This window comes from Beta vulgaris, chromosome 7 (genome assembly GCF_026745355.1).
Source record: "Beta vulgaris subsp. vulgaris cultivar EL10 chromosome 7, EL10.2, whole genome shotgun sequence".
NCBI lineage: Eukaryota > Viridiplantae > Streptophyta > Magnoliopsida > Caryophyllales > Amaranthaceae > Beta > Beta vulgaris.
Window position 1 is genome coordinate 49,168,550 of NC_079208.1, and position 144,179 is coordinate 49,312,728.

The window sequence follows — 144,179 nt, forward strand, 5'->3', positions numbered from 1 at the left end:
ATTCCCAATCCCAAACATTGCATCATGAACCTCTGACTCTGAAAAAGGAAGAAGAAGTTGTTGTTGCTGGGTAGCAGACAATTGTGGAAGGTTCAGTTCCCGAAGCAATAGTCCAATATTGTCCTCATGCACCGGATCAGGAAACATTGGATTAGAGGAAGTAGTGTAGGCCGTTTTAAAATGGTGGAGGATAGTATCAAAAATAGCATTGACGTCGTCTATCCATTCACCTTCCGCATTTTTCAGGAGATAAATATATGCAGAACGTTGTTTCTGCTTCATCTTGTTAAAAAAGAACTTGGTAGAGAGGTCACCATCCTGAATAAACTTATCCTTAGATCGTTGTGACCAATAGGAGTGGGCCAGACTAGCCTTGTCCAGTAACTGTTGTCGTTGGTGCATGTTGGCATTTCCTTGTGGAATAGTATCAATATCCACGGCAGAATTTGTTAATTGCATAGAAATGTCCTTCCAATCAATACCCCAGACCACCTTATGATCCAAACACCATCGTTTAATTTCTTGACGGAGTAAGGAAAGATGTTTGGTGAAACAGTACATTGGAGAGCCAGCAATCGGTTTTCGCCAAACAGAGGTAATTATACGCTGAATGTCGGGATGTGTGAGGCACCAATTTTCGAACTGGTAGGGCCGTCGTTGATGAGTTTGTGGCGGTTCTGATTGGTAAAAAATCGCTGAATGATCAGAATGTAGGATCGGAAAGTGTTTGACGTAGCTAAGGGGATATTTGTCCAACCATGCTGGTGACACGTATGTACGATCAAGACGCTCAAGAATCAATTCTGATCCTTCGCGATTGTTAGTCCAAGTAAACCGAGGGCCCACAAAAGGAATATCTTGTAATTGTAAATCATGTTTCCAATTAGTAAATTCCTCCCAGCCTCGAATACTCGAATCACCACCCAACTTGTCCTCATAATGATCTAGTTGGTTGAGATCACCAATGATTAAGAACTCGGGATAAGGAGATAATACTTGGGAAAGGTGAGCCCACATCATTGGCTGTAATTGCTGACACGGTTCCCCATACAAAAACAGAACGTACCATATCATTCCATTATTAGCTGAGATTTTACAAAACACATAGTTACACATGGTACTAAGGACAGTCACATCATAAGGAGCCCAACAAAAAACAACCACTCCTCCACTAGTACCTACGGCATCAACGCCTACTACACTACGTGGCTTAGTACTACGAAACAAACCCTGTACATGAGTAACCGTAGATTTCGTTTCCTGCAAGAACAAAAACATGGGACGCACTGTAGATGTTAACCAGAGTATATACGGAATTATCGGAGCATCTCTGGAACTCAAACCCCGACAATTGAGTGATATGATATTCATGGAAGATGTGGTGACTGGTCTGGGTCAGTAACTACCCTAGGAGACTCGTCGGACACTTTCACCATCAAAGAAAAACGAAGATCCATGTTATCAGTTGCAGTGTGATGTGGTTTGGAGGCTTCACCATTGCCTTTAATGCGTTTAAAAATCCATTTCCCAGCTGGAATTGGCGGCGAAGTCCCTGCACTGCGCTTCTTGGAGACTTGAGAAGTGACTTCCACTCCAGGTTCAACCCTCATCGAACGTGCCATAGAAACATCAGTTAGGGCCTTAGTCCGAACCCCAGTTGGCTCAATCAGAGAAGCAAGATTGAAACCACCTTTATTTTCCAAATGGTCAAGCCGTTGTCGTTTGCTACTTTCCTTCGTGGAGCTAGATTCCCCTACTGGTTCGTCGACCCCATCAATGGAGAAACTACGAATATGACGCTTCCTGCCCCGTAGATCAGCTTCCTTGTCGAACAAATGCGGGGGCCGAAGATTGAGCCAGGTACTTGGACCCGGTTCATGTGGTTCGGGTGGAGGATTCCAAGTCCACCCTTGTGCTACCAAGGCCTCAAGAGTCCCAATATCATTTGTAGAATTCCGAGCAGCAGTAGGGCAACTAAGAGTAGGCCTAGGATCTCCCCCATCCACTGCGCCAGATAACTCCGCAGGTGAACCAGGCACCTCCATACCAATTGTGCCTCGAAAGGTACGCGGAGGTCTTGTGGTAATGCCCAAATGACGAAAAAAAGGACGTTGGCCATGAGACCTCCCCACTTCTTCTGTGTGAATAATCGGCGGTGACCCACCCTCCACCTGGTCGCGTTCCTCCCTTGCGTGAGATCTCGGACGACTAATTTGGCCACACGTAATATCATCCGCGCCAAACCGTCGTCCCGGAGAGGCAACCATTTCTTGTGAACATATATCCTTATTGACACTATCTGCCGAACCTCGAGAAAAAGACATAGGAGGGTTTGTATGAGCATCTGATGCATAGGGGGAAGGGTTGTTTGGTTGCGAAGGAAGGTTAGGAGGTTCAACCGAAGGTTCATGCAAGCCCGGCGAGGCGATGCCTCCCACCTCGTCATCCGAACTCGAATCCACCATATGCACCTCAACATGTCTTTCACCAAAAACATAGGGATCATGGTCTGGAACAAACCTTGTCAAATTTACCCGAGCATTGCGATAAACAAATCGATCTGGCAAACCCCTAAGAATATTGGTGTAAAGAGGAGTCTCAATAGGCCCAAACATTAAATTCAATCCATCATGCTCAAATTCCGAGAACCTTCGATGTATGAGGTGATGAGCATCATATGCGGACATGGGACATCGACCAGTGTGATGCCCTACACACCCACATTGCTTGCAAAATTTAAATATTCCCTCGTATCGAAAATACACCCACACCACTTCGCCATCATCTAAGGGCATAAAGCAACCGGGGATGAGGGGACGTGTAAGATCAACTAAGAGTTTAGCACGTAAAAATGCTTCCGTAGGTGAACCAGGCCCCGTATCCTCCACAAACTCTACCACTCCCACGTGGGACAAAATACGCACCGTCCATTCGTGTTCCAGAAAACGCCATGGTAAGTTATGAACTCGAACCCAGATGGTAGCCAAATTAAAGTTGATACTAGAAGGAACTTGGTTAGCCGAACTAGAACGGAAAGTGATCAGCTTACCGTCGATAACTGAGGTATGTTGATCGAGTATTGCCTCGCGGTCACGTGGATCTTGGCACTCAAAAATAAAATAGTCTCCTATGCGAAAAACCCTAATAGAACCGCGAGTTACCCAGTGGTTATTGACAATATTAGTGATGAAGCTCGTGTTTGGTGGAGCGAAGTCGAAGAAACGGCCAACAATAGAGTGACTCCACTCGATATTAGGTAAACGCGGTGGTTGGGACGGTGGGTTTTGGATGAAAACACCCATTCGTTTGTGGATGGATCGAATAGGGAGATTTTCAGTAGGTGTAGTTTGCGTACCAAAGGAACTCATTTTCAGATATATATATATATAGGTTTGCAAAATGTAAACTACAGTAGAAATTTGGAACAGTGAATTTAGGGATTTGGGTGAGGGTGTAATAAATAAGCAAAATTACTGTTTGATGCTAAATACTAAGAGATGAAATCGGTTTGAATTTACCGTAAACCGCCACGAATCCGAACGCTGGTCATGCAGGACGCCAGGTGTTGAGCAACGAATCAGGTAGCAGAGGAAGGCGGCTAAGACTTCGGTGGAAACCCAGCTCTAAAGGAATGCTAAACAGTTGTAGGGAACTCACATGTTTAGTGAGAGACGCTCTCGGTTAGTGAGAGAAAGTTTTGGATATTGGAATTGGCTCTGTATCAATGGAATCTCATCATCCATATATAACGAATGTTAAAGTTGGGGCATTGCTATATATTATCGAATCCCACCTTTTACAATCAAGGAGAACTTCAAACAAAGTATGACCTAATATCTTGGTAAAAATTTTAGCTATAAAAACTCTACTCCGGATATATAATCAGTAGATATAGGTCCAATCATCAATTACTTCCACGATACCAAATGAGAATCCAACTCAATACATTTCGCACATAATAATAATAATTTATCGTGTTACTTCCAATTAGGGATGACAACTCAGTCCGGATTCGAAGGAAAAAATTCGAGTCGACTCCGACAAAAAAGTAATCCGACTCCGAGTCGGATCTCATAAAATAATATGACATTCGAATCTGATTCCGACTTTTAGTCAATCAATCCATTTTTCTTATTTATGTTAATATATAATTTATGTATAACCTGATGACTTCGACTTTCAGCCAATTGTATTATATAGAATTTTTCCATGGAAGAAATGATTGTTAAAAATAATAGTAATATTTAGATTATTTGTACTATATAAGATTCCAATATGATTATTAGAATAAATTATAATGATTAGATTATTGTATTATAGAAGACTATTCTATCATAAAAAATGGGCAGAAATTAAGTCTAATCGGGTTCGGAGTCGGATGTTCAGATTTTAAGTCGGATCGGACTCAGAGTCGGATGTTCGGATTTTAAGTCGAGTTGGATTCGAATTTTCGGAGTTGGACTCGAATTTAAAATCCGACTTCTTGTAATGTCAGAATCGAATTATGCATAATCCGGTTCAAGTCCGACTCGTTGCCATTCCTACCTCTAATAATATAAACCGCCTACTATTTTCTCCACCTCTCTCTCTTGTACTTGAACTAGCTAGCTAATAAAATTGATGCACATACACAATAGTTTAAAGAGACATCGAATTTTGGGGAAATGCTTTGAAGAACGTGGAGGAAATGGCAATAGAAGGGTATCCATGTGAGAAGCCCTTACTGTGCTGCCGTGAGATAATAATAATAAACAACTAACTAATTCAAACAAAAATGATAGACCCACCTTAGGCGACTTTATTACAAAATTTTAAGGGTGGGTTTACTAGTATATATTCCATTATTGTTGGCATGTGATAATGTGATTTGGTAGTATTACAACCCTCTATTATGTAGTAATTCCATTTTATCATTTTTCTTTGAGTACGAATCTGTCCTATTAAACATCATTAATCATTGATCAAAAAGTGATTATACTAATTATATATTTGTATAAGGTACATATCTACACCAAATCACCCCCGTTATCTATAAGATGATTTGCTATAAGTTTTTATCTTTGAAAAAAAATTAAAGGAGGCAAAAAAGACAACTATCATGTGACTTGTCCATATGCTAATATGAAGTAAAAGTTTATAGTTTCCTAAAATTTCATCAAAGATAAAAATGTTATCGCAATATTGACATTGTTAAACAAGTTACCAAGGATGTCTTGACTTAGTGGTTAAGATTGAGGTGCTGTGAACGATAGATCATAGGTTCGAATTCTCCTCTTCTTCTTTGTACTTTGTACTGTATTCGTGCCTCATATTGTTAAACAAGTTTGAAGTGCTAAAAAGTTTATAGTGCACGAAAAGTCAATAAAGGAGAAATTTCTAGGGATAACTTTGTGCGACAAGCATGCTAAAAAGTACTATGACTTGTAAAGGTCTATTTTGATGTAAAAAGTTTAAGATGTGAAGGATAAATTGTGAGTTTTTCAAAGTTCAGTACTACTTAGCTAGTTAATGGAGCATATGGGAATGGCATAATAATGCAAATGAACTCAAATATTTTTTTCGACAATTTCTGACCACTTTTTTTGATTGGTTAATTAGTTTAAACTCTTAGTTAAAGAATGGCGGGTTATGTATTAAGAGTATTAATAAAATAAAGTGACATGCAAGTGATAAACCAATTGTTAATTAAATATTAATCTAGATTAAAGCCTTATAATTACATGATATATTAGGTTCGTCACAATAGTAAAAGTACTTATATATACCACTCGAATGTATGATAGAGTTGTAATGTTCATATTAGTATGTTTTTTTATCCATATGAGTCACGAAGGCAGTACAAAGTACAAAGAAGGGGAAGGAAGATTCGAAATCATGACATATCATTCACAACACCTCAATCTTAACCACTAGGCCAACACATCCTTGATCGGTCATATTAGTATGTGATATACATGCAACAATACTAGGAGGGAAATTTTAAAAAAAAAAAAATACACCATCTTTGACATTAACCGCAGAAAGGGTTAGAAAGTTAGTAAATTTTAGTCAAAAGTCAAAGCAAGAAGGGAGATAAAATGATTTGTAAACTATCTTTGTTTTAGTTTAATAACAAGTTGAGACAAGGTTTTTAAGTAACGGGGCAAAAATGGTCTTCCAATTATGATTAATTAGCTTAAGTATGAATAGTTTGGGGAAGTGGTGCTTTTGATCAATCTATAGTTTTATGTGAACTGATGACCGATCCCAAATACACAGGACTCAAGAGTAACAGTTAAAAAAAAACTTGTGCCTCTATGCGGGGATTAAGCACCATATTGTGCAACACAATCAAACATATACATGTGCACCCAGAAATCTCTCAACATATTCTCCATTTTTCCACACAAACAAAATCTTTACTTTCTAAATTTGTTACCAATATTTTAGGGTTATGATCATATATGGTAGCATAAGGTAGTTATTTGTTTTTGTTTTTAAAAGTAATGATATAGATGAAGTCTGAATCAAAGTTAAAAGTTTTGGTACTTCCTCCGTTTCGTTTTAAATGCAACAAAAGAATATTTTATATCTCACAAAAATACCCCTTTGTTACATTTAAAAAGAAACGAAGGAAGTATGAGTTTTGGTGTTTTGACTAGATCGATCGGAATTGCATTATGACGCTTATATGCTCCTATGTGGGATGAAATGGACTATTATTTTGTAATATGAACTCTAATACACTGGAAGTTGTACTCTGTTGGCCGACGATAAGTGATATCTCTATCTCGCAAACCCTCTAGACTACATCGATCAAGACACAATAAATTATAAACATCAGCCTTTGGTGAAAATAGTAACGAACACCAATTTTACTACTTTTTAGTTGAAACACAGTTTTCATTGAATATCAAGTAGGAGAGCCTAAATTAAACAACCAAATCAAATAACAACTAATTTGTAAATTTTCAAGTTGCGCGATGCAAAAATGATTAAAATTAGCTTATAGGAAAATTTATTCATCTATCAATATATAACCGTCAAAATTTTTGTGTTTACATTTTTCAAAAAAATTTACCCAACAATATAATCTTATATCATGAATACCATATCATTAGAACTTAGAAGCATCATGGTAACTTCTAGCAAGGACTATGAGTGCGAAAAAAATGTAAGGACATGTTCTCTTCGGCATAAAACAGTTGAGCTAAACTGAATTGAACTGAACTAAAATGAATAGTGATAATGTGAGATTAAAAGTATTGTCTATAGTTGAACTGAACTGAACTGAACTGAACTGAATTGAATTGAAAATAAGTTGGCAAGAACCGGCCCTAAGAGACATGTTAAAATGTTTGGAGCATATACATTGATGTGGCTAGTTCAAATCACAAGAGACATGTTCAATGTTTAGAGCCTCTTATTTTGCATTGGAAATATCCATACATATATTCATTTTGATTTGTGGATCAATCGTACAAAAACACCATCTTTAAGCTTCATAACATAAATAACAGGTTATAGCGTTGATCTATGCATTTACTTGTTCTTGCTCACATGGTTCATGATCCCAAATCCCTCTAGATTATTATTTCTTATCTTTCTGTTTACACATGTATAAATCAGTATTCCCACACTTGATCAACCACTTGCTCACTATTAAATCCTCTCCCATCAATTATAAAATTTTTAGTATTTAGATCAACTGCGCAGTCTCTAGAATGTCATCAGTGATCATATTCTGTTAAATGATACATATGTCCAAAAAGTTCAAAACAATAATATAACTGAAAGTGGTAAGTATTAATGATCCAATTAGTCTAACTTCAGATAATAAAATAAATCAATACAAATAATATTCCCTCAATTACAGGTTGAAATATAATGCCGTAGCTGACTTTTAGTCATTTTAAAAAATATTGTGATTGGAGTACATAAAATGTGCAGATTTAGGAGGGGAAATCTTTATTAAAATCAAATTTATAATCAATAACTAGTTTGTGATTATACATTACTATGCACAAATCTAGACTTACGTAATATCACATGAAGTTTTGTTGTGAACTTTTACTTTTTCTAATTTATGTTTAACAATAACTTAATATAACTAATTAATTTGTAGTAAGAAAATATACTGTGTATACTAGGGCAAAAGAGAAATTTGCCTAAAACATAGAACATTTATTCTAAAAAGTTGCAATGTGCAGATATAATCATTGTTTCTGCATGCATGCACAGATGCAATGTACCAAAAAGGCAAAGGGAATGGGTTGCTGAATTGCAAATCTTACTACAGCTGCAAATCTCGAGTATTGACTCTTCGATTAAATTGGCCAATAAAAGAAGCTAGGTGTGGACAAACAAACAATGATTCCAAAAAACTTTAGTAAATTAATGAAAGAGTAACATTTACAAACTATGGGTTCAAGGAGATGTTTTCGTATTAACAATAGTATTGTTTGTTCGGAAATGGCATCTTTGTCAATAGCAAGAATTATAAAGAATAGCAATGTAAAATTAGTATTGAACTAGGAAGAGATGTATATTTTGTTGCTCATAGTTTCTATTTTAGGTTATCGTTTAATTTATTTGTCACCTAAACTTTTAGTAACTGAAAAAAATCACTTTACCTTTTCTCAATAATTAGGACCATCATCTATCAACGATATCTTTGTTTTTCTTTTAATAAAACTTAGGAGATGTTTCGTTCATGATTAGAAGGAATAGAATCAAGAAAGAGAAAAGAAAGGAAAGAAATGTAAAACCCTCTAAATTCCCAACATGTTTGATTGATAGGGTTTGCTTCCTCAACCACTAAACAACGAACACAACCACTAAACATCGAAAACAACCACCATGGTGGTCAAGCCTTCCCTCAACCACTAAACAGAACCACCCTTTCAGTCCCTCAAACACAACATCCACCAGTTCACCTTGCCTTCCTTCGCAAAACACTCTTCCACGATGGTGGATTTTCACTCTTTATCCCCAAATCTACAATGTCGTATGGCTTTTCGCAATAGTCAAACAGTTTTAAGGGGGGATATGGTGGGTTTTCTACGTTGGTGGTAAGGGTTTCGCAAGGAAGGGGGGTTCCGGGGAGTTATGGTAGGTTTCTGTGTGGGGTGGTGAAGGTTTCGCAAAGTGGGTGGGCGAGCTTCGTGGTTGTGTGGGGTGGGCAAACTTTGTGGTTTTGGTGGGGTGGTGAGGGTTTCGCAAGGTGTGTAGGAGAGCTTCGTGGTTGTGGCAGGTGGACACGCTTCGTGGTTCGAGGAGATGGGGAGTTTTTGGTAGTGGCAGGTGGTTTGTTACTCGGAGGTTAGGTAACTTAGGTGGACAGTGACAGTTGTTGGGGTGTAGGGGTCAAGTGGTTTGGTGGTTGGGATGGAGGGATTAGGTGGTTTTGGGTGGTCGAGTTATGCTACGATGCTAGTGGTTGGGTAATCGATACTGGTGGTCAGGTGGTTGGACGATCAATACTGGTGGTCAGGTGGTTGGACGATCAATACTGGTGGTCAGGTGGTTGGACGATCAGTACTGGTGGTAGGTGGTTGAATTAGGAGTGATTAGGTGGCCAAGAAGAGGGTTAATGATGAGTCAAAGAAAGGATAAGTAAAACCTTGGGGGTGGGGAAAATGAGAACAGAATACTGATTAACCAAACAATTGATTCCCTTACCCTTTCCAATAAACCCCCAATCAAACGCTCCCTCATTGCTTGAATAAGCTAATTTATCAACCTTTAAAGTCCTAAGCTCAAGTGTAAGCTTAAAAAGTAACCATGTTGAACCCCATTGTACCCTAAGTTTGAGAGGATCAAAATAATTAAATGATTTATGCAAGCCAAGCTTGAGCTCCCCAACCCAAGCAAAACTTAAAGTTGATATGTCAACTCCATTTAATTAAACAAGCGGAGGATATTACTTCCTCAATTACAAATATATCTTTCATTTTCTATTATAGTAAAAAAAAGCAAAAAATGGTAAATAATCATCCTTTCTCCTCAAAACCATCAAGCCCCACCCACATGGACAATTAACACCAAATTAAGTCTATCTCTCTTACTTTTGCACCTCATTGCATAGAGTTATATTTACTCTTGAAATGCATACCAAAGATAATTGTGTACATATTTGCAAACAACGGATACATTACCCCATCCTAATTAGCACAACAATTGGAAAAAAAATCAATCCAACTCTTATAATTGCAAAAGCATCTCAAACCCTCCGTAATCTTACAGTACACTTTGGTTTTATTCGACTCCTTTATGAAAAATGGAAGAATTCCTAGATCCTAATCTAAGGTGGAAATGAAATTACAAAAAACAATTTCATCCATAATATCTATATGTCAGGTTTTTGTATGAATGCATTATCTTTGTTAATTTTACAAGAGAAGCAAAAGGACCTAATCTAAGACCCCATGTAGGTGAGTTGGTGACAGATTCCTCGTAGCTAACCATTCCACGGAAATTACAATTTTCAGCGACAAAATGAAGTTGAGACCAACGAAGACGGACAACTATACAAAAATTTTGGTATGAATTCTGGTTTAGCTTTATAAAACCCAAAAGAAAAACAATTTCTTATCTTTTGGATTTTCCGAAAAGGTACATGTCAATGGATTTCAAACTTTATTTTAAAGGTTGGACTAAAGCAAAGCACTATTATAAATCATGTAATTGCCAGCCAGATGAGCTACTTAACTTGGAAATCCTATGATTAGTAACTTGACCAAAACAAGTAAAGATGCCTAAAAAACAATTCATGAAAGAGAAAAAAAAGAACTTCCCATGGCCCATTTCAATCACAACTAAGCACGATTATAATTCTCTCTCCTCCTTCAATCATCTCTTTTTGTTGCGCGTCAGAAAGCAACCTTTCACTTGCTCTGCCAACTATTTTGCAATCATTTAGAACCAATTAGAAATCACCCTGCAATAGAGTAAATAAATCAGAAATTAATAATTTTATATGTACTATATCAATAAGTCACCTATCAAGCCATTGCTCTCAAATGCAGATACACAAAATCTCTAGTCACTACACCCCAAAGTTACAGATTTTCACAACTAGCCAGTACAGAAAGGAACTAATTGAAGATGGTGACATGAAGACAGATCTTGAACTAATATTACATATAAACAATTTATCAACTGGAAATAACATCACAATCATGTGATATGGTAATAATGCGAAAGCTCAATAATCAATTGCACATCCATGCTAAAGGTCAATAATAATCAATCAGTGTTCAATGGACAAGTGATAGGAGGAAAATGCAGAAAACGAACACCGAATTGGTACGTCATGTAAAACAGAAAATCAGTGAATAATTACACGGATACCATATAACTAATTAGATTTCTTGCTACTATTCAGACGATTGCTCATCTTTTTTAATACAGTACTCAAAATACTTGCTCCATAGAGAGTTAGCACAATTCAAAATAAGAGTGGAAGTAGAGAGAAAAATGTAGATTGTTGGGTGTGGAACCCAGTTCTAGAAAAAATGTACAGCGGAGAAGATTACCACAAGGAAATGGAGCTAGTAATCCAAGACATCCTAAAATGGAAAATGGAACAAATAATCCAGAGAGAAAGAGAGGGAGGGAGGGAGAGCGAGAGAGGGATGGAGAAAGAGAGGGATGGAGAAAGAGAGAGGGAGGGTGAGGGGGAGCGAGCGATAGCGGGAGAGCGAGAGATGTGAGAGGGAGAGAGAGCGAGCGATAGCGGGAGAGCGAGAGATGTGAGAGGGAGAGAGAGCGATAGCGGGAGAGCGAGAGATGTGAGAGGGAGAGAGAGCGATCGATAGAGGGAGAGCGAGAGATATGAGAGGGAGAGAGAGCGATCGAGAGGAGAGAGCGATGGAGAACAGGGGAGCGGGGCAGGGGGCGGGGGCGGGGGCAGGAGAGCGGGAGAGCACGAGAGGGAGCTAGAGCGAGCACGAAAGCGAGCGACAGAGAGAGAGAGAGCGAGAGCAAGCGAGAGAGAGCGCGCGCAAGAGAGAGAGAGAGAGAGCGCGAGAGAGAGCGGGAGAGGGAGAGGGAGAGGGGAGGAAGAAAGAGGGAGAAAGAAAGGGCGAGCAAGAGCGGGAGAGCGAGAGAGCAAGCAGGACCGGGGTCGGGGGCACGGGGCAGGGGAGAGCGCGAGAGGGAGCTAGAGCGAGCGAGAGAACGAGAGCGGGAGAGAGCACCACAGCGAGCGAGCGAGGGAGAGAGAGAGAGAGAGAGCGCGAACACAAGAGCACGAGAGCGAGAGACAGAGAGAGAGAGAGAGAAAGCGAGCAAGAGAGAGCGAGGGAGCGCGCGAGAGTGAGAGAGAGAGAGAGAGAGAGAGAGAGAGAGAGAAGAGAGAGAGCGAGAGCGCCAAGAGAGAGTCGAGAGAGGGCGAGAGGGGGAGAGAGAAGGGAGTTCAATTGAACAAGAAAATGCAGCATCACTAATAATCTTCTTTAGGCACTTGACAAATACACCAACAGAAGTATTACAAGTCAAACCAAAGCACTACAATCTCAAGTTGTGAATTTGTAACATCGACAATGAGAATAATTTTCGGAAACTCGTGCAGAGACATAAAATCATGCGGCAGTATTTTCTCTCCAATAATGCTTGCAGACTTGGAAAATTTCATATCAAAACACGCCTGTTCAGCAAGGTTCGACAAGCTTAAAAATCTCAAGGCAAATGCAGTAGCCTATGCTACTTAGAAGGCAGATTGATGTTTACAGAGTATCTATTTCAGAGTTATGACTGTTCAAGCTAGTATCTTGCTAATGCAACTATCCAAAAGATTCTCATGTAGACTTTATTCAATACCTAATTGATGACAGAGTCTCCACCCAGCTGAAATTCTGGGAGCTCGCAGGTCTAGAGTACATATCCAACTAGAAACAGGAAATAATTGGGTGCAAAACTTAATCAGAAATAACAAGCACGAGCTAGCTATATCCGTTCACCCTCAAAAAAACAAATTTTAACATGAACACAGCTATATCAACAAGAAACTGGCATCTAATCAGTGGGATAGCAGTAAATTTCTTAAAGGACCTCAGCATATTTTCAAAAAGTGCAAAAGGGTAAAGGATCAGCAGATTTGCCGTACATCTCTGCTGAACCGAGGCTACTAGCAGGGAAGAAAAGGTCTTAGTCAAGCTTCAGCTTATTAAACGATGAATAAGCTCTAAGCAATAATACCAAAAAAGAAACATACTTGCAACGTGTACTGCTTTGATCTGTCAAGAAATACACACCAGAACAAGATGCCAAAAGATTCTACTGCGTTGTTTATCTGGGTCGTCAAAATTCAGATATCATTTTTAGATCTGCAATCAGATAGGACATGTGGACAGGGCGTCAAATGTGCATATCTTCAACTCAAACAGCTGAAGTTCAAGAAAAAGACAACAGATAAGCCAAGTCAGGAAGGAAAATCTTCACAAGGAAACAAACATTGAAGCATAGCAGATGATCGTCATTAGAGAAATTTGAGCAAATGTGACCAACTCTAATATGCAAACAGGATTAAAGTGTATATATATATATATATATATATTATATATATATATATATATATATATATATATATATTATATATATATATATATATATATATATATATATATATATATATATATATTATATATATATATATATATATATATATATATATATATATATATATATATATATATATATATATATATATGAGTTCAGGTGAGAATGACCTTTTACATGAGAAGTAAGAAGAAATCTGGGACGTCAGATGAACGAAACCCAATGGTCAAATATTAACGCGTGTCACTAATGGCATAATTGTAGCTTTTCCAATACTTCTCGTGTCCACAACCTTGTTCTCTCTCCGGCTCACTGTTTTCCCTCCCCCCCTCTCTCTTTCCTCAGTCTATAGCAGATCTAACTTGATTTTTACCCTGAGGACCTGAGACCCCCTCCTCAAAACCTACCAAATTAAAGCAAGTAACATTAACATTTCATCCCCTCATTTGCAAATATGAAGATTCATCAAATGCCCATAATGAGGCAAGAAGAAAAACAATGAGAATTTATAAGATTTCGGCATCAGAATTCGAATCGTTGTATTCCCATAAAATTTGGTGGTCTGATGTAGTAAAGAACCTAAACAATGTGTTCAGAGATGGAAATGGGATTCCATTATTAGTCCTTAATTTAGTTTGATTTGTTTTTAATTTTCGGATTTTGCCTCAAGTTTGCACTCTAATGTGTTGCAATTTTGATTAATTTGAGTCTTTGAAAGAACTTGGTGGTTTTTTATGAGTTTTGCCATAACTCTAACTAATAATTGACATAACTCTAATGAGTACTTCCTATAACTCTAATAAGTATTTTCTATGACTCTAAATAAATATTGGTGTAACTCTAATGAGTACTTCTTATAACTCTAAACCAATATTAGTGTAACTTTAATCAACTCTAAACAAATATTCGGAAAGAAGAAAACAAATGAGTGAGGGATGAGAAGAGAAAGGGGAAGAAGGCAAGATCACCGCAAGATTTTTCATTGCTTTGTTTATGGTGTTTAATTAGTAGAAGAAAGAGAAATTCAATAGCATTTCAAGTTTGAAGAGAGAAGCAAGATATGAGGTGTTGTGATCAGAAATTAAACACCTAGTGTTACCGGGGTTGAAGGTTGATTCAAGGAAAAAGGAAAACATGTATAGATGATTTAGATCTTGTCCGTCCATCTTACTTTATCTAGTGGCCTAGATTCTTTCTCATTTCTCATTTAAAAGGCTTTCTCATGTGATCTTACCTCTAATCTCAACCACACGATTGGATTAGACTCCTAAAAGAATTTGAGCCCAAAAAAAAAGTTTTTTGAATTTTTTTTTCTTCTAATATTCTTTTTTTTTGGAGTTACATTAATTTTTTATCAGAATGATAGCGCGTAAAATCCATTCTCATTTCTCATGTAACTATGCATTCTCATATGAACTCACTTCTATATATGCTAGACTTATATGCACGCGATGCGTGCGTCAATTTTAAAATAGCATCTTATACCCGCTTAAAATGCGAAGTTGAAATAGAAAAGGATTCTTAAATTGTTTTCTTTTGTAATTTTTTTTATTCCATTAGATCATTAAGGGTAATTTAGTATTTTTAAACGGGGACACCATCTTTCTCCCCCCTTCCCTAATATATATATATATATATATATATATAAGTGACTTTATATGAGAATGCATACTTACATGAGAAATGAGAATGAATTTTACTTGCTATAACTCTTATGAATAAGTGATATAACTCTAATGAAAAAGTGATGTAACTCCAAAAAAAGAATATCAGAAAAAAATTCAAAAAATTAAATTTTTTTTTTTTTGGGCTCAAAATTTTTTAGGGGGGTATAACTCTAATGAACAAGTGTTGTAACTCTAATCCAATCATGTTGTTGAGATTCATTCTCATTTCTCATGTAAGGAGCATTCTCATGGGATCTTGCCCCTATATATATATACATATATATATATATATACATATATATATATGTATCTATATATATATATATGTATCTATATATGTATAAATGTCTAACTATGAACGTACACAAAGATAAACCGGTTAAGGGAAGAGAAAAAAAGAAATAGAACCGTGGGAAAGTGTAAAATACTTGAAGAACTTACCATATGGAAGTACTTAACAGCACACTTGCATGTATTGACATAAGTTCATGAAGAGTACATCAAGATTTACAAGTGACTCATAAATCTATTACTTGAATCCTAGTATAAACGGTAAAGACTCGTTATGAAGGGTAACTAATGTACCTCTACGAAGAATACACATTCTGCATTGATGGTTTTCCCTTCAGTAATCGGTTCTGCATGGAGGTAGTTTATCACATTACTTGACAGGCGGAACCAGGACAGCTTGCAGCCAATCACTTAAGCAGCAGTAGGAATTATCGAATTAGCATATTGTTTCATTAACGATGACACTCGAGCTCCAAGTGATAATGATTCTTTACATAGCACCCAACTCCTTCGCCTGTAACAGGGAACAATCACAAGTAACTATAATTTAGTCAGTGACGTCAAGGAAAGACAACATAAACCAAACCGGACCTAACATATTAAAAAAAAAAAAAAAAAAAAATCCCTCAAAGGGCAGTATTGTGGAGTAAAGGAAAAGCAGTCAACAACCTCATATAATCATACTGATGGCAGTCCTCCATTCTAGTAGGTGATTAGAAAACACGCAATATGATATCAGTGATTCAGTTCCTTTTTCTTGAGCTAAGGGAGTCCTTACTCCTGTCTTTCTTATGCCCCTGTGTTTGAGCTTGTAGACCTATCAATGAAACAGTCAACAACACTTGGAAATCCATGTACAGCTGAAAGAAACGCATTATTGCCTCTCATAAAGAGAAGCTTGGCAATCAAGAGAAGAAATTTAGTATGAGAGTCAAGAAGAACATCCTAGTGTTCAAATATACTTTTTCTTTTGTGCACATTAGTCGAAGTGTTAAAAGTATAAGAATGGTATCTCAAAGGACAAGACAAGGGGAAAGCACAAAAAAACTCATTCTTAGTGTAGGTGCAATTACTAATCAGTAGAAGTTACGGAAAATCAGAAAGATGAAGCAAAGATGCTTGAATTCTCCAGGTAAATTGAGCTTAGAAGGTACTTCAACCATAATTCCATCTCTAACTCATTAATGAAGGTAACTTTCTGAAGAATAGACATTTATATAGTAGCCATCTATTTCTCCTCGATTACATATACCATAAGCATACACTAAAACTAGCATTAACATTAGATAGCTCCAAAATAAAGACAGAATATCTCTACTTAAGCTAACTTGTAATTTTGGATGTTGGATCTAACATAGAAAAAAGGAGTAAACATAGCATCATTGGAAAACGACTGTACCTCTTTGTTGCTTGGTGGGTTTGGGGACACCACCTTGAGATGATGGAGATAGAGGCCTTTTCTGGGACATTGCTCTGGATGACATTTCAGATTTCTTAGAAGGTAAAAAGGCTGAGGGAAGAAGGGCGTCCACAGCCTCTCGCTGTTGTTTTCTTTTAGAAATCAAGTCTTTAGGCCTCCCTATTTCAGTAGAAGGCTGCCCTCTGCCATCCAGGTTTTTAATTTTGCAATTAACATGTGATCCTAGACCTTTATCTTCCTGATTCTTAGGATGCTGTGCAGGGTTTTCAAGTCTTTTTGACCCCGGTGTATTAGATTCCTTGAGGCCATTATTTTCTCGCTCAAGCTGACGTACATCACTTGTTTTTTTCACTGGCATCTCACTCCTATGAGTATTTTCACTTGACCCCAGTGGAGTTGAGATTTTATCGAGGGTACAGTTTTTTTGCTCAGATTGGTCTGCACCCTTTTCCTCTTGTTTTTTCCCACTCATATATATATCCTTCTCTATGTGCTGCTGATCGACTTGCTTCTTACATTTCTCAGTAGTATCCACTTTTCTTTTAGCAGTTTCTAAGCCTTTATTTGCAGAAGATTCATGACACCCATGCTTCATTTCCTTGTACTTACTTTTCCTTCTAGACCTCATATGATTACTTTCCATTTGTGAGACATGCTGGGTTTTCTGAACTTCACTCAGCAGCCCACAAGTATCACTTGAATTTTTAGTGTTAGAAGATTTACCTAGTTGCTTCTCACATAAGGACTTGTAAGGCCTACACACAGAGATGAGCAAATTTCGCTCCTTAGCATCCTTCAGAAGAGCAGCCCAATCACTGTTTTTCTGCAATGTCCTCGCATTACCCAAAATCCACAGAGAAAGCCTTGCCCTCGTGAGGGCAACATTCATTCTTCTTATATCAGCCACAAACCCAATACTGCTAGAGTTCGTTTTCGGTACAACAGAATATGTATCAGAAGATCTAACTGTTGAAAGGAGGAGAATGTCAACCTCCCGACCTTGGAAACCATCTACAGTATTAAATTCCATGTCAGAAGATATAGAAGATCCAAATGCATTGGAAAATCTTGAACGTAAGAGGGAAAGTTGGCTCTTGTACGGCGTAATAATTCCAATCCTTTCACCAACAAACTCAGAAGGATACCTATATAAAGCATTCAAAATACATAATCAATTTCAACCAAGTGGATGTGTGTCACAGATATAAGAATCTCCTCTAGTACCTTTTCTGAAGAAATCTCACTAATTCAATAGCAGCATCTGCCTCACCCTCGTTATAAAGGGACGAGGACCCAGGACTTTTTCCAAAAGACTCCTGACCATCACTGATGTCATAGAAGACATAAGGTCCAAGACATGAAGTTTTATGAAAAGGTGCTGTTTTTCTTGATGACAGAACTCCATTCAGCAACTTGCTGTCATAAAAATGCAAGGAAGGGAAACGACTTATCTCGGGATGCATCCGATACTGCAAACAGGTAAAATAAATTCAACATTTCAGCTAAGAAGCAACATCAACAACTGAACATTTTATAGACACAATTTGGAGGGGATACTCGAATACAATTTACCAGAAGGCAATATACTGGCATCAACAACATGGAAGCACAAAAATTATCAAATCAAGGCGTGTTTGGTTGTGCCAAAATCAATTTCCAGGAAAACAGATCTTCCAATTTTCCAATGGCTTGTAAAGGGGTAAAATAGGTTTTCTAGAGTAGAAAATGATTTTCCCATGACGTAAATTATCTTCATTTTGTAAAGAAGGAAAGCCTCATAGTCCTCCCTATGCCTCACTTTCCTCCTCCTCTACTACCTCTGATTCCTTTCCCTTCATTTCCTTTTCCCATTTGTCTCTAACTTTTTACATCCAGGAAGGCGAACAAAGGAAACGAGGTTTGAAAACTGATTACCATTGGAGATAGATTCAGTTTAAAATATTCTCCTCTGAACCAAACGCAACCTAAGTAAAGAGTGTAGTTCAAATTACTTGTTCCGTGAGCATAATGACTGGATAACCGGCTCTCTGTAGACGCTCAAACATGCTGCATTCGTACAGATATCTGCTGGCAACATTAGAAAGGACTGTGGCAGGAAGTTGTTTTGGATCACCAACCTTCAAGAAGATATAACATATTAACATATCAATATCCAATTGAATTTTTTTCCTAGACAAGTAAGCCCACATAGTCTATATAACTCACCATGATGCATTTTGTGCCACTTGACTTTAAAAGCTGAAGAGGTATTAGAGTGGCTGGTTCCAAAGCCTATGATGACAGAAGAATTTTAGAGTTCAAGAGACATCAGAAACAAAGTAGGACGGCTTAGGGTGGGGATGAGAGTTCAACATAACTACACAAAAAGCAGCAATACGAACCTGTGCTGCTTCATCAATGACGACAGCATCAAACAGGTTATGCTCAGACAGATTAGCAGTTTTACAATTAGCCATCGAATCAAAGCATGCTGAATATAGATCTCCACCGCACCCACTTAATGTTGTTACCACTATTTCAGCTTCCCTTAATATTGTTCTCCTCAGTTTATTTCTTAACGCTCTAGTTTCCTCACTAATCTTCTTCTCCCGTGCTTGTATTGCCGCAAGCCTCATATAGATCTCCTTTTTTTGATTATATAGGCTTCGCAACCTAACCTCCAGCTCCGAACTAGATAATTTCTTTCCCTTATCCACTTCAAGATGTTCATCCTCAGAAACACCATGTTTATCTGCACTTTCATCTTTCAAATTCGCACGTTTAGATTCATAGTATCTAATACGGTCAACTATCTTTTCTAAATTCTCACGTAACATTGTCGAAGATTCTCCATTCAACTCATCCTTTCCATCTCCCATGGCCGTCTTTTCTTCAGCAAGACGATGTTCTACTAGTGTGTCGATAAAAAAAGGTGATGAATTTTGATGTATTGTTTTTGCATTGCCAACACGTACAAGGTACGGTTTGTACATGTTTCCATCAGCACCATATAGTCCTTCACCAGTTAGTCTTGAGACTAATTCATCGACTGCAGCATTTGACTGAGCACAAACAAGCACACGTTTTCTAACTGAGGTCTTTCGCATTGTCATATCCTTCTCAGCATTATCATTCAGCTGTCTAGCCAAGGCGGCGTCCTGCCATGCCCTGACAATAGCAGCAGACTCACTTATGCTTTTTTTAAAACTAGTGAATGGAGTAGATTTGACTTTCAGATCACCACCAGATTGTTTTTCCATAGCATTTGGTTGTGACGATACTGCAAGCAGTGCACTAATAAGAGCCACAATAGTACGTGTCTTCCCAGTACCTGCGTAAATATACCAATCACATCATAAGAACTACATTGCTACGTTGCCACTTATTTAGATAGGACAGCCACAAACCTGGAGGACCCTGAACAAGAGACAGGTTGAAATCATTTCTAGAATCAGGCGTTTCTACAACTGCACTAATTGCTTGAACCTGACTCTCATTGAAGGTTGCCTTAAGCACTTGTTGCATTGGTCGCGACAACTTGCTTAAGTCGATCTCTGTATACTGACTAGAAGCATGGGAGTGATCCGCAGGTCTCAAGATAACTGGAAGGGCAGGGATAACCTCAATTGAAGAAAGTGCTTGAAATTCTCGAAGTTGAGGCGTAATACTCATAATACGACTCAGATACCACTTGCTCCTCTCAAGAAGCTGCTTTCGAGCCCGATTTATTCGTGAACGTCCACTTTGAAGAAAAAATCTTATAACGAACATGTTTAGCCTTTTCTTGTTGTCTTTCTCACGTCTCTCCACCTGAGACACACACCAAAGCAGAGTGACAGGATGTAAAGATAAAAAGATTGAGATAAACAAGAAAATGGCATACCATACAACTATTTGAGCTTAAAAGATAGACAATTATCAACGTGCATTCGGAACAGTAAAATCAAAATGCATTCATGAAACCTTTTTATTATTTATTTGTCATCACTTATTAATAAAATCTCTCTTTGAAAGTCCAACATAACTTACTACTTGGAAACTGCATCTGTTCTTTTTACTAGGATTATGTTTCATGTAATCCTTCTTATGCATCCAAGACTTGGGGGAAACAAGAACAACCACTATATTAGGAATTCATTTCATCTATTCATCAAAATTATCGCTACATTATTAACACAACTTATTGGGTGGCTAAACCAATTGAACAAGAAGCAATACCATTAAGAGGACATGGGGATATTTGTAGCCAATCGATATTATATTCAACAGCTATCTTCATATTTTCCATCTATTCTTCCATTTTCCTATAGATATATGGCTACATGCTAGACTCCAGCTTTTCCACCAGTGCATGCAGAAAGCTTCTTCACAAGTGCATGAACTCTACCATCAATCCATCATCCTATGAAATCAATATTCCCTACTGCCTTCACATCATAAAGCAGGGGGTGTCTCTTCCCCTTATGTTGTCTCCTTGTTGTGCCCCTATGTCTAAAAGGAATAGCTTCTTTAAACATTTTCACCTCTTAAAAGAACGGATATCTCAGGATGACAATAGATAACTTCATAGCAATCAAATACTTACTCTGTTTTTTAATACTTGCAACACTTTTACTTTTGCACTACTCCTATACTACCTCCATTTCTCAATAAGAGAAACACTTCCCTTATCTGGAATAGTCACAATACGTGCAACCAAGCCCTAAATGGTAAAAGAATGTTCTCGTATTACAAATATGCCACCAAAAAGCAAGAGGGTACCACAACTTTTTTTGTTTCATCACTTGAATTACTCTACTTTATTGTGGTCCCAACTTTCTCTCTCTACATTCCTTGGTATCTCCCCACTTTCTCTATGTTTCACTTATTGAGAAACAGAGGAAGTATATACTGATTCATCTCATTTTTTTACTTCGAAAAAGAAATCATGTAAAACATTGTTGAATTAGTGAATAATTTCAAAAATATTTTGTTTATTTTTATAATTAATTTTGACATAGTTTATCAGAGATATTAATGGTCAAAGTGCATTTGCCAGCTTGATGTCAAAGTGTTGTACACATCAAGAAACACAGGGGAGTATCATTTAGTTTGTGCACTGACAATCAGATTCATAATATCAATATTTGTTCTAGAAAAGGAGGACTCGATCAAACAAAGCATAACCCCAATGTCAAAAAAACTCGCGAGTCTTCTCTCGCAATTCACTATTAGTCATCCAGCAATAAGTGAAAATCATACAAGATTAACCCCTTCCTCTCCCTCTCCAGACCGCAAAAGAAAATTTGATAGTACCTCTTTTATTTCCTGTCTCGCTCTCGGATTATATATTGCCCTTCTTTCTCTCTAGAACCCAAGAATTAACCAATATTTTTGCATCTGTTTGGTGGTTAATTAGAGACTGAATGCTGACTGCTTCAACTAATTGATCCACCAATCAGACACATGCATGCAACAACTATATATTGTAATTTACAAAGATTCATCTACGGTAGTTACTTTCCATGGTATGTTGATTCAACTAAGTAATCACAACAAGAAATCCTTCCAAGCTCCATGAAAAATGGAACATATAGATTGCTAGTCCATACCTTTCCTACTATATGAACGTTATGAGGAGAATTCTTTAAAGGTTGTTTAGTGAGTATAACCAAGTCATTCTCAAGACAGCTGCTAGATATCGAAGAACCACGCTCGTCAAGAACGCATCGAACAAGATGGAAGTCATCAATTCTTTCAACTGAAACCACAGATAAACTGCCACAAGACATTGCTTCTAATGATGACACCTCTTGAAAAGAACTACGCAGTTGTGCTTTGAACTCTTCCAAGATCAAGGGCCGGAAAATGTCCACATACTGCTGAGGTGACTCAAAACTTACTGGAACCTCTTTTAAACCAGGAGCCTTCTTATTGCTCTCTTCATCAGCAGTAGCTAATCCGACAGAAGCAAAATAGTCCATCTCCAATATTAGCCTAAACCATTCATCCATCTTTGGAGGCTTGAATCGTCTGGCTGCTGCCTCCAGCTTGCGCAAGTATACAGATCTCCTATCAACAGGATCCGCAAGTTGAATGACTTGCCGTCTAGGAAAAGAAGACCCCTGCTTTTTCAAAGATGAATTAGTACGTCCAGCAGACTTCAATGCAAGCTCTAACGGATCTTCAGTACCACGCACTATCTGCTTTAAGATTGTGTCCTTTGAACCAGAAACTATCTTTTTCTGGGCATCTACCAAAGGTTTGCTTTTGGCAGCTTCAACAGAAGAGGCCCTTGCAGCTGCTTCATCAAGGAACGAGCGACGTTCATTTGGAATACTCTTAACATTAACATCCTTTTCTCGAATCCCCTTGCCTTTAATTTTTGTAAGAGATGTTGATGTCGAAGCATGTTTTGTTGGAATAGACTTCTGAAACATTGGAGTGAGAGCAGCATCTTTTTGAGAAACTCCTTTTACAAAAGCTTCTGACAAAATCTCTGCAATACCAGATTCAGAAGTCTTCTTTCCAATGTCGGATTGTGAAACTGGCTTATCAGCAGAGGGAGCCGAACCATCATCCTCACTCGCCTTTGTAGCATTTTGACCTACAGCAAGAGATTCTAAAGTTTCGATCTCCTCATCTGACAAAACAATTACAGCGTCTTTACCTTTCTTGCTTCTAGTACCAACAATGTCCAAATGCTGCACAGAAGACTCAACAGCGAAAGGTGACCTCTTCCTCTCAGCTGCCAATCCATCAGATGGTGGTTTTGACTTCAGATATGATCTGTCAATTTGTGAACCTTTATCTGATAATGAAACAGAGAGACGTGATACTTGCTCTGTCAATGAATCCATTGGAACTGCATCTGCTCAGCAAAGCATTCAACATAGGCCAGAATGGAAAAAAAAAAAACAAATAAATATCAGCAAAGATATTACCAGGTTTTATTAAAAAAAACCAATAAGTATTTAGTTCCTTACCTAATGTGATCAACTTTTCTATGGATGTGACAATCCCGGCTGATCTCTCATTGCATGAACTCTTCAGCAAAGTAAGCAAGGAACTCATAGAATGCTTCCAGTACCGGACCACCACTTCCAGTGAAGATTTTCCCCAATCTAACAAATCATGGAGCCAACTGAAGTCAGATAAGCCATTAATCTTCTCCAAAGATTGCCCAATATTCTCATCCGATGACTTGACGAGTTCTTCAAACAAAATAGGCAGGATCTCAAGCATACGAACACAAGACATCTGCCAAAAAGAAGGCACAAGCTTGACAACATGCTTCTGATCAAACGAACAAGCATGTACCATTAAAAAGCAGAAGAAATAGCAAGGATCTAAATTTGATCATGGATTTCTTATCAGTAATGTAGGGAAAATCCTATTAGCCAATTTTTGAGTTCTGGAACATTATCGAGTAAATCAAGTCTAATTGAAATGGTCGATTCTAAGAAAATACCAGGTCAGTCTATTCCTCTCGAACAAAGGCTATGATGAAAATACCATCTCTGCATTCACACAAGCAAGGCCTTAAAAGCTCTGGCCTGTCATGTTGCATCATGCACAATAAAACTGTAACAAAACACTAGAAATAGCCCAACCAACCTTGCAAACTTGTTCATTCTGCAGGTTATGGAATTTGGCATGCAATTTTAAAAATGTAAAACAGAGATGTACACTGCTGTTCTTAGCTAAAACAGAACTCTAAAAGTGAAAGCAAGAAATCATTGCTAATATACCACAAGGTGTTGATTTTTAGTAAATTTTCATATAATAGCGGAGTCGGACACTTGGACAAGTACCCGTGTCAAACATGGGTATACGAGTCCAGAAACATAGATACCAACAACCAGAACTCTATCTTTCAAAATTCCAACAGATAATAAGCTTGGCCATATGATATTTCTAGAAAAAGCTTTAGTCTAACAGAAGAATGCCTCCTCTTCCAACATCTTCTCAAAAGAATATAGAAAAAAATATATATAAATTAAAATACGAAAATAACACATGCACAGTCCTCACACACAGCTCACATATTCGCATGCATCTCCAGAAAGGCAACCACACGTGGATACAGTAGAGAGATATTGATAATTCAGTCCCAGCTCACCATGATTTTTTCAAGATAACACAATTAACTGAAAGCATCCCATGTACCCCATAATTGAAATCCTGGTCCAGGTTCTATAAATCAACAGCCAGGAGAGAAACCCCATCAAAAGAGAGAAGCATGACATCAAGCTTATCTGTACAATCATATTGGCAAGATCCCCTAAAAGAAGTAGCACATCACAACAGTCAAATTAGTACCCATTTCCCCCATGGAAGGTATGAGCACCATCAATCCTTAATATACTCTATAATACCTACCAAAATAGTAAGGATTACACATTTCAGAAGAAAAAAATTTCAAAAATAGAATAACTGACTGGAAACAAGAGAAGGTTCTTGCCTCTCATCATATGCAGTCAGTTTGAAGGCAACAATGAAACTTACTGTCGACCATTCTTTCTCTCATGTAACAGTGTTGTAAAGAGGATAAATATTCAAATGGTTTGATCCTAGTTATTGTGGACTACATATTCTTCTAGTTCTCCAAGGCAGATTCAAGTCATTGAACACTTGGCTCATTGGAAATGATAGAATTACTACATAGCCAGCCCATTCTGGTCATGTAAATACTGGTTAGGAGTCTTAGGTCACACTTACTTTTTCCACAAAATGAAGAAAAACCCCAACAAACCCCCAACAGCAATATATATAATAACGTGAAGGATTTTTTGTGGGGAAGTACCAATTAAGATAGGCTTTTTGTGGGGAATCACCACTTAGAAATTTTTTTGGAGGGAAGGACCAATTAAAATACTTTTGTTGGCAACTAAACACCACTTTATGATTCAAAGTCCAGTTTGTCAACATTTCGGTGTTGACTTATTTTTCCTCCAAAAGATTGGTTTTTTTCTTTTGTCTTATTCTACCCTCAGTCCTCTCACCTACCAGATCTTCTCTCCTCCCATTAACACTCCATTTACTTCTTCCCAACCATCATAGTCAATTCTTTCTTCAAATTATTCAATTTTACCTTCAACTTCACCTTATCCAATTGATGAGCAAGGTTTAATTTTTCCTCCTTCACCATAGCCAATTATTTCTTCAGATTTTCACATCAGTGACCAGGGTCTTCTTCTCCATCACAAGATCATTTATCACACTTCTTTGTCAATCAGTGCTATGCCATCATCCAACCAACAAAACATACTACATCTCCTACTTCCAGTTTCCGAATTGTAGAATTTGCAATCAACAAACATCCTACCTTGATTGTCTTTTGTCCAAGACCTAACCTTTGCAACAGGGATGCCACAACCACATATGGTTGGGATTAGAGTGGTTGAAGATGACCCCCTTGACATTATCAAATCCCTAATTCCATCCCGCAAAAACTGACACCCTAAATTACACAAAAAGAGGAGAGCACCTTCACTTACTTTGGGGAAATTGGGCAAATTAGGGTTTTAAATAGGAAAGGGAGGTAGAATAAGACAAAAGAAAAAAAATCGATCTTTTGGAGAGAAAAATAAGTCAACACCAGAATATTGACAAAATGGCCTAAGAATCATAAAGTGGTGTTTAGTTGCCAACGGTAGTATTTATATTGGTCCTTCCGTCCAAATAAAATTTTAAGTGGTGTTTACCCACAAAAAGCCTATTTTAATCGGAGCTTCCCCACAAAAAATCCTAACATGAATACCAAGTCAATATATATAGTAGTTAGAACTAGGGTTGTTAATGAGCCAAGCCTGCTCGAAAGCTATTCGAGCTCGGTCAAATCTAGGCTCGAGTTTTAACGAGACGATACATGAGCCAGGCTAAGCTCGGCTCAAAAAGCTTGCGAATGGCTCGAATTATTCTTATATCTTACATATAAAAATATATTTACAAATTTCAATGGCTTTCATTTTTGTATATATAATTTTATTGGTGTTATATAATATTTACCAAATTACCACATTAAACAAGCCATTTAAAATAATTTATAAAGAAGCATTAAGTAGGGTGAGAATAAAAAAGCCTTGGTCCACGTTTTCCTAAAATGCTCATTGAATGAATGTATGCAGCTTTTTAACTCAACAAATGAAGCTCTTCACCTATTGCCTTGCTGAACTGTCCCACATCGAAGTGGAGAAGGTTGACAAGGAAACTCTCTATAAAAATACAAAAGGCTGGGAGCAGGTATAATTGCATTTGTGCCAGTGGGCCCTATTCCAGTTTAAAGCCTTACGACAATCCCGTGGGCTATATTAATTGGATGATTGAGCTTGCTTGAAAGCTTATGACCCATTCAGTACTTTATTTAAGTCACATTTGGAATTGAGCTACAGTCTAATATGGGATCGAGCCAAGCTTATAATGAGCTCGACCCGAGCCTAATTAGCATGGTTACGAGCCCGAGTCGAGCTTCATGTTCAAAGCTCGACAAGCTTTGAGCTCGAGCCGAGCCATGGCTAGACAGTGACGACCTCGAGCCGAGCTTATTACTATTCGGGCTCGGCTCGGCTCGGCTCATTAACAGCCCTTAGTACAGTAAAAAATTATGTAGTATATTTTACTAAGTCCATGGAAGATGGCAATACTGTTTCCATCAGAGTAGTGTCACAATGGATAAAAGTGTCAAAATGGATAGAATAAGGTTCTCTAAGTTTTTGAAAGATGGGAATACTATTTCCATGTTCATATAAGAAATCAAAAATTTGTAGAACAAGGGTATGAGAACGCCAATCAGAGAATTGAATAAAGAAAGGGGGTAATAAAGATGTAAAAATGAAAAATACTAGCCATAGGATTAGAGGTGATCATGGGCCGGGCTGGGTTCAGGCCGGGTCAGACCTTAAAAAAATTGACCGTTGGTCCGGCCGGGCCAAAATTCATGCCGAAATTTTGTGCCAAAGCCCGCTATTTCGGGCCATAAAGGGCCGTTTTTTGGGCCAAAATCAAGCCAAACCAAAAATAGACTAAAGTCATTTTTGGTTTACCCAAAGCCAAAAAATCGGGTCAGGCCAAACCGCGGGCCAAAAATTTCTGCCCAAACCCGTCCAAAATTCGGGCCGGGCTGGGCTTTTTTGATCAGCTTTATAAGAGTTTAGAAAGTCAAAGGGTGTGAGTCGTGAAGTAGCTGATAATTTACAGGTATATATGCTTCTTTCTGACTGTGAAGTAATAGATAGTTGTTACGTTTCAGATATGTTTCAGATTAAAAGGCCAAAAGGAAACTACCTTTCTGTTATAGCAATTTAATGGGTAAGGCTACATAAAATCCCCCCCCCCCTTCCTGTTGGCAGGAACTTCTTCAGAGGCATTCAAGTCATGTTGATGTTGACAAGCTCAAACAGTAAATTTCAGAAAAATAACTTCAAACTACAACCTGTAATATTTCTATTCAAATAGGAAACCGAGTACCAATCGAACCACAAATGTGAACCTGAAAGAAAAAGGGTGCGACAAAGTACAGCCTGCCATACACAACACATATCCCGTGCTGTCTACTGTCCAACAAAAATCTAGAAGCAATATCACACACAAAAAGAAAGGAAAGAATTTGGGAGCTAAATATTCAATTCAGAAAATAGAAGAACACAAATGTCTCAAAATATTGATTGATAAAGTGGGATTGTCAAACAAAGTACGATTGATGAAGTACCTGTGAGATTCTATAATCCATAAAATCCTTCCCTTTATGCATGCACTTCTTCACGGAAGGCCATGTAACTTCAGCAAGCTCAGAACTGAAGTTCTTCCACATATTTTTCTCAACTCCGGAGACCTGTTTGCTATCATTCACATGCAGAGAATTGAGAGTTGTCTGCCGCAAGAACCCACCTTGGGATTCAAACTTAAGACTAAGCTCATCAGAGGATTTTTCCTTTAAACGAGCTGGAGGTGAAAACCCTTCTTTAAAAATCTTGCACAGGACAAAGAAGAAGTGGTGCAAACTCTGGAAATTAACAAGAACAGAATCCAACTGTACCTGAAATAATTCAAGAAGAGACTTTAAAAGTAACGAAATTACTGCGTGATAATTTCGAGTCTCTACTGCTGGAAGCTTCCTAATTTAATTATACACCGGCCCGGTTCCAGAATGTAGATCTACAATGGCGATTATTATAGCATCATTGGCAAACTTTTCTGAGGCACGAGACTGTTAGAAACTTCACTTCAAAAATAGAAAGAATAACACACAAGGAATTATTTAATGGTGGTTTAATCCACCTCTTCTTTTATTAAGGAACTGCAAAATAGTGACTACAATGTATTTTTCTTCCTATCAACTGCATAAAACTGCATCTTTTTTTCCATCAATACATTTTTTTTTTCTTTCTTTCAACTGTATCTACATAAAAATACCTCCCCACTATCCTATTTTTATAGGATTTATAAGATCTCTCCTACTAGAATACAATTGGAGAATAAGTAAAATCTAATTTGTACTTAAACTCCTAAACATAATATATCCTAGTCTTATTAAACTTCCTAAAACACAAAGACTTCTTATTTCATGAGACTTCCCTACTCAAATTGACTTCTAATTGCTATTGGTGTGATTCTTGGATTGCATCCAACAAAGACTAGATTGGTAACTAGAAAAGGGTACAATAACAACATATCACACTGCATGGACTTAGAGGAGAATGGACCAAATGCTAATCAAGAAAAACTTATAGCAGACCGAACAAAGATAAATTTTTACCAGCTTTAAAGCGTGCTTCAAGCCTGAGAGAGTTGCAGTCAGTGAAGATCCAGAACAGCAGAGAAACTGCAAACCAGAAGCAAGTCCCCGTGTATCTGAGACATACTCCAAAATACGCCTACCAACTTGCCTAACATTCTGCATCAAGCAGCAAGTTCTTTAAAATCTAAGAGCCCATATATATACACACACCCGACAAATGTGCAGCTATGTATAGAGTCTATGTTAACAACAAGAAAGAAAAAGAGAATGAAAAAAGGGCAATCTATAAGAAACCACCTAATAAATTAGACACTCAGTGGAGTGGGATATCAAAAGATCTAACACCAAAGCTAAGAAATTTGAGTTATTAATAATAATTTACTGTGTGTGTGTGTGTGTGTGTGTCACTATTCACAAAGTGCCTATCATATTAGGCAGTTCCCCAACAAATTTTCCTCCCTAAATGCAATAACTCATTGGTGGGAGTTCTGAGATGTACATCATTGGGATCTGAAAGCAAAAGAATCAGGCTTTCACCCATCTGTGGCTCCCAAGCCCACTGCTTGCCAAGCAATCCTTGCTCCGCTTGAATCATAAAGCCTGCAGCTAACCTAGAAGCAGCACAAATATACACATGTTGTCAATACCAAAGATACAATCTAGCTTTCAGTAACAAGAAAGATCAGTCAATAATAGATTCCACTTCCACTAAAGAAACAGTCACCCTAATTTGCAAAGATTAGAGCTAGCACCAACCTCCGAAAAGTTCTTATCAAAGGGATGCACATTGTTGACACTCTTACTGAATTTTTTGATGTCTTCCCATCACCAGTGTCATCAGAGCCAGTAGGGCACTTCCAACCCAAAAAGGTTGCAACTTCAGCAGCACTAGATGACAGCCAAGTTTTGACAGGAAGCGACAGCTCAGAGCTATTTTCAGGCTCCACCATGGGAAAACGAGATAAAGCCCACAGGACAGCCTTAGCAACTGATAAAGGTAGAATAGAAGATTCCATTTCAGCCAAAACATCAAACCACAGCATAGGAACACACATCCATTCAGTGTATTCCTGGCAAACAATTTTGCTTTGAAAGGTAAACTCATTCCAACAACAAACATGTTTCTCTTCAGCCACCACAGAACATGAATCAATATCATCAGTTTCTTCGCTTGATTCAAAAGAAATGCTACAATCATCTGTTCGAGACTGGCAGTGCAACAAGGAAGACAACAATGCAGTAGCATCAGACACAATAATTGTTTGTATAAGATCGATGGCAGGTTGTCGCAGACAAGTATGGAGTGTCAAATCTTTCAAAGAAGAAATAAGAGATGGCCCCCTGCAAAGAACAGCTCCAAAATGATTACTGATGATATTCTATCATCAATGCTATCCCCAGAGGAATGTCAGGAAAGAACATTTTTTATCACCTTGATATACATGCCTAATGTGGTGAGATGATCATAGAAATACTAAAAGCAACCATAGCATAAACAGATATAGCTAAAGGTCAAACTTAGATTTGAGGCCCAAACAGCCAAGAAAATAATTCTGCATGGAGCATCTATTTCTGCATAATTTCCACATCATTATATAATGAGCGACGATTACGTTACCTACCACATGTGTGCGCAATCAGATGGTGGACTAGGTGGGTCCATTTTGTAACCACGACAGACGATAAGAAGAGCAATCTGCAAAGGATTCACCAAACGAACTTATCTAGTCACACAGAAGCTACAGAAGCAATCTATTCAACCTAAAGCATATATTTATACAAGTGCAATAACAGGGAGGGAGAAAGACCTGACAAGCCTTTTTCCTCATTAGTGCGCTGAAGTTTCTACTCCTTGTTACTTGATGCAATAAAAAATATAAAAGGTGTCTACGTTGCTTTTCGAATTCCCCATCATGCAAAGCTTCCAAAGACTGCATAAAAACAGCACTTGAAGCTGATAGCTAACAGAAAAATTGAGAAGATACGTTGGAAGCTAATGAGAATATGATAGATAACCAGTCACATGCCTGCAAAAGTGGTTGAAAAAGATCAAATATTTCTTTATGAGTTTTCTCATTTTGGGTATGAAAACATTGACTCAGTAATGAGTCACGCATCACAGCTGGAGGCAATGAAGTTCTCAACCAAAGCTTACACCCTGAAAATAATATAGGAAAGGTCAAGAAGTGATCATGCCATCAATCACCGATTAAAACCGGGGGGGGGGGGGGGGGGGGGGGGTTAAGATAAACAGCTAAAACGTACCCAAAATTTCAATAAGGGGGGGGGGGGGGGGTTAAGATAAACAGCTAAAACGTACCCAAAATTTCAATAAGCAACCTCATGCAATTAACTGCATGAGAAAACTCAGGGGAATCATCACTTATGTGATCCAGCACGAAATTGAGAAAAACAGGATATGGCTCCAATATCCCGTCTTCTAGTGCTGCGGGTTCCAAAAAAGCAAGCCTTCAAACAATCAATATGAGTACATAATTAGTTGAAAGAGTGATGAGGAGCCAATTCCCAAGATTTTAGAAAATAAAATGACCCAGAGACACACTAATTTCATCCTAAACAAATTATCATCAACAAAAATAGAAGGCCAAATGGGTACATACAGAGCTTTAAGTCCCAGCCATACAGTTATATGATCCATCTTTGCTCTGGGCCTTGAAATTTCATTCACTGGCTCCATTTCTTTATTCTCTTCACCAGTTAGAAAGCCAATGCATCTCCTAAGCCAAGGCTGAAGAGGTTCCAACTCTGATGCAGACCTGGCAGTAAAAGACACTGGTGTTACAAGGACAAGCCAGTCAAGAAAATATACTCAATTCATCGTGCAAACCATCACCAATGAGAAACTCCATTTTATAAAATATCATGTAGCACGCTGTCAACCAAATATCATCAGTTGGCAGCTCATACCATTTTAGCGCAGAAAGTACAAAATGTGCAAAGGAAACAATTACATACTAAAATATAGTCCCCTTTCACCGTGTTTTGTAATGTAAGGAAAAATATAGTCATGTAAGATCTCGTCGGATTCCTCTGACATATACTTTCATGTTACATGAGTATAGAAATATGTAGTACTACATCAGCAACCACTTGGCACCAGTTCAAGTTTCAATCCAATGTTACTAAAAGGGAGCAATAGGAAGATATAAGAACAAATGGTTACTGTCAGAAAGTGTAATGTCCATCAAAAATTTACCGGAAAAAAAAAATTTCTCCAGAAGCAAAATATTGCTTGTGGTACCAGGTTTAGCACAAGTTTTTTTAAAAAAAAAAAAAAAACCATAAGGCTATAACAACAACCGCAACATAAATTTTTTACAAGTGATAGGATTCAATACCTCATTTTTCCCAGATTACCAGCTAATCTATGGCCAATAGATCGTGTTTTTCTGCTACTGAAAAAAAGTAACGCGTAGACACCCTAATGACAGCCAAATTCAGGGTAATGATATTAATAGCATCACAGTAAATACTCAATTCCAAAACATATGCATACAAGACAAAATCATATCAGTATTAAAACTCAGAATACCGGAAAGTGTTGTTGCTTAGCTAGTGCTAATTCATGAGCATCATCAACTGCTTCAATCAACTTTTGGAATTCATTGACAATGAACTCATCATCAAACAATACAGGGAAGGTTAAGACCTGCAAAAGAGATTAGAATGTAAAATCATCACAGTTCATTAAAGAAAATCCACAGATGGTCAAAAGATCCTTTCCGACCTAACTGAAACAAACTCTTGTGGTGCCATTTTGAAAATATACATTCTGTACATCATCAGGAAAGAAAGATGATTTCTAGGAGAACAGAAAAATTTAAGCAGAAAATTATGATTTCATAAAAGTGGCACTATAAAGAAAAAATATGTCACAGAGCTCATATATGTCAAGAAGAGATATAAAACAAAATCATAATCGAACAGGATCTGACAACAAAATGAGGCACAAAGTCCTTTGATGTATGTGTGCACTCAGACAAGCACTTTGCACATATATAGACACAAACCATGAGAAGAGACATGTACAGATTGGCAGGCATGCAAGCAGAACACATAAAAGGCGTTGTCATGAGGGAAATCATTTTAAGAGGATTTACACGGAGACACATAATCCATCAAAGGGTGGACATAAAGTAAAAATATAAAAAAAATATAATGCAGATACACAACATAGAATAGAGTACATCCAGAATCAGTTAAAGGTCCTCTAGATGAACCAAACTTCCATAGTTAAAAGTCTTATATGCTACTGAACAACCCAGAAAAACCAATGCAGCCTACCTCAAACATTAGACTCACGATCTCAGCATTATCAAAAGCAAGATCATATCCTCCATATGCAAGTCTTATGTTAGCCTCTTTTAAATGTTGCGAGACTCTTTCTTCGTCAAGATACTGCAATATATTAAGTAGGGGAGATATGAAACTTGACTCGTATTCAGCTTTGTACATCTCTTGGGCCTGGTGGTGTCGAGAAATGCACTCTGTACATCTCTTCATTTCTCGAGATATTCTATCCCATAAAATCTTTAAAAGAGAATCATCGCTCTCAACCTTGAAGTAATTAAAAAATGTCTCCAGAAAGGGACCCATTATATCCCAAAACCCGCACCATACATGATGCTCCCTTGACTGACAAATCAAGAAATTGTATGCAGCTGTAAACCTGAATCAAACACAGGCAATTTCAGAAGAACAAAAAAAGAGGAAAAAGAATACGGAACGTGGAGTAGCTCGGTGGACGACCTTATTCTAATGAAAATCATTACTAAAAAGTTAAAATGAACATCTATAAGAAAAATAATTTATTTAGTTCTCCTTTCGTTTATATTTACTAATTGCATTATTCATACATGATCAAAAGTTCAATTGACTTTTCGCATTTGCAAGTTCTTATTATATCCGAGAACAGCAGTCCACCAACATCAAATATACCAATATATGCCTATACATATACGAACTCCCTTTGGCCACAAATAAACGCACCTAATATACTATATTGGGATGAACACAAATGAACGTCATGTTACCTAGCATAGTAAATATATAACCCACTCCTAATATATGATATGGTTCCCACATAAATACTTTTTATAATCCAGTTAAACTAATCTAATTTTATTCCCTCCAAGTGTGAAACTCACTAAATTAAAAAAAATAAACAAAATTAACAATGTAAATGTAGCGGTAGGGGTATTGTGCATTAAAAAAAAAATTAAATTTCAGGATATTGTATAGAATTAAAAAAAAAAAGGTCAGAGTACAACATAAAAAATGAAATAACACAAGGATATAACATAGGAAAAACCCTTTTTTCTTTTACACTATTCCTTATATGCGTAAGGAAACTTAGGTGGACTATCATTTTTGGACGGAGGGAGTATATTATTTGGACTTATATAGAGTAACAAATGCAAATACGAAGCCCGCAGCCAGCATAACATGAGTGGCGTTTCAGTCGTTAATAATTACAGTACGGTGACCTTTCTATCATCTGTTCACCACCATATATACTTCAAAAAAAAACCATAAAAACAAAGAATTAAAAATTTCTAGAAAGCTCTCCACATTAAGTTGAAAAACCTATCCAGATTCGAATGTCTCAAAATGACCATTCTGAATCAACCAACATCGTTCTTAATTCACTCATTAGTTTTCTTAACCTATACACAAAAATTGGTAACTGCAACCAACATATTTAACAAACATTACTCCCTTTATCACGACATCATTGGCCTTGTTTGGTAAGAGAGGTTTGGGGCAAATTAAAGGTTTGAGTTCATTAACGGATTTGACTAATCAATCCTCTCATTTGAGTGCTTAATAACAAGAGGTTCAATTAGCTTATTGAGTCTAAAAAGCTCTTTTTGAAAAAGTTGGGGAGAGGAGCTTTTTGACAGGTTTGGGAATGAGTGGATCAATTACAATTATGTCCCAAAGTTGTTAAAATTACACTAATAAATAAAAGGTACAACAATAGATTATACACATGTCCTTATTGGTCATTTTACACAATGATGTAGCAATCAGCTATCACCAACTTACCAAACACGGTAGTTAATACAATCAGCTAACACTATGTGCTAATACAAGCAGCTAACCGCTATCAACTGTCTGCTAATTACCAAACAGGGCATTGTCGCATTGTCTCAATCCCTCCGAACAAGGTGAATAAGATATTCACCGTGATTTTACTAAAAAAACGTAATTAACTAGTGTTGTTCGCAAGCTTTTTTCAACATTATATTTCAAAAATGTCACAATTGTTTCCGACACATCTTCAAATACTCCCTCCGTCCCATAATATAGTACTTGCATTCCAAAATGGAATGTTCCAAATCTATTTTTTAATTCCACGATTCCCCTTGATTTGCCTAAAAGACCATGCAACCATCATTTATTTGCTCTTTGGAAATAGCTTTTTTCTTTGTTTATTGAACCTAAGGGTTGAATAAGTCACATATTTAATGCTTTTTCACCCATTATTCACCCTTCTCTTTCCTAAAATCAATTTTTTTACCACAACATTAATTGTTTATCATTCATTTATCATTCATGCCTTAATTTTCGTAAAAAATGAGAAATAAGCACTATATTATGGGACGGATGGAGCAATACACAAGACAAATTTGCAAGTATATGACTAAGAATCAAGAAAAAGAACAAAAACAAAATCAAAAAAACAAAAAGCTATTGCATTCATAAATAATAAATTTGAAATTAACATGTAAGTAAAACAAAAGAAAAAAAAAGATAGAGAAAGAAAAAGGACCAATTCTCTTTAGCTTGTTGAATACGATTAAGCCGTGAAGAAGTTGAAAGACCGTCATCATCATCTTCTTGTTCTTGTTCTTCTTCAATAGCTCTCCATTGATCGAGAAGTTCGTTTCTGCGACTCGATTTTTTCGCCATTAATTTGAGAGTTGTTACTATATACTAGCATATAAAATGAGAAGGTGGAGAAAGAAGAAAGTTATTAATGGAGTTTTTCTAGGTTTCCGACGCCGGAGATAGGAGAGAGAAAAGTTTCCGACGTCGGCGGTAGGAGAGAGAGAGAGTGTGTGTGTGGAGAGAGAATGAAAGCGCGGGGAATGGAGATTTTGGGGACAACGGAAAGTGGGAAGTGATGGGTTTATTTTTCCCCAGAAATTTAGGAAATTAAACGATACAGCGCCTAGCCTTGTCTTATACTGTAAAAGTTTTAAATATTTACCTATATTAAAGTTGAATGATAATGCTTAAGTGTTCTCTTAAATTCTTTTTTTTTAAAAAAATATTATTTAACTGTTAAATAACCTTCATTTTATAAAATTTCAAGTATTTAACAATTAAATTATAAAAAGAAAAATATACAAGTACATATTAAAATTATGATAAACTCTCACTACTAAAATAAACTTCGATATAAATGTTTATGACTTTTAGAATGGCTTTAAATAAAGATTTAACTTATACCCCGTATGTTTTCTTAAAGATTCGTCCCTCTCTTGCACCAAAAGGTAAAATTATTTTCTCATAATTTTGAGCTACGAGTATGTTATTAACATTTCTAAGAAATTTTGATTAGTTTATAAAACTTTGAAAGAAATGTGAGATCTTAAGCGTGTTAAGATAGGATTTTAGGCTTCATTAATGTCATCCTCAACATCTTACAATTTAATGAAATTACCTAATAAAGAAGTGCAGCATGAGAATTATTTGAAATATATACTTACAGCACATGGTAATATCTTATATGGTAGTAGTTTTTTTTTTCGAGGGGATATGGTAGTAGTTCTATAATATTCTTTTAAATAACTTTGGACTTCCTATCACTGCAACATGATAGGACAACCAGCAACATTGCCTGATTATATATCAACTTAAAGAAAGGGCTAAAATTCACTAGTTACATTGATGGTGCAAAATTGTACAGGTGAGAGGACAGTAAACATTCTATACACACTGGAAATGAGTAGCATAGTTCACACCAAATAAGAGGACATGAGATTCCAACTAATTTTCATGTGGGAAGGCATGGATGCAACAAAGCGGAGGACATCCGGCTTCTCACTGAGCTTTGGGTAATAGCCTGCAGACCTCTGTCCCAAAACTCCGAGAAACTTAGCAATGTTGGGTAAAACAAGCTCTCTACAATGGAGGTGTAGTAGTGGAACTTTAGATAAAACACTTCCCTTCTGAACATCCAGACCATCAGGCCTCCGTAACTTGTAAGGCTCACCACTTGTTGGCTCAATAGTAACTTGGGGAGTTTGCTTCCACTTCCGATGCACAAACCAACCATACTTGTAGTCACCCACAATGGGTGTACCAAGCGCTTCAGCACAGTGGACTCGCAACTACAGGTAGCACAAGGATAGGGGGTAAAAAAGATTATCAGCACTGTCAATTGTATAAATTTAATCTTCATTTTCAACTAAAGAAACTGAACAAAAAAAAACCGACGGAAGACATGAATGTAGAAAAGAACTCTAATCAGAATGAAATGAATTGACTGAAAAGCACTGAGCTATACTCCTTTCATAAATGTGTTTTCAGTGAAATTTATCTGATTTTATTAATTTGTTGTCTGCATTTTTCCAATTGCATGGTGTTCATTTTTACCATGTGTGTGCTCAACCCAACAAAAGCACACTATTATACCTTGTGAAAAATAAAATTCTCAAAAAAATGATCCCATTAGTAATGTTTTACACAAAGTGCGGTAAATATTATGGTTGCAACTTCTTTACTACTTGCATAAGAGAAAGATATAGCATTCCTAGTTATATAGGAGGTGCATAAAGAATAAAATCGTCATGCAGCAAAATCTATCAGCTGTACGACGGCCTTGCTCCAGCCCCCATACATCGATATAGGAGGCCGAAATACAGAACAGTTATCATATGAATGAGAGACGAATTTTACCTGATGTTTCCGACTGGTAAGTGGGCGTAGCTCGATCCACGAACACCCATTGATCATAGGGCCAAGCACTCGATACTCAGTCATAGCTTCTTGAGAAGCTTCCAAACCTGATGGATGAGCCAGCATGACCCTCTCAGTTTTCCCATCATCAAGAAGGACCTGCAGAAAACTTTTGTCAAATTAACATGAACCTTAAACGTCAACAAAGATGCACCAACAGCACTTGTTTCTAAGGGAGGGAAAGGTGTGTTTGAGGGAGAGAACCTTTGTGAGAGGAGCACATATTACACCTTCCTTTTCTCTAGGGTACCCAACAACCAATGCCCAATATCTCATGAAAGTTGCTTCACAAGCATCATTCCAGGCCTGTTTTAGCCACAAATACTTCTCGAGTTAGATTTGCAACTTCAAACAACGTAATATCTATAATCATCCATAAACAGTGTAAATGGAGGAGTATCAATACCAGACAAGATGTTTTTGCCACATTAATGTTGATGAACAGTTGTTGAAGATAAGAAGCGCTCTCCTTTGTCCTCCCCATTAAGAGGATCCCACTACTTTCTCTGTCAAGACGATGTACCTAAAAAGAATATACTTGATTAAGACAAGATGGATCTAGTAATCCAAAAGAAAATCATATTAAGCAATGGTAACAACTGGAAAGAGGGGAATATGGCTATATAACAGGGGATATAATAGACACAATACAGAATGTAAAACTGCCATAAAGTTATAAAATAAAAATAGCTAACAAATTTCATAGTAACCCAGAAGGCAGAAGCACACAAACAATAGTAAAGGTGAACAACAAGATTTGCCTACAATAACCTACTATTAAGCTAGAAGTTGAATCCACTTGAGGTACAGGTAAGACCCACTGTAAAATCCCAAAACTCCATTCAAGGTCAAAAGTTATGGGAATGTCCGCGTATTTGTTGTCTAGTTTTACATGTAATGCACCTATCTATATTAATTGCTTCCTCCATTTTTCAGTACTTGCAATGTCAAAATGTGCACAAGGGCCAAGGAGAGGAGAGAGATAGAAACAGATAATAAAGAACATCATGTACTAGGAGAGAGAAAGAGAGAATAGCCAAAAAAAAAAGCCAACGTTGCAAGTGATAGAGAACTTCCTAAAATGGGAAACGTTGCAAGTATTAAAAGCGGAGGAAGAATTTTTTATAACCCAAAGTATTCCCTCTATCCGTATATAAATAGGGCACGTTTGATTAAGGGCCATTTATAAGCCATTGCCTTAAAAATCATAACTAGTACTACCTCAGTTTTTTCCAAAATCTATGCACTTTAACTTTCACGCTTGTCAATGCAGAGCTTTGGCCATTAGCCATTAATATCTTTAGTTAGCCATTAATATCTTTAGTTATCAATAAGAAATATGAAAATATATATTAGACAAATCTAATAAAATCTCATATGACTTCATAAGTATGTCATAATTTAGTCTCTCTATAATTCTTAGCTATTAATGCCATTACGGGCAATTCATAAATCGACTTAATTTATACAGAAAATGGGTAATTATTTTGGGACGGCTCAATGGAAAGGAGCCTATCATTTACAGACAAAAGAAGAAATCCCACCGTCCCACCATTTTATTCTTCTTGCAAAGAATGTTTAGATCACAAAGCCCAAATTTTAACCACATATTCCGAACAATATATGAGATCAAACATTATAATGAGCAATTTTTAATATATCAACATTTCATTAGTTTAACTAAAATGTATTTAATTATTTATCGTCATAGATGTGGACAGGAAATTGTGGGAAAAAGCAAACAAAAAGATTAAATTAGATCGAGGGAGTATATTTTATTCATTGAATATTATTGTCATCGTTTCATAACCACCTAGAGATGTCAGAATGAGTAACCATGAAAATCCATACTACATGAAATTGTGACAAGAGCTCACCAACTGAGGACCTTCCTCGTAATCATAAGATAATGCAGCAGCAGCTAAAGCATCTAAGCTGTTATGAACAGGCAGATTCCCCTGTCAAAAATTTCATACAATGCCATAAGAGAAAGTATGAACATTGATTACACTCTGATGTCATTCAAAAGCCAAATGTAGACGATCTCGCTTAAGCAGTTACCTTCACTGGTAACTTTGGAGGCTTGTTAAGCACAATAATAGCAGAATCCTGGATATCCAACAAGAAGAAATTAGAAGAGAACAATATGAGTAGAACTCTCCCATATTGGAAAGTGGAAACACACGAGATGCCACACCAAGGTAGCTGATTTATGCTCGTGCTCCAATAATGAGGGGATACATTCAATAACAAGCAATTCCAAATTATACAGCAATTATAACAAGTGAAGACCTGCCTTGTACATAACAAGCCTTTGCAGGTAAGCTATTTCATCAGCATTTGGATATAAAGTTCCACATGGTATGGGGTCAAATCTTCTTGAAATCCTACTTTCAGCAATCGACACAGGTACATAAATTCTTGCACCAGCCTTCATGACTTCGTTATGCTTAATCTGTAGATTAGCTGTAGAATTGTAGGAAAATTAAACCCACTAAATACAAGCAAGAAGAAACTGCAAGTGTACACGTAAAAAGGCAACAATCTTATAAGAATAATTGTTGTGGACGACTACCTTCTTCATGGATCTCTTCCCTACAACGCGCGAAAATTCTTCCGTACTAGGATATTCCATCTGCACCTGTAGTCAAAACACAATGTTGATCAAAAACCCCTCGTTCATCACTTCCTTCAGCTAAAACTCTCATAACTTTTTCAGCAGAGCAACATTTCTCAGTTTTCACTCTCTTTAAATCAAGTGCCAGCTTTCTCACAAAATTATACTCGAATCAACAACTAGAGGAGCTCCTAAGAGTAAGTTAAGCTGTCATGCCAAAACTCTAAAATAAATATATGTTATCTTCAAGATATCCATAAATAGGATTGCGTTCTCGTAGAAACCCAACTTTAAGAGCATGTACAATGGAGTTCTTGGGAAGGGCTCTCCAACTAGATCTCCAAGGAGAGAGAAAAATAGAGAGCTACTTCTTACTCAACAATGGAAGTCTTGCATGTGTCTTGAGTATATCTCCACGAAGACACTTTTCAAAGAATCTCTTAGAGGAGATACCATTTGGGTGGCTCTCCATTACGATTACCTAGGCCCGGCCCTGAGCAAGTCCAAAATGGGACTCATAACAAGGCCTCCCTTTTATAGGGGACTCAAAATTTTTTAAAAAAAAATCTGTAAACCAGCAAAGCAAGCCCAATTAACTGAAAAAGTACCAAGCATTAGGGTACTGGTAGGCTGGCAGCGGCTTCTCTCTCCTCACTCTCTTTCTTCTCTCTATCGCGTTGCTTCTCCTTGCTTTAACCAATTAAGTGCTTGATTTTCGCTCTATCCTTACCAAAGTCCAGAAATCCAGAATTCACATCACCGAGATCTTCTCCAACGGGAAAAATCAATTTCTATAATGGCTATCAATTTACAACTTTCATCTCCTCTCAATTTACATCTGAAATTCAGAAATTCAGGCAATTTTACTTTGTTTAGTTTAATTTTGATTTTCTATTTTCATATCAATTTTTGTTAATACTAAATTATCCCAATTAAATAGGCGAATTTCCCTTTATATTTTCATTCCTTATTTTTCTCCTCTTTAGCTTTCTGTCATTTAATAATTTGGATTGCTACTCATTAAACTCATAGTTTCAGACTTTCAGGTTAGATGAATTCATGGCTGGATTTAATACTATAATCTTTAAAGTCGAAGGAAATGTATGATCCAAAGTCAAGTCCACTTAAAGGCTCTTTGGTTCATGAACCAGTTGCACTTGTTTTAGAAGCTCTTGGCTTTTCTCCATTTGTTCTTAAGCCCGAGTTTGTTACTTGTTTAACTTGGATGGCGGATTGAGGCGTGCATCAACATTTGAAGAGCCCAAGTTCTGTTTGGGTTGCAAGCAATGATGTAAAGGAAGCCCAAGTTCTGTTTGGGTTCCTATTTATTTTGTTTGTTTTATTTCAAGCTTAAAATAAAGCCTAGTGATTACTTATGACACTAAGGCAAGTAGGTGTGTGTTTAGTGGCTGATTAGGCGTGTAATTAGGGGTTTTTCAGCTCCATAGTTGCTGATTGCCTTCTTGTAACAGCCCCATAAATGAGGCTTAATTAGGGCTTGAATCAAGGAGTTTTGTAACTCCTCAAAACCTTTCCTCTTAGGACGTTTTTAGGGTGTTTTTTAGCTGCTCCTTATCTCTATAAAAGGAGAGCAAATGATAATAGAAATCAGATTTGAGTTTTGAAGTAAAAACCTTTGTGTTTTCAGTTTTTAGCTTTGAGTTTGTCTCAAGTTTGAAACTAACCCTTATTACTTTGAGTGAGTCTTGAGTGATAAGATTAGGGGAGATTGAGTGAGTCTTGTCTCTGGCCTGAGATCCCAAATCATTGAGTTTGTATTGTGATTTGGTCATTTATCCTAAATCGGAGTTACAAGTGTTCTTGTAGAGTTTCTTGTTCTTGAGTTTAAAACATCGTCCAACCCTTGGAAGGGTGCTTTTAGATTCACATCATCTGGTATCAGAGCTTTGGTGAAGAAATTCGTCGGAAAAATCGAGTTTTGGAGAAGAAACGAAACTGCCAGAATTCAACCCGTTTTTCATCCGACTTTGAAGGACGATTTCTCAACCTTCAGGAGTCCAAATTGGTTGATTCTTTTTTTCATTCTGCATAACTTTTTGTCTAGAATACTCACAGAATTTTTCAGATTTTTGTGAATTTTTTAGATATTAAACTGGGCACGTTTTTCGCAACTGCGCCAAAACGGAGCAAATCTGGCACACAGAACTTCAAACGACGATTACTCCTTCATCCGGAAAGCTTTTCAAGAGTTTCTTTTTTTGATTCTGCTTGAAATTTCCTGAATTTTCTTAATCTGTAAGCCTTTGAGAGTCTCAAGGCCACTTTCACTTTCGTTCTGTTGTTTAAAGTTACGGCAGTTTGCATCTTGTATTTGTAATAGTCTAGCAAAATAGTGAAATCATGGCTGATGGTGATCTTGCTAGGATGTTACAAGTAATTACTGAGAAGTTAGAAAACTTAGAGAGAAAATCAGAAGTAAATGATGAAGATAAGGCTCAACAAAAGACTAGGTTAGATGCTATGTCCGAAATGTTGATGCAAGCAAGTAGAAAACTGAATTTTCTTGAAAATGAGGATGGTGAGGTTAATACACCTAGAAACTTTGATGATGATAGGAGTTTGAAAACTGAGATGCCTGAATTTGATGGGGGGCATTATAGTGAGGCCTTTCTTGATTGGATGAGGCAAATCGAAACCGTTTTTGATTATAAGGGGTATGATGATAGGAAAAGGTTTAAACTTGCTGTCCTAAAACTCACTAAACTTGCTGCGTTGTGGTATGAAAACCTCAAGTCAAATAGAAGGAGAGAGGGAAAAGAGAAGATAGACTCATGGGTTAAGTTAGAAAAAAAAGATGAGGGATAAATGGGTTAGTAAGGAGTATGAGCAAGAGCAATACCTAAAACTTACCCACCTTTCCCAAGAAAATAACATGAGTGTAGAAGAGTACAAGAAAGAGTTTGAAAAATTGTGCTTGATTTGTGATTTGCAAGAAAAGGAAACCTCTAAAATTGCTCGATTTGTTAAAGGTTTGTCCAAAGAGATAAGTAAGAAAGTAGAAGTGACTCACTATGCCACTTTTAGTGATGTTTGTAAACTTGCTTTGAAATATGAGGCACAAGCTAAGGAGGAAAAGGAGAAAGAGAAGCCCAAAACTTCTTCTTCTTCTTTCAAAGGTACTTCAAAATTTACTCCTTTTAACTCTAAAGGGAGTACTTTTCAAAGTAGAGCCTTTTCATCTAGTTCATCCGGTTCTAAATTTGATAAGGGGAAAGAAAAACAAGTGATTTCACCTAGTGAGCTTGCAACTAGGAGAAAATGTTTTAAATGCCATGGGAGGGGTCATATTGCTAGTGAATGTCCTTGTAAAGCTGTTTTGACCGCCACTCAATGTGCTATAATGGATGAAGAAGAACAAATGTATAACTTTGTAGTGCAAGAAGAAGATGGCTATGTAGAAGATGACTTTGAAGAAGAGATAGAACCCGAGGATGAGTACAATATGATGATTGTGAGAAAAGTATTGTTTAGTGAGCCTCAAGTTGATGAGAGGCAAAGAAACAACTTGCTTCATACTAGATGCAAGATTGGAGAGAAGACTTGCAATGTGATAGTCGATGGTGGAGCTCAAACGGATGTTGTTTCATCCGAAGCTGTGAGTAAGTTGAAACTTACCACTAGAGATCATGATGAGCCTTATAAGCTAGATTGGTTGAATGATGGCAATGGTATTAGGGTGAAGAAGCAAGCTTTGGTTTCTTACTCTATTGGCAAGTTTGAAGATGAGAGATGGTGCGACATTCTTCCTATGGATGCTTGTCACTTGTTACTTGGAAGGTCATGGCAATTTGACCATGATTCGGAGCATAAAGGCATATCTAATGTATACCTTGTAACTACCAAAGATGGTAGAAAAGTTAAATTGCTTCCCCTACCCCCTAAAGTTGCTAAGAAAGACAAAGAAAAGAGCAACTATCTTGTATCTTGCAATGAGTTCGAGAAAATAGTGGAAGAAAATGGTGGGGGGTATGCTTTGGTTGTGAGAGCACTCCCAATGGTGACATAACTCATCACCAAAATCAGAAAATTTGGGTTGAACAAAAAAAACATGCATCCCATTGGTGATGGAAAACCTATCACCAAATGACATGTTTTGTCATCCATCACCATGTGAACAAATCCATCACCAAATGAACCATGTGAATGGAAGACAAAATGAGCTTAGTCACACACAGCCAGCCAGTGGCAAGCTGCCATGTGGCTGCTGTTGTGTTCTTTTTGGGAAATTTCGTGGAAATTTCCACGGAATTTCCCAGAAAATTCGTATTTAAAAAAAAAAATACCAAAATTCATATTTTTTTTCCCCTCTATAAAATGATACCCATATTGATATATTTGAGAACAAAAAAAAAACACTTCTCCTCCTCACCTTTCTCTCTCTAAAAATATTTATACATCATTTTTCTCTATAATTTTTTACCTTCTCGTCCTCACCTAAAAAGAGGGAAAAAAAAATTCGTAATTAATTATTATAATTTTAAATAATCATAAGATGATTCATTTTTATTTTTAATATGTAAATTATATTATTTATTGAAGTAGGAAAGAGAAATAGGAAAGAGAAAGTTGAGGTGGGGTAGTGAAAAGTAGGAGAGATAAAGTGGATTGATGGTTTTTTTGTTCATGAGTGGGGTGGAGGTGATACATTTGATCATGAAATGATCAAAACATGAGTAAGTAGGAAATTTTGGTGATCAAACCCATCACCATTGGGAGTGCTCTGAGGACCAAAGACGAGAATGAGACTACTTTCAATAACTCACCACTTTTGGATGAGTTGTTGGAAGAGTTCAAAGATGTGTTCCCCAATGACTTGCCCAAGGGCCTCCCTCCAATAAGGGGCATTGAGCATGCCATTAACTTGATTCCAGGATCACCTTTGCCCAACAAGGCTGCCTATAGGTGTAATCCGGAAGAGAGTAAGGAACTTGAAAGGCAAGTGAATGAATTGATTGAAAGAGGCTATGTGAGAGAGAGCCTTAGTCCTTGCGCGGTTCCTGCCCTCTTAGTACCAAAGAAAGATGGTACTTGGAGAATGTGTGTTGATAGTCGTTCCATTAACAACATAACCATCAAATATCGTTTTCCTATGCCTCGTTTGCAAGATATGCTAGATGAATTGAGTGGTTCCTTAGTCTTTTCCAAAATAGACTTAAGGAGTGGATACCATCAAATGAGAATAAGGGAGGGAGATGAGTGGAAAACGGCTTTCAAAACAAAGCAAGGGTTATATGAGTGGTTAGTTATGCCATTTGGGCTTTGCAACGCCCCAAGCTCCTTTATGCGGTTGATGAATGAAGTCCTCCGTCCTTTCCTTAATGATTTTATTGTTGTTTACTTAGATGACATACTTGTGTATAGTAAAAACAATGAAGATCATGTAATTCATTTGAGGAGGTTGTTTGAAAAATTGAGGGTGATGAAGTTGTATGCCAAGCTTGAGAAATGTGTATTCATGACTCCTAGTGTTGTATTCTTAGGATACATTGTAACAGGAGAGGGGGTGCATGTAGATCCGGAGAAAGTAAAGGCCGTGCAATCATGGTTGGCTCCAACCAATGTGCATGAAGTAAGAAGCTTCCATGGACTAGCCTCCTTCTATAGGCGGTTCATCAAGAACTTCTCTACTATCATGGCTCCTATCACCGAGTTAACAAAGAAAGGTGAGTTTCAGTGGGGTGAGAGTGAGCAAAAGGCCTTTGAGAAGGTCAAGCATATGCTTTGTAATGCTCCCATACTTGTACTTCCCGACTTTAACAAAGTATTTGAGGTGGAGTGTGATGCGAGTGGGATTGGGATTGGTGCGGTTTTGATACAAGAAAGGAAGCCCGTGTGCAACTTTAGTGAAAAGTTAAACGGGGCTAAGCTTAACTATTCCACTTATGATCGTGATTTCTATGCCATTGTAAGGGCTCTTGATCATTGGTCTCATTACTTAAAGCCTAAGCCATTTGTCCTTCATTCAGACCATGAGGCGCTTAAGTTCATCCATGGGCAACAAAAGTTGAACCAAACGCATGCTAAATGGGTGGACTTTCTCCAAACATTTACCTTTAGTTCAAAATATAAAGATGGGAAGAGTAATGTAGTGGCCGACGCTTTGTCTCGTCGGAACTACTTGCTTTCTATGGTGGATGCTAAGATTTTGGGTTTTGAACAACTCAAAGAGGGTTATCAACATGATCCTGATTTAGCAAGTGAGTTAGAGAGTCCATCAAAGGAGTTTGTGCTGCAAGATGGTTACCTCTTCAAGGGTAACAAGTTGTGTGTCCCAAAGAGTGGTGTGAGGGAGTTATTGGTGAAAGAAGTGCATAGTGGTGGTTCGGCGGGTCACTTTGGCATCCAAAAGACTCTTGATATTCTTGGTGAGCATTTCTATTGGCCAAGAATGATCAAAGATGTGACTTTGGTTGTGGAGAGATGTGCTACTTGTCAAAAGGCAAAGGGTCACTTCACCAAAGGTCTCTACACTCCTCTTCCAGTTCCAGATGCCCCATGGGAAAGTGTTAGCATGGACTTCATTGTAGGATTACCAAGAACTCAAAGGGGAAGGGATAGCATCATGGTTGTTGTAGATAGATTCTCTAAAATGGCTCACTTCATAGCTTGTAATAAAACTGATGATGCTGTAAAAGTGGCGGAATTGTACTTCAAGGAAGTTGTCAAACTTCATGGCATTCCTCGAAGTATAGTTTCGGATAGGGACTCCAAGTTTCTTAGTCACTTTTGGAGGACCTTATGGAAGCTTGTTGGTACCAAGTTGCTATTTAGCACCTCTCATCATCCCCAAACTGATGGGCAAACGGAGGTGACAAATAGAACTTTGGGTACATTGTTGAGGGGACTTGTAAGCAAAACGCAAAAAGATTGGGACATGAAACTAGCCCATGCGGAGTTTGCTTACAATCGAGCTCATTCCTTAACTACTTCTCGCTCCCCATTTGAAGAAGTCTATGGAGTGAATCCCTTTGTGCCTATTGATCTTGTTCTTATGGTTAAAGGGGATATTGTGGAGAAAGATGCTAAAAAGAGGGTGAACCTTTCAAAAAACCTGTGAGCAAGTGAAGAAAAGAATTGAGGAGATGAATAAGAAATACCAAGAGAGAGCAAACAAACGACGAAAACAACCCATCTTTCACCTGGGGATTTGGTTTGGCTTCATTTGAGGAAAGAAGATTTCCCAAACTTCGCAAAAACAAACTCATGCCTCGTTCTGATGGTCCATTTAGAGTGATTGAAAGGGTGAATGATAGTGCTTACAAAATTGAGCTTCCTGATGAGTTGATGGGTGTTAGTGCTACTTTCAATGTGGGGGATTTGTCAAAATACTTAGATGATTCAAGTTTGAGGGCAAACTCTTCAAAAGAAGGGGTAAGAATGATCCAAAGTCAAGCCCACTTAAAGGCTCTTTCGTTCATGAACCAGTTGCACTTGTTTTAGAAGCTCTTGGCTTTTCTCCATTTGTTTTAAGCCCGAGTTTTTACTGTTTTAACTTGGATGGTTGGATTGAGGCGTGCATCAACATTTGAAAAGCCCAAGTTCTGTTTGGGTTGCAAGCAAGGATGTAAAGGAAACCCAAGTTCTGTTTGGGTTCCTATTTATTTTTGTTGTTTTATTTCAAGCTTAAAATAAAGCCTAGTGATTACTTATGACACTAAGGCAAGTAGGTGTGTGTTTAGTGGCTGATTAGGCATGTAATTAGGGGTCTTTTACAGCTCCATAGTTGCTGATTGCCTTCTTGTAACACCCCTTAAATGAGGCTTAATTAGGGCTTGAATCAAGGAGTTTTGTAACTCCTCAAACCATTCCTCTTAGGACGTTTTTAGGTGTTTTTAGCTCCTCCTTGTCTGCTCCTTATCTCTATAAAGGAGAGAAATGATAATAGAAATCAGATTTGAGTTTTGATAAAAAAACCTTTGTGTTTTCAGTTTTTAGCTTTGAGTTTGTCTCAAGTTTGAAACCAACCCTTATTACTTTGAGTGAGTCTTGAGTGATAAGATTAGGGGAGATTGAGTGAGTCTTGTCTCTGGCCTAAGATCCCAAATCATTGAGTTTGTCTTGTGATTTGGTCATTTATCCTAAAATCGAGAGTTACAAAGTGTTCTTGTGAGAGTTCTTGTTCTTGAGTTTAAAAACATCGTCCAACCCTTGGAAGGGTGCTTTTAGATTCACATTAATGTATCAGGTGTATTATCATAATTCCTGAAATCCTGAATGCTCTTGACTGTTTGCTGCCTTTTTGGATTTCTTTTTACCTATTTTTTTGAAGGATATCTATGGTGCCTAATATGTATTGCTTACTGCTCTTGTATTTATCATTACAATTCATAATGATGCCTAACTAATCTATATGAAATTATAGACCCAATTCTTTTGGCAAATTGACACATGCTTTGCTGAGTTTTAATTTATCGATCACTCCTATATTTTACTACCCCTATATTTGTGCTTCATAGTATGATTCTGCTCTTATGACTGAGGTAAATGCAGATGATTACACTTGGTGGAGATGCCAAGCTCAAGGGCCTAATTTTATATAAGAGCCTAATTTTCAACTTCAGCACAGGGCCTCCGTATTGTTCAGGTCGGGGCTACGATTACGTGTTTGGATTCTCTAGAGGTGTAAGGTAGAGTTTGAACCATATCAACCATTGAATAAAAAATCAATGGCTAATATATTCTCTTTCCAAAATCCCCTTTATTTTATCTCATCAAAATCCTTCCCTAAATCTTTCCCTTCCACCAATATGACCCCTTGATTTTAAAATGTATGGTTTAGATACAACTCTACCTCGTAGACTTTTATTAAAACTCTAGAGGATCCAGACTCCTGCGATTACCATTCCAGTGTTGTGACGTTTTGATAATAAACAAAAGAAAGCAACAACAAAAGAAAGAGTTAATAGTTTTATACACTTACAAGGCCTTTATTGAAGTGGGACTGGATGACGGAATCATGGACTCCATCAAAATAGTACTTGACCCAACTGATGGCGGTGACCCGGCCACGCTTCTTCTCGTTGGGGCATTTTGTCAAACATCTGGCGGCCAAAGGGTCGGAAGGGAAGCAAGGAAGAGAGAGGAGCTGCCGGGGCTTCGGGCCCTCCTTCGGGCCGCCCAGGTGGGCTATGTTGTTCACCACGCGGATCACTGGGTCGGGCCCGGCGGGCCGCGGCGGTGATAGGCGGGAGTAGTGTCGCGGGCTGTTTAGCAGTTGGTTCAAACGCAGCTGGTTCCGCTTGAGAGAGAGGAGCATAGTTAAGTAATGGGGATGTTTTGAATGCAGAGCAGAGGGGTTTGGTTTTCTTTTCTAGGCAGAGTGAAAGGAATAAAGTAAATAATTTGGAGAGAGGTGATATACCCATAACAGGTATTGGGCAGCAGTTGCCCATAACTGGGGCAATTTAGTAATTTCCCATGCAACAGTCCCCCCCTAAAAAGAAGAACCTGAATTTATTACTTTTTGGGTTTCAAAAAAAAAGAAACGGAAAACAGAGAAAAAAAGAGTTTGAGAGTGCGAAACTCCGAAAGAAAAAAAGAACCAAAAAAGAAAAAAAAACCAAAATTTACATGCGAAATCATGAAATAAGAACTGAAGTGTTCAAATCTTCTATCATCAACAAAGCGATGGTGTAGAAACTGCTGTCAAAAACGTGGAGGAAGGTTGTCCAATTGAGAAATTTTGAAATTGCGAATGACGAGCTGAGGAAGGGCTTTTGAAGAAAAAAATAACTTACATTGATTCAAGGTTGAAGAAGAAAAGTTACAATTGAGGTAATTTCTGTTTTCGTTGAAGGTTTATATATATGTAATTTGAAAATTTTAGGGTAAATTGTTGATATGATTAGAAATTGGTAGTGGTAGTTGGTTGTAGAAATTTCTGTGATGTTTTTGTTTGTTTTTCAGCTTAAATTTCTTTAAATATTTTGTTATTTGTACGAAAAATGTAGATGATTCAAATGTGTGTAGATGATGTAGTCCAAAATTCATCAAAAATCATCAGAAACCTTCGATTGTGTACTTGAATGGTACTAGGCCATTATTTGATCTGTTTTTGGGTTGCAATTGTTTGTGTTGTGAATGTTGGTAATATAATTGTAGGAAATTTATTTAGGGTTTCGTTTAATGTTATCATGTTTAGGATATAATTGTATAATTGTAATATAGGGATAATGAGGAAGAGTGGTGGAAGGTCGAGTGATAGGGAGTATGTTTCAGAAGCTGAATGTTTGGAGGTAATGTAATTGATAAATGGTGATTTGTTGATTTTGGTGAAATTTTGAGACATAACTCTGAAAATTTGACAGCAGCAGGAAGGTGGTAGGAAATATAAATCGAAGAAGAAGCGTAAGAGCTTAAGGGATGATGGAGTTGGGAAGCAGGTAATAAAAAATTTGAATAGAACAAATCATGAAGGTTGTAATGATATTAAAAACATGTATGTATGCAGGGTGGAAAGCGTAAAAAGTGGTAGATAAAAACTTGTATTGAGTCCAGAGATATTCAGAGTGAGTTAAAATATTTGCGATGTTTTGTTGGTATAACATAGCTTATTAATATGATGAAAAGTGATATAAAGTGTTATAAAATTGGGTTTGCAGGGTATAGAAAAATCTGTAGGCGGTGAAGTGAAGTCGCGCGGTGAAGTGCTGAAAACACAACTAGCTAAGTGTAAAGGGGCGCAAGCAAATGTAAACTGTAGGGTTGAGACCTTAGGTAAAATTATTGGTGGTTTTTGTGAGACATGGGTTTTGAGGGATTACTTTATTTGAGGGGGAAGAGATCCACGGAATTTTTGCTATTGGTTATGACATTGGTAGACACTTGTAGGAATGTGATAATGTTCCCGGGGGATAGATACCCTATGGATAAGCGACAGGTGCATTGGGTATTAGGTATACCTCATGGACCGAAAAGAGTTCCACTTGTAGCACGAAATGAAAATGTTAAGAGGGCAGTACTAGAAATACAGCAGAAGTATGGTTCCTCATTGGTATTCCTATGGTAAAGGTAATTGAGAAGGTTGAGGGGATAAGTCATTCGGAGGATGAAGTTGAATTCAAGACTGCATTCTTGATGCTTGCTTTGTGTGATTTTTTTGTGCCCAACAATGTAGAATTAGAGAGTGACTTAGTGGTTGCATCAACATTGGCCGTGGATGCTCACAAATATGATTGGGCGTCGCTTGTATTGGATAAGTTATTAGTACATGTGCGTCACTTTGCAGAAAAGTTTTACAGGGAAGGGTATGCGAAAGGTTGTGGAGGTTGCACGTATTTTCTTGCGGTTACTGATATATTATATTTGTGTATTTATTATATTTGTGTATTTATTATATTTGGATATGTATGTTTGTAGATGATGATAGAATATTTTATTGTGTTGCAAAATTGATATAGATTATGTACCTTGATCGATTGCATCGTCCTCCTGTGCGTTGGGGATTATTTCCGAGGTTAAAAGCGTGGTCGGCGAAAGATGTGACTGAAGCGAAAGAAGCTGATCGACAAAGTGGGAAGGGAGATTATGGGAATATTGGGGTATGAATTATGTTTTGTTGTATGTTACATATTAGTTAAAATATCCTAACTTATATCTTGTCATTAGTGCATTGACTTGGCGTACGGTGAGAAACATCCGTTAGTTGCGAGAGACACGATGGGACCTCAATGCATGTCTTACGAGGTAGTAACTTATTGTTACTGTTGAGCATTTTAAACTATATAATTTGTAAGTTTTACATTACAAAAGTTTGTAATAATGGTGAACAGATTGCTGCTCTTGTGTTGAGTGGAATGGGATTGGAAACTAATCCATTGCACCGTAATCGTAATGCATTTGATGATAATATGGATTCGGATTCTGATCACGGCCCAAGTCATAATCGCCGAAGAGGGCCAAGGGACAAGCTTAACCCTTATCAGCGCAAATGCAGAAGAAACGTGTTGAAGAATGTCGAGGTTTTATGAATAACAATAACATAAGTTTTTATTTTCGCTGCTTATTATGCGTGTTTATGAAATGTTGAGCAACTATATCATGTTGTATGTGAAGGTGTTGAAGGTGAAGATGAATGTGGTGGAGGAAGTGAAAGTGGTATGGGAGGTGTGGGAGGCAGTGGTGGTATGGTAGGTGTGCGAGGCAGGGTGGTATGGGAGATGTGGAGGCAGTGTGGTATGGGAGATGTGGGAGGCAGTGGTGTGTGAGTGTGGAGGCAGTGGTGGTGTGGTGCATGGTGGTGTAGGAGAAAGTGGTGGTCTGGGAGGGGAGGAAGGCAGTGTTGGTGTGGGAGTAAGTGGTGGTCTGGGAGGAGGGGGAGGCAGAGGCAGTGGTGGCAGTGGTGGAGGCAGTGATGGTCTGGGAGGAGGAAGTGAAGGCAGTGGAGGAAGGGAAGGCAGTGGAGGAAGGGAAGATGGCAGTGGAGGCAGTGGTGGTATGGAGGAGGAAGGAAGGCAATGGTGGCAGTGGTGTAGGAAGTGCAGCAGCAAGTTCGTCTTTAAGTAGGGTGATAAAGTTGGTGAGTCAACGGATAAAAATGTTGAGTGATGATGGTGATTGTGATGGTGGACCTAGTACATCGAGGTATGAGTGGGGATTTGCATTCGATCCCCCTGTTGGAGACAATTTAGGTCCTGAAAGCTCTGCGGCGGGAAACTTGGAAACCATATCAGGAAGCTTGTCGCGAACAAAAGGATCATCGAAAGTGAAGAAGAGTAGGAGTAAGCGGGTTACAAGAGCCAGTGCAAGGATACGTGATAAGGAATTTAATGTTCAACTTATACCTAGAGAGTATCCAAACTTCAAGTCAAAGCTAATGAAGTTTATTTATGATGAAAAACCGGAGGCCAATGCGTAAGTTTCTCTATTTTATCAAGTAGTACATAGGTTTTTATAGTAACATTGATGTGTATTTGATGGTTTGATGGTTTCAGGGAAGAAGTCGTAATGGTAAAATGTGGGACATTGGTTGCTACCTTAGAAGAATGCAAGACAGTGCTTGGTGGCACACAATGCGTTCACGAGAATGTAAGTTCATATGCTTGTTAAATAATTTGTAAATAAAAACGATATTAATTTGTAAAGGAAGCAACTTTGAATGCAGTACGTAAGGGTGGCTGGTGCAATGTATACGCGCATGTGGCAGAGGAAATTTGGAAACTCTAGTATACGTTTTATGATCGATCCTACATTTGCGGTAAGGTTTAATAATTATTAGATCAATGCAATATTAGTAAATATTAGTAATATTTAAAAGCACTAATGGGGGTTGTATATGCAGGCTCGGGTATTTGAGAATGTGCGGAGATCGGGAGATTGGAACGATTGTCGTGAAATTGGATGTGCTGTCGCTAAAGGATTTAAGGGAGTTTACGCCAATCGTATATTTGGGGTAAGGAAATAGTATGAGAATAATGAATTAATACGCTAAAAATCATGAGTAGTATATGTATGAGTATGGTAATTTGATTGTTTGATATGTGGTAGTGCACTATAAACTATAAACTATAAACTATAAAACCCTTAAACCCTTAGGAAAGAACCTGAAGTAGAAACTTGTGATTGATAGATGGTTAAGTTGGTGAAAATTATTTGGCCATTTGAAGGATTTGTATATACGAATGTTTAGAATCTTTCCTCATCTCATAAATTGTTGATTTAATATGAGTGGATGGCCTAACTTGTGACTGATGTAATCATGGTTGGTTATTAAGTAGTAGTAGTAGTATTAAGTTGATTGTAATAGCCTAAATAATATGTGTGAAGAACTGGGAATGAAGTTTGATTTTGTTCTTGTGTGAAGAACTGAACTGGGAATGAAAACGTATTCCTATGGAATACTCCCTCATCTAAATAACTCATAATAACAAAATCTGTAATGATAATTAAAAATGGTAATTAGCAGAGTTCTGCATTAAGTTATTACTGTAAAAGTTGTGGCCATATTACATAGCATATTACTATTGCCATATTACATAGCATATTACTCTTAAACTATGGCCATATTACATAGCATATTACTATGAACTGAACTATGCATCAACCGTATATACAAAATATGAACAACAAACTAAAAATAGTTATCTGATATAGCATATTACATAGCATCAGTACTTAGTATTGGACATATAATCATATAATACTAAAAATATGAACAACAAACTAATAGACACTAGAACTATAATACTCTATAGTATGATTATACATTGTGAATACCATAAAACTATACATAATAGTATGATTATATAGAGACAAAACCATAATACTATACATATTAGTATGATTAAACATACAAACCACAGTTGCCATAAATCTTGGCGTGGAATTATACAAAATTTATACTTTGTTTATCATTCGTTTATCTGGGAATTTGGTTATGGTAGGTCTTTGTTCCAGTTTTGGAAGACAGAAAATGGTGGTGTGTTGCGTTTTCTGTTAACAGTGAGGAGGTGTGGGTCATAGATGCACACCGTCCAAATTCATTGGAGCACCATGCAAAGGCCATTGAGGAATTGGTAAAGAAACGAGTTGATATTATATGGTGTTTGTTAAATAGTTGTTATCAAATTGAGTTATGATAGTCATATTATTTGTAATAGGCGATTGGGGTTGATATTCTGTTCTCAAGCTTTGAAGGGCAATGGTTACCTGGCAAATAACAAAATGGGAGAGGAAGGCAGTGAATATGGACGACGCCCATAGTGAATGGTAAATTTAATGTTGTTTTGTGTGGCATATTTGAAGGAAGTGGCCATAGGGTGTGTAATTTAAGTTATTGTGTGTGTAGTGATGAAAGTGGGATCCACATGCTATTGGCAATAAAGGGGTGTGCAGCGCGTTACAAATTTGAGTATTTATCGGTGAGTAGTGTTTGTGACTTTAAATTTTGCATTATATGTATTACGTTGGGAACGTGACTAAAGTTAGTGATGTAATTGCAGCCTGCTAATATAAAGGAGGAAAGGAAGTGGCTGCTTACAGAAAATTTGCTTTGTGAAGGCAATGAGCTAAAAGATAAGGTGAAGAAGATGATCGGTAGTAAAGTATGGGGGTAGTAGTAAAGTTAGGCCTTTAAAAGACATTTTGGGTTCTATAGGACGCAAAGGGTTTGGGTCAGGACGCAAAGGGTTCGGGTGGTGTGAATATTTTGGGTAATATATGAGATATCGTGTGTTTTTTTTGGGGGTAAGCTATGCCATATCGTACGTTTTGAGATATCGTGTAACATGTTTAAATGTAAATGTTTTTATTTATAATTTTGGTGTAAAATGTTTAAATGTTTGTTTGGGTGGACATACTTGTTCGTGGGCTTCTTGGGCAATCATTTTTGTGTAGCTTCACTCCATTTATTCCATCAAGTGATGGACATGTGAGGGACAAATTGATAATGTAGCAAACATAATTAAATAACAAAGTGAAAATGTCGTAAACATAATTAAATAACAAAGTGAAAATGTGGTAGCAAATTTATTGAAATAAGTAAAACACACTTAGCAAACATAATTAAATAACAAACTGAAAATGTCGTAGCAAAGTTAATGAAATAAGTACTTTGGGTAGAAGAAGTTCATAAAATAATCAATAAGGCCATAATGTACGTTACTAGTAAATACGAACAGTTTGTATGTTGCAAAATAATCCCAATGGGCCTATAGCGAATTCGGCCCGTCTAAGTGGTAGAGTAGAAGATAATACAACACGTGCTTCTCTACGTGTTCTTCCATCTGTATCCTCTTTTGTGAGGAAGATACGGATGTTTATTAGTCCGGTCCAATACATACCAAGACTTGGTTGCACCATCCTTCCACTACTTCGCACTTGATGAACGTGACCCCTTGTTCCCCGTACGGAGCTGCCAACTACGTCAGTAACCTCGTTTGTGATGATGATAGCGGAGTTGTATTGATTAGCTAATTCATTAAGAGTAGTATTCACTTTTCGCAGAAAAGTATTCCTTGCTGTTATATCATTAGTACTAAAATAAGAGCAGCATAGGGCCGTTATTAAATCGAGTACCAGTAGGCGTATAGGTCGAGTAGTAAGTAAGGAATTCTCCATTAGGGTTTTAAGATTGTCTAGGACAACAATCATTTCCTCGGGGGAATTAACTTGTTTCACAATGATGTTGTCTAAGGGATTTTCACCTGAATCATAAATTGTGCGACATTTAATTGCTAATGTGTTGGCTCTAGTTGATGGAAAAGGCCCACTTGTGTTTAAGTATATAGATCCACAGTAAAGACCACCAAGTCTTGGTGGCAATTGTGCACACATTACAGCTTGTAGGCATAATTGGGTTTTACCTGATGCGTTCTCGCCACAAACCTCGGTAATGGAGCGTGTTGCAATGCCGCCGTTTAGTATTTGGTCGATAGAATTACAATGTAAGAGAAATTTTTGCCGTTGACATGGCTTTACCTTAATTTTAGACGTTTCGTTTTCGCATATATATTGTATTCACAATGTTTTTTAGGAATGAAGGTAGAATGTTTTTTATGGAATGAAGCTAGAATGTTTTTATGGAATGATATAGTTATATTACATATGCAAGTTATATTTATAGGCAAATATAGAAAACAAATACCTTGAAACGTTTGTGTTAAAAAATAATTGAAGTGAATTTGGGCATGTGGTGGTGGGAAGAAGGGCCACGGACTATTTTGTTTTAAATAAAGTATTGGAGCTAAAGCCCGCCAGCTGTGCCCACGGACTAATTTAAAAAAAAAAAATTTAAGAGCTAAAGCCCGCCAGCTGTTTGACACAACAGATCAATGTCCTCCAGCTGGTGTTGTTTTAGCCCGAAAAGGTGCAGACCTTGCACGCAAGCCCACAACAAATCTGCTGCAACACGCCTCCTATATCTAGAGAATTGGGCTTGCTGCATCATCCCATCACATCCTATAATTGTAGACCTTCTTTTTGCAGACCCATCATATCTATGAATGTTTTACAGCATATATTTAAAAAAAAAAATTAAAGGTGAATTAAAAAAACGTACATATAGTGGATTTAGTTCTTACAATTGCAAAAACATAAGTTGTTACAATTAACATTAGAGTAAGAAACATACAATTAAACGTTGATTTCATAAGAAAAAACATACAATTAAACTAACGCTTATGGAATTAAGATAATTGTAATTAAGATAATTGTAATTAAGATAATTCCTCCACAGTGCATCACAGTCCCTGCAAAAATTATTAACAAGAATAATGTTAATAGGTATAAAAATTTGTAACTTATGAAAAAACCAACACATATATTTATAACGTTACCTTGAAAATGATCTTCATTCTTATAATTCCCATAAACGTTGTTGGTAATCTGTTCATAGCTAGTTTTGTGGGGTCCCACATAACCACCGTACCTCCGGTTTCACGAAGTCCCGAGGCGGCCTCCACCTCATATTGGGCCCCCCTTGACGAGACCATAAATAATGAAATTGATTGGGGGTCGCTCGGGTTTCGAAAAGTACAATTAAACGAGGCCTATGGTTGTGAATGGTATCCAAAAGATTATTTATAAATCTCGGCCTTGTAATTCCTCTCGTACTCCAAACAATAATTGGACTATGTAGTGCAATATTTGGGGAATGGTTGTTGAGCATCGGGTGGATCTTAACGAAATTGAAAGGCCGATAGAACCCATCTTTCCTCACAACCATTTCCGTAATGAGGACATTGATCTGGTTGAATTCCTCAATTACATGTAGGATCTCCATGGCATCTTCATATGTAGCCATTACCACATTACATGGCCTTCTTTGGAGAGCTAAAATTCTCCCTCTGTTGTACATAATGGGGTAAGGGTCCATCACATTTTCAAATTCCCGTGGCACAATATGTTCTTCGCGTTGCATGTCAAGTTTCACCATCTGCCACCTTATCAAAACTCGTGCGGGTGCTGGAACCCCTCCTAAATCACTTAAAGAACCTACGACCATCAATGCAGAACAAATAGGAATATTTATGCCTTACCGCTAAGCTACAACACCATTAATTGATATATTATGTTGCGTTTTGTATATGTTATTTAATTTTTTTCGGCCACTTTCTCTATTTCACCCCATCCCAAACTGATATGATTCATTACCCATACTGATATGATTCATTAGCCATACTGATATGATTTTGTACACAACTGATATGATTATGTACACAAGTACTAATATGATCATTACAACTTATATGATTCATTTATTGTTTCGAATTGTTTCGAACATAACCGACTATAATACATTACTTTTGAGTTACATAATAACTCATTTCACCTTCCTTCACAAAACTTATGAGTTACATATACTAATACATTAGACTTCATATACTAATACATTACTTATGACTTCATATACTAATACATTAGTTATGACTTCATATACTAATACATTACTTATGACTTCATCTACTAATACATTAACAAAATACATAGATTACTAAATCATAAGAGTTACATATATAGTAACTTAACTTATGAGTTACATATATTAATTGGACCTTCACATAACCGTACTTAGATTTACAATCTTAACCTCCCAAATAATTGATAACTACGTAGATGACGTCCCCATCAAGAACACCTTGACTATCAAAGGTACCTTCAAGGTCAACACGTGCCTGTTCATGGTACAAAGAAACAATAGTGGGCTCTATTCCCTCCATAGAAGCCCACAACATAGCAAGTCTTTGTAGTTTAGTAGTGCATTTCATCCGGAATATCCTTACTGTGGGCTTCGTTTGTAGATCACGCATTGCAACGAAGTAATAGTCGGGATCAATATCCACATCAGCGGCAACACTTTTTCCTGACTGTAGTAAACGTTAGATTTTAGTCCAATTTTCAAAGTAACATGGAAACATATAAAACACTAACATGAATTTTCAACATAATTTATAATTGAAATAATTTTTTTTAATATAACTTTTTAAGTTTTTTACATTTCACCTTCTCTAATTCAATTTCTTTTGTAACTAACAACATGCCTAATTCACATAATTTCTTTTCACCATCTCTAATTCAATTTCTTTTTTAACTAATAATATGTCAACTAACAACATGCCTAGTTACAACATATTTAGAATTCATTCACATTATTTTTTTTTCGACCGTAACTTTTTAAGTTCTTTACATTTCACCTAATTCAACATGCCTACTTACTAACATATTAATAATTCTTTCACATAATAAAAACAGAATTTTTTTTTCAAACAAACTACATAATATAACTTCTTTCACATAGTTACCTTTGAATAAGCTAGCACGAGCTCAGTGTCATCAAACCCGTAAACAAAGGAATTTGTGTCCGGTCTAAGAACTGACCCCTACACATGAGGTAGAGGTCTCGGGTCCACCCCTACGTGTGTAGCGTAAAATGAATATAACTCCGCAAGTGGAGTATGTACACCCAACACATACGACACACAAAATCAGCAAGATCTCCTGATTTCACTATTAGTTTTACCACTTTTTTTCTTCAATATTACCCATCTCACTCATATTAATATTACCCTTCTCACTCATTTTTTCACTTAGAGAATAAATTAGTAAAAGCTTTTGTTTCATAAACTTACGTTTCACCACCTTATAAAGACTTTCACTAGTAGAGTAATTAATGACTTGAACTTACCACCATCTATCAAACTTCAATGCATTCTCTCTAATTTGTTTGCCACTTAAAGAATGAAACCACACGTGGCTAGCCCATTTGCAATATTTGTGCCATTAAACTTCAATGCATTCTCTCTAATTTGTTTGCCACTTAAAGAATGAAACCACACGTGGCTAGCCCATTTGCAATATTTGTGCCATTTGGTTTCTCATACATTAAGTAGCCCAATTTTCTCATTACACAATCTGGGCCACACATTACAAAACGGCCATAAGTAGCCCAATTTTCTCATTACACAATCTGGGCCACACATTACAAAACGGCCATAATTCCATTTCATTTGGTTTCCCACATTTCCCCAACTATTTCATTTCTCAATTTCTCCCCAACTATTTTTATGTTTATGTGAAAGCCAAGACTAACATAATTTCCTAAATTTTCATAATTTCTATAAGCACTCATGAAGTACTCATAATATTCAATGTTGTCACTTCTAAGCAAGCTATATAACAAAACATAATTCTATTTGATGCCAAATAACATTACAAATATAACCACATTTTAGTGACCACATTACCACAGCTTTTTGTCATCCAAAAATTATACATAACTTCAAACCACATTTCTTCACATTCTTCCAATGCTCAACTGAAGCATATCATTCGAACCAACGTACGATCTACTTGTTTCACCATCGCGACTACCTAACAATCGTGTAAAATATCCTATAGAACCATCTCCATCAACCAACTCAATACCTCCAACGGAGATAGGAAAATCTGGATCCTCCATATTTATCTCCTACAAATAAATATGAAAAATTCCTTCGCCTACACCATTCAAGTTCAGCTCCTACCACCCACAAATAATTTCAGTTAATACAACTTAATTTGTACAATTAAACTTCCACCCACTACCACTACCAATTTCTTTACCTTACACCTCGGTGTAGCAACTGCGACATTCAAATCAACCTGGACAAATTATGAAATTTATCGCATTACAACCTAACATTTATCGCATTACAACCATACCCAAACAACTACATCATAATTTAATAAAACTGTCTAACCAATGTCGATAATTACCTTCTTCCTCCTAGGTCTCTTGGCCGCCCTCGACTTGCTTGCCTTAGATTTCGAAGCTATCTTTCTCTTCGCTCTTCTGCAACAGATACATACCGCATACCTCGAGTTCGATGTGCAACCTTCTTGCAAGGTGGATCTTTCACATTATGCAATGGTGCATCCACAGCAACTTTCCCCTTCTTCTTCTTCCCATTTTGACCCACAATGGAGGACCAAACTCGTTATTCTTCTGCTTAACCACAGAATTGGGAGTTATTCTATATCCCCTTCAAGCATCCGCCTCATTACCATGGCACTTGTCTCCTCAACCCGCAATTTCATGAGGTCAAACATTTCTACTACAACAGCAATATTCTCCTCAAACTTTGAAGCCTTCTCACAAATTGGAACAAATTTGTCAAAAATATAATCATATCTACGAACCTCATCTGTTTTCGAAGGGTCGTGATAAGCCACCTTAACCCTCGTATGTTTTCTATGAACATCTTTTCTCCACCGCCTCAAAATATATTTTTCTGGACCTCTAACTGGTCATGAATCTCATATACAAATATCATGTGACGACACATGATTCCATTGCACTCAAATAACTTGCATGCACAACTTACATCCTTTGTACTAGAGTCAAACGTAACCTTGTACATCCTCTTTTTTTTGGAAACAATCTCTTTTCTTGTGTCTTTACATCTTACCCACACCCTATCTTGAACATAATGTTCCAAAACATTATCTGAAACTACATTCTTTCCCTGCACATTCAAATATAAGGACCTAGTGCACTCTCTTTGAACCTCCTTAAATTTATTGTCAGTATATATCTTCTGGTATATAGCTTCAACAGAAAAATCAGTTTCAAGTGTCCTCACATACCTGGCTGAATTTGCGTCGTTCTCCTTCTCGTCATTTGCGCGAACCTCCATTGCTTCACAATACCTCTCCGCAAACTCATACAACCGAGTGTGTTTGTTCACATACCCGTCAAAGAAGCTGTTTATTATACTCTCTACTCTTTGTGTAGTCTTCATTCCCGCCCAAAACATGTGTCTCATGTATGCAGGAACCCACATTTCTCTTTCCCGATATAAACCTGTAATATATATTAAAAATAACATATATGAAGTCCAGTTCAAGATTCAAAGTTTGCAACATAGTTTTCATAATATAAAAATAACATATATGAAGTCCAGTTCAAGATTCAAAGTTTGCAACATAGTATTCATAAATATAAATAACATATATGAAGTCCAGTTCAAGATTCAAAGTTTGCAACATAGTTTTCATAATATAAAAATAACATATATGAAGTCCAGTTCAAGATTCAAAGTTTGCAACATAGTATTCATAATTTATAAATAACATATATGAAGTCCAGTTCAAGATTCAAAGTTTGCAACATAGTATTCATAATATATAAATAACATATATGAAGTCCAGTTCAAGATTCAAAGTTTGCAACATAGTTTTCATAATATAAAAATAACATATATGAAGTCCAGTTCAAGATTCAAAGTTTGCAACATAGTATTCATAATATATAAATAACATATATGAAGTCCAGTTCAAGATTCAAAGTTTGCAACATAGTTTTCATAATATATAAATAACATATATGAAGTCCAGTTCAAGATTCAAGTTTGCAACATAGTATTCATAATTTATAAATAAACATATATGAAGTCCAGTTCAAGTTTCAAAGTTTAATATGACAACAAGTCTATTTGACAGCAACAAATTGGTGCTATTAATCTCACCTTATCATAGTATTTAAACACCGTTAATTTAAACACTACACCTAATTTAATAACAATTTAATAACTACATAAATCTTACCTCCAAGCCAACCATTGTCAACAAGATCATACTTTGCAATTACATTGTTCCAATTCTCCTCAAATTCAGAAGGATCTAAGCTATCATATATGGCATAAAGAAGATCATCCTTAATATCTTGATATTTCTCAAACACCATCGATGTCGAGCTTCGGGCATAGATGTAAGCAATGCCTTCCGCATTGCCGCATCTTGATCTGTAAGAATGCCCATTGGACTTTTACCACCCATGCAACTTAGCCATGTAGAGAAACCCACTATAAGTCTCCGTATTCTCGTGAGAAATTAATGCACAACTAGTAAAATCTGCCCATGATGATTAACCCCTACAAAGTTAGCAAATGGCAACTCATATCGTTAGTCAATACGTTGCATCAAAACAAACCACATCTCCAAACTCTTCATATGCTACTCTACTTCGAGCATCAACCCATAGAATATCTTTTAATGTCATATCGTCATCCAATCTATGCATCTAAAAAAATTTTGATTGTCAGAATCATTTTGTTGAAATACTTTAGCATAGCATTCGCATCACCTTCTTTAAGTTTCAACCGTTTACCTTACTCACTTATTGCGCAAATCACGTTCAGTTACTATCCAATCCTCTACCCCGTTCCTCTCCCTAGCAAGGCATCCGTGAATTTGTGGTATTCTTCAACCCATTATAACGTTAAAAGTTTCCTTCTAACATGATTATACAACTCCTCTTTCCTATAATACATATCAAGACTTTGACGGCGTTGGCTCGGTTTTATGTTCATTTATAACTTTCTTAACTTCCCACTCCCCTTCTTCATTACAAGTAGCATACATCATGGCAGTACAATCACATTTCTTTGACTTCTTCGTAGCTAAATCATCATCAATCACAGAATCTGTAACCACCCTACGCCCGTTTACCCGTTTCCTCCTATCTGGCCTACCATAACATTCACAAGTCCATGTTGTATTATGCCTCTTTCTTTCTTCACCTGCTTTTCTTCTATATGCCCCACCCAAACGCACAACCCCAAATCCTTCCTGCTTCCCATATTTTTTATAAAAACTATCCACCGCTTCCAAGTTAGGGAATACCATGCCCACAAACGGTGCAGGAACAACCTCAATTGCCCCTATTTTGCACCCACTCACCTTCCCAGTTCGAGTTAAAGCAACAATCTCGTTGTCTTGCACTTCATCTATGCCTTCCACAAGAACATCTCCCACATACATGTCTCCATTTATTTCAACTAAATCAACATCCTACATGTTAATCACAAACAAACAATACGACAAACTTACATCCATCCATCCTTCAATTATAATACACCAATTCATGATACACAATTTCATACCAAATAACCAGATTCTACATCCTTCAATTATAATACACCATTTCATGATACACAATTTCAAACAAAATAACCAGATTCTACTTCCTTCATTTTTCATACAACAACATCAAAAACAACAAATTGCTTTATTTCAGAAAATTAATTTTATTTTTCTCATCTCATCTTCACAACATTCATTAATTTCAACAAGTAATGCAAATTCTTCTACTATTACATGTAAAACAAACGGATACTTTCTCCCATTACTATTCATATAATAAATTTACACATTTTTTCCTAAATTTCCAGAACAATTGTAATATAACCTAAATTCAATTCATCATTCATCATTCTTAATCATGTAAAACAAACTAATTAACACATAATTACAAAAATTTAAACCACAATACCTCTTCATCAATGGAGATCATCTTTCCTTCAACACTTGCTCCAGCTCCAGCTTCATCTTCTTCCATCTTCCAAACGGATATATTTCACCTCTTCTTCCCTCTGTTTTGGCGCTGACAACTTACTTTTATCTCTCTTCTTATATCTCTCCTCTCTCTATAGTTAGTTTCTGTTTTCTCACCTTTTACGATTTTACCCTTACTTTTCCCTCTAATAGCGAATATACCCCGGTTATGGGCAACTGTTTGCCCATAGCTGTTATGCAAGGATACTTTCTCATAATTTGGATGGCTTGGGAAAATCCTTCAACCCTGTTTGCCTTAGAGAGACTAGTTTTTATATGCACGCAATGCGTGCGAACATACGTACAAAATTATTTTTTTAGGAGATGAAAAAAATTAAATTAATTATTAATTATTTCTAATAAATTAGGAATATTTGAATTCTTGATGGTTTTCTTTTTGTAATATTTTTTTATTTTTAAAATTAATTAGGTAGTTTTCTTTTTTATTTTTTCATTAAAGGAAGTAGTTATAATAGAGATGTTATGAGGGTAAAATGGGGTTTCTAATATTTTGATGTCCTACCCCTCTTCCCATATAGAATAGAGATGAAACAGTTAGTTATTCTCTAATTATTTTTCTCTTTTTTTCCTTTTTCTATTTTTTGGTGTCCCCCATGTGTTGCCTTATATAATAGAGATTTGTAGTGTACTTTATTTATTTATTTTAAGAATGATCCGTTTCGATTTTTGATACTATTTATAAATATAATTTTGATTATTTTTTGTGATTTGTACTTATGAGAAAATATAGTCATGTGAAATCTTGTTAGATTTGTCTCAATATATATTTTCATCATATCAACTTTTTGTAATTTTTCCTTATTGATAATTAGATATATATAAGTTTAAAATTGTGCATTGGTATGTATGTCCAAGGGAAACGGGTCAACTAAAAAAACAGAGGTAATATTTTTAGTTGATTGAGCCTTTTTAGAGGTTTTTATCTTAAAACTGTAGTATTTTAATAAGTACTAGATTGCGAGAGAGGATCAACGCCAATTTGTTGATTTTCAAGATACTTCTCTTATAAAAATAAAGATAAAGAGTGTTACAACTTTTGAACAGTAAGAGTTCAATTTAGTCAAATTTGAGGTTTCTTTTTTAAAACAAATGTCTAAAACTATCTTAATAAGAAGTTTCTTGAATAACTACCGCATAAGAAAATGTGATAAAGTCCAATAATTCATAGATAATTAATAATATAGTATTATTATAAATATTTTAGCGAAGGTTAGAATTATTTGTATTTATTTAATATATATTATAATATGTCAACTTTTCACAAATTTAATTAGCGATATACTCCCTCCGTTTCCTAAAGATCTTCTCACTTACTGTTCCTACAGATACCAAGGAAAATCAAGTTGTGTGGGGCATGGTGTGAGTAAAGTAGGAGAGAGAAAGGGGTTAAGATAAATAAACAAATAAAAAGGGGTTAAAGTAGGAGAGAGAAAGGGAGTAAAATTGAATTAATAATGTAATGGTGGACCATATGATAGTGACATGAGAGGGTAAATAGGGAAATTTGTTTTGCCAAATAAGGAATAAAGCAAAAGAGGGAAGATCTTTTGGAAACACCCTTAAACGGAAAGAGGGAAGATCTTTAGGAAACGGAGGGAGTATAAATATAAGGCTTTTCTATTGTATAAATATAAGCCCAACCTGAACTGACACATCTCCAAATTTCAAACTTGATGGCTTAAAGCTTCAGAGTCTAGGCTTATTGCCTAAGAAGTTTTGGTTGGGGAGGCGATGCTCTCCCAACACTTCCTCAATGAGGTGGCGTTTATTAAAAATCAATTATATAATGTGACTCAGTAGAATTGATAACTTATCTATAACACAAGTGAGCAATCTTTTACAATATATAAGAAAAAAAAATATCACATTTAAACTGAAGAACAATTTTTTGAAAAAACATAATGCAAACAAAGTTCTCCTACACAATTAATCTAATTTTTTATATGCTTTCGGACGTATTGCATGCATATTAGGCTAGTAATATATTAAGTAAACCCAAATAATAAGATATATGTAAGTTAAAAGACATACTTTAAGTTAAAAAGACATACTTATTTAAGTTGCCTCTAAATGATATGATAAGTAACTTCTTCATAATGTAATGAATCACCCTCCTCTTTCAAGAAAACTAACTTAAAAAAAGATTTTCTTTGATTCTTCCCACATGCCATATAGGAAGAATTAATAGATATGATATGGGCTTTGCAATATATTTCTCGCCCTATATTTCCTTACTATCACCCTAACTATGTCTAAAAAAATATACACACATCCCAATCCCTTTTACCCACTATCCCCCCCCCCCCCCTTTCCACATCTTCCCCTACGCAAATTAGAAATTACCCAATAAAGATAATTGAAATGTAACAAAGAAAAAAGTAACAATTCAGTAGTAGAAAATTACCCTATTGTTACTACTGAATTATTGCGGTTTCAGTTATACGCAATAATAGACTGCGTGAGGGGGGGAAAACGTTCAAAATAATCTATTGTAATACGTCCTTTTAGAAATCCGCAACAATATACAGTCATTCTACCATATATTGGTTTTAGAAACAATCCAACCCAAGCACCTTTGATAGAAGAAAGAGTGGAGTTGTTAGTAGGGGTGGCAATGATGTGACTCAAATTCGAATTTGGATTATCTCGACTCAGCTCGCTAACTTCTGTAGTTGAGTCGAGCTCACGCGAGTCAAGTATTAACCGAGTATTGGCGGTCAAGCTTTGATCGAATCAAGTCCCCTTAAGTCGAATTTTAATCGAGTCGTTTTGAGTAACTCACAAGTTGTCTCATGTGATTAGTGCTCCTAAGGTCGAAATTATGTTGCATTTGAGCATTTTACTTTTGATAATATTTGATAATTGTGCTTTATGGTTTCTCGCAAGTTTTCTAGTCAAGTAACAAATAATTCACTTCTACTTGATAACATCTCGAGTCGAGCTTGAGTACAAAATGAGTTTTAATCGAGTTGGTCTTGAGTAGCTCGAGGGTTTTCTCTTTCATTGCCATATCTAGTTATCAGCCACCATTAATGTATATCCCCCAATTCATAGAAGAATAAGCACACTTTTAAATTTTCTTCATCAAATCACCCAATCTCATTAGACGAAAATGAGAAAATTGAAGAACATCGAAGAAAAAGAACTCGCTGAAAAAAACAATTTGCAGCCCCGACATATTGGGGCTTGAACTTCTGCCTGGTTATAGGTTGGGCAGTTTCAGACACCCCATCTTACAGTCAGGTGCTTGAACTTCTGCCTGGTCAACAGACTTAGATACAATATTCAAATGAACATTAGAAATATAATATTTATATATCACAATAACAAATCTAGAGATTAAAGTATAACGACAAATACTTTTTTTAATGCAACAATGAGTTTGGGCATGATTTGTAAGAAAATATAAGAGAGTAGTTTAACATAGAGGGTTTAGCTAGAATAGGGGGCTAGGGGCTAAGTAAATTCTTAATAAGTAAACACAATTTTATGAGGCAATTTGAGTAATTAATGATGATTTTATTAACATAAAGTAAATGCAATGTTGTCAATTATACTTGTTTTGTTTTTTACCAAAAGTGAAATGATTCGAATAGATGAAACTACTCAAAGTGGTAATTGTTGGAACAGAAAAAGAATGGAGAAATCATATAACAATTGTGTTGAAAAATCTCATTTCACAGCAAAAAAAAAATCAATAATATTAACAAAAGTTTTGTAAAAATATAATAAACAATAACCCGTGCAATACACAGACTTCAAAACTAGGTATTTCGATTAGAAGAGCATCCTGCATCCAAAGACCAAAACACATAAGAATTTAAAACAACTACGTATACAAAAGGAGTGAAAGTAAACAAAAGTTCAAAAAGATGCTTACCCCGTGGCGTTGCGCTGCAAAAGTCCAGTTGCAGAAGTAATTGACTTACTTTTTCAGTTTTTTCCACCATTAAACATTTTAAACTAGAAATAACTACTCTCAAACACTAGAATATTAGATACTCGACGCATCCGTTAAGACTCACTCATACTTACGTCGGTCCCACAAAAACAATCCTAAAACCTCAAAAAGCGCCAAACTTTTACAGATTTTCTGTAAAAAGCCCAACATAATCATATTTTTAGCAAATATAAACCCAAAAACCCTAAGAAAAAAAAGTGTCTTGGTCAAAAAAATTTGACATCTCCCTTAATTCTCCTTCGCACCTCTTCAACTAGTTGAAGGGGGAGCGACCCAAAAAAAAAACTTTACTACCCATCAAATTTTTTCTCCAATGATCCAAAAATCTCCCTCTCAGGTATGTCCTACTATTATTTTTTTTTCTATATTTCAAAAGATATTTTGAGTTTTTTTTTTTGTGGGTTTTCAACATGTGCCCACTTTTGTTTTTGAGATGATGTGTATTTTCTTTATAAATTTGTTGAACTGGGTATTTGTTGAATTGGTAGCTGATTGTGGGATTTTTTTTTGAAAAAATGGTGGTGGTATTGAATTTGCAGAATAACCAGCAATTGGTATTTGGGAATGTATATGGAGGCGTTATGCTCCCAAAAGAGGTGGAGCTTAATAAAGGTCAGAACTTGGACCTTAAATTTCAAGTTCCTGACATTGGTAAATCATTTAAGGTATATCTATCTTTCCTTCTCTTTGAACTCATTGTCACACTTGTCCAAATTTTCACCTATGTTGTGGTATAATTTAGTTTGCATGCCAAATTTACCAAGTGTGTTTGAGAAGTAGATTTTTAAAGTGGATTTTCGATGTTCGAAATGTAGGAGCATTTGGGTTATTGGATTATGTGGCCAGTGGTGATAATGGACTTTGTGTATTAATGGCTTTCTTTCAATTGTAGAGGGTCTTGTGTTATGATGGAAATAGGGTTAACGTTTTTAATTGTGTCACACTTGTCCAAATTTTCACCTATGTTGTGGTATAATTTAGTTTGCATGCCAAATTTACCAAGTGTGTTTGAGAAGTAGATTTTTAAAGTGGATTTTCGATGCTCGAAATGTAGGAGCATTTGGGTTATTGGATTATGTGGCCAGTGGTGATAATGGACTTTGTGTACTAATGGCTTTCTTTCAATTTTAGATGGTCTTGTGTTATGATGGAAAGAGGGTTAAAGTTTTTAATTGCTGTTGTTTTTCATGGAAAGAGTTGTAAATTTGATTGATTTGTGTTTGGACATTATAGTTCTCTTGCTGTTAAAGGTGCTTATTGGTGCTAACATCTCAAAACTAGATGTCGCTTTTATCAATAAGCATTCGACATTGTTTTTATTGTCTATTTGTTTAGCTGACAGAAATACTGCTCTATTGTGGCTCAGGATTTAATTAATACCCGAGAAGTGGGCGAGTTTCTTAGTGGTGCTCTGGCAGGGGCAATGACCAAGGCTGTTTTGGCACCTCTTGAAACTATCAGGTGTGTTTTTCTTTTTGATTCTGGAATAATATACCTCGTTTTAATAACTCTTGGCTACTATATTGTATCTCCATCAGCTTTGTTGTTCTTGAATACAACGTAAAAGTATGCACAAAAGTTTAGCAAAATGCATTAGGAAACTGTTCGTTTTCACTAATGACAAGTTCTGACTTGAAGTTGTCTAAGTATCTTGCATAATTCTGTTCTGACATTAAGATTTTCCATCTTGAGCCAACACAATGTGGTGTATTTTTCATTTTACTGCAAGAATTGTAGGATAGTACAAGATGCAATTCAGCTGTTTGTGCATGGTGGATTGAAGCTTTTCTAATGTCTATTGTTGTAATCTTGATGCCGCTCTTCATATATCTCTCAGATTTTCTGTTTGAAATGACAATTTATTCTTTCAAATTTGTTGATGTCTGATTTTCTTCACTGAAGATTTATTTTCTATGCTTGAAGACCGTAGACCTATGTTGCTCGGACTTGGGTACGTGTCCAAGTGTCCGACTCAGCTATTTTTTGTGGAACTTTTTCAATTTTTGGCCGAAAATGAAGTGTCAAGTGTCCCACCAATGTCCAAGTGTCCAGGATCGGACACGAGTACTTGAGGTGAAATGAAGAGTCCGAGCAACATAGCCGTAGACACTAGATAGGGTTATAAGTTGTAACTTAAGATGCTATTTATAAGCCAGAGAGCTTTTTTGACTCAGTACTTTGTTCTCTTGACATGATACGTGTTGGATAAAGAGCTATATAGACTTCCAATTTCCAAATATCTTTACTGCCTTGGTTGCAGTGAGTGTAAGTGATCTCATCTAATTTGTAATATGATGTAATGTTTCAATTTTAACATCACAATTGATCCACTGATCAATACATCAGGACAAGAATGGTGGTTGGTGTTGGGTCCAAAAGTATACCGGGAAGCTTCATACAGGTCATTGAACAACATGGTTGGCAAGGTCTCTGGGCAGGAAATGCAATTAACATGCTGCGCATAGTCCCAACTCAGGCAGTTGAGCTAGGAACTTTTGAGTGGGTCAAGCGAGCAATGACTTTGAACCAAGAAAGATGGAACCGCGATGGTGAACCTAAGCTGCAATTTGGCGACATCACTTTGAGCTTCCCTCTCTCATGGCTGTCTCCAGTTGGTGTGGCAGGAGCTGCTGCTGGAGTTGCTGGTACACTTGTATGCCATCCTCTTGAAGTTGTTAAGGTATCTAAACTGAAATTTTTTGAATACCTGGGGATTTGCTGTACTTAATTTTTCATGAATTCTGCTGTGATATTGTTTACCCTTTTCAAATTAATATTGATTGTTGGCTTCTTTCGAACAGGACCGATTGACCGTAAGACCTGAGGATTACCCTAATTTAGTGGTTTCGCTCAATAAAATTTACAAAGATGGCGGTGTTGGTGCCTTGTATTCTGGTCTTTGTCCGACCCTTGTTGGAATGCTCCCATACAGCACATGCTATTATTTCATGTATGACAAATTGAAGACGACTTATTGTGGTGCAAAGAAGAAGAAAAAACTGAGTCGCGTAGAGATGCTTTTCATTGGAGCTATTTCAGGTGAAATATTAAATTTCATATTTTAGTTCTTTCAAATTAGAGCTCCTCCTGAGCTGCTTCTATACTTGTCTACTGTTGAGAGATCATCTATGTGCTTATGAAGCTTTACTCATGTCTTATTATATTGTACCTCTGCTTTTCGAGGCCAAATTTAAACCCTTGTCAAATCCTTGACTCCAGCTGCATGTGACATTTTCATCATTCTCCTGCCGCTTTCTTATTGCTCTCTCTATCCAGAAGTTACGGAGTAGTGTTTTAGAATTTCCGGCAAAAATTGTCGCATTTATGAACATAGTGATGGTTTATGATTTATACGCGTAGGTTCTAATAGGAACATTACTTATTCGAGAATTTGAGAACACTAAGTAGTATTCGTTTTTAACCAACAACTGATCCTTTTTAGCTAAAATGTAATCATCCTCTTGTGGGGCCAATCTTCCTAAAGGATTACATTTTCAAAATAAATTATTACACCATGTGATATTTTACTAATTTTAGTAAAGGATTACATTTATGTACTATTGTCCCCGGAGGCTATGGTTCAAGCAGTCTATCTCAGTCGGTCAGAAATGCAAATCTCTAGCTCTAGGACATTATACTAAAAAGGATTACTATTCCTCTGTTGATACGTTTTCATATAAGAATTGTTCTCGCCTGAACTCAATTCCGTTTGCTGTGTTTTGGTAGGTCTTACATCAAGCACAATCAGCTTCCCACTTGAGGTTGCTAGGAAAAGGCTGATGGTTGGAGCACTGCAAGGAAAATGCCCGCCAAACATGGCTGCAGCACTTGCAGAAGTAGTGCGGGAAGAAGGTATAATGGGGCTTTATAGAGGTTGGGGTGCAAGCACTTTGAAAGTCATGCCAAACTCAGGCATTACCTGGATGTTTTATGAAGCCTGGAAAGACATTTTACTTGTCGAAAGGCGCCATTTATAAACGACATAAGATCTCTCGTCCCTGTTTTTATTATGGGACGATCACACATGAGTATCTTTCTTTTTGCTTCTACCAGTTTTTGCTCGTTTGCTCTTGTTATTACAACCATAATGTGAGGCTCTGTTCAGCACTGTTAAGGAGAGAAATCTGATTACTGGCGAAAGTAGATGTTTCTATGTTCTGTAGGAATTGTAGGTACATTTGACTGAGAATCTAATCTTTTGGTAAAACGGGGTTGTTACCTGTTCTAATAATTAATTTATTCTGATCATTCAGTCTAGCATTCAGGTTATCTTTCGTTTTGCTTATAAATATGAATTTAGGTCGGGTATATACTACCTCTAACTATACCCAAATGTATAATGAGCGAATCGAGTGGAAGCAAGGTGAATTAAGAAATGAGATAGGCCGAGAATAATCAGGGGTGATGTGGTGAAAGATAAGGAGGATATCAATTGTTAATCTGCAGAACATTGACGGCGAAGGTTGGGAAGGCAGAAGATTCAGTTTTACGCAAATTAAATCTTCACTCTCTTTTTTAGTGAACAGGATGAAGAAATGTATACATTGATGATTGATCTGAAAGGGTCTTAAAGTCTCCTGGCCTAAATGGTTTTAACTTTTACGACTGATTTCTTTCATGTTCAATATGAAACCGTGCGTTCTTCGTGGTGAAGCCTTTGCAATGCTTCTACTTCTGGTTACTAAAAGAATGGAACCAACAGCTTAATAGTTCTAATCCCTTTAGTCATTTGCTTGAAACCGTTTCACAATTTTGACCTTTTTAAGTTTCTGCAAATCTTGTAGTTAGATCAGAGAAGAAGTTATCAAGCTCGCCAGCTTCGTTTACAACTTTATTATGGTAGAATACGGAATGGAAATTCATTCATTCTGAGCTTCTTGTTAGCATGGCTAGTGTAACCATGTTAACAGCAAAGAAAGAAAAGAAGAGAAAAAGAGAACAGCATATTGTATTGGGAAAAATTGCCAAAAAGAAGCAAATGACTATAATTTACCAATGACTAAACTTTATAAAAAATCAAGAGAAGCAAAAGACTAAAATTAACCAATCTCCTACATAAAATTGTGAGAACTAATATCAAATAAAGCTTCTTGCTTTAAATTCTGGCTTTTCCCATAAACCAATTAATCTACCAATGACTAAAATTGATCAAAAAATGTGACACATACAGCTAAAACTGAGTGACAGCTACAATTTTGTACACCTGTAGTCAGCACATCTAATTTACTTCTCCTCATGTACAGGTATAGCTGAGGGAACAAGGCCTCTGCTCCCTACATGCTAATCTTGTAAATCTACTGCATTCTCTCGTCTAGCTAAATACCGAGATAGTCGACTACTGATTGGAAGTGAGCTCTCAACAAACATGTAGAGGCAAAATAAACACAAACCTGGATGAAAACATCATAGGTTAGTCCAAACATACATCATGGTTTTGATACTCAACATCAGCAGTAACTGGCTAATATATGAAACATAAAACCAACAAGCAATCTAGCATGAGTATAACAAACAAGATGGAAGGAAAGTGAGTAGCAGTTGATGACATGAATTCATGCCAAAACAGACAAAGACAGTTCCTATTCTGAAATACATCTTACAAAAGGTCTTTAACATGGCAGCACAAAGCATATAAACTTAGTTTTTTAAAAAAAATTGTAACTTCAAGTGGGTGCAGATTCTTAAATTGAAGCCTCAATGAAGGGCCAAAAGAAATGACGAGAACCTACTCAAAGATGTCCCCATTCCATGACTGATAAAAACTAAAAATACACATTGAAAGTAGTATGGCCTTCAAATAGATATTCAGATTGAAGTTGAAAAGTACAATAAGCTAGTGATGACCCCATATTAAAATAGGGATAGCAATGTAATATGTATAACGGAACTTTAACATATAATGGAGCACAGCAAACCATTCAGATATCTTCAACTGAACAAAGCACATGCATTATTAACTTGCTACAAGGAATCATCATTAACTTTGAACATCAAAATCAACAGAAACAAACAATATCAAAGGAAAAAGGTACCAGCATAAGCAACTGTCACCCCGGAGACCATTCTTCCAAGAACTGATAGCAGATAGAGACTGACAACTACCTGAGAGAGATATAAAACAAGATTAAAAATTCAATCTGAAACACCAAAGTCATCTTCTATAAACCCACCTCAATTCTAGACAAACAGCTAATCAGGGCCAGGAAAAAATTTAGACGGATTTCTCTGAACAACTCTGGAAACTTTCTTCCATCACAACCTGGACTATGACTATAAGTAGAGTACCAACAGACATAACAACATATTGAATGAACACAATGTACAGTTCTGGACATAGATATGTTGAGCCACAACATTTATGTCACAAGGTTAGCAAGTAATATGTCACATGCTGCTATTGATCCAAAAGAGCCATTAACAAAAGCAACCCAATAAGACAATTCTGAAATCTAAACTAGGGTGAGTTCTCTTCACCTAAATTTTGTTAAGGTATCTCTCAATGAACAAGAATGACCACAACAGAGGCTGCAAAAATAAGAGACATACAAGCCCCTACCGTGACAATGTACTTCCCAAATTCTTCCCCAAAACACTTTCCTCTCTTTGCTCCCATTGTTTGCATGAAAGCCAGGAAATATAAGCACTAAAAAGACTTCATAATGTGAATCAGCATACAAAAGTACAAAGTATTGATGGCTAAAATAACATACCCTAACAAAGAGCCTCTTATCATGACCAGTAGCAGCAACCCGAAGAACAGACTCAGCAGCCCCAACAGTATTAGCCAAGCACGCAAATATGTTATTCGCAGTGTCTTGTGAAATCTGCCATTCTAACGGATCCACAGGTACACTGCATTTCACATACATCCAAATATAAATATACACACTTTACACATACACCCTTCCATGACAGTTTAGGCCTGAATATCATGACATTCTCTTAAATAAATGTGATGCAATTATTTTGCAACGAAGCACAACTTAATCGTACACCCATGTAAACCATAAGCATAGTACACCCAAGGTTATGTTTTTGCTCACCACTCATTTGAAGTCCTCCAAATGAGCAACATTCACACAATAAGAGCTCCAAATGAGTAAATAAGCAAAAGATAGCCTTGTATGTACCATGGTACATCCGAGTGTACAACGAATGCAGTCGAAACCAAGGAAGTAGTAATTATAAACCCTCCACATCATAATACACCCTTTCATATCTTAAATTCTATATTCAATGAAGTACAATGCAACAAAATCCAAACCCAATAGCCAGAAAAATCCAAATTATATCATGGAAAAACACCAATTGTTGAATTCAATATCAAAATTTATAAGAAAGAAATTTTTTTTTACATAAAATTCAAAATTTAAAGTAAAATACAAAACAGAAACCCATATGATCGCCATCATAGATAAAACATGAACACGAAGTCAATTCAAATCCAACCAAGAAACAAATTGGAAACCCTAAAATGAAATGGGGCATAGAAAAATATAAAAAAAAAAAAAAGAGAAGAGAGAGAGGAAATCGAATACAGACGAAATGTTGAAGTGGCGGAAGAGAAGGCCGAGAATGGCGAGAGAGCAGAGAATAACGAGGAAGACATCGGAGAGAAGAGAGAGAAAAGTGGAATTGCGAAAAGAGCAATGATAGTAAACTAATGTTCCACTTATTAACATTACTATAGCTTTTCCTCCTTGTCCTTCATATTGCTGCGGTTGTTCTCCATCTTCTACTTCTTCCATTTTCTCTCTCCTCCGTATGTAATCAGATTGAGATTGGGGTTTCTTTCAGTTTTCAGTTTTGACAGTTCCTTTCTGCTGCGCTTTCTTCTTTTTCTTCGGTCTTACTTTATTTTAAAGTCGTCTTCTTTCAATGTTTTACTCCCCCTTTTTTTTTTTTTATTTCCTCCCCTCAGATTTGATAAACTTTTCAAATATACCTGAACTTAATTTTGTGTTCAAAATATTTTTACTATTGACGGAGTCCCAACGTTGTTAGGTTTTGTTTTTCTCTCTCCTCTCTGTCTTCATCTTTTTCATTTTCCCTTTTACCATCCTCCATTAATATTATCTTATACCTTCAATTTCCCCCCTTTCCTCCTTATCTTCATCTTCAACCCCTCTTAAAACCCTCCTCTCCATCTTCCCCTCTCTCTCCTTAACTTCACAACTCCTTTAACCAGTGGCAAATTTAGAGGGATTGTGGGGGTACTGCAGTACCCCCAAGCAAAAAAAGGGGAAATTATAAAAAAAAAATTGAAAAAAATTAAAAATGGCTGTTGCGCGCGTGAGTTAGAGACAGTCTGACGGTCAGCCCATTGCCAAAAGGAAAGTCTGGAAAGCAAAATTGCAGACCCAAAGCATTTTTTTTACAATGATTAATACATATAATAGTAAGTTACTCTTTCCTTGCTTCATTAGCAAGATAGTGAGCAATCTTTACCTTTTGTCTAGGGACATGAAGTAAAAAAACTAAGGAGAATTTATCTAGTAGGAAAAGGATATCCATAATGATAGTTCTGATGTCAGCCTCCGTGTTGAGGGGTGTTGAGCAACTTTCGACTATATTCTTCGAGTCTGACCATATCTCCAGAACTTGAATTCCTTTCTTCTGCACTTCAATTAACCCATAAAGGAGAGCATACACTTCCACTTGATTCGGGGACTTGGCGCATATTTTTTTCTTACCTCGAGCTATGATCTCTCCTTTAACCGCTAATATCCAAAGCATTTATTACTTTTGTCTGTTAACTTTATTAGAATTTAAATAATTTTTAATTGCCAAGGTTAAACAGAACCAGAGGCCAAAGCATCAGACGACTTTCTCTATCGTCCCAATTCTCAATCCTCACTCCTAAGAAAAGATCTGCCGAACCGCCCACCGGAATTTTGCCGCAAAAGAGAGGTCTGCAGGACTGCCGAGGTGCACCCAGTGAACCACTCCGACACTCGCCCGCTCGTCGACGTCGACTCACCACGCCCCTATTGCTGTGTTGCTGCTTGGAAACACCAGAGCTCGGAATTGCCGCCTGCCGATAGTCGGATTACGGTTAATTGACTTTTTTTTTTGAGGGGAAACATGTAATTTGATTATTTTTGTTTTCATTGAGTGATTTTACTCCTGATTTTTGAACAATTTAACTTTCAACTTTGTGTGATATTGTGATGTGCTATTAATTATTATTGTTGAATCATGAATGTATGAATTGTCAAATTGGGTCATTTTTGTGTGCCTAATTGTTGCGATGAAGTTGTTTAGTTGCCTAATTGTTTAACAAGAGCAACCTTAATGCAATTATATGAAAGTCTACATTTTTTCTATGTTGTTGAATATGTTGATTTTGCTTCTTATTTATGTATTTTTTGTATTTTGTGATTTATGACATTGAAGGATGAATAATGTTTTGGATTGTAATATTTTTAATGTAGAATATTTTTTAAATGTTGAGACCAAGTTTATTTAATTAGTCACAGTACCCCCGATTTGAAAATTCTGGATACACCACTGCCTTTAACTTTATTGCTCCTTGTTCTCATAACATTATTCAAGCACAAATCCAGAAAACCTAACCCCCCAACATTGAGAAGAAGATAATAAAATTCAAGCCAAGTTTCTATGATCAAATCTATGAAAATGGATTGTAAAACCCATTCCTAAAACCCAGGAAATCTCATAGCAGTTGTAATAGCCCTATTTTTAAGTGCGTTTATCAAATGTTGATAATATTTATCAAATTAACTATGTTCCGAAAATCTTATTTTATTTGAGTTGTGGCGTATGAATTTTATTTGTCGTTCTTGCAATATATTGTTATATTAATTTTATGAAGTTATTATTATATTATTTTGTAAATCGCGTTCCATGCATGAGTAATTTGATTTGTATTTACCCGATTAGAAAATTAGAGTCGGTCTTTACACCCCCTTTTATCGGTTTAATGAAATAAATCCCCAACCCAATTGTTTTCTCCTTCCCCGTAAAACCAAAAACCCCAAACTGAACCGTCAAACTCGTGAAACCCAAAAACCCCAACCCGACGAAACCTGACTCCTCTTTCTCCTCTGTTCGTTGCCCTCACGCTGGAGCCCAAGCTCGCCGGAGTTCCTTTTTTGTTCATCGGATGCGTTTCCCCCCTCCCCCCCCCCCCCCCCCCCCCCCCCCCCGTGTTTTCTCCCTCCTCTGTTCGTGTGCTATGCTGCTGTGCTGCTCGCGTGCTGTCGCGAATGTGCTACTGGTGGTTGTGTAGTCATATTGTTCCTGTTGGCTGCTGCCTGCGTCGCACCACTAGTGCGCCGCCTCACCGAACCTAGGTCGTTGATCTGTTACCTCGCCGGAGCTTCGAAACCCCCGATGTTCCTTTGTTTTTCGCTACTCCTCAGATGGCAGAGGTATAAAATTCCTACTTCTTGTTTCCATATCTGATTTCTAGTTGATGTTAGCAAATGTTTAATTGGTTTACTTTTGTTTCTAATTGTTTTGTAAATTAGATGATGATTAGGAGTTTAATTATGAAGTATAGTCTAATTGAGAGGAGTTGTGGTGGTTGTTGTTGAGGGGGTGTTGTTGGTTGTGCTGCTGTATGTTGTTGTTGTAGCTGCGCTTGTTATTATGTTGTTGTCGTCGTTGTATTGTTTTTGTTGTTCTCTGTTGTCTGTTGTTGTTATTGGGCTGTTGTTGGTCGTTATTGTTATTGTTGTTGTTGCGGTGCTGTTGTTATTGTTGTTGTAGTTGTAGATTGTAGTTGTAGAATTGCTGTGGTGCTAGTGTGGTAGTTTATTTATGAAATGGTAAACTGAATTGTTGTAGTTACTTGTGGTGGTGGTTGTTGTAGTGTGGTGTGCTTGGGTAGCGGTTGTTTGTTGTTGTGAGCCAAGTTTAGCTAGTGTTGTTAAGTTATAGTTGAATCGTGTAGTTGAGGTTGGTTTACGGAATTAGCAAGTTAGTTAGGTTCTATTGGAATGTTTCAATTAGTGAAAGGATTTATATTAGAGAAGATTTAGTCCAATGAGTCTTTTAGTTTGAAAGTTATTTGGATTAGTTCCTTTATCCGAAAAATAGTGAGATTGGAAAGCAATCGATTATTGTTATTATTTTGAGGTCAATGTTGGAGGATTGTTATGAAATTCAAGAGTTGATGGAGTTGTGAAGTTCTCAAAGTTATTTTATGTCGAAGCTACAGAACGGATCGCGTATGAGGTAACTTTTATGTTCAGTAAAATAATTTACTCATGCCCTTCCGTGTGGATCTATGTTTTTAATATATATTTAAGTTCGTACTGTGGCCATAGTTATGAATGTGATGATGAATGTCATTGATTGATTATGAATACGTAACTGTTTTGCTGGCTTAGTTTATGAACTGAAAATAGAAAGTGGGCAAGGTATGGGTGGAGGATGGTTACTCTTTTGACCTGATATGGTCGGCTACGCTCCATAACGAACCTTGGGGGTAGTATTACTGGGCTCCATAACGAACCTTGGAGGCAGTGTTTGTCTTTTGTCCAAAGCCTGTACTTGCCACTAATTGTTTAAAAGAGTGAGCTATGCCAGCGTTGTAACGAAAAGAAATGATTTGAGAAATAAAATGTTTATAACGGGTTGAAGTAAAGGTTACGAGTTTTCCACTCATTTTGGAATTTTGTTTGTTTTGTATTTTCTCCCTGAATTTTGCAGGTTTGGTATCAAGAGCTCGAGAATGGAAGTGAAGCAAAATTATGATGTCGTCTTGGATTAAGGATTGAGTTTGTATATAGATAGCTGATTTGAGAATAGTTATTTATGTTTCATTGTATATAATATTTGGGAATATTAGTCGAGTTATTGGTGTAATTAAGGATATTTTTTCCACTGCGATTTTATTTATTAAGATTTAGATTATAGTTTATGGTTGTGAAGTGTGTTTCGATAGCAGCTCGGAAGAGCGGGCTGTTACAGCAGTTTCAACAACAAGAAGAACAACAACAACCATCACTAATTTTGGGAATTTCACAAGGAGAGAGAATTAACTTCGCCGTCATAAAAAAAGGGGGAAATTCACAAGATGAAGACGGGGAGGAGAGAGAAAGGCATGTAGGTCGAAGGAGAGAGAGAAAAGTGGAGGTTTAGGATGCCATCAGCGGAAGATGGTGAAAGGAGAAATGAAGAAGATGAAGATGGAGAGGAAAGAGAGGAAAAACCTAACGGCATTAGATCTCCGTCAATAATAAGGATATTTTGAGCACAAAGTTAAAGTTCAGGGGTATCTGAGGAATTCTTAGAACGTGAAAGACAATTTGAGAATTATGTCGAATCTCATGGACACCAGAGGAATTTTCCCATTTTTTTATTTTTACATTTTTCATATATGGATGGTTCTTTTTAATTGCTACATTGTTTAAGCTTTCTTTATTTAGGATACTTGCCAATCATAAAATATTATTATTATATTTGTTTTTCTCCTTTTCACCTAAACTACTACTTTTTCACCTTTCTCCATCATTTTACATTAAATGGGTCAAAAAATACCCTTCCAAAAGCTTGAAAGTGACTTGCCTAAATTGTTGTTCATACAACAATGTATGTATCAATTAAATAAAAACGGAGGGAGTAACAAGTATGGAGCACTCCTAGAAGAAAAGTTGTTGGAGGTAACTATTCTTTTGGACGGATTTCAACTGAACTGAACCAAATTTATCTGAATTAAACTGAACAAAACTGAAATGAATGAAAACTGTGAGAGGAAACTAATTGAACTGAATTTGTCTGAACTAAACCGAATTTTTATTAATTCAGTCCAAAAGAACAGAGCCTAACTACCTCAAAAATGAAATACTCTATCAGGAATTTTCTAACCTATGTCACAAGACCTATATAAGAATTTCAAGATTTCATTAAAAAAATATAATATAGTAAGATTTTATGAGGACAATAAATAAAGATAGATACTTGACATAGAGATAATTATGTAAGATTTTTTTAGTTTGGTTTGATTTAAATTGATTTTTTTTAATAATATCTTATATAGGAATTTTGATACTCTTATCCTATGCCTTGTGGGATAGGTTAGAAAAATCTTAGTATGATTTTATTTTTGACTTTTTTAAACCTATGTCACTAGGCAAAGATTAAAAATTTCAAGATTTCATTAAAAATAAAATTGTAAATGCAAGAATATTCTATTTAGAGATAACAAATAAGGATAGATTATGAAAATAGAGGGAACCATGTAAGATTTTTTTAGTTTTATTTGACTTTTGAAATGTATGTTTTTCTTATGATGATATCTTATATAGGAATTCTGATGCTTTTAACCTATGCCTTGCGGTGTATATTAAAAAAATCCTTTTTTTTGGGACATTGTACATCCTTTTTTTTCCAGATGTAACAAGTACCTTTTTGGTGAATATATTAAAATAATTAAATATTATATCTAAAAAAACAAAAGTAGTATGACATAAATTTGTGTTTTAGGCTACTTTGAAATGATGATTGATTTGTCTCTTAGTCTATAAGGTAAATCCTAAAGTAGAAAAATAAATTTAACAACTTTTGAGATGGTATTATGAAAGTTAAAGAATCCTATGATTACCCTTTGTACATAACCCATATTTTCTTTAGAATTTCCCAAATACATATATGTGCATGTTTTTTCTTCATCAACTTCTTTATGGAGTAGGCATCTCAGGTTTGTGCCAGTTTTCTCTCTAAAAAAGCCCCCACTAAAACCAAACCTTAGGTAGGCTTCAGCCCTCCTGCCGCCCAGTGAGCCTGCATCGGGCCCCTTAATTCGTTCGTTTTGTTTTCTTCGGTCGTCTCCCCTTCCCTCCCCTACCGTCGAGTCCCCTCCCCCACCGTCGAGTCACCCACCCCCCGATTAGTGTCCATTTCTCTCGTCGTTTCGTTCCTCGTTCCCCGTTCCCCATCTCCTGCCGTCGAGTCACCCCACACCCTCCCGTGCAGTTTTTCTTTCATTCGTTATCTACCCTCTTCGCTGTTGTCCCTTCTATGTTATGGTCTCCCGCCCACCGTCGGTGTCCTCTGGGTGGTTCCCCCATGTCTCCCCCTTCCCGTTGCCTTTTGTTTTATGCATTGGTCACATAAATTTGACTCGGCTTAACCAATGAGAAATTTTTTTGATGGCCCAACCCTAACCCGGTCCGGCCCGACCCAACCCATGATCATCTCTAATTTTAACATAACTCTAATAGATAATGAAATAATATTTTCAGGAGTCGGGTACCCGACCCGATAAAAATGGTGTGAATAGGGCCAATTTTGATTGTTTAACATATCGGGTACTCGAAAACCCATTAACGAGTTATCAAATAAAATAAACAGCATTAAACTAAATCAAAATTGCAATAATGTAAAAGCTGTGTATCTAAAGAGAAGTCCAACAGAAATCTTTAAACAATAGCAGATTGGTTAAAAGTTTTTACAGATCAAGTCCAATTAAAAAATAGATTCAATCATCGCGAGATTACAATTGACAGTGCATGATTACATGGTTCACAAATTCAACTTACTAGGCAAACAATATTAATGGGGGTACAAGCCCCAAACAATTTTTCCTGAGTCATGAGTCGTTGATATGTGGAAGAGATGATCCTATTTCTGCAATAGTCGAGAGTAAATATCCTGACCTAGAGGATCACATATGGGAAGCAAAATATTTTCAAGACAGAGCTATTCTTGGTCCAACTAATGAAATTGGTGACATGGTTAATGAACACGTATTTTCTCGCTTACCAGGTGAAAATTGAACATATATGAGTTTAGATGCAATTTCAGTTGAGGAAGAGAATTTTAGAGTTTATATGATGTACTCTACTGAATTTCTAAATACGATCAAGTGTGGGGCCATTGCCAAATCATAATATAAGATTGAAGGTAAGGAAACCGATGATGCTTCTAAAGAATATCGACCAAACTTCTTGGTATGTAATGGTACCAGGTTAGTCGTCAAGCATCTTGCCAATCGCATTATTGAGGTTGTTGTTGTATCCGGCAGTAATGTGGGGGACAAAGTTTTCATTCCCGGGATGACACTTACACCGAAAGACGCAACAATGTTCAGAGAAGGCAGTTTTCATTGGTTGTATATTTTGCAATGACGATAAATAAAAGCCAAGGACAATATCTAGCTCATATAGGATTATATCTCTCTCGACTAGTATTCAACCATGAATAATTCTATGTTGCTGTATAAAGAGTTACAAGTGAAAATGGTTCGAAAATTTTAATCTGTGATTAAGAGCGTGGAAACTCAAATATTACTACAAATGTGGTGTATAAGAAAGTATTTCAGAACATGTAACAAGTATTATGAAAACTTTTAACTTATGTACTTAGATTTTCTTTCAATATACTAGTAGAAAAAACCTCAAATGCTTCGGTTTTTAAGGCCACAAATGCTCCGTATTGACCCGGAGCAGACCCCACACGAGCATTTGAATATTTTACAAATGCTTCGGTTGTGAACCGGAGCATTTTGTAATCAAATGCTCCGGTTGTAACAGAAAACCGGAGCATTTGACTATCAAATGCTCCGGTTGTTAAGGGAAAATCGGAGCATTTGACTACTAAATGCTCCGATTTTCCCTTAACAACCGGAGCATTAGCTCTTTTTTTTTTTATAAAAAAAAATCACATAAACAGCTAGGTAGCAGCCCAGCACTACACAACCAGGTATCACCACTAGCAGCGTCCTATTACACTACCACCTAGCTCCCCCTACATTACCCAACTAGCTTCGCAGCAGGCAAAAAAACTAAATTAGGTATTATATATTCTGTACAATGCAAATAAAATAAATAAAAGATTTATTATATATTCTGTACATACAAATAAAATAAACAAAAATTTTGTTAACCATGATTAAATAGATTCAAAGTACATGAAATATATATAATACAAGTATACAACTATAATCACTTGTTCCTTAACTACAAATATAGGAAACCATCTTAGGAGCAAAATCTTCAAAACACCATCTTTAACACACCAAATTAAATAAGCCGACTTCAAAACACCATCTAAAAATAACAATCAATTAAAAATTTGGCTAAAATAATAAGATGCAACGGAACTAAAAAATTAACCAAACTAAATATCTACTCCCACAATCCCTTTTCAACCATCATTTTCAAATTATGCAGAAAAGTGTTACAAATGCAGATAGAAAAGCTACAAATCCCACTATTAACTATAATTGGAAAAACTATAAATCCCACTTTAACTATAACTAGAAATTTTCAGGTAAGTCAGACATAAGTTATTGGATACAAATATAATTAATAGATACATAATTAAGATCCCTTGCTTGTTCCCACTTTAATAGGAGAAGCTATCATACTATTTTAATAGAATCATGGAGAAACTATCATACTATTTCAATCAATCCCTTGCTTGTTCCCAAAATTCTCATGCATATCTGGATTGGTAAACCCAACCAACTATTTACAACAAACTTAGATCCAAGTATGACATCACAGAAGATATGCAGAAATTCTTGAGTCTCAAAATCCTTGAACAACCTGCTTGTAAACTAAATCAAAAAAACCCATCCCAAAACTGAACAGCCTGCTTGTAAACATGCAGATAACTCAATTACCTTTAGTACAGATAGATAGGAATCTGAAGTCCCGTGTACTTTCCAACCATGGCACTCCTCACCTAATGGATACATTAATGTGTTCATATCGTCACTCACAATTGTTTTATTTTCTATTTTGTTGCATATTATACGATAATTGCGTTATTATAATTATATGTGATTTTTTTTTGTTTTATATATGTCATATTGGTACTATTTAAATTTTTTAAAAAAATTAACTAAAACAATTAGCCTCCTATACATTTTTGCACGGATTTAAACTAATGTAATAATAAACCGATCGACATAATTTCTAATAATCTTTGTGCATTACTAAAATAATTATGGGAGATTGTACTCAGTTAATTGTGGGCTTAATGGCATATGGGCCACCAAACCTAACACATTAATTGTGCAGTAGAGGCTCGATATCAACTTGAAACATTTTGTCTTTTACCCACACAGGTCGCAGTACTACATACTCGAATCATGGAAGACTATTCCTTCAATTTTGTGATCCATTTCCACACGCTTTAAAGTTTGATGGGTTTGGAGACCCGCTCCAACTTCATCCCATTTGCCTTCGATGCATCATGCATGCATGCATGTAATCAGCAATTCAGCATATCAATAGCAATAAAGTCAGCATAAAGTGACAAGAAAGTGACATTGGTTTACTTTTAAGATGGTTGGAGAATTAGAGACCTTAATGACTTTGACTTTAATTCAAAAAGGCAAAATTTGGAAGCACACAAAAAGTCAACTCATCTACCTGTATATATAGTCCCCCCAATCTATAGTCTATTCATTCCAAATTATAAAGCAAGCTCTAGTTCACTATATATCTCACTCTTATTAGCACCTCCTCTTCTCCGTGATTTTTTTTAGCTTCAAAGATAATAATTTTATGAATTTTTCTTGCTTCAACTTTCTATCTATCATTCGCTTAACTAACAATTGGTTTGATGGTCAAACTCAGACAGTATGATACAATAATTTACATTACGAAAAGAATATTTTCAATGAATCAACCACCTTTGTTTATAGAAATGACATTGGCGGGAAAATAAATCTAACACGGAGTAAAATAATATTAGTTTTATGATTTTCGTTATATATTATGCATATGAATATGGAAGAATAGCAAATAGATTGAAGGAGTGTAGTGGCGTGGATGGAGTATTTGAAGGAATTATTCTTTCCAGATCAACCTGTGAACCACTTTACCTTATTAATGTTATAATTATTAATATGCATGACCAACCACATTTTACTCAAAAATTCAAAACATAATAAGACAAAGAGAGACATAAGCAAATTACAGGCAGTAGCATTTGGATTCATTGTGTTGCATGCATGTTTCTCAACTCCAAAGAAGTGCTTTGAACATTATTCACTTATCTACAAGAACTTTATTGCAGGACACTACCAAATCACAAAAAATCAGTTATGGCGTGTTTGATTAAAGGAGTGTACATTGCAGAAATAGATAGACAAGAAAATAGAAGAGAGGATAAGCAAATAGCCCCAACTTGGTGGGAAGCTTTTCATTTCAAATGCATCAAAGTCCTTGAAGACGATGTAGATTCCTCCATTTTTGGAGCCGTCTTTGAGTATATGGGACACCAGATTGAATCTCCTAAGTATGTAATTGCAATCCGGGGCACGATGATCAAATCAAGAACAGCTATACGAGACGTCTATATGGATGCAAAGATTGCCCTAAACGAGCTAAGTCATAGCTCTCGGTGCGAACTTGCATTAGAAGCAGTAGAAGGCATAATAGGAAGCACACACCATACAAATGTATGGTTGGCAGGGCATTCTTTAGGTGCATCGATAGCATTACAAACAGGAAGAGACATGGCTAAACGAGGTTATTACCTCGAAACTTATCTTTTTAACCCTCCATTCCTTAGATTACCTTTGGAGAAGATCAAATGTCGAAAAATTAAGGATGGGATACGTTTTATGCAAAGTTTTGTAAAAGCCGGTGTTTCACTTGTTCGTAAGAAAACAGAAGAGTATGATCCGTTTATTTTACTCAACTCGTGGATCCCATAGTTATTTGTGAATCCGAAAGACGTGAATTGCTGTGAGTATATAGGATATTTCGAGCATCGAGAGAAGATGGATAGACGAGGCTGGGGTGAGATTGAAAGGATGGCAAGCAAAACTTCGGTTACGTGCATGGTATCAGATGCATTATTAGGGAGAGATGGTGATTGGTGAGGCTTCACATCTAATTCCATCGGCTTCAGTTACTATAAATATGATTGCTGAGAAAGATGGTGGCTCTCATGACCTTCGTCAATGGTGGAAACAGGATTCTTGCGAGGAGCCGCCCAAGATTTATCGATGGTAATTAATAGGATTCTCATCACTAAATTGATGTTCTTCACTAATTTCCTTATTGATCGATAGTAACTAATGGACTAATGGTGTAAATGGAGAAGGAAGTACAGAAGAAAGAAGCCATAACAAGTCTGTTATGCTGTCATATTGTTATTAATGCTTCAAAGTATCAGTGTACGTAGATTAGTTTCCTTAATCTAGCTAAGCAAAGTTGTATTTTGAGTTATCTAATTCTAAGAGTAGTGGGGGCACTACTTTAGGTAGTAGTCCACTAACCATGAGTTAGTTCTTAATTAGTTTTAGAAGTTATGGTTTATATCTTTATTATATAAGGGAAGGGGGAGCAATGGTGACCTCTTTTGAAACGCCTATTTTGCCCTCCTTTCCTTTGTAAATTACAAAAGGAACTACAAAATCAAAATTGACACTCAACGAAAACTATCGAAAATAAATTTACAACACTCACTCACAAATCACTTAAAAGAAGAAACTTTACAAATCACTCATACAATTTATGAAATATTGTACTTAATTCAAAAATCAACTAAAAAATTATAATATTAAAAATCATAAATAAATTCAATAAAATTTCTATTTTGTTCATAGAATTTAACTTTGAAAAGTAAAAAAAAAACAAAACAAAAAGAATGGTGAGAGACTTAAGTGACATAAACTAAACCAATCAAATTTTCCAACTAAAAACAATTATACTTCGTATGTCTAATGTTCAAATTGTGACTCTTATGCTGAAGAAAATCGAGTTTCTGTTTCGAAAAAAATTCAAGCACGCATCGCATGCAAAAAATTCTAGTTATAGCCTATCTAAAGGCAATATTATGTTATTTCATTTTTTGAAAGAGATTCTGTTATTTTATTTGAATGAGAATGCTTTTACGATCTGGTTTCTGATGTTTTAGGCTTTAACATTCTTATTTCAACACTTTCATGGAATGTAGCACTGAGTTGACATGAATTTAGGAAGTATAATTATTGAGGAAGTATGATCAATTTCTGGATTATCTTTTTATTCTCGGGGATGGAAAATATAAGACACTAATGTTCCTTAGTTTTCAAATAGCATTTGTTTTTTATATTCTTTTGCAATAGTGGTGGAAATGATACGATTTAATATATTTTAATATTCACATAGCATTTTTGGTGGAGATGAGGTTCATAACATAAGTGTACTCAGTAATATGTAATACTTTTTTTTAAAAGATCGGTAAGAAGAAGTATTTTATTGAATCTAAACCTCTCACAAAAAATAAGGGAATCGCATCCTAAAAGTGATGTTGCATTGTGAGATACATACGTGACTATTAGAGTAGTAGAGTAGGTATTAAATACTACTTAATAGTAATGTGTAACACATACTATATAGAAAGGATATTGAGTATATAGCTAAATACAAAGTATAATAATTAAGCATAAAGAGTCTCCTCCCTAGGCGATTAGGGTTTGAGAAATAGATTTGAGAATTTCAATTAAGGACATGAAATTCTTCATGGGAGTAAGTAGAATGGATTGTTAGGAAGTTAGAGTGATGTATCTAATGTCTTTAATTTGCATAATTCAACAGTAGTAGGCTTGATTGCATATTAGAGAAGCAACAAATACTAGGAAGAGGTTTATGGTATTTTCTAGGGTGTACTCTTCCTTGTGAACATTTAATTGGTTAGTTTGGGATAAGAATTATTATTATATTAATTCATGCTAGTGGAGATACTTAACTCTAGATTCTTTTATCTATATATTGATTAGTATAGTTGATTTGATCATTATTGACTTTAGTCTTACCATTATTTAAGGGCTAATCATAAAACACATTTCTTCTTACGGGATCATTTCCGACTTTCCTAATATATTATTAGAAAGATTGATAAGGTTAATTTTTTTGGTGCACGACACGGCGTCTTTCACTCATATAACACCGTACATGTACGTGGTTACAGTATGCATATATCCAGAGGCGAATCTTTTAAGGGGCAAGCATGGGCCTAGCCCTAAAAGACTCTAAAAAAATCATTCAGCGCAGCCCATAAAGAAAAGCTCGGAAATCAGAATACGAGTACCTAAACAGCTACATGGCCACACGAGATTATTTTCCCCAGAATACCATTACCCACTACTAGGGCTGGCAATCAGGTCGGGTTGGGTCAGTTTCAGGTTGACCTGATTTATCTTTCAGGTCACTTATCCTTGACCCAAACCCGACCTGATTTATATTTTAAGTCGAAAACCTCAACCCAAAACGACCTTATATTTTTCGGGTTGTCCCGAAACCAACCCAAAATGATCTGAAATAAAAATTCAAATATCCAATGCTCAAAAAACTGCCAACTTAATTCAGAAAGGTATTGTACATGTAACATGTTTAAGTTTCAACATTCAAAGTCGGAATTTTCAAGTTGAAGTAAGTTGGGATTGGCCCAATATTATAACCTAACCGGCTAAGGGCTAACCAACATAATATAAGTTATTTCAAAATCAGGTCATTTCGGGTTATTTCCAGGTTCAAAAGGTCAACCTGACCTAACCCGTCCATTATATTTGCAGGTCGGGTTGGGTCGATCTATTTTTTTTTTCAGGTCGAAAATCTCAACCAAAACCCGGAATTTTCAGGTCAGTTTCATGTCGGGTTATCAGGTTGGGTCAGTTTTTGACAGCCCTACCCACTACCTAGTTATGTTGAGAAAGAAACTATATTCGGGATCCACAAGTAGCTGTGATGTTGACATTTTAGTTTTATTCCATTTGAATTAACGTGACATATTATGATTTGATCATTCTTTGTTTTTTTTCCTTTTTAATCATTTTATTAATATTGGTTTTTATCTTTATCCAATTATATATTTATTTACGTTATGCCATTAACTTTGAATTTCTTACTTTCGGTTTTTCTATTTTCTTTATGCCAACACTTATTACTATCAGGTATAAAAAATTAATTTATAGCTTAGTTTATTTTGATATAATATATATATTTATTTACTTTCGATCTGAAATTAATATTATTCTTATGTTTTTGTAGCATTTATGTTTTATATATGTTAGTGTGAATTTTTTTTGGCCCCATCTAAGATCCGCCACTGCGTATATCGATACTTTGTTTTGACCAACTTACACTAGCTAATGTTTTATGTTCTCCTTATTCTTACTTAGGATTTTTGTAGCCTAAGATTATTCTAGGTTATCCGTAGACTAGATTTTCTAGATTAGCCTTTTCAACATTGAGTTTGTCTTGTAAGAGACCGCCTACTTTTATATTAAAATTAGGCAATGCTAAGCCCAATATTAAAGCCCAATAGTGACTAGGTTAATTTATTTCGGTCACTAGTTTAATCCATTTAGTTACTAGGTCTACTTTTATATTAAAATTAGACCGTCTCTTTTAATAATTTTTGTTCAACATTATCACCGCAGGATACACAATTAGGGTGAAAAGTCTTGAGTTCTCAATATAGCCTGTAGCCATCATACTATATATAAATATATTTAGACATAGTACAAGATTAGGAAACTTGACTATCTTAGGAACTATATGGGAAGCTTTCCTGAACAATAATAGATGAACGCAAAACTCCTTATAAAGTCCCGGGACCCCGAGTTCATATGTATCCCAAAGTGGCACAGTGTAAGCTCTATTTAACTATATCTCGCATGTTCATAGCGCTCTCCTCTTCTTGATAATTTTTTTTAACTTGGTTATTCGAAGGATATCAGGAAGAAATGTCGGCAAAGCCCTCTCAAAGCGAAGTTTTCGAGTTCTGCGGTCCTCTTTACCTTACTTCATCTGTTAATTGGTAATCATTTTAAACCATTTTTTTGCTCTTTTAGGTCTACTTTTATGGGGAGGTAGCCAGGTAGGTGTCAAAGTGATCATTGTTAGGGACTAGGGTTAGTTTTGGCTTCGGTTATGCATTAATTAAATTTGTGGCTTAGTCATTTGGTACAATATTGGGTCGATTTGGTCATTTTTAAGTTTATGGTCGATTAGGTTATTAGGATAGGCAATCAATTTGCCAATAAAAAATTTAAAAGTTTAATTTTGCGAAAAAAATCATTTAAAATATTTTTTTTGCAAAAAAAATTTACCTCAAACCTTAATTTTTCTTGCAAGATGAAACATATTTTTATTTTCTGACGTGGTTTTTGAAATGCATAAGGGTGGTGGTGCAGTGAATGGAAATATGGGGTTAAAGGAAGATAAAAGGGTCAACGCCGGAAAATGAAAATAGGTTTCAACTTGCAAGAAAATTTAAGTGTGTGATTTCTTTTTGCAAAGAATGCTTTAAAAGGATTTTTTTTTCCGTAAAATTGAAATTTCAAAAGGTTTTTTTGGCAAATTTTCCTATTATATTAGTCATACTAAAGTTTGAGCCAAAACAATTCAGATATTAGGTAGTGGAGTTCATTTTAATTCATGTAAATTTCTGACATATATCAAATTTGAGTTATAATTCAGATAGAGTTATCGAATACAAGCCAAGTTATAGATCTATGTCTCTATTATATCCCTATGCAACAGATTACTATCCATAATTAGGAATATACAACTAATTGAATGGTCAAATCAATTAACTCTTTAAGTATTTTGCTAAACTTATGATCATGTGATTTAAATTTTTTTTTACAACTTTTTAAGGTAGTCGTATGACTTTCTTATGGTTCAACTTTGATCTATTTTTGCTTAACTAATGATGTGACCATCAAATTTAATCTACCACCATAATTTGCGTTAGGAACAAATTGCTACTAATGAATCAACCACCTTCCTTAATATAATGTGTTAGAAACCCTTCATGTAACTTGCCAAAAATTTTACCTGTTTTGCCACTTTCACTTATACTGCTAACGATGTATTAAAAATATGCATGACGAGTTGACGACCCACCACTTTTTGTTTAGAAATTTGAAAACATTACCAAACTAATACAACAAAGTGGTACACCAATGGTTGGACATCAGATATGCATTCATTGCACTTTATGAATGTTTCCTAATTAATAAAAGCAGAAGAAACACAGAAGAAATGTGTTTATTTCAGAGAGAGAAAGAAGACTCAATGAGTCAGATATTACAGCAATGAAAGTTAGTTATAGCTAGTAACAGAATAGCTATTTATATACAACTAACTCTCTAACAATATAAGCTGACTCAACACATTTGTAATAATTAGAAGTAAATAACTTATACACCCCCCTCAAGCTGGACATGAGCAACAAGTCCAAGCTTGGAGCAAAGAGAAATGTGCTGAGGTGAGGGCAAAGCCTTTGTGAGCACATCTGCTAACTGATGATGACTTGAAACATGAGCTGTGGTAAGAAAGCCTGCAGCAACTTGCTCTCTAACATAGTGCATGTCACGCTTCAAGTGTTTGGTTTTCTCATGAAACATGGGATTATGAGCTAAATGCTCTGCAGATGTATTATCACAATACATAGTTATAGGAAGAGAAGTAGTGATATGAAGATCCTCCAGTAAACTATGAATCCACACAATTTCACTGGCTGTGCTTGACATACTCCTATACTCAGCTTCAGTTGAGGATTTGCTCACTGTAGTTTGTTTCTTGGTCTTCCAAGAAACCAAGTTAGTGCCAAGAAAGACTGCATATGCACTAAGAGATCTGCTGCTATATTGACATCCACTCCAGTCAGCATCACTATAAGCATGGACTTGAAGATCAGATTGAGTAGTGTAGTATAATCCATGATTCATAGTACCTTTCAAGTATTTAAGCACATGATGAGCAGCCTTTAGATGAGGAGCACGAGGACAGTGCATGAATTGGCTTAAATGCTGAACTGCATAAGAAAGGTCAGGTCTAGTGAGACCTAAGTAGAGTAATCTGCCAACAAGTCTTCTGTAAACATCAGGTTCTTCCAATACCACCCCTGTATCAGTAGATAACTTCAGACCAGAAGAAAGAGGAGTAGATACTGAGCTACAATCTGCCATGCCAGTATCAGTAAGTATGTCTTTAACATACTTTCTTTGAGATAAGAAGGTACCATGTGAAGTTCTGGAAATTTCAATTCCAAGAAAATAATTAATTCACCCAAGTCTTTGATTGTGAAAGCCACATCAAGAGCTACTTTAACATCTTGAATTTGAGTCATAGAGTACCAGTCAACAACATATCATCTACATAAACCAATAGGATCAAAATTACCATCTAAAGATCTGGTAAACAAGGAATAATCCTGTTTAGATTGATCAAAGCCAATAGAAAGAAGGAATTTAGTAAGCTCTTTATTCCACTGCCTTGAAGCTTGTTTTAAACCATATAGAGACTTCCTTAATTTGCAAACTTCTCCCTTCTGAGCTTTGGAGTACCCAGCTGGAGGCACCATATACACCTCTTCATCAATATAGCCATGCAAGAAAGCATTGTTGACATCCAGTTGGCACATCTTCCATTGCTTAACAGTAGCAAGAGCAATGATTACTCTAACTGTAGCTAACTTGGCAACAGGTGAGAAGGTTTGAGTAAATCCTGCCTTCTACTTGTTGATACCAATAGCTACAAGTCTAGCTTTATATTTGTCAATAGACCCATCTGGTTTAAGTTTGGTTTTATAAACCCACTTAGAACCAATAGCTTTCTTCCCTTTTGGAAGAAAAGTTAACTCCCATGTTTCATTTACTTCAAGAGCTTGTATCTCTTTCTGCATTGCATCAATCCAGTTAGGATCATGTTTAGCCTGGTTGTAATGTTTAGGTTCAAGAATTTGACATGAATTAACAGCAAATGATTGAGATTCACTGTTAACAGAAGATGAGATATCAGTTTTGTGAGGAATATAGGTATTTACAAAGTCTGTAAATTTTGTGGATGGAATAACATGTCTGGTACTGTGTCTAAGAATAGGAGGAGAAGTATTAGAATCATTTTGAGAAGACTGAGAAGAAGAATGAGTAACAGGAGAGTTAGAAATATGTGTGAGAGTATTAGAAAAATTATTGGAAATAGGAGTATTAGAGGAAGATATATGAGCATGTGAAGAAGGATTATGAGAGATAGTAGGTTGTTGGGAGTTAGAAGAATTAGGAGTAAGAATATCATCATTGTCACCAAAGCATACCAGTTCAAGATGAGTGTCAGAAGGTATAGAGTTTTCAGTTTGAAAAGGAAAAGAATGCTCAAAGAATATAACATCTCTGGACACAAACATGGACTTTGTGGCAAGATCATAAACTTTATATGCTTTCTGACCATAGGGATAACCAAGAAAGATGCATTTTCTTGCCCTTGCATCAAATTTATCTCTGTGAATGTTCATATTATAAGCATAGCATAGGCAACCAAAACTTCTCAAAGCATCATAATCAGGCACCTTGTTAGCAAGAACTTTAGTAGGCATTTTGTTAATGAGGAATGTGGCTGTTAAAAGACATTCTCCCCAAAATCTTTTTGGCAGATTAGCCTGAAACCTCAATGATCTAGCTACTTCTAATAGGTGCCTATGTTTTCTTTCAACCCGAGCATTCTGTTGTGGTGTATAAGGAACACTTTTCTGCATCAAAATCCCTTGAGATAGAAAAATATTCAAGCATTCCTGCTTGATTATTTCAGTGCCATTATCTGTTCTCACCATTTTAACAGATGTATTAAACTGATTCTTAACCATATGAAGAAAATCAGTAATAGTTTTAGCAACTTGTAACTTATTGTGTAGCAAGTAAGTCCATGTTACTCTACTGTGATCATCAAGTAGAGTAAGAAAATAAATAGCTCCATTGATGCTATGAATTTTATAGGGGCCCCAAAGATCAATATGAAACAAATCAAAGCAATGTTCAGCTCTACTTCTACTCATAGGAAAGGGCAATTTGTGATGTTTAGAATTCAAACATACATCACAATTGTATTCAGATAACCCTTGACAATTAAAACCAGGTACATGTTGCATTTTAGACAATGACAAATGACCTAGTCTATTATGCAAAAGAGCAAGATAATCTCTCTTATCAGTGTATTTATTCTTCCTACTGACAGTGTCCTTATTCATTCCTCCAGTAGCAGTTTTTGTATTCAACATCCAAGAATCAACTGAATTACATGAAGACTTCATACCAGTCCCATCTTGACAATCAGCAGAACTGAAGTAGTAATATAAACCACCATGTTTCTTACCACTTGCAATGATTTTCTTCTCATATTGGTCCTGAAAATAGCAAGCATCATTGGTAAATTCCACCAAGATACCAGCATATTCAACTAATTTGCTCACAGAAAGCAAATTATGTTTAAATCCTTCTACTAATAATACATTGTGTATTATTAGATTTTTATTCAAGATGACACTGCCAGTCATTTTTACACATCTATGTGATCCATCAGGTAATCCTACTCTGATTTCTTTCTTCAACATCACTTTATTTATCAATAATCTATCATCAAATACCATATGATCACATGCTCCAGAATCCACAATCCAAACATAAGCAAGATTATGGCTCAAAGCAGAAAATGAATGTGTAAGATTGTTACCTGCACAGCTAGCAAAAGAAGCATGTTTGCCTTGCATAACTTTCATCACTTCCTGACATATTGTACTCAACATATCTTGATTAATGTGATTCTCACCATGATTCATATCTCCAGAATTATCATCAAGAGGAGTATCAGTCAATCCTTCTTGAGATGTATGAACATTAGCCGCAAACTTCTTGCCTCCAGAATTATAACCACCTTTGTTACTAAACATTCCAGGAACACCAGCCTTAGCAGATTTAATGGCATTATACCAATCTGGATATCCAATTATCTTGAAGCATTGCTCAACAGTGTGACCTTTACCTCCACAATGATCACATTTTTTATCCATTTTCTCCTTCTTCCAATCTCTCTTTCCTTGGAATTTCTGTGTTTCAGTCATTATACCTCCATGATTAAACCTCTGTGCAGCCATAGCACTACTTTCAGTAACTTCCAAAGCACCAGAAATCTCTTTCTGTTTCTCAATTTGCTGAGTAATTGAGAAAGCTCGATTTATAGTAGGCAGAGGTTCCATTGATAATATGTTTGTAATAGTGTTGTCAAAACCACTATTCAAACCTAACAAGAACTGCATTAACTTGTCTTCATCATCAAGATCTGTCAATCTTTTAAGAAATTGACAACTACATTTGCTTAAAGCACCACATTCACAACTCGGAAAAACTCTTAAAGATTTGAGTTCATCCCACAGCTTCTTGATTCTTCCATAATAGGCAATTATCGTCATGTTTTCTTGCCTTAATCCATCAATTTCCTTCTTTAATTGATAAATCAAAGGTCCATTCGTCTGACCAAATCTTTCACGCAACTCTTTCCATAAATCCGCAGAATTATTGATATATGCAAAATCATCAGCAATTTGAGAGTTCATGGAACTCAGAATCCAACTAGTAACCATGTAATCAGCTCTATTCCATCTAGAATAGTCTTTATGAGTAATTGCAGGCATAGGTATTATTCCAGTTATAAAACCTTCTTTATTTTTAGCAATAAGTGCTCGTCTAACATTTTTACTCCACCTATTATAATTCGTTCCATTGAATGTAGCATAAACAAGAGAAGCAGTAGGATTGTCCGAATTTGAGACAAATAGAGGATCACAATTACCTCCATTGTTCGAGTTTTGGACATTTTCTTCATTAGTTCGAGTAGAATTCACATCTGAATCCGCCATTATACACTTCAGAAACTTCAAGATTTCTTCAATCTTCAGAATAATTTGCAAATTTATCTTGCAAACAGCAATCACGATTGAATATACACAGATTTCAATCACAATTAAGCTACTAAACCTCAATCTCACGAACGAGATTGTGGCTCTGATACCATAAAAGCAGAAGAAACACAGAAGAAATGTGTTTATTTCAGAGAGAGAAAGAAGACTCAATGAGTCAGATATTACAGCAATGAAAGTTAGTTATAGCTAGTAACAGAATAGCTATTTATATACAACTAACTCTCTAACAATATAAGCTGACTCAGCACATTTGTAATAATTAGAAGTAAATAACTTATAATTAACTCCAAGAAAGTGCTTTCAACCTTGTTCACTTATCTACAAGAACTTATCGCAGGACAATACAAGAGCATTGGAGATTAGTCATGGCTAGTTTGGTTCAAGGAGTGTACATTACAGAAATAGATAGACAACAAAATAGAACAGGAAATGATGCATTATCCCCAACTTGGTGGGAAGCTTTTGATTTCAAATGCATCAAATTCCTTGAAGACAAAATGGCACCACAAAATGCAATTCGGGGCGATTTTTGAGTATATGGCACCACAAAATGCATCTCCTAAGTATGTAATTGCAATTCGGGGCACAATGATCAAACCAAAAACTGGGATACGAGACATATATTTGGATGCAAAGATTTTCCTAAACGAACTAAGTCGCAGCTTTCGGTGCGAAATTGCATTGAGTGCAGTCGAAGGCATAATAGAAAGCACGGATCCTTCAAATGTATGGCTGGCAGGGCATTCCTTAGGTGCATCAATAGCATTACAAACAGGAAGAAACATGGTTAAAAAAGGTTATTACCTAGAAACTTATCTTTTTAATCCTCCATTCCTCAGATTACCCGTTGATATAGTCAGTACTCGATTTGTTAAGAACTGGGCACGTATTGTACGTAGTGTTGCAGAAGTTGGTCTTTCGATTGCTTTTAAGAAAACAAAAGAAGGTGATCCTTTCACTTTTCTACAATCTTGGAATCCATATCTATTTGTGAATCCAAAAGACAAGATTTGTCGTGAGTACTTGGGATATTTCGAGCATCGAGAGAAGATGCAAAGATGGGGTGTGGGTGAGGTTGAAAAAATTGCAACCAAAAATTCTGTTGTGGGCTTGGTATCCAATGCATTAGGGAGATATGCCGATATGGTGAGACTTCGCATCTAATTCCATCTGCTATTATTACTGCAAATAGGAATAATGTTAAGGAACCTGGTTTCTTAGGAGCTCATCGCCTTTGTCAGTGGTGGAAACAACACTCTCATTGGGAGTCTAAGTGTTATCAATATAGTAGGGAAAATATTTGAGTAACTCTTAGGGTTGCCAATTCTCTTAGACACATTAGACAAATTCAGGATAGAAGTGACAAAAATAATGTTTTAATGTATTGTTAACCAATGAAAATTCAATGACGAGGGTTGGCAATCCTTAAGGTCAGTCAATCACTCTGCATATAGTAGTTGAAGTAACTTTCTAGCATGAAATGAAAGCCTATGTAACTCGTAAAGAAAATCTTTGCTCATTGCTATGGTAATTAATGAAATCTCACCAATTATTATTAAACATTTGATATTCTACACTTAGCTTATTTCCTTTGCATCACTCAATTACACATCTAAATGATGAAGGAGGGCAATTGGTGATGCTAATTTATGAACAATGACCCATGTTTGGCACGAATTTCATATGTACATTTGATAAGGTAGCATGATCAATTCTTGAATTTGTTTGGTATTCTTGCAATGGTGATGGAAAAGATTAATTTGTAATGTTCTGTATATTTCACATAGCATTTACTTTTGATGAGATTTTCATCAGTGTAATGTCATGTCTAATACTCCATCCGTTTCTTTTTAATCTACACACTTTTCTTTTTAGCCCGTTTCTTTTTAATCTACATACTGTTGTTTTTTCTATTTTTGATAACATATCACATCTACTTTCTCCTCTTTTTCCACCCATATCATTCCCTTTTGAATATTTTAACCTACTTTCTTGTTTCTCTCTCTCTATAAGATTATTTATAATTGATTATATCTTGTCCTAGTCAGCTAGTTAGTTAGAGGTTTCATAACAATCTTCTGTATATATACTTCTAGCTTTCATTCTGTACAGTTGATTCTGTTATTCTTATCTTCTTCATTTTTTTCATTCTGTAAACACCTCTGTGATTCTTTCTCTCTCTCGATGAATGAAGATAATCTTTGATTCTCACTTTCTTCATGGTATCAGAGCCTAATCTCTTTCATGAGGTTGAGGTCGCGAAAAACAAGATTAGTTTCTGTGCTGAAATTTCTTGCAATTGAAATTTCTTGCGATTAAAATTTGTTTCAATATTTCTGGATAGTTTTTCTTGATTAAATTGATTTAGGATTCTTAAATCTTGTAAATCAAATTGGATTGCTGAAGGAATGGCTGGAGATTCAGAAGTTTCTTTGAATGGCGAAAATGGAGGTCAAAATAGAGGTCATGTTGATAATGGAGGTAACATTGATCCTTTATTCATTGCACCTTATGATAATCCTACTGCTTCGTTAGTTACCGTTGTATTTTGTGGAAACAATTATATGAGATGGAGTAGAAATGTTCGTAGAACTTTAATTACTAAAAATAAAGAAGGATTTATCAATGGATCAATGAAAATGCCTGATGATAAAGACAAGAATTATCAGAAATGGAAAAGAGCATATTATATGGTGATGAGTTGGATATTGAGTTCGATGAACTCAGATTTGGCTGATGAATTTGATTTCATGGAGAACTCAATGGAGTTATGGAAAGAATTACAAGAAAGGTTTGGTCAATCTAACGGACCTTTGATCTATCAATTAAAGAAAGAGATTGAAACAAGAAAACATGACAATTGTTGCCTACTATGGTAAGATTAAAAAGTTGTGGGATGAGTTACAGAGCTTGAAAAATTTTCTTGTTTGCAGTTGTGGAGCTTTAAGTTCATGTACTTGTAATTTCATAAAGAAATTGCAAGATCTTGAAGCAGAAGATAAGATTATTTAGTTTTTACTTGGACTGAATAGTGGATTTGATACGGCTATTACTAATATCCTATCAATGGATCCTTTACCTAACATAAATCGTGCCTTTTCAGTAGCTTAGCAAATTGAAAAGCAAAAGGAAGTAAGTGCTGGTAATATGGAGTTGAATGCAGAAAGTAGTGCAATGGCAGCACAAAGGATGTATAGAGGTGCAGTTTCACAATTTCAGCGGAGAAATACTTACAATAAGAGAGATTGGAAGAAAGAAAAGCTTGATAAGTTATGTGATCATTGCAAGACTAAAGGTCATGTAATGGATCAATGCTTTAAGTTGATTGGGTATCCTGAGTAGTACAATGTAATCAAGGCTGGAAAGAAGGTAAACTTGGTTATACAACAATAATAATGGTCATAAACTTGCTGCAAATGTTCAGACTGAATATAGTGTTGATGTTGATTCTCCTCTGGAGTTTGACAATGGTGTTCATAATTCTACTAATCACAATACTAGAATTGATTCAGATATGGTGGCTGATATTTGTCAGCAAGTTATGCAGAGCATGAAGGGTAAACAAGCTATTGACCACCCTACTGGAGCAAGTTTTAGCTTTGCTAGTTTTGCAGGTATTCATCTTGACTCAATTGCTTGTTATGTGGTTAAAGAATTTGATTCTATAAGTTGGATCATTGACTCTAGGGCATGTGATCACATGATATTTTATGATAGATTATTAATTGACCAAAGAGTTTTAACATCACCAATCAAAGTCTGGTTACATGATGGCAGTTATAGATTGGTAAAGATAATTGGAAAAGTGATGCTCAGTAAAGATATGGTGCTGCATAATGTGATGTTGGTTGAGGGTTTTAAACATAACTTGATGTCCATAGGTCGTTTGATTGACAAATCTGGGATTATAGTCACATTTACAAGAAATGGTTGCTATTTTCAGGACCTTTCTAGTAGCAATATCATTGCTATTGCAAAGAAGTACATGGATTGTATATCTTCAATAAGTTGTGCTTCCATAATACAAGAGATGCTGATGTTTTTAGAAACAAGGTTTCTTGTAATGCATCTGTGACTGAATTACCTACTCAGAACATAGTTTTGCCTGTTAAGACAGCTACTAGTATAAAGAATAAATGTAATTCAGAGACATCTTTGCATATGTTACATGCTCGTCTAGGTCATGTTTCTCTTTCTAAAATGCAACATTTGTCCATTTGTGATTGTTCTGGTCCGAAGGAATACAATTGTAACATTTGTTTGTATTCCAAACAACATAAACTTCCATTTTTTGTCAGTACTACTAGAGAAACATCTTGCTTTGGTTTGATTCATTTAGACCTTTGGGGGCCTTATAGAGTTAAAGCTTTAAATGGTGCATCTTACTTCCTTACGGTTCTGGATGACCATAGTAGAGTGGTTTGGACATTTTTGCTGCATAACAAAAGTCAAGTGTCTAAAATTATCACTGACTTCTTTGCTCTTGTTGAGAATAAATTTAATGTCACAGTGAAAGGTATTAGATCTGATAATGGTACAGAAGTGATTAAAGAGCAGTGTTTGAACTTGTTTGCTGAAAAAGGGATTGTGCATCAGAAAAGTGTTCCTTATGTCCCTCAACAGAATGGTAGAGTTGAGAGAAAACACAAGCACTTATTGGAGATGGCTAGGGCATTAAGATTTAATGCCAACTTGCCTAAGAAGTTTCGGGGGGATTGCATTCTCACAGCCACTCATATTATTAATAAGCTTCCTGTTAAGCTTTTACAATGGAAATCTCCTTATGAAGTCATGTTTAAACAACCTCCTTCCTATGATAATTTGAGAGTGTTTCGATCTTTATGTTATGCGTATAACATGCATGTTTCTAAGGATAAATTTGATGCTAGAGCCAGAGAATGTATCTTGTTGAGCTATCCATATGGTCAAAAAGCTTATAAGCTTTATGATTTGAACACTCACACTTGTTTTGTTTCAAGAAATGTTATCTTTTATGAAACAATCTTTCCATATCATACAAAATTTTCTCCCTCTAAATCTTCTACTCCTACACTAGTTAATTTTAGTGATGACATTATTTCTTCTTTTATGATTGCTCCTAATAATCATAGAAACCTACAATCTGAATCTGTCTCACCTGTTTCTCACCCTTCTATTGATGATGTTTCTACTCATCATCCTAATATCTCTTCTCCTGAACTCTCTTCCTCTTCTTCTACACATATATCTTCTTCTGCTTCTTTGCCACCAATTACAAAAGCTATAAGAACATCCACTAGGAGTGTTATACCTTCTGTTAAACTAACAGACTTTGTGAACACTTATGTTCCTCATAAACTTCCTTCAAACACACCTTCTTCTTCTGATTCAGCTTCTTTTTCTCTTAATTCTTCTCCGGTTTCTGAACCTAAACACTATAACCAAGCCAAATATGATCCTAATTGGATTATGGCTATGAACAAGGAATTACAAGCATTAGAAGATAATGATGAGACTTGGGACTTGGTCCCCTTACCTAATGACAAACATGCTATTGGATCCAAATGGGTTATAAAATTAAATTGAAGCCAGATGGTAATGTAGAGAGGTATAAGGCAAGACTAGTTGCCACTGGATATCAGCAAGTTGAAGGGCAAGATTTCACTCAAACATTTGCACCAGTAGCAAAACTTGCTACTGTGAGAGTGTTAATTGATGTGGCTAATGTTCATGGTTGGCCTCTATGTCAACTAGATGTGAACAATGCATTCCTGCATGGTTTCCTTGAAGAAGAAGTATATATGCTACCTCCTGCTGGTTATACAAAAGCTAAACAAGGTGAAGTGTGCAAATTAAAGAAGTCCCTTTATGGGCTTAAACAGGCATCCAGACACTGGAATAATGAACTCAACAAGTTTTTGAAGAGTTTGGGGTTTGTCCAGTCTAAACAAGATTACTCCTTGTTTACTAGACATCATGACACTCAATTCTTGGCCATTCTTGTTTATGTTGATGATATGGTTCTGATAGGCTGTCGAACACCCGTTAAAAATAATTCCTGTAAAACCATCTAACAATGTAGTAGGGTAAGTAGGGTCGAATCCACATAGAGATGGTCGTTTTAATCTAACTTCTAATATATGGAGAAACTAAACAAGATCAGGAATAATTGAATTAAAGTTTTATACTAATTAAACTAAAAAGATCTAGGGAAATGGTTCACCATGTTTATACTTATAAACTATCAAAATATCATCACAGTTCAATTAATCATATATCTAGAGCACAGGTTAATCCTTGGTCAGACATTAACGCTCTCAAATCAACATATATATGCTAGTACGGTCGCTCAACATAATCAGATTTGCTAATTGTAGGTAAGCCTCTAAAGAGTAATATCTCTCGATCTATGACTCGATATTAGCAATATTTAATCAGACAATTTATCAGATTGCAAAATTAACAAGAAAAACACTGATCAATTAGAGAAATCAATAACTAATCAAACCATGAATAAATATCAATCAAATCATATTATATAAACATGGATTCCCAAACTCTAGAAATAATAACTACTGTATCATGAAATAAATAATGAAATCTAAATCTACAAAGAAAAACATAATCAAAGAAATCAAGGAAAGAAACTAATAGAATTCATGAATTAATAAAGAAGAATAAAAACTAGGGTTTACCACTAAAAACTAGAGAGAAAAAGAGGAGAGAAAACTAAAACCTAAAAAAGATGAAAAATAACGTGAAAGAGGGGGGGAAAGAGAAAAAGAATGAAACCCTAATCTAAATAATATTCAATAATATGACTAGGAAAGAAATTACAAGATAAGGAAAGTCTTAAATAAATCATTAATAGGCGAAATAGTGATCCGCGCGTACGCGTGGCAGATTCCAGCAGAAACAGTGCAATCTTCCGAAAGGCATAACTCAGGGGGCGTTTGGTTTTGGGTTTTTAGGAAAGGGTAAGGGAATCAACTAGGTTGATTCCCTTACTTGTTTGTTAGCACATTATAATCATTCCCTTTACCCTTTCCTTTCCCCAAACTCCTCTACTTCCATTACCCACATCCCCCCAAGGTTTCACTTACCCTTTCCCTCCTCTACTCCATGGTCACTTTGACCAATGATTGACCACCACCCCAACCACTAGAACAACCACCCCAACCACTAAACCACCACCCCAACCACCGACCCACTACCCCCAGCCACCGACACCACCTCTCGTCGCCACCCTCACCACCAAAACCACGCTCCCGCCGACCGTCTGACACCAGCCCCACGCCAACCACCCGAACACCACCTCAAACCCGAAAACCCACCCCCTTCTCGAAACACCACCACCGCACCCGAAATCCCACCCCCATTCCCGAAAAACCCACCACCTCACCCGAAAACCCACCCCCATTCCCGAAACACACCACCGCACCCAAAAACCCACCCCCATTCCCGAAAACCCACTACTACTGCTACCAAACCCGAAAACCCATATCCTCGAAAACCCACTCACTACCCTAAACCAAAATCAACAGCGAAAAAGAGAAGGGGTGGGGCAAAAACGCCGAAGTAAGGAGAAGGGGAAGGGGAAGCAACGCCAAGAGAAGAAGAAGGCGGTGAGGGAGGCGCCGCTGAAAAAGAGTGGATGGTGGTGGGGAGGCGGCGCCGAAAAAGGGGCGGGGGTGGCAGCAAATTGATTTTATTTTGAAGTAAAAGTGTGGTGGTGGTGGTGGAGGTGTGGAGGTGTGGAGGTGGAGATCTAAGGGTTTTATCCTAAACAAACAACATAGTAAATCTAAGGGTTTGCCTTTCCATTCTCCTTGTTTCTGTTTCTTAAACCCTTACTCTTTCCCCCCTGTGAACCAAACGGCCCCTCATTGTTTAGAAGTCTCCTCGGGGCGTGCCACCTATCGTTGGAAAGCTCTTCAAGTCTAGTTTCCAAATCTCCTGTAATAATTCAATTCTAATAAGTACATCAAAAGTTATGGTCAGATGAGTAGACATGACTCCTTTTTCACATTTCTTCTAATGATTTTCCGCTTCGTTTTTGCTCAAACTCGTACTATGACATATCCATACAATCCTTATTCATTTTTTCTTCTTTCCAAGTGCTCATAATCCTCAAGTTTAGCTAATCATACTCCAAATATGTCCTCAATGGCTGAAACTCATCAAAAACAAGAAAACATACCGAATAAGAGTAGAAAAGCATAACTTAAGAATATAATGCAATAATGAACCTAAATATGAAACTAAATGTTCTAAAATGCAACCTAAATGCACCTAAAAACTATATATAAAAATGACTTATCAAACTCCCCCAAGCTAAACCATTGCTTGTCCTCAAGCAATAAGACATAGACATCGAAAAAGTTAGACAACCTACAATATAGGACTACAACAGGGCTAAACACTCAATTGAAAACACAGGAGATATATACTACATAAGCCAAGCATCGAAACAAGCTCAATCAAAGCCGCAGTCATGTATCACAATCGACTCTCCAATCATACCACAGACCATCTCCCCCAAGCTGGATTTAACAAAACCTGACAGACCTCACTATAGTCATGTGCACTCAAATCTCTCATGTGTTTAAAGCATAAATGATGACACTCAACCTAATCAAGTCGACTCATCAGATGAAGCAAATACTCTTTAAATTTGACTGTTTGACTCACTTAATACTCAACAATACAATACATAATGATCAAGAGGACTTTTAGGGGTTGTAATGGGGCTGAGGTTAAAGGTATGGAAAATAATTTGGGAATTATGGTGGAAAAACCACGAAGGGGGAGCATCATTTAACTGAAAACATGACCATGAAAGGTCATAACAACTCCTAATCTCACTCGGGCATATCAAGCTTTTCTTCAAAAGGAGCGTGTTCGCGGGATGGCTCTCGTGAATGATGATCATGTATTTGCTGACAAAACTTACCCTGAATGTATTGACAAATTCAAACTCGTGTGTTCTCACTACAAGAAACGGGGGCACGAGATGGCTACGTGTTTCAAAATTCATGGTCGGCCTGCTTGGCATGAGGAGAAATTTGGGAAGAGTGCAGGGCTTGCCTCACCCGCTGCTGCTAGTTCGTCTCAAACTATTACTATATATTGAGGCTGAACGTGACCTTCCACAGCTGTTGTGCTTGCCAATGTTGTCCATGGCAGCGCTCAACAGCCCACTCCCTCCTGTGAATAATGACGTGCATGGTGCTAGCAGCAGTGCCGGGGGGATCTTTCTTTGCTTCCTTGACCATGAACTGGTTCAAGCTCTTCTTAATTTGATAAATGACAAACTTCCGATGATATGATGGGTAAGTCACTCTCTTCCTCTTAGTTACTTGACACTGGTGCAGTCTCATAACGTCACCAGCAATGAACATTATTATTTACTTGATCCTATTTGTATTTTTGCTTATCCCGTGGTCGTAGTTGCGGGTGTGCAAATAGCCCCTCCGCACAAGGCCACCAGTCGAAAAAAAATTGGTTTTATTTGAAAGGGTCCAATTTGAAAAATAACATGCTTTGGATAAAGGCAAACACTTCACATCTTTATCTCCGGACTCCATAATTCACGTTATCCCCTATCATCTACCTCGGTCTCTTTCACCAAAAATTCAACCTTCCATATCTTTAACTTTAGTATTGTCATCAATACTTTTTCATAATTATCAATAATACAATCAATCCATCAATTAGAATTGATTCTCTCTACTCTCTATGAAAAATTATGGTCCTTTTCCAATCATAATGGGAAAGAAAGGGCCCAATTTCCATTATATAACAGGGCCCCATAAATATCCAAGATGTCCCTGAGTCTATATATGAAAGTAATGGGCAATGGTGTATATAGCCATAGAGCATATTTCTATAATTTCTTATTGATCACAAACTAAATGAAGCGTATCATCTGCATTTGCCTTTTAACAACCGCTACACAACTGCAACCGGTACAATGAAACTGTCTCATGAATTGAGATCTCATTCAAAGATGTTATATAATATGAGCACTATAAGAGGGGGGGTGAATTATAGTGAGAGAATAAGCACTACTTTTTGCGGAATTAAAAGTAAACTTGGGAACAAACAATGGGAACACGAGAGATTTTACGAGGAAAAATTCCTAGGCCTAGTAGGAAGAAACAACCTCGACCACAAGGGATTTTAAACAACTTTCCACTATAATAGGCCAAAACAACTCTGATTACAACCTATTACTTTTCTCTCGATTCTCAACTTAAGTCACTCAACTCAAGTTCCCAACGACAGTTCCCAACAACTGACGTTTTCTCTCAAACTTCACTCGAAGTTCCTTTCTCTTTCTCTTTCTCTTTCTCTTGCTTCACTCAAAGCTTTCTCACACTTACAAGAGTTCACTCAAACCCTTTTTCCAAAAATACACTTTTAAAACAATGGAAGAGTAATAAAACTCGATTAATGTAAGTATGAATTCTCTTAAGGAAAGGCACTGACACTTTAGATAACTTAAGACAAATTAACTAAGTCAGACAACTTTGGTGTGACTAATAAAAGTCAGACACAATTTTTCTCAAATGAATTAGGCTCTATTTATAGACCTTTAAGACAAGACATGATTTCCACTAACTTAGACCATTATCACATGTTCTCCATGATTTCTAATTAATTTAATTAAATTAAATTATTTATTCTAAGTCATGTCATCATCCACTAATCCATTACTTCATCCATAGAAGCAGTAACAAAGTACGTGGTTTTGCAAACTTGGAGAATCATTAATCTTATTTAATTTAATTAAATACTTGGAGGATAATTAACTTAAGCCACTAAATCCACTAACTCCATAAACATGAAGCAGTAAATCATTTAGGCGTGTAAGCTAGAATTTAGGAAATAAATAAATAAAAATCCTTTAGCTAGTTTTTAGGAAAAAAATCTTTTTCGAATTCTTTTTACAAAAACCGGAAAACAGATTTTTTATTTCAAAAATCCGAAAGCTCTTAAAAACCGGAAATAATATTTTTTCGAATAAAATAAATAAAAATATTAAAAGATAAAATATATTTTAAAAAGATAAGATTTGAAAATCAGAGATTTTAAAATCAGAAAATCTATTTAAAATCTTTTCCTAACAAACTTAAACTAACTTCCTAAAATTATGGATCTTAGTCAAATTATCCCTAAAAACTCTAACAACTATATTGGGCACACAATACCTTAGGCGCACAATATTAGTCACTTAGAGTTCCTAAATTAGTTTTAAAGTCTTGTTCCCTAATTATTAAGTCTTGTTCCTAAGCCTTGTTCCTATAGTGCCAGGTCTGTTCCTTTCATGGGAACAGAACCAAGTTCCTTTGAGAATTCACCACGAACTTAATAAAGCTATTACTCAACCTTAACAAGAAGATTAATAAATACCCTAATGTATTCTAATCTTCATTCCATGCTTGATTCTTCATTTCTCGAACATCTTTACTTCGATCTTGATTAATTCTCCGCTTTAATCTTCAATCAAGTATTCTCTTAGCTCGAGCATGAATTACCTTGCAACAACATAAATAAAATATACTATGTCTTTTGTGGTTAGGTCATCTTCAAAACTCAAGGGTCAACAATTTCCCCCTTTTTGAAGATGGCAACAAAAGGCATATACTAAAAATAATAATATAAGTCATATAAAAATAATTTTAACAAAGTATGTAACCAAGTTAAATTAATATTATAGACTCGTTATTTTATTTTGTAAAGTCGAAATATGAGAACATAATTCATGACAAAAAAAAATTTACTCTGATTTGCCTTATCTTTCCCCCTTTGGCATCTTCAAAAACATAGTCCACGATTTCAAAAGATGAATATATTCACTAAACACATCACACCACCAAACTTGTAAGAAATAAGTTGGTTAGTATAAGCAAATAAAGCATTCAACTCTCAAAAACCGCAATCCAAGAATATTAGCCATTCATTTAGACGCACACATGCAAAAAGATCAAACTTAGAATTAAGCAAACCAAGAAGTTCCATTGTAGCATGATTAAAGAGAGAAGGATAGAAAAGACAAATATTAAACAAAGTTCATGTTCCCACACAAAATAAAACAAGCTAAATGAGAAAAGTTTATGGTTTAGGAGAGGGAGGTTGTTCTACTTCTTCCACCACATCATGAAGCTTTGCCATCACTTCTTGATGATTTTCGGCCATATGTATCTTCCCTTGAGCACATTTCTTCCAACTTCAACAATCTTGAGTTCATAGCTTGAATCGAGGAAGAAAGTTCACCAAGCCGAGCCATTATGTCTTGTTGTCCATCCAAGGCTTTGTCAACTTTGCTCATAACCCCTTTTACCAACCCATTTAAATCCTTAGCTTCCGTAGCAAACTCCATCATTGCTTCCGAATGACCCATAACCAAGGAAAACAAAGAATCCAACCTTCTAGCATGAGCTAGAGTATATGTAGAACCAATGGTAGGATTTTGAGAAGTCGAGGGAGCTTGAGAAGGCTTGGGGTTTGCGGTTTGTTCCTTAGGTTTGGGAACAGCAGGTTGTTCCTCTAGAATGGGAACACCAACTGTTTCCTTAGCTTTAGGAACAGAACAGGAGGGTTTTGAGGTAGAGGGAGGGATAATATCATCTTGTGGTGCTAGGGTAGAGGGTGAGGCAGATTTTTGTGGAGATGGAGGAAAAGGAGGATTGGTTTCCATGGGAACAGGAGTCGGTTCCCTAGAAGGAGGTAGGTTAGATTCATAATCTTCCCTATCAATCACCTTTACTTCATCTTCCTCACAACTTTCTTCGCATCAAGAATAAGGAAAATTAAGCACTTTCATATTTTGAACCCTTTGACTAGCTCTAGTGCTCTTCATAACCGGTTTTACCACCTCATCAACCACCTTCTTCCCTTTCCTTTTAGTTTCTTCTTTTTCTTTTTCAATTTTCTTTTCTTTTTGATTTTTCTTTTCTTTTTTCTTTCGATTTTCTTCTCTTCAACTTCTTTTTCTTCTTCTTCTTCTTCCACTTCATCATCCACATCATCATCATCCTCATCATCATCAAGATTAGCACGCCCCTTAATAACTTCTCCATTCACAACACAAACAATTATTTAAGGCACGCACATTCAACATATTTCCCGTGGACACACTTATGGACTGAGTTCCCGAAATTTTCACTTTAAACTTAAGTAGAATTTCGGTTACTAAGGCTCCATAGCCAACAACAAATCCATTTTCAATGCAATGACTCAAATGTTGAATCATTAACGAAGGAAAGTTTATGTGTTTGTGAGAAGCAAGACAATGAATGTAAATTAAATCCAACATGCTAACTTGAGCACGTTTGGAAAGCGAGAGGCAATAAAGCTTTCTTGAGGATGTGAAACAAAATTTTGTGATAAGGGGAAAGAAGATTATGGTCAAGAAATGTTTTTCCTTTTGACCTCCATACTTAACAATCAATTGATCAAAGGAAAATGTCCGAAAATGGATAGAACCACGTTGTTTCTTGAAATACACATCTGTTCCTCTCACGGGAACACCAAGCAGTTTACCCAAACTTTTAGCATTAAAATCAATTTGAGTTCCTTTCACCAAGTGGAACAATTTCCTTCTTCATCCATGGAAAAGTTTTCACAAAATTCGTCCATCAATTTAGGAATCAAACTATTTCCATAACATTTCACAAAAAGATTTTCCCAACCTTGAAACTTAATCATATTAAGTAATTGACGAAAGTTTACTCTTTTGCACCAAGAAACATCAATAAAAAGTCCATGCACATACCTAGTTGCCGTGGAATTTTTTCGAACAACACGAGTTGTTCCTCTCTCGGGAACATCTGATTCCCCCTCACTAGTTGCATGAGCTTCTTCAACCTCCATTTCAACCGATTCTTCTTGTTTCTTCCTTTTCCTTAGAATTCTTGATGAAGAATTGGAGAAATATCCATGGGTGTTGGTGATTCAATTTTAGAGGATAAGGAGAGGGTTTTTCGGCTTTGTGGGAGGAGAGAGAGTGATGAGTGTTTTTGGTAGTCATGTTTTGTGGAGTAATTTTCGGTTTTATGAGAAGGAAGGAAAAAAAATTTGTTTTGATTTAAGGAAAGAATAACATAAAACCGTGTATTTACACGTGTTTAAGAAAAAAAATCTCAAAAAAATATCTTCAACTAACTTGAGAGATATAAGGAAAAATCAGATTTTTTAGGAAATAAAATCTGAACAAAATATTTTTGGTTTTTCGAATTTTGAAAAGAAAAAAAATCTAATTCTAATACGCTGGGAATTGGGAACAGCGTTTGGGAACAGTGAATGGGAACAATGAAATTTTGCTACTTTGGAACTCCATTAATTCTTTTAATCCTTTTTTATCACTTAAGGCATAGAATTGTCCTATGAACAATAAGGGGAATATTATTGGACATTGGTGAGCAGTTTTCAGACATTTTTACTTATACATATGAAATAATCATATAAGAATTGTGATGTATTTAAGCAAATAAAAACATCAAAAATGCACATCAAGACATAATGCCAAAGAATTAACACAAAGGGGAATAATGTAGCAATCATTTCAATTTGATTAAGCCAAGTTCAAGTCTCAATTTCTCAAACCTATCTCTATTTAAGGGTTTTGTCAAGATATCTGCAATTTGACGTTCAGTCTCACAGAATTCCATTTTAATAAGACCCTTTTCTAACATTATCTTTCAGAAAGTGATGCCTAATATGGATGTGTTTGACTCTTGAATGGTGTACGGGATCTTTAGAAATACTAATAGCACTAGTATTATCACAATAGATGGGAACACATTCAAAGTAGATTCCATAGTCACGTAGTTGTTGTTTTATCCATAGCATTTGGGAACAACATGCTGCTGCTGCAACATATTCAGCCTCTGCTGTAGATAAAGCAACTGTGTTTTGCTTCTTGGTGCTCCAAGAAACTAAACTATGACTAAGGAACTGAACCATACCTGATGTACTCTTTCTATTGACCAGATCTCCTGCATAGTCAGCATCCGCAAATCCTTTCAATTCAAAGGTATCACTCCTCGAATAGAATAGGCTTAAATCATCTGTTCCCTTGAGGTATCTTAGGATTCTCTTCACAGCTGTGAGATGAGATTCCTTTGGATTGGCTTGAAACCTTGCACATAATCCTACACTGAAAGCAATATCAGGACGACTTGCAGTTAGATATAGTAATGAGCCAATCATACCTCGATATTTGGTTTGATCCACACTTGTTCCTATAGAATCTTCATCCAATCTGGTTGAGATTCCCATAGGTGTATGATTAACTTTGGATGCTTCCAAACCATACTTTTTCAATAGTTCCTTTATGTACTTTTGTTGATGATATGTAGATTCCTTCTTCTGTTTGCTTGATTTGCAACCCCAAGAAGAAGTTGAGCTCACCCATCATACTCATTTCAAATTCTTTACTCATGAGATTAGCAAAGTCCTTGCACAAAGATTCATTAGTAGCACCAAATATAATATCATCAACATATATTTGAACAACTAATAAATGTTTTCCTTTTGATTTTAAAAACAAGGTTCGATCCAATTTTCCTCTTTTAAACTCATTTTCAAGAAGGAACTTAGAAAGTCTTTCATACCATGCTCTTGGAGCTTGCTTTAACCCATAAAGAGCTTTGTCAAGCTTAAAGACATGATTAGGAAATTCTTTATTTTCAAAACCTGGAGGTTGTTCTACAAATACCTCCTCATTAAGATAACCATTTAGAAAAGCACATTTTACATCCATTTGATACAATTTGAAACCCATGAAGGCAGCAAAAGCTATGAAGATTCTAATTGCTTCCAATCTTGCAACTGGAGCAAAAGTTTCTTCATAATCAATGCCTTCCTGTTGATTGTATCCTTTCACAACTAACCTGGCCTTGTTTCTTATGATAGTTCCGAACTCATCTAATTTGTTTCGAAACACCCACTTTAAACCAATAACCTTGTTATGTTTAGGCTTAGGTTCAAGGTGCCAAACTTTGTTTCTTTCAAATTGATGAAGTTCATCCTGCATTGCTCGATCCAATCAGCATCAGTGAGAGCTTCTTCATGATTCCTAGGTTCCAACATAGAAAGAAAAGCATGAAAAGCACAAAAGTTTTTCAATTGAGATCTCGTTTGAGTTCCCTTATTTATGTCACTGATTATTAGTTCCACAGGATGGGAACGATGAGTTTTCCAAGGTTTTGGTTGGAAATCCTGGATGGAAACTTGGTTTCCTTGATCATCTTCATTTCCTGTACTTGGGAACCAGGTTCAACAATAGTGGATTCATTCACTAGTGCATCATCACTTAGTTCCTCTTCTTCCTCATTGGGAACAGGAACAGGAGTTGTTCCCTTGGCTTTGTTCCCATGACTTCGTCTTCCAAAGTCTCATCAATAAGACTTAGGTCTTTTGTCAATCCTATTTCGAAGTCATCTTCAACCTGTGTGCTTGCATCAAATTATCTGTTTCATCAAAAATAACATGCACACTTTCTTCTACACACATAGACCTTTTATTATACACTCTATAAGCCTTGCTACTAGAAGAATATCCTAAGAATATGGCTTCTTCACTTCTAGCATCAAATTTTCCAATATTTTGTTTCCCATTATTATGAACAAAACATTTACATCCAAATGTTCTGAAATATGTAATATTGGGCTTTTTACCAAAATACAACTCATAGGGCGTTTTATTTAATAAAGGTCTTACCATGGCTCGATTTATAATGTGACAAGCAGTATTCACAGCTTCTGCCCAAAAGTTTTTAGGAAGTCCACTAGCTATCAACATAGTCCTAGCCATCTCTTCTAGTGTTCTATTCTTCCTTTCAACAACACCATTTTGTTGAGGTGTTCTAGGGGCTGAGAAATTGTGATCTAATCCATTGTCTCTGCTAAAGTCATCGAACTTATAATTTTCAAACTCTTTACCATGGTCGGATCTAAGGTGAAGTAACTTATGACCACTCAAATTTTGTACTTTCTTTGCAAAGACAAGGAACTCATCATAAGTCTCGTCCTTGCTAGAAAGAAAAATAACCCAAGTAAATCTAGAGAAGTCATCTACAATTACTACACATATTTCTTTCCACTTCTACTTTGTATCCTCATAGGTCCACATAAATCCATATGAAGGTCTTGTGGTACTCACCACATTTTTGGACTTGAAAGAGGACCTAACATGCTTGCCTTTTGCGCATGCATCACACACATGATCTAAATGAAACTTAGTAGAGGGTAAACCTAAAACTAGTTCTTTAGAACGCAGTTTGTCAAGCAAGGAAAAGCTAGCATGACCTAGACGCTTGTGCCATAAGATGAATCATCATCAATAACACTAAGGCATGTGAATTTGTTTTTGGGAACAAGGTTGAGATCCACAACATATGTGTTCCCTTTCCTTGTTCCTTCCAAAATGATATCCTTTGTGCTATTGTTGACTATCAAACATTTTTCACTATTAAACTTCACACAGTTCCCTCTATCACAGAATTGGGATATACTTAACAAGTTATGCTTTAATCCATCAACTAGAAACACATTTTCTATGGAATGTGACGATGACTTACCAACTTTGCCCATGGCAACTATGTTACCTTTCTTGTTGTCACCAAAAGTCACACTTCCACCATTGTAGGCTGAGAGTGAGAGAAATCTTGATTTATCTCCAGTCATATGCTTAGAACAACCACTGTCTAGGTACCATGTGTTGTTCCCCCTCACTCCAACCTGCAAGAAAACTAATTGTTAGAGTTAGGAACCCAATCTTTCTTGGGTTCCTTTCCTTCAGGAACAATAGATTTCTTTTTCCAAGTTACTTTACTTGTTTCCAAGTTCTCATTGATTCGTCCAAGTCTTTTAGGACAAGAGTTCCTAAAATGACCAGTGTTCCCACAAAACATACAAACTTTATCACTTGGTAAATCAACTCTCTTTTTAGGTTTTTCAAACTTCTTTTTGTGATTAAAACCAAGACCTTCAGTTCGTTTTGTTTGAGGGTTCTTAATCCAGTTTGGAATAGGTAGCATTTTCTTTTCATTTCTCATTTGGTACAGTTCCCCTTCAAGTTCCTTATTTTCAATTTCCAAAAATGAAACATGATTTTTCAATTCGTTTATTTCAGATTTGAAACTTTGCAAGGGAACTGACTTAATGTCAAATGAACTTACTTCAGGAACAAACTCTTTTAGTTGTGACAACTCAAGGCTCAACAAGTAGTTCTCATTTTTAAGATTTTCGAAATCCTCTTTTAATTTAAGATTTTTGTCAAACAATTCGAAAAATCTTTTCTCAATATCAACTCGAACACTCTTAAGCCAAGAGGTATGTTCCTTTGCTACACTTAAAGCATTTTGACATTGTTTTAGTTTAATGGTTTCATCTTTGCAATCATTTACAGCGTCAACAATAAACTCAAATAATTTTTCTTTACTTAAAGAATTAAGACGAGTTTTGATGGTGTCTAGACTTGCCTCAAGAGATTCAATCTCTTCATCAGATTCGGAATTGTCAAGAGCCATAAGACAGAAGTTTGCAGTCTCCTCATTTGGTTGAGGATCATCTTCTTCCTCAGAGTCAGAGTCTCCCCATGCAGCAACCATAGCTTTCTTCATGTCAGATCGAGTATAGGAGTTTTTGTATTCTTTGTTCCTATCTCTGCTCTGTTCCCTTCCTTTGCCTTTTTCTTGTTCCCATTGGGGACAATCCTTGATGAAGTGCTCAGAACTGCCACACTTATGACAAACAAGTTTGTTAGAATATTTCTTATTCTTACCTTTGTAATCACCTTTCTTCATGTTCCTAAACATTCTTTTGAATTTTCGGACCATGAGAGCAGATTCTTCTTCATCTGTTTCTGAGCCTTCACTTTCATCAGCTTTTAAGGCAATCGACTTTTGCTTGGACATCTCCATTCTCATTGTCCAATTGCAACTCATGAGTCATGAGGGAACCAGCAAGTTGTTCCAAATTGAACTTAGTAAAGTCCTTAGTTTCCTGTAAGGCAGTTACCTTAGCCATCCAACGATCCCTAGGAAGGCTCCTTAGGACCTTTCGTACCTGTTCCTCAGATGTAATCACTTTACCAAGAGATGTTAGCTCATTAATTATATTAGTAAAGCGTGTAAACATTCTTGGATAGACTCTTTTGATTTCATTTGAAAAAGTTCATATTGGTTCATCAAAAGATCTATTTTTGATCTCTTAACTTCACTCGTACCTTCATGAGTGACTTCAAGAAGATCCCAAATTTGTTTTGCGGTTTTACATCCCATGACACGATTGTGTTCATGAGGACCAAGACCACAATGAAGCAATTTTATAGCAAGAGCATTAATTTCCATCTTTTCGAAATCAGCTTTATCAAAATCAGATATAGATTTAGGAATTACCTCATTCTTGTCATTAGTGGTAGTGACTTCAAAATCACCTACCTCTATGACTCTCCATACCTGGTATTGTCGGCTTTGATAAAGATCTCCATTCTGTTCTTCCAGTAAGTGTAAAACTTACCATTGAACATTGGTGGCCTCTGCGTAGAGTACCCTTCTTCCAGTTTCTCTCTAGTATTCATATTTTTCAAGATCTTGAACTCAACAGGGTTTCCTGAATATTAGAGTTCCCGCTCTGATACCAATTGTTGTATAATATGAGCACTATAAGAGGGGGGTGAATTATAGTGAGAGAATAAGCACTACTTTTTGCGGAATTAAAAGTAAACTTGGGAACAAACAATGGGAACACGAGAGATTTTACGAGGAAAAACTTCCTAGGCCTAGTAGGAAGAAACAACCTCGACCACAAGGGATTTTAAACAACTTTCCACTATAATAGGCCAAAACAACTCTGATTACAACCTATTACTTTTCTCTCGATTCTCAACTTAAGTCACTCAACTCAAGTTCCCAACGACAGTTCCCAACAACTGACGTTTTCTCTCAAACTTCACTCGAAGTTCCTTTCTCTTTCTCTTTCTCTTTCTCTTGCTTCACTCAAAGCTTTCTCACACTTACAAGAGTTCACTCAAACCCTTTTTCCAAAAATACACTTTGTAAAACAATGGAAGAGTAATAAAACTCGATTAATGTAAGTATGAATTTCTTAAGGAAAGGCACTGACACTTTAGATAACTTAAGACAAATTAACTAAGTCAGACACACTTGTGACTAATAAGCAGACACAATTTTTCTCAATGAATTAGGCGCTATTTATAGACCTTTAAGACAAGACATGATTTCCACTAACTTAGACCATTATCACAGTTCTCCATGATTTCTAATTAATTAATTAAATTAAATTATTTATTCTAAGTCATGTGCATCATCCACTAATCCATTACTTCATTCTATAGAAGCAGTAACAAAGTACGTGGTTTTGCAAACTTGGAGAATAATTAATCTTATTTAATTTAATTAAATACTTGGAGGATAATTAACTTAGCCACTAAATCCACTAACTCCATAAACATGAAGCAGTAAATCATTTAGGCGTGTAAGCTAGAATTTAGGAAAAATATAAATAAAATCCTTTAGCTAGTTTTTAGAGAAAAAATCTTTTTCGAAATCTTTTACAAAAACCGGAAAACAGATTTTTATTTCAAAAATCCGAACTCTTAAAAACCGGAAATAATATTTTTTCGAAAATAAATTTTAAATATAAAAATAAAAGATAAAATATATTTTAAAAAGATAAGATTTGAAAATCAGAGATTTTAAAATCAGAAAATCTATTTAAAATCTTTTCCTAACAAACTTAAACTAACTTCCTAAAATTATGGATCTTAGTCAAATTATCCCTAAAAACTCTAACAACTATATTGGGCACACAAATACCTTAGGCGCACAATATTAGTCACTTAGAGTTCCTAAATTAGTTTTAAAGTCTTGTTCCCTAATTATTAAGTCTTGTTCCTAAGCCTTGTTCCTATAGTGCCAGGTCTGTTCCTTTCATGGGAACAGAACCAAGTTCCTTTGAGAATTCACCACGAACTTAATAAAGCTATTACTCAACCTTAACAAGAAGATTAATAAATACCCTAATGTATTCTAATCTTCATTCCATGCTTGATTCTTCATTTCTCGAACATCTTTACTTCGATCTTGATTAATTCTCCGCTTTAATCTTCAATCAAGTATTCTCTTAGCTCGAGCATGAATTACCTTGCAATCAACATAAATAAAATATACTATGTCTTTTGTGGTTAGGTCATCTTCAAAACTCAAGGGTCAACAAAAGAGAAGGATACCAAATGTTTGGAGTTTTCCTTTGTATATTATATGGATGATCTGATCTGCGACGATCATGATTGAGAATTATTTGATTGTCTTTCTCTTTTTTTATAGGAATGTATCAAAAGAGATTAGTTTTGGTTAAACAATGTGTGGTTGGTAAAGAAGGATTGATTTTTAGTAAGGTACATCTTAAATTCGGCTCTATCCAACCTTTTTTCGGTTTACTCATTCACCACGTGTCCTACTGTTGTTGAACAGTTCTTGGATATCGAGCGTACCTCACTAGAAGATCATTTTAATGTGGTTGTTGCCCTCTCTTTTGCAAAACAACACCGTTGCTCTAACTAGTCAGGGGTATTCATTTTCTTTGATGGTTTAGTTAGAAATTGGATATATGCATGAGTGAATTTGTGGCAATTGTTTGTGCATCCGATTTGAAATTTCGGATCGAAGAAAGTTCGATCCAAATCTACTACGAAAATTTTGGATATCCAAAATATCGGATCGGGTATCCGATGATTAGAATATTTAAAATTTTCTATGAAAAAGCTCAAGAAAAGAAGTTTCAGGTTAGACCAGATCATTCGATATTTTCGGATATCTGTTTACGAAACCGAATATTTTCGGATATCCGGTTATAAAATTGGATATTTCGAATTGGATATTCGAAAAAATATCCAAAAATATCTGCATGTTTGAGATATTTTCGGGAATTGGAAAATAAAAATTTTCGATCCATATCCGATCTGAAAATTTTAGATATTCGATCCAAAATAAATCAACACCAAAAAAGCCAATCGTATATATATTTTACTAGGTCGGATCGGATGGGTCAAATATTTATAAACAGTGTACCCCTAGTCTTAATAATATGTATAGAAATATACCGCCTTTTGGAGTCAAACTAGTTTTCAAGCCTGACCAATGATTCGGGTAAGGAAAATTTTCATTTATCAATATTGTACTTTAAAATGATAACACAAAATACAACTTGTCTAGTGATTAAAACTTTAGTATATGAACTTGAGGTCATGTAATCAAAACCTATGCCATGCAATTTCTAATTTTCTTTTTTATTGTACATTTGATTACATGAACTAAAACTCCCATAGGGAGAGCACCACGTGGCAACATTCCTTATTTAGGAACGTCTTTTAATATATTTATATAGATCTCTATTATATAAGCCAAGGGGGAGCAATGCTGTCCCCCTTAGAATTTACTTAAATGCCCCTGTGGCCACCTAATCAACCCCAATTTCATGCATAAACTTGCCAAAACAAAAATATCAATCAAATCAAATTTAAACCCAATCAACTCATATAAGATTCAATCATATAAACTTGCCAATAAAAAAGATTCAATAATAAAGATTCATAATTATGAACTTACCAAACATTAATACTACATACAATAGCAAAAAAAATTACACGGCATAACATCCTCTCAAATCAATTTTTTTTCACAACAAAACTCAATTACAAACACAAACTCCAAAAAAAAAATCAGTTATATTCATATATTGGATCTTCACGACATTCTCAAATACAGAACTTTGAGATATGTCGATTCTTTACCGTCAATCAGGTGCTCAATTCGTTATTGAAAATAAAATTATGTGTGTTGTTCTACGTTCAGTAAATTTCAAAAATATGTACTATGTTCAAGTAAAATTAAACTCAAATTATAGTAACTCTTACGAATATGTGTTGTATTATATTTTTTTCCAAAAGAAAAATTTAACTTAAATTACAGTTTATTTAAAATTTCGAAAAATTTAACTTAAATTACAGTTTATTTAAAATTTCATTCGGGGATAGTTGAAATTCAAATTAAAATTACATCATAAATGGTCAAAAAAATGAAGTTTAATAAAAAATGACTTCAATATTCATTCCCTGGATATAAAAAAAATTTAGACAAAATATGAGAACTCGAATTGTTTTTTGCCCCATATATTAAAAAGAATTTGAGAAAAAAAATACTTAAACCCATATATTAAAATCAAAAAATCAAATTTCGTTGATATAACTTTAATATTCGTGCACAAATATTAAAAAGAATTGAGACATAATATGAGAACTCGAATATGGGGGAAATCAAAAAAATACTTAAACCCATATATTAAAATCAAAAAATTATGCCCATAATCGAATTTCAACATAAACTACAGAGTTTGGGCCATGACCACAAGCAAACTCGGCGATCCATGACGGGCTAAGCGAAAGCCAATTCCATGACCGCCAAAACCAACTCTGCAACTTGCTTGAGATAATCCTTAGTTAATAATCGACGGTCGTAATCGAATAGAGAGAGAAAAAAATCGAGTGTGTGGTTTGAATTGGGGGAAATTGATGAAGATGATGTTCAATTGAATAGAGAGAAAAAAAATATTACGTGAAATTCAGAAATATAGGTATGGTAATGGTGGAGTAGTGGTTTGATTTGGGAAATGTCGTTGCACGCATCGCGTGCATGAAAAGCTAGTTTTATCTATTGGAGGGGAAAAAGGCTTCAAAGTTTTGTTTTAGGGTGGCTTTAATATTCACCGCTCTATTGCATTTTAGCTACTAATTATGATTGGTTTATGATTTTGGTTTCTAGTACAGATCTCGATACAAGGGGCAATTCTATGTTCTTTATCAAACAAAACATATAAGATCTAAGGCATAAATATATACATTTAATATGTACTTTAAATCATATATTTTTAACTTTTTTTTCAAAATAAAAATATTATCTTGTCTATAAATAATTTCTTTCTTATAAACATTAATATAAGATTGTAGATTAATTTATTAGTGCATTTATATTCCAAATGAAAAATTTTGTGAATTTGAATTGTAACACAAACGATTTAATGGTTTAGATTATGTCATTTCATTGTTTAATCTATAGGTGCATAATTTATTCTCATAAGGACATCAATGACTTGATTACACGCATCATAGAATAATGTAGGTAGATAGACACACATTTTAACTTGGGAAAAAATTCTCAAACCGAGGCAAAGAATCCACAAACGACGAGCACCCAAAAATCCAGTATGAAAAAAGAGAGTACATAAATCCTAAATTATTAGAGTGAGTAATAAAAATTACAACTCTTACTGCCGAGGTTGAATACGTTGCAACTGCCTCATGTTATGCACATGTATTGTGGGTAAGACAACAACTTCACGATTTCGGAGTTATGATTGATAATGTGCCAATTATGTGTGATAATACAAGTGCAATAAATATCTCAAAGAATCCGGTTCAACACTCACGTACCAAACATTGAAATAAAATATCATTTTTTGCGTTATCATGTAGAAAAAGGTAATATTACCCTTGAAAAACTAAGTGAGAACATGTCTCTCAAATTATATTAGGACTCACAACAAAGCTATTGATGCTTTCTAATAGTATCCACCTAAGTTGCTTCATAAATTTTCTTGAAAAAACCATATATATGTACCACAATTTTTACAAATTAATGTGATGTTGCTTTGACAATAAACACAATTATTTCAAAATTTTTATCAAATGTTTTTTAAACGTTCAAGGCCCTCATGAATTTCAGTTTGCAACCCCTTTCCTCACCCTTATTCCCTCCAAGCCATATCACCACACACAAAAAAAATAAACAGCCCATTTGTTCAAAACCCCTAACCCCAGCCCAGTAGCCTACATTCCCCTCATCACCAAACCCGTGTCACCCCCTTTGTTTTTTTTTTCATTTCAAAATTTCGGGCAAGAAAACCCTCTTCTTCCCTCACCTTCTCCCTCCTTTTCTTTCTCTTTCTCTTTCTCTTTCTCCAACCCTAACAATGGTGAAAATTAAGACCACCAAGAAGTGCCGCCTCTCCTCTGCAGGTAAATCCCCCTATCGCCCTTCTACCTCCACGCCTACCAAGAGGCCGAAAATTTCTGCCCTTCTACAAGGCCGAAAGTTTTGCACGACCGAATTTTTCCGGCCTCTTGGTTGTATCGTGGTGAATTTTTGTTTCTTTCTGATTCCCTTAGTACTAAAGAAATATTTTCTTGGATTTCAGCATAAGGAGGCGTGTGTTGGGTGCCTCAAAATGCAGGAGGAACTTGCCTATATGAACAAACTGCTTCAGCAGCTTCTTGCTCGGCAACGCGCTCAGGATCGGTTGGCGAGACAGCGGCATCGGGAACTCATGTCCGCCCTTTCCAATTCCAATGCTCCTTAACCCTCCTGTATACTGATCTTTGATGTTGGGTTATGTTTTTTTTTTTTGTTGATGTTGTATGGTTGCATTTTGGTACTTTGTGAAGATTGTGAATTGGTGGATCACTGTAGCACCAGCATCACTAGTCTCTCACTGTTTGAGGCTTTGAGCTACTAAAACATTTGGTTTCTAGCTCTCATTTTGTGTAGCTTTGGTACTCTTTGTCAATTTTTGTATGGTGATTATTGGTGCTTGTTGGATTATGCTATGAGTGAAGTTATATGTTATTTTCCTAATGTGTGATTAATGATGCATATGTTTGGTTGGGTGTGGGGGGGGGGGAATATTGTTTGTTTGTCATCATAAAAAATGGGCAATTGGTTGTGACTCTAAGTTAATATAATTTTGATGGTGATAAGCCCATTTATGACATAACATGTATGTGTGTAACAGTGATTCAAGAAAGCCATCAAGATTAGACATTCATGAAAGATTAAAGAACTTAAGTTTAGATTTGTTATAGTCTTAGTTACAATTATGCAATGTAAAGTTTTGGAACCTTGTGCTAAATTAAAAATGTGAAATTAGGATTGTTATCTATTTTCTTAGAGTTCAGAAAATAGGTAGGTATATTTATTTTATGTATCGATATGAAAAGATGGTTCTAGTTTCAAAATTGAGTTTATTAAAGAAAATGTTTTTTTAAAAAAAGATTTTATAAAAATTGATTTCAAAAATAGGATTGTAAAAACCGATTTAAAGAAAACATTTTATAAAAGAATTTTGAAAACAAAAGAAAGTTTAATAAAGAAAATAAGATAAATTAGATAAAAGTTGATTACTAGTTGACTTGGAGAATTCTTATCAAGAAAAAATCCGCTTTTATAAAAGATAATAAATGTTTTAAAAAAGGTAAAGTTTTATCCCTTAATCTTAGGAATAAAAGATAATCATATCTTGGAGAAGGATTTTCATTATGAAAATAAGTTATAAAAGGGATAGAAATTCAGAATATGAACTCACATTTTTAGATTTTTGATTTCGGAGATTTTGAGAGTTGAAAACTCATTTCCAAAGCATAGAGTGTGGCACAGAGTTCTAGTCAGCTTAGGTTACTTATACAACGTTGGTAAATGTCATCTGTGTTTGCTTGAATAAGAAGCACATTTTTGAGGATTTATTCTTTCTGTAATTTCAATTATTATAGAAAGTAGCAACGCTTAGAGTTAAGTGTTGGGGAGCACTACTAGAGTTAGTAGTGGGGGAATCATATTGTGTCAAGAGTTTGATATTTTAAGATTCAAATAATAAAAGAGTTTGTTTGTGTGGATGTAGATCTCAGAAGTGATATTGAACCACGTTATTTCCTGTGTCTATTATTTGAATTTGTTGTTTTCGTATTTTGGTACAAGTTAGTTCTCGCAAAAACATAAATCGGAGAATTTACGAGTGAATAGCACAGTGTAAGGCACTGTGCTATAGCAGTGTTTTTGCGAAAAACGATTAGTTTTTGTCACTCAATTCACTCCCCCTTCTTGAGTGTCACATTGTACTCCAACAAAGGATACCAAATGTTTGGAGTTTTCCTTTATATATTATATGGATGATCCGATCTACAACGATCATGATGGAAAGTTGTTTGATTGTCTTTTTTTTTTTTTTTGAGGAATGAATCAAAAGAGATTAGATTTGGTTAAACAATGTGTGGTTGGTAAATAAGGATCGATTTTTAGTAAAGTACATATTAGATTCGACTCTATACAACCTTTTTTTGGTCTACTCCAACATTCACCACATGTCTTACTGTTGCTGAACAGTTTTTGGATATCAAATGTACGTCACTAGAAGATAATTTTAATGTGGTTGTTGCCCTCTCTTTTGCAAGATAGCACCCGTTGCTCTAACTAGCTAGGGGTATTCATTTTTTATATGCTTTAGTTAGAAATTGGATGGATGCATGAATGAATTTGTGGTAATTGTTTGTGCATCCGATTTGAAATTTCGGATCGGAGAAAGTTTGATCCAAATCTAATACAAAAATTTTGGATATTCAAAATATCGGGTCGGATATCCGGTGATTAGAATATTTAAAATTTTATGTGAAAAGCTCAAGAATTGGACTGGATCATTGGATATTTTCGAATATCCGTTTATGAAACCAAATATTTTCGGATATCCGATTATAAAATCGAATATTTCGAATTGTATTCAAAAAATATCCAAACATATCTGCATGTTTGAGATATTTTCGAGAATTTGAAAATGAAAATTTTCGAGAATTTGAAAATGAAAATTTTCGATCCATATCCGATCCGAATTTTTTTAGATATCCGATCCGAAATAAATCAACACAAAAGAAGCTGATCGAATTTCAATTTTGCTGGATCGGATCGACGGGTCGAATATTTATAAACATTGTACCCCTAGTCTTAATAATATGTATAGAAATATACCGCCTTTTGGAGTCAAACTAGTTTTTAGGCTCGGGCTATGATCCAGATAAGGAAAATTTTCATTTATCAATATTGTACTTTAAAATGATAACATAAAATGCAACTTGGTCTATTGATTAAAACTTTAATATATATATATATATATATATATATATATATATATATATATATATATATATATATATATATATATATGAACTTGAGGCCATGAGATCAAAACCTATACTATGCAATTTCTAATTTATTTTTTATTGTACATGGATTACATGAACAAAAACTCTCCTAGAAAGAGCGCCACCACATGATACCATTTCTTATTTAGGAATGCCTTTTAATATATTTATATGTGAAAGTATTGGGTCAGATCGTCTGACCCAATATTCTCGTCAGACGGGCTGAGCCCAGTACTTTCAAATGAAAACAGCCCGGGTCCCAACCACCAAAACTCTCAATCATCTCCAACTCTCACTCTCAGCAGATTAACCAGAAACTCAAAATTCCCCTCAAAAACTCCATTTTTGAACTACATCAACAATAAACTTCCACAGAAAAAAAAGCTATGGCGAATTGTTTGCAGGTTCCAATGGCTTCTTGCTCAATATCATCCTCAGTTAATTCAGGAAGACGAAGTTTTACAACATTTTGCTCAATGAATCCTAGAAATAGTGTTAGAATGCCGATTCCTCCAATTAACCCTAAAGACCCGTTTCTTAAGAAACTCGCTTCAGTTGCTGCTAATTCTCCCGAAACGTTTCTTAATAGACCTCTCGATTCTGATACTCCGCCGTATTTAGATTTGTTCGATTCTCCTGTACTCATGGCTACTCCTGCTCAGGTATTCTTCTTCTTCTTCTTTCAGTTAGAGTTTGTTTTCTTTCAGTTGGACTTTCTTTTCTTTCAGTTGGACTTTCTTTTCTTTTAGTTGGACCAACTGAAAGAAATAATGGGCCAACTGAAAGAAATAATGGACTAACTGAAACAAAATGAAGACTACCTGAAGAAAAATGTAGACTACCTGAAAAAGAATAAAGACCAACTGAAACCCAGGTAAGTCTAACTGAAGCACAAAAACCTACTGCAAAACAAAGAAGACTAACTGAAAACAAAATGAAGACTACCTGAAAAAAAATTGGAACCACCTGAAAAAAAATGAAGACTACATGAAAAAAAATTAGAACCACCTGAAAGTCGTCCGACCAAGATTATGGTCGGACGAGTCCGACACAATACGTTCTCTATTTATATACATATATATTTTATCTATTGGAGGAGAAAAAGGCTTCAAAGTTTTGTTTTAGGGTGGCTTTAATATTCATCGTTCTATTGCATTTTAGCTACTAACTATGATTGGTTTATGATTTCGGTTTCTAGTACAGATCTCGATACAAGGGGCAATTCTATGTTCTTTTATCAAACAAAACATATAAGATCTAAGGCATACACAGATACATTTAATATGTACTTTAAATTATATATTTTTAAATTTTTTAAAAATAGAAATATTATCTTGTTTATAAACAATTTTTTCCCTATAAGAATCAATATAAGATTGTAGATTAATTTATTAATGCATTTATATTTCAAATGTAAAATTGTAAATTTGAGTCGTAACACAATCGTCTTGATTGTTTAGATTATGTCATTTCATTGTTTAATCTATAGGTGCATAATTTATTCGCAGAAGGACATCAATGACTTGATTACAATCATCATCTTCTATTTTCATAATTCATAATTCATAATTCATAAATGTTCGTTTCCTGTCTACTTTTTTTTAAACCACCCATAATACCTCATCAAGATATGGTTGCATATCTTAAAATGATTAAAAAAATGGTAGAAATGGTATGCCAAATGTTGATGTTATGCGGCTATTGAGAATGAAAAAGTCTCATGAAAATTTTAGCTTCAAAAATTTGACCCATGATAATGCCACCTAAAAATAAAATCCTCAATTTGGGAATTGGGGTTGAAATATTAAATGCCTATTATGTATATACCGAGTTAACCGACAAATTAAAATGTCTAATACTCAGAATAATATTTATGAGATTGTACTCATCAGTTCAATTATACTTGCATATGAGCAACCAAACCCAACATATTTATTGTGGAGTAAACGCTCGATATCAACTTGAAACATTTTCTCTTTTACCTTTAAAATACCCACAGTACTATATAGTACGTATATACTCAAATTATCGAAGACTATTTCTACTATTTCTTTGATCTATTTCCACGCGCTTCAAATCAAAATTTGATGGGTTTGGACACTCGTTCCAATTTCATCCCATTTGCCTTTGATGCATCATGCATCCATGCATCCATGCATGCATCATCATATATCAATAGCCGTAAAGTGAGAAGAAAGTGACCTTGTTTCACTTTTAAGATGGTTGGAGAATTAGAGCCTAGAGGCATTAATGTCTTTGACTTTAATTAATTCAAAAAGGTAGAAATTGGCAGCACACAAAAGGTCAACTCATCTACCTATATATTATGTCCCAACTTCCGAGTCTATGCATTCTAAATTATAGAGCCAGCTATACTTCAATACATATCTCACTCTTACCAGTTAGCACCTCATCTTCTTGGTCATTTTTATAGGTGGTTCATCATATTTTTATTATTTGATTTTTGGAGAATATAGAGAAATGTTTCAAAGCGAAGATTTTGGATCGTGTGTTCCTAGTTTTCTCACTTCAAATGTTAATGGGTAATTCTTTTAAACCTTTCTCTTTTTTTGTGTTTTATAGTTCTACTTTTATGTAGAGATGACAAACTATTGTTGTGAAAATTAATTTTATATAATTTAATAATATGCAGTTTGGGACAAATTTGAGGAAGAGTGGTTTGGTCAGATGAACTAATTAACTTTACTGAGACTAACTAACTTTTATTTATTTTGCTAAAAATATAAGTATTTCTTTTAAACTTAGCTTTTAAAGTATTTTGTATGAATCTTTCTTGGCCCAATTTTCTATTTATTATTTGTATTGGAAGTAAAATGATACTAATGAATCAACCACCTTCATTAATATAATGAGATTGGAGAAAAATCCGACCATTAGAAAAGTGAAATCTTAATAATTCTTGTTATACTTTAGGTCTTTTAATTTAAAAAAAAGCAAATAGATGGAAGGGAGTGTAATGGATGGAGTAATTTGAAGAAATTGAAATTATTGTTTACCATATATAATTTGTGTACACTTTACCATATGTTATTGTCATATTATTAATATGCATGGCCTATCACATTTTACTCAAAAATTCAAAATATAATATTATGACCAACCAAAAAGACAAATATATATGATAGACATTTTGTCACTCAAATACATGATAGAGTATAAATCTATTCCTTGGGCCTCAACCATCAGCTTAAGCTTTTGGTTGAGTTGGTTATTTGACATATCAAGAGCCACCGTGACAAAAAGGTCACGGGTTCAAATCTCATCCACCCCTCATTTCTCAGTACACTTCAAGTCTAAAAGGCTCTTGCGTAAGGGGGCGTGATAGAGTATAAATCTATTCCTGGGGCCTCAACCATCAGCTTAAGCTTTTGGTTGAGTTGGTCCTTTGACATTACATAACATTAAATTTGGTTGTGCTGCATGCATGTTTCCTAAGTGTGAAGTAGTACTATGAACATTGTTCACTTATCTACATGAATATTATTACATTGCAGGCTACTAAAAAAGTATACGATATCAATAATGGCTTGTTTGGTTAAGGAGTTACCTTGCAGAAAGAGATAGACAAGAAGTGAGACAAGGTGATCAAGAGACAGCCCCAGCTTGGTGGAAAGCTTTTAATTTCAAATGCATCAAATTCCTCAAAGATCGATGCAGTAGATTCCTCCATTTTTGGGGCCATCTTTGAGAATATGGATCCACAAGATGCATCTCCTACGCATGTAATTGCAATCCGAGGCACGATGCTCAAACCAAAAACAGTTATACGAGATGTCTATTTGGATGCAATGATTCCCTTAAACGAGCTAAGTCATAGCTCTCGGTGCGAAAATCGAAATCGCATTAAAAGCAGTAGAAGGCATAGTAAGAAGCACAAACTTTACAAATGTATGGTTGGCAGGGCATTCGTTAGGTGCATCTATAGCATTACTTACAGGAAGAGACATGGCTAGAAAAGGTTATGAGCTAGAAACTTTTCTTTACAATCCTCCATTCCCTAGATTAGCCTTGGAGAAAATCAAATGTCAAAAAGTTATTAAGGATGGGGCACGTTTTGTGCAAAGTGTTGCAAAAGCCGGTGTTTCAGTACTTGCTTGTAATGAAACAGATGAGTATGATTCGTTTACTTTACTCAACTCTTGGACGCCACAGTTATTTGTAAATCCGGAGGACATGATTTGCTGCGGGTATATAGGGCATTTCGAGCATCGAAATACAATGGAAAGATGGGGCGTGGGTGAGATTGAAAGGATAGCAACTAAAAGTTCGGTTGCGTGCATGGTGTCAAATGCATTATTGGGGAGAGATGGTGAGGCTTCACATCTAATTCCATCGGCTTTAGTTACTACGAATACTACAAAACATGGTTGCTCGCATGACCTTTGCCAGTGGTGGGAAAAAGAAATTTATGAGATGCCCAATTTTTATGTATATAGTAAAAAATTGAAATAACTTATAATTCGTAAGGAAAATCCCTGCTTATTACCATGGTAATTAATAGAATCTCACAAGTCATCATTCAACTGGTGTTCTTCAATCTTCCATCACTCAATATCATAGATAATATGGTAATGGTGGCGATGCAAATTTATGAAGAAGCTCACATATTTAGTTTTTAGAGACAATTGACACTGACATAAATTTAGGAAGTACATTTATTAAGGTAGTATGACCGATTTCTTGATTCTTTTTTTATGAAAAAAATATGAATGTAATGTTTGTTGGAACACAAGGTGACACTCAAGAAGGGGGGTTGAATTGAGTGGTGAAATCTAATCGATTTTTGCAAAAATCCTTTTGTGGCTCAGTGCCTGGCACTGTGCCAAACACACAAGATATAACGTGGTTCAATCTCACCTCTGAGATCTACGTGCACAAGAAACAAAAACTCTTTTATTTCTTTGAATCCTAAAATATCAAACTCTTGATACAATAAGATTCCCCTCACTACTAACCCTAGAGTGCTATGCTCAGTGCCGGAGGAAATAGTTTTCAGCTTTTAATAGAGTCGATTTTTTTTCTCTGAAAACGTGAGATTTAAAAGTGAATTCTGATTCCCTTTTATAGGCCTTGGTTAGGACGAAAATCACTTAAAAATATCTTTATCTTTTAATCCTTGATTTAAGGGATAAAACTTTATCTTTTTCTATCTTTATCTTTTAAACTTAAAAAGATAAGTTTTCCATATTAGATTTTCTTTTTAAACTCAAATTCTGTTTTCTTTTATCAAAAAGATATTTTCCAAAATAAAATCTGATTTTATATTTTCTCAAAACACGTTTTATTCAAATTCAGTTTTAAACCTTTTTCAAAACACATTTTTTCCGAAAATTTCTTTTTCTAAAATTCTTTAAAACTCGTTTTTATTAAAATCTGATTTTTGTTAAAATCTTTTCAAAAACTCGTTTTTATCAAAATCTTATTTTTATCAAAATCTTTTCAAAAACTCATTTTTATTAAAATCTTTTAGAAACTCGGTTTTACAAAATCTTTTTCTAAAAACTCGTTTTCCCGTTTTCCTTAATCCCTTTTTGTTTCTGATTTCGAAAATCTATTTCCTCTTATATAGAAATACTAGCTTTCATATGCACGCGATGCTTGCGTTAATTTCAAAATTTGTTATTGTATTAGATACTCCATTCGTACTTTATTTATGATTAAACTTAAATGTGAAAAATTCAACAGTTAGTGAATTTAGATATATTAATTCGCTAATGTAAAAAAATAAAAAGGTTGTGAGTGATTGTTAACATTAATTTTTTGTGAATAAATATTGAACAGAAAGAACAAAAATAATGAGTTGGTTTAACTGAATTAAAGAGTATCAAAGGTAGTGAATGTTCAGACTTTTCATGTGCACACGTTATGTATGTCATCTTTTTTTTATAAGGTATAAATATTTTGTCCATTTAATTTTTTATTGAAGTATTTGATGCATATACCATTTTAAACTTGTTTTAAATGGCAAGTTGGAATGAGAATTTTTAAATGATTTGCTTTTGTAATTTTTTTACATTCCATTAATTAGATCATTAAGGGTATTTTAGTCACTTCAAAAGAGGACACCACACCTCCTCCCTTGGCTTATATAATAGAGATAATTTTAATATAATTATTTACTTTCTTAACTCAAAGAAAATAATAATTATACTATCTTTATATTTCTATATTTAGCACATAACATATCACTAAGTGAGAGCATATTACATTTTAATCTAAAGTAATTATTCTAAGAAATTATAAACTAGAACTTCATTCTTGATTCTTCTTTTCTGCAAAGTCTTCATTTATCAATTTCTTTCTTAATGCATCTGTTGCAACTGTTACATACTTTCATGCTACAACATATTATATTAGTTTTCAGCATCAAAACATAACATGTACATGCACAACAATGTTCTTTAATTTTTTCGTAGCTAGTATTTTCTTTTTTTTTGTTAATAGTGGCGGAAAAGATAGAATGTAATGTTATAACATTTGATGGAGATAAGGAATTTTATCAATGAATTGAGCATTACTCGTCATGTTCCCTTTTGTACATATGGAATGTGTTTGTTATTATTAGAATTAAAGATAATCGTTTACTTTCCAGTTATAAGAGAAAACTCAAACACATAGTCAAGTGTCGCCTTTGTTTATTTTGAATCATTTCAATAAGTATATGAAGAATAAATTTTTTATATTTTATATTAATATATGTAATAAGAAGGGTTTTGTGACCTAATAAAACACAAGTTTTGTAGGGAAGGACCTAATAAAAAAAATTTGTCTAAAAAGACCTATTAAAATATTTCTGGTTGTTAACAACCATTTTATAAATTTCAGGCCAAAACAACAAATTCCAACATTGATTTTTTTAACTCCAATTGACTCTTTCAATTCCTTTTTTGTCATACATCTTATTGTTGTAGTCCCATCTGCAATCAATACTGGAATTTGGTATTTTGGCCTAAAATTCATAAAATAATTGTTATTAACAATCGAAAGTATTTTAATAGGTCTTTTTAGACAAAAAAAATTATATTAAGTCCTTTGCTACAAAACTTATGTTTTATTATGTACTTTCTCACAAAAAAAAAACTCAATTAAAAATGTTAATAATATAAAATGTATATTGGCGAATGTTAGGATAATATTCGGGAAAGATAATATTAAGATATAAGTACAGTATTGAGATAGGACAGTTTCCCTTATTCTCCTATTTCAACCTAGGTTTAGTCTTGTACCAGCTTTTTCTACACGCTATGTGTGCGGTGACATTTTAAGCATAATTATTGCTCGGTACTAAAAGAATTGAAAAATAAAATTATGGGAGTATGTATATACCCTTCATTTGGTGAGTAAGAAGTATTTGAATACTTACAAATAATATCTAAAAACATTTTAAAATAACTATAAGATATGAAAATTGCATATCCAAGTAATGAAGAAACTGAATTCTTTTTGGAGTTTGTTTTGTGATTAATTTTGTATATGAATTGTCTTTGTAATGAGAATGTCATATTTATTTATTGTTCGTGACTACCATGGACGCCCCCACCACAGGTGCAGGCAACTACCATGGGCGTCTACCATGGGCGCCTGTGCTTGTGGTGGGGCGTCCACCATAGACGCCTCACCATATTTTAAAAAAAATTCAATTTTGGGGTTGTTGGTGAGATGTCAAACTCATCGGAGGAAATGATGTGTCACCGGAGCGGTCACACTCGCCGGAAAATTGGTAGTGGTGGTGGCTCCAATGGTGCTTTAATAGTGGTGGTGAGATCAGTTTTTTTTTCCAGTTGAGAAAAAAAAAGAATAGAGAGATTGTTGCTAATTGAGTTAACATTGTCACAAGGTTGAAGATGATGATGCTTTGTATTGGATGTAAAAGATCAGTTTTGTTTTTCCAGTTGAGAAAAAAAAAACAGAGAGATTGGTGCTAATTGAGTTAACATTGTCACAAGGTTGAAGATGATGATGCTTTGTATTGGATGTAACTTCACTTAGCTTTCTTTTACGCCTCTTTCTTGTGTACTTATTGATGATTCGCAATTAATTTTGGTTCATAAATGATAAAAGAAAAATAGTGGTGGACTGGTAATGGAAGAAGAAGGAAAAAGGGAAGGGGAAGTGAGGAAAAAAAGTAGAAATAGGATATACAAATACAGTATAAAAATACGTATTTAGGGCGTTAGTACGAAATTTTAAGGCGGTATTTAGCAACCCAGAATTGATAACACACACTTATTTGATATACTCACATCATCAACACAGTGCCTTTCGCCATATTCATGCTGTTGTTGGATTCTGTTCAGCCTTGGGTCTCTAATTGCAAAGAAGTTAAAATTACTTTTAGAACAAATAATAAGATTCTTTACTTGTAGTCCATCTATTTCCAGAGCACAAGGAGGTTTCCTAAGCTGAATTTCTTACGTACGTCAAAAAACGGAGCAATTGACGTATTGAAGTACACAAGTAGTAATATTATGGATTAAAGGCATTATTGTTGCTTCATCTGTTTAACTAAATATTTCATCATGAACCTCAAAATATAGGTCAAACAACCAAAAATACCTACAAGAACTCCAAAGATATTAAGTTCAAACTGCCATAAAAAAGAATATAGCATGAGGTTGGGTATCTGTAGAGCATACCCTATATGCTACAAACGGAGCAAGCTAACTCTTAGACTATCTTCACATAATTCATTTTCTATGAATATCATTGGCAGCTGGCAGGTGCTTTAGGCCAATTCTTATACTGTGAGTAAGAGTCTTAGTCACAGTATAATGATACACATAGACACATAAAATTATTTGAAGATATGAATTTTCTCATACTTTTAAATTTCCAACTTTCATAACTTCCCCCTTACTTGATTGAAATCTGTAGTATCTGAACAAACTATCAAAAAATTTCAGGCTTGTTTTAGAAACTACCTCTACTCAGCCTTGTTGGTTTGTTGGCATGGGCTTGTCAAGCTACTCGCAACCCCCCCCCCCCCCCCCATAAAAAAAGATTGTGGAAGCTCATATGGTCCTCCTATTACAACACCAAGAATTAAGCTAAATGACGGGAGGCATTTAGGCATACATGGTAGATTGCTTTCACAAACACTAAAAAGTAATTTTATTGTGAAATTCAACCAGTAGTCTGCTAGCTTTGTGGAAATAGGAAAATAATTTGTAGATGTGTGTAGGAACTTAGATGCATAATGCGGAAAATCAAGTATCAAATACTTGTACATCTATCCCAAGATCATTGCATAAATTAGTATGAATCAAACATTAGTATAGAATTATACCTTTGATGCGTATGTTCCTCTTTTCACCAAACTTCTAGTGGAGATCACCTTCGAACGTCAAGCGCTGTTCCTCTAATGTTGGTCCACGAACAACACTTGGATCACCACGTATGCTAGTACGGAAGAGAGAAAAGCACTCTCTTACTTTTGTGGTGAGGGCCGAAAATGAGTGTGAAAAGACTAAGGGAAAAATCAGATTTTTCACTCTAGAAGTTGTAAAGTGTATGTACACCTTTGTAACCCCATATCAATATATAAGGTGGTTACAAAAGAGGTGTTTCATGAGGCTTTATTTTGCCTCATAATGTCATACATTATGAGCCTAATAAACTCATGAGTTACAACTCTTCCCATCCATCATCAAACCGCGCAACCCATTTAACAAATGGATTTGGATAAATATCCAAGTGTCATTACTTGTGTGACCTCAAAGGACTCAATGATATTAGTAGTTGGCCCTAATCATATTAGTCCAACAAACCACAATTAGCTTCTAGCAAAATGTTGTGATCATCTAATATTATTGAATATATTATCTCCATAACTTATCCTAATATTATTTAGTTTATTACACTTGATCGAGGACAAAATCCTTCAATCTCCCACTTGTCTAAGAACAAGTGTGTAACCTTCAAACTCCTTAAGTCGCTTAATGTCTAACTTGATGAATGATAACATCATATGTTCATCATAACAATATTCAAGTCGTTCCTTGAAATCTGAGTTCGAACTGTCGAAACAAATGATTAACTTCTTAATCCATTTGAGCACGGCCATGCATTTTCAGTTCTCACTCTTCAAGAGGCCAAGACACCAATCCTAACTCTTAGGGGACTTATCCAATCTTGTATGACCAAAGCTCCCACTCAATTCATAGCAGTTCCGATCGCTGCTTTTATAACCTCCTTTTACGGCACGGCGTTTTGCAGCGTCAAGAACATACTAATCCTTAAGTAAGAACAGTTTCATATACTCATGTCAAAGGAATCCACTAAATATATTAATAAGAGTCTTATAAACCTTTTAGAGAACTCCCACTAGGTCTGCCTAGCGTGTATCAACTATACAAGCCTATGCAAATGACTAGACACCTCCATGTCCCTATAGCCCATGAAACTGCGCTATCATTCAACTTGCAATCTAGTCCATGAAATTGAATCATTTACGTTCAACTTAATGATTCGAACTAGGGACTAAGGTATATTATAACTCCTGTTCACTGGATAGAGTTCCATTTGTCAAATCACGTATTTGACAATTCTATCAAACGTTATAAAATACTTTGAACGTTTTATTTAATACTAAACCAAGATTAAATAAGAACAAAACTTTTATTGATAAACATAAACATAACATATCAAAGCGAGTAATTATAACTGTGAACTAATTAAAAGTAAATAGTACACAATTAAACCCACTCTCCTATATGCTTAAGCCCTATAGCCCTAGTATGACTCTCATGCTTGGGCTGTGGCAAAGGTTTAGTCAAAGGATCAGCGACATTGCTATCCGTATGAACCTTGCAAACTATTACATCCTTTCTCTCAACGATTTCTCGAATGAGATGAAACTTTCTAAGTACATGTTTACATCTTTGATGTGATCTTGGTTCCTTAGACTGAGCTATGGCACCATTGTTATCACAATGTAAAACAATACCATCTCCAACACTAGGCACTACTCCTAGCTCCAGAATGAACTTCTTCATCCAAACGGCTTCCTTTGCTGCATCTGCGCAGCAATGTACTCAGCTTCTGTTGTAGAATCAGCACAGTGCTTTGCTTTGAGCTTTTCCAGCTCACTGCCCTCCATTTAGACAAAAGATGAAACCAGATTGGGATCGGAAATCATCTTTGTCAGTTTGGAAGCTCGCATCTGTGTAACCCTCAACAATTAACTTACTTTCACCTCCATACACTAAGAAATTATCCTTAGTCCTTCTCAAGTACTTTAGGATATTCTTAGCTGCACTCCAGTGTGCGTCACCTGGATTTGATTGGAATCTGCTACACATGCTCAAGGCATATGAAACATCTGGGCGAGTACAAATCATGGAGTACATAATGGCCCTATAGCTGACGCATAAGGAACATTACTCATTCGCTTAATCTCATCAGGCCCAGAGGACACTGAGTCTTGCTAAGCGACATCCATGTTGCATGGGTAGGAAGCCTCTTTTAGAGTTTTCCATGTTGAACTTAGTGACGATCTTATCTATATAAGTTCGTTGGCTAAGTCCGATCATCCTCTTAGACCTATCCCTATAGATCTTGATCCCCAAAATGTACTCAACGTTTCCAAGGTTTTCATAGAAAAACAACTTTTTAACCATTCCTTGACTGACTCAAGCATGGGAATGTCGTTTCCTATGAGAAGTATGTCATCTACATACAAGACCAAGAAGACTATGTTACTCCCACTTTCCTTCTTGTAAACACAAGACTCTTCTCCGTTTTTGAGAAAACCAAACTGTTTGATTGTCTCATCAAAACGAAGATTCCAACTCCGAGATGCTTGCTTCAATCCATAAATGGATTTTTGAAGCTTACATACGCTCTAGGATTTTCTGGATCCACAAAACCCTCCGGCTGTGTCATATACACATCCTCTTTCAAGAACCCATTCAAGAAAGCGGTTTTGACATCCATTTGCCAAATCTCGTAATCATAAAAGGCGGCGATCGCTAGGAGTATCCGAACGGATTTAAGCATGGCTACCGGTGAAAAGGTTTCGTCATAGTCTATACCATGAACTTGCTTGAACCCTTTTGCAACCAACCTTGCTTTGTAAACCTGAATATTACCATCCTTGTCTGTTTTCACTTTGAAAACCCATTTGCAACCAATAGGTGTAATCCCATCGGGCAAATCTACCAAGTCCCATACTTGATTTTCAGACATGGATGCCATTTCGGACCTCATGGCTTCGAGCCATTTTTCGGAGTCTTCACTCATCAAAGCTTGCTTGTAAGTAGTAGGTTCCTCAAATTCTAAAATCATTATCTCAGAATTTTCGGTTAACAAGAAATCAACAAACCTCTTGGTTGGTATTCTTGTTCTACTAGACTTACGAGGGGCTGCAACAGGAGAAATTTTCTTCTCAACAATTTGAGAATTTTCGCACGAATTAGATTCGAGTGGGACAGTAAGAGGTTCGTGTAGAAGATGCACGTCCTCTAACACTCGATCAGTTATGGGAGAAGATTCCTCCAAACGAGGAACTACTTCTAGCCCAACATCTGGCTCTTGTGTCGTTGTCTCTAACATAGGATGAACTATGTCCCTTTGTTGCTCTTCTCGAACTTCTTCGAGAAATACATTACTCCCACTTGCCTTTTTGGAAATAAAATCTTTTTTCCAAAAAGACACCACGACGAGCAACAAACACTTTGCCCTCAGTGCGATTGTAGAAGTAATAGCCCTTGGTTTCCTTGGGATAACCCACAAAGAAACACTTATCTGATTTAGGGGCGAGTTTATCTGAAAGTAAACGCTTTACATAAACCTCACATCCCCAAATACGTAGAAAAGACAAGTTTGGAACTTTTCCACTCCATATCTCATATGGTGTCTTATCTACTGCCTTTGATGGAGTTCTATTAAGTGTGAAAGTAGCAGTTTCGAGAGCATATCCCCAGAAGGATATTGGAAGATCAGCAAAACTCATCATAGACCGAACCATATCAAGTAGAGTTCGGTTCCTCCTTTCCGAAACACCATTCAACTGAGGTGTTCCAGGCGGAGTGAGTTGTGAAAGAATTCCACAACTCTTCAAGTGATCATTAAACTCTTGGCTCAATATTCACCACCACGATCGGATCGCAGTGCTTTGATTGTTTTGCCAAGCTGGTTTTGGACTTCATTTTGGAATTCTTTGAATTTTTCAAATGATTCCGACTTATGCTTCATTAAATAGACATATCCATATCTACTTAAATCGTCCGTAAAAGTAATGAAGTATCCAAACCCTCCCCTAGCTTTTGTGCTCATTGGTCCACATACATCAGTATGTATTAGGCCCAATAGATCACTGGCCTTTCACCCTTTCCAGTAAAAGGTGACTTTGTCATTTTACCCATTAAACATGATTCACACACATCAAATGGCTCAAAGTCAAAAGATGTTAGAAGTCCATCTTTATGCAACTTCTGAATGCGTTTCGCGTTTATGTGTCCTAAACGACAATGCCATAAGTAAGTAGGATTAGTATCGCTTGATCTATGTTTTTTGCTGTCTATGTTAAGGACATCTTTGTCTAAGTCTAGGTAATATAGACCATTAGACCTCTTAGCAGTGGCATAAAACATTGAATTCAAATAAACAGAGAAACAACCTTTCTCAATTGTAAATGAAAACCCTTCATTATCCAAAACAGGAATAGAAATAATGTTTTTGGTAATAGCAGGAACGTAATAACAATTATTAAGCTCTAATATTAATCCAGAAGGCAAAGGTAGACTATAAGTCCCAACTGCAACGGCGGCAACTCTTGCACCATTTCCAACTCGCAGTTCCACCTCTCCTTTAGCCAAGGTTCTACTCCTTCTTAGTCCCTGCACATTCGAAGTAATGTGAGAAACACAACCGGTATCAAATACCCAAGAAGTAGAGGTTGCTAAATTAATGTCAATGACATAGATACCTGAAGAAGAAGCCCCAGACTTCTTATCCTTCAAGTACTTTGGGCAGTTACGCTTCCAATGACCTATTTGATCACAATAGAAGCACTTGGCATTTGCGGCCACCTTTGGCTTTGCCTTTGCCTGTGGCTTAATAGCAGTCTTAGTGGCAACTTGCTTGCCCTTATCTTGCTTTTTCTTGCCAGCCCATTCCTTCTTAAAACCCTTTTCCTTTTGAACCATAAGAACTTCCTTCTTAGGTGCAATAGTGATGTTTTGCTCGGCAGTCATGAGCATCCCATGCAACTCAGCAAGGGTTTTCGACACCCCGTTCATATTGAAATTCAATCGAAACGTATTGAACCCCTTATGAAGTGAGTGCAGAATGATGTCAGTAGCCAACTCTTGGCTATAAGGAAAGCCCAACCTCTCCATGGCTTCGAAATAACCAATCATTTCGAAGACATGAGTGGCGACCGGCTTGCCTTCAACTAACGAACACTCAAGAATAGCCTTGTGAGTTTCATACCTCTCTATCCGAGCTTGTTGTTGAAACATGGTTTTCAACTGTCGGATAATGCTATAGGCATCCAAGCTTGCAAACCTCTTTTGAAGGCTTGGTTCCATAGCCGCTAGCATAAGGCAAGTAACAATTACTGACCTTTCTGCAACGGCCTTATGGGCCTCTTTCTCAGCATCAGTAGAGGTAGTAGTTAAAACTGGGATCGGGGTTTCAAGAACATCCTCTCGACCTTCGGACTAAGAACAATTCTTAGATTCCTTTCCCAATCAAGGAAGTTGTTCCCGTTCAATTTATCCTTCTCAAGGATTGAACGTAAGTTAAAAGGTGAATTATTGTTGTTACCAGACATGATATCTACATAGAAGATGCAAAAAGTATAAGTATGTTTATCATAATAGCTTTTAACAAATTTTAAACACTTTAAAATAAAAGCTATGCACTTGACCAATTTTAATGTGTCCCTTTTGAATCAAGTGGTTCTAAGATCCTATCAAACATGATTTATAAGTGGACTTTGGCCTCAACTTAAAACCAAGTTTAAAAGGTAAGTAAACTCTTTTACTAATTACAACAATTGTAACTCTTAGTTAATGGGTGATTGCTAAGGTGATTACGCTCCCAGGTAAGGAAGTTACCCACAACGTTGGGGAGAGCCTTCCTAATCCTAGACAGAGCATGTCACCCAAACACAAAAACCCATAAACTTTGCTACAAAATCCAAAACCGTTTTGATGATTTTGTTGGGCCAAACCAAATAAACTTGCAAATTTCGGAAATTTACTCTACTTAGCCCAAGATTGAAAGTAACACTCTGCTTTGGCAGAACCTATTACTAACGATCAAGTTTTAGTAGGTGTTTATTTGGAATAGCAAAAAACCCAATATTTTATTTAAGGGACCTAAGTAAATTATTATGTTGATTTAATTCTAGTGAACATTTAAATAATTAAATCACAAGCATAATAAACTTAGAAAGCATTTAAAAGCAAATTTAAATGCATAAAATAAATGTGATCCTAGTATGGCCCCTAAACCTAAAGACTACTCTTTAAGGCTCCCTTGTTGAATCACCATGGATCTCCATCCTTGTGCTTCATAGGATAAGATTGAATCACCATTCTTCTTATTAATACTTGAATAAATATTTTTGGAATTATAAACTAAAATATTACAAAAATACCAACGATGCGTAGATCGTATTTAGATTACAAAAATACATTAACGATACGCAGATCGTATTTTCTATCCAAGTTTTGGGCCATACTAGTCACCGCATGCATTCATAATATCATATATAAAACATGCATTTTAATCAACTATTAAAATATATTATCATGTTTTAACAACTTTAAAACATAATAATACCATGAAGATTTAATCTCACATTAATTCTTATGGTTGGTACCTCTAGACAAAATTTAATCATATTAGAATTTCGTCTCACAAAGGCTTTAAAATATTAATCTAACAAATTTAATCACATTAAACTTAAAGAAAAAAGTTAAAGCAATTGTAGGCACCACATATAATTAATCATATTAAAAAAAAAAACTTAACATGATGACTAACCACATAAATAGGCATGGAAGAATTAATCAACTATTAATACTAACAACCTAAAATGTAATTAACATCATAAAAGAAAATAATAATAATAGTAGTTACTAACTCCTTAGTAACCCCCTTTAAAATTAACTAGTCAATTATCACATATAATTAACTAATAAAATTAAAGCTCATTATTTTAATTCAATTATGACTTAAATATAAAATTAATCACCATTAATTAATTTAATTTGCAATATTGAAATATACTTAAAAACAATTTTTTTTTCCTTAAAAAAAAAATATAGGAAGCTGCCAAGGCAGCAGTGCATCACCACTGCCACCTCAGCAGCGACCCACCACCGTGCGAACAACCTCGGCAGTTTCGGCCACCGCGTCGCTGGCAACGCCGACCACAACCGAAGACCGGCGGCAGCCTGTGCTGGGCAGCGCAGGGCGCGACCCGCGCGCAGGCAGCAACCATTCCCAGGGCACCAAGCGACGCGCGCGGCCTGCTGCGGCCTGCTGCGGCCTGCTGCGGCCAGCCACGCACCACGCCGGTGAACCCGCAGGAGGAACGCCTCGCCTGCCACCACGCCGGTCTAATTTCCGGCGGCCCTCCCCCTTCCTCTCAATTATCAACAACCATTTTGCATAATTGAAGGGAAGTTACAACAAATTGATTTGGGGAAAAATTAGGGTTCATAGTATTTTTGTTTTTAAAAAAAAAAACATAAACTAACCCACAAAATCTGATATTTTATGATGTGAGATTTCAATTTTGAGTATAATATATATTTATATATACATAAAAATCCAATTTTTATGTTTCCAATCAATTAATATCATAATATCAATTATGCAAATAAATTCATATATAAAGCCCTCCCTTAATTGAATTAAAAAATGAAATAAAACATGCATCAACATGATCATATTAATCTATGCAATAGGCTAACTGATACCACTGTAGGAACTTAGATGCATAATGCGGAAAATCAAGTATCAAATACTTGTACATCTATCCCAAGATCATTGCATAAATTAGTATGAATCAAACATTAGTATAGAATTATACCTTTGATGCGTATGTTCCTCTTTTCACCAAACTTCTAGTGGGGATCACCTTAGAACGTCAAGCGCCGTTCCTCTAATGTTGGTCCACGAACAACACTTGGATCACCACGTATGCTAGTACGGAAGAGAGAAAAGCACTCTCTTACTTTTGTGGTGAGGGTCGAAAATGAGTGTGAAAAGACTAAGGGAAAAATCAGATTTTTCACTCTAGAAGTTGTAAAGTGTATGTACACCTTTGTAACCCCATATCAATATAAGGTGGTTACAAAAGAGGTGTTTCATGAGGCTTTATTTTGCCTCATAATGTCATACATTATGAGAAACTCATGAGTTACAACTCTTCCCATCCATCATTAAACCGCGCAACCCATTTCACAAATGGATTTGGATAAATATCCAAGTGTCATTACTTGTGTGACCTCAAAGGACTCAATGATATTAGTAGTTGGCCCTAATCATATTACCAACAAACCACAATTAGCTTCTAGCAAAACGTTGTGATCATCTAATATTATTGAATATATTATCTCCATAACTTATCCTAATATTATTTAGTTTATTACACTTAATCGAGGACAAAATCCTTTAATGTGCATTTATTATAATGTCACAGTAAAAAAGGATAAACCAAAATAGTTACTATGAGTCTATGACACTTTGACATACTAAGGAACATTCCTATTTCAGGACTGTCATTTCAGTTCACTCCGTCCAGTACTAGTTCATCAAAATACTAACTTAAGATTATGCATGAATATTAGATATTGGTTAGATATTGCATGTGTCGTTAAAATTGGCTAGTGTTCATTGGTGTGCTAGAGTGACAAGTAATATTCCACTAGTATTGTAAAGTGAGAAATAATATGGAA

At 35.8% G+C, this 144,179-nt stretch overlaps 8 protein-coding genes, 2 long non-coding RNA genes and 1 pseudogene across 23 annotated transcripts; 5 read left to right on the forward strand and 6 right to left on the reverse strand.

The window, feature by feature from the left end:
• Positions 1-10,158: 10,158 nt before the first annotated feature.
• On the reverse strand, positions 10,159-36,794 carry LOC104908674 (hypothetical protein). Of its 11 annotated transcripts, XM_048648336.2 has the most exons (26): positions 36,411-36,793; positions 33,920-34,304; positions 33,168-33,284; positions 32,974-33,056; positions 32,236-32,391; positions 31,935-32,083; positions 31,642-31,772; positions 31,423-31,545; positions 31,237-31,310; positions 30,371-30,955; positions 30,114-30,225; positions 29,633-29,770; positions 28,586-28,912; positions 23,862-24,135; positions 23,546-23,746; positions 22,488-23,482; positions 20,304-20,706; positions 19,299-20,227; positions 19,123-19,188; positions 18,909-19,034; positions 18,142-18,386; positions 16,897-18,062; positions 16,167-16,314; positions 15,792-16,011; positions 13,196-13,367; positions 10,159-10,918 (listed from the first exon to the last, which is right to left on the reverse strand). In XM_048648336.2, the coding sequence occupies exons 1-23, from the start codon at positions 36,548-36,550 to the stop codon at positions 16,241-16,243; spliced, it is 6,999 nt and encodes a 2,332-aa protein (XP_048504293.1). In that variant the 5' UTR covers positions 36,551-36,793; the 3' UTR covers positions 10,159-10,918; positions 13,196-13,367; positions 15,792-16,011; positions 16,167-16,240. The 11 variants fall into 11 exon arrangements, with proteins under 11 accessions (XP_048504293.1, XP_010696110.1, XP_010696111.1 ...); XM_010697808.4 differs by having other exon boundaries at positions 13,236-13,307; positions 22,488-23,746; XM_010697809.4 differs by having other exon boundaries at positions 13,196-13,307; positions 22,488-23,746.
• A 669-nt stretch (positions 36,795-37,463) lies between these two features.
• On the reverse strand, positions 37,464-50,575 carry LOC104908671 (RNA pseudouridine synthase 3, mitochondrial). Of its 4 annotated transcripts, none has more exons than XM_048648041.2 (9): positions 50,164-50,575; positions 41,181-41,246; positions 40,902-41,060; positions 40,667-40,714; positions 40,483-40,563; positions 39,012-39,128; positions 38,810-38,911; positions 38,546-38,704; positions 37,464-37,977 (listed from the first exon to the last, which is right to left on the reverse strand). In XM_048648041.2, exons 1-9 carry the CDS (start codon positions 50,497-50,499, stop codon positions 37,603-37,605), a joined length of 1,443 nt encoding a protein of 480 aa, XP_048503998.1. In that variant the 5' UTR covers positions 50,500-50,575; the 3' UTR covers positions 37,464-37,602. The 4 variants fall into 4 exon arrangements, with proteins under 4 accessions (XP_048503998.1, XP_057252166.1, XP_010696108.1 ...); XM_057396183.1 differs by having other exon boundaries at positions 40,902-41,071; positions 50,164-50,240; XM_010697806.4 differs by lacking the exon at positions 50,164-50,575 and adding an exon at positions 41,831-42,060.
• A 3,121-nt stretch (positions 50,576-53,696) lies between these two features.
• Positions 53,697-56,510, forward strand: LOC109133675 (uncharacterized). Its single transcript, XM_048634115.2, has 7 exons — positions 53,697-54,095; positions 54,176-54,269; positions 54,346-54,438; positions 54,523-54,633; positions 55,625-55,756; positions 55,841-55,949; positions 56,183-56,510. Exons 1-6 carry the CDS (start codon positions 53,779-53,781, stop codon positions 55,898-55,900), a joined length of 807 nt encoding a protein of 268 aa, XP_048490072.2. The 5' UTR covers positions 53,697-53,778; the 3' UTR covers positions 55,901-55,949; positions 56,183-56,510.
• Positions 56,511-61,668: 5,158 nt separating this feature from the next.
• Positions 61,669-62,156, reverse strand: LOC125491644 (uncharacterized). The gene is made up of 3 exons (XR_007268379.2): positions 61,935-62,156; positions 61,782-61,820; positions 61,669-61,698 (listed from the first exon to the last, which is right to left on the reverse strand). It is a non-coding gene; the product is annotated as an uncharacterized LOC125491644 (long non-coding RNA).
• Positions 62,157-62,229: 73 nt separating this feature from the next.
• Positions 62,230-63,989, reverse strand: LOC125492023 (protein FAR1-RELATED SEQUENCE 7-like). Its single transcript, XM_057396357.1, has 2 exons — positions 63,765-63,989; positions 62,230-63,021 (listed from the first exon to the last, which is right to left on the reverse strand). Exons 1-2 carry the CDS (start codon positions 63,901-63,903, stop codon positions 62,435-62,437), a joined length of 726 nt encoding a protein of 241 aa, XP_057252340.1. The 5' UTR covers positions 63,904-63,989; the 3' UTR covers positions 62,230-62,434.
• A 5,580-nt stretch (positions 63,990-69,569) lies between these two features.
• On the forward strand, positions 69,570-73,782 carry LOC104908670 (probable mitochondrial adenine nucleotide transporter BTL1). Its single transcript, XM_010697805.4, has 6 exons — positions 69,570-69,871; positions 70,074-70,199; positions 70,901-70,995; positions 71,881-72,214; positions 72,336-72,573; positions 73,261-73,782. Exons 1-6 carry the CDS (start codon positions 69,848-69,850, stop codon positions 73,509-73,511), a joined length of 1,068 nt encoding a protein of 355 aa, XP_010696107.1. The 5' UTR covers positions 69,570-69,847; the 3' UTR covers positions 73,512-73,782.
• Positions 73,783-74,522: 740 nt separating this feature from the next.
• On the reverse strand, positions 74,523-77,837 carry LOC104908669 (reticulon-like protein B23). The gene is made up of 4 exons (XM_010697804.4): positions 77,077-77,837; positions 76,245-76,386; positions 75,567-75,636; positions 74,523-74,924 (listed from the first exon to the last, which is right to left on the reverse strand). Exons 1-4 carry the CDS (start codon positions 77,280-77,282, stop codon positions 74,815-74,817), a joined length of 528 nt encoding a protein of 175 aa, XP_010696106.1. The 5' UTR covers positions 77,283-77,837; the 3' UTR covers positions 74,523-74,814.
• Positions 77,838-87,562: 9,725 nt separating this feature from the next.
• Positions 87,563-88,177, forward strand: LOC104908677 (GDSL esterase/lipase At4g10955-like). The gene has a single exon (XM_010697818.1). It carries the CDS (start codon positions 87,563-87,565, stop codon positions 88,175-88,177), a length of 615 nt encoding a protein of 204 aa, XP_010696120.1.
• Positions 88,178-98,576: 10,399 nt separating this feature from the next.
• Positions 98,577-99,515, forward strand: LOC130589560 (GDSL esterase/lipase At4g10955-like; annotated as a pseudogene).
• A 23,346-nt stretch (positions 99,516-122,861) lies between these two features.
• LOC104908668 (uncharacterized) lies at positions 122,862-123,910 on the forward strand. The gene is made up of 2 exons (XR_792216.4): positions 122,862-123,294; positions 123,474-123,910. It is a non-coding gene; the product is annotated as an uncharacterized LOC104908668 (long non-coding RNA).
• Positions 123,911-139,606: 15,696 nt separating this feature from the next.
• Positions 139,607-140,919, reverse strand: LOC130589588 (uncharacterized). The gene is made up of 2 exons (XM_057390902.1): positions 140,189-140,919; positions 139,607-140,099 (listed from the first exon to the last, which is right to left on the reverse strand). The coding sequence occupies exons 1-2, from the start codon at positions 140,802-140,804 to the stop codon at positions 140,083-140,085; spliced, it is 633 nt and encodes a 210-aa protein (XP_057246885.1). The 5' UTR covers positions 140,805-140,919; the 3' UTR covers positions 139,607-140,082.
• Between the last annotated feature and the right edge of the window lie 3,260 nt (positions 140,920-144,179).

Excerpts from the sequence above, each read along its gene's own strand:
- LOC104908671 (XM_048648041.2), bottom strand. The coding sequence starts at position 50,499 with ATGCTCCTCTCTCTCAAGCGGAACCAGCTGCGTTTGAACCAACTGCTA. Across the intron at positions 41,061-41,180 it reads GGAAGAGATCCATGAAGAAG|ATTAAGCATAACGAAGTCAT; the intron begins GTAGTCGTCCAC and ends GCTAATCTACAG. Across the intron at positions 38,705-38,809 it reads TATGTGCTCCTCTCACAAAG|GTCCTTCTTGATGATGGGAA; the intron begins GTTCTCTCCCTC and ends AGTTTTCTGCAG.
- LOC104908674 (XM_048648335.2), bottom strand. The coding sequence starts at position 36,550 with ATGGCGAAAAAATCGAGTCGCAGAAACGAACTTCTCGATCAATGGAGA. Across the intron at positions 33,285-33,919 it reads TCGTGAGTCTAATGTTTGAG|GTCTTAACCTTCCCTGTATT; the intron begins GTAGGCTGCATT and ends TCTCTTTTGCAG. Across the intron at positions 16,315-16,896 it reads ACCCACCAAGCAACAAAGAG|GTCTACAAGCTCAAACACAG; the intron begins GTACAGTCGTTT and ends TTTCATTGATAG.
- LOC109133675 (XM_048634115.2), top strand. The coding sequence starts at position 53,779 with ATGTTGAGTGATGATGGTGATTGTGATGGTGGACCTAGTACATCGAGG. Across the intron at positions 54,270-54,345 it reads CACAATGCGTTCACGAGAAT|TACGTAAGGGTGGCTGGTGC; the intron begins GTAAGTTCATAT and ends CTTTGAATGCAG. Across the intron at positions 54,634-55,624 it reads ACGCCAATCGTATATTTGGG|GTCTTTGTTCCAGTTTTGGA; the intron begins GTAAGGAAATAG and ends TGGTTATGGTAG.
- LOC104908669 (XM_010697804.4), bottom strand. The coding sequence starts at position 77,282 with ATGGAAGAAGTAGAAGATGGAGAACAACCGCAGCAATATGAAGGACAA. Across the intron at positions 75,637-76,244 it reads ATAAGAGGCTCTTTGTTAGG|GTAGTTGTCAGTCTCTATCT; the intron begins GTATGTTATTTT and ends TATCTCTCTCAG. Across the intron at positions 74,925-75,566 it reads GGTGACAGTTGCTTATGCTG|GTTTGTGTTTATTTTGCCTC; the intron begins GTACCTTTTTCC and ends GTTTTCATCCAG.
- LOC125492023 (XM_057396357.1), bottom strand. The coding sequence starts at position 63,903 with ATGGTGTTTGAGAAATATCAAGATATTAAGGATGATCTTCTTTATGCC. Across the intron at positions 63,022-63,764 it reads TGACAATGGTTGGCTTGGAG|GTTTATATCGGGAAAGAGAA; the intron begins GTAAGATTTATG and ends TATATATTACAG.
- LOC104908670 (XM_010697805.4), top strand. The coding sequence starts at position 69,848 with ATGATCCAAAAATCTCCCTCTCAG. Across the intron at positions 70,200-70,900 it reads ACATTGGTAAATCATTTAAG|GATTTAATTAATACCCGAGA; the intron begins GTATATCTATCT and ends ATTGTGGCTCAG. Across the intron at positions 70,996-71,880 it reads GCACCTCTTGAAACTATCAG|GACAAGAATGGTGGTTGGTG; the intron begins GTGTGTTTTTCT and ends TCAATACATCAG.
- LOC130589588 (XM_057390902.1), bottom strand. The coding sequence starts at position 140,804 with ATGCTAGCGGCTATGGAACCAAGCCTTCAAAAGAGGTTTGCAAGCTTG.
- LOC104908677 (XM_010697818.1), top strand. The coding sequence starts at position 87,563 with ATGGCGTGTTTGATTAAAGGAGTGTACATTGCAGAAATAGATAGACAA.